This window comes from Malania oleifera, chromosome 2 (assembly GCF_029873635.1).
Source record: "Malania oleifera isolate guangnan ecotype guangnan chromosome 2, ASM2987363v1, whole genome shotgun sequence".
Lineage (NCBI taxonomy): Eukaryota > Viridiplantae > Streptophyta > Magnoliopsida > Santalales > Ximeniaceae > Malania > Malania oleifera.
Genome location: NC_080418.1, coordinates 137,544,505 through 137,688,683, shown reverse-complemented (window position 1 = coordinate 137,688,683; position 144,179 = coordinate 137,544,505). Strand labels below are relative to the sequence as shown.

General features: G+C 36.2%; 3 protein-coding genes across 4 annotated transcripts; 1 reads left to right on the top strand and 2 right to left on the bottom strand.

Moving 5' to 3' along the window:
• The first annotated feature begins 37,893 nt into the window (after window positions 1-37,893).
• Window positions 37,894-38,750, top strand: LOC131148474 (uncharacterized). The gene has a single exon (XM_058098170.1). It carries the CDS (start codon window positions 38,036-38,038, stop codon window positions 38,495-38,497), a length of 462 nt encoding a protein of 153 aa, XP_057954153.1. The 5' UTR covers window positions 37,894-38,035; the 3' UTR covers window positions 38,498-38,750.
• Window positions 38,751-43,985: 5,235 nt separating this feature from the next.
• LOC131148473 (homeobox-DDT domain protein RLT1) lies at window positions 43,986-70,962 on the bottom strand. Of its 2 annotated transcripts, XM_058098168.1 has the most exons (8): window positions 70,675-70,962; window positions 67,011-67,118; window positions 66,267-66,929; window positions 64,673-64,752; window positions 54,587-55,063; window positions 54,401-54,487; window positions 54,202-54,296; window positions 43,986-44,419 (listed from the first exon to the last, which is right to left on the bottom strand). In XM_058098168.1, exons 1-8 carry the CDS (start codon window positions 70,679-70,681, stop codon window positions 44,341-44,343), a joined length of 1,596 nt encoding a protein of 531 aa, XP_057954151.1. In that variant the 5' UTR covers window positions 70,682-70,962; the 3' UTR covers window positions 43,986-44,340. The 2 variants fall into 2 exon arrangements, with proteins under 2 accessions (XP_057954151.1, XP_057954152.1); XM_058098169.1 differs by lacking the exon at window positions 43,986-44,419 and having other exon boundaries at window positions 54,235-54,296; window positions 54,637-55,063; window positions 70,675-70,887.
• A 2,415-nt stretch (window positions 70,963-73,377) lies between these two features.
• LOC131147886 (signal peptide peptidase) lies at window positions 73,378-106,699 on the bottom strand. Its single transcript, XM_058097525.1, has 12 exons — window positions 106,403-106,699; window positions 105,908-106,037; window positions 103,309-103,424; window positions 103,067-103,218; window positions 102,869-102,954; window positions 101,203-101,330; window positions 94,861-94,911; window positions 87,138-87,224; window positions 86,937-87,006; window positions 85,523-85,659; window positions 80,347-80,424; window positions 73,378-73,724 (listed from the first exon to the last, which is right to left on the bottom strand). Exons 2-12 carry the CDS (start codon window positions 105,945-105,947, stop codon window positions 73,641-73,643), a joined length of 1,029 nt encoding a protein of 342 aa, XP_057953508.1. The 5' UTR covers window positions 105,948-106,037; window positions 106,403-106,699; the 3' UTR covers window positions 73,378-73,640.
• Window positions 106,700-144,179: the final 37,480 nt, after the last annotated feature.

Sequence of the window (144,179 nt, the reverse complement as noted above, 5' to 3'; positions counted from 1 at the left end):
AGTTTTCTTAGAAATGGCTAATTTACTACTTTTAAATATAAGATTAGAGTTACAAATTGTTTCATTATTGAAATTTAAAAGATTGGAAAGTGCATAGAGTGGGCAAGAGCAAAATGAAGAAAAATAAAAAGAGAAAGGAAGAAAGAGAAGAAGATGGGGAGGGAGGCCCCTCCATCCACATCAGTTGTCATATGAAGTTAAGTGCATGCTGCACCATCACATGAGCTACTTTGGTACCACACCTCCTCACATTGTACAAGATTCTCATGAGTGAAAGGTCCATGTCTGTCCCATCTCCTTCATTGTGTTTTGATAGCATAAATGACACATACTATGAGGAGATATTAGGTACACTAATAATATATATTTGAATCAAAGATATTACTTGAAAAAATAAAATAATATAAGGGTAAAACTCATTTTTCGTTCTATTTTTTTATATTAACTTATATTAAAAATAAAAGTTTATTTTTATGTAGTTTAAACCGGAGAAAAATTAAATATTAATGATGTGTAAATTAAAGTTTTGTTCATAAATTTAGTATATTTTTCATTTTTTTTTCTTAATTCCTCGATAACCAAATATGAAAACGTGGATTCCATTATATTTTTCTTTGATTTTCTTAATACTTTTCGAGTTCCAAGCAAGGCCTAAATGTCTATATTGAAATACATATAATTTTATTTTATATATATATATATATATGTATGTGTGTGTGTGTATTTTAATTAGTTATGATTATTTTTTGGTACATATAATGAAGTCTTATTAGTTTTTATATATACACCTGATATACTTAATAATTTGTTTGTATACTATGTATGGATTCTAAGAAGAATTTTATTTTATTTTTTGATTACATAGGAACTCCAACCACCAACAAGTACTTCGGACCCCCTGGTGCGACACCAAACTTACGGATCAACGTCCTCCCCTTAGGTATCGCTGATCAGGTAAAGTCCGGAATGCGGACACGGCTTCCATGCATTAGTTGAACGTTCGACCAACCCGATCCCCAGGGCACATCTTCATTACCATCCACGGTCCCCGCTAGCTCACAAAGAACTCTCACCATCCACGGTCCTCGTTGGCTCACAAAGCGAACTCACTATCCACGGTCCTCGCTGGCTCACAGAGTAAATTCTCACCATCCTTAGGTATCGTTGGCTTCATGAGTGTATATCTACGTGGAATTGAACCTCCGATACTCCTTCTAACGTGCTAATGTCTTTCCACTGCGTCATGTAACATAATGTTTGGTAGGTTTCAATGAAAAATAAAAATTATATATATATATATATAGAAAGTGATGTAAAGAAGAATTTAAAGCTGAAAAAAAAAGTTATATGTATAACAAATATATAGAAATAAAGTGACAGATTCTTCTATTTTTATATACTGAATCTAGAAATGTTAATATTATTTTTTTTTTCTTGAAAAGATGTGATATTAACTTCTATAAGTTAGCTAGAATTTGTAAGATCATGTTAAGTTCCTTTTAAATTGACATTAATTCAAGTACAAATAAAAAAATTCATGTTGTCGAATACAATCTTATTTATTTATTTATAATTTGAGATTTCTAGGGAAAAAAAACATTATTGTCTTTCCATAATATTTTGAGATCAAAAATCTTGGAGAAAGTTGAAGTTGTACCCATGTTTATTTTTCTTGAAAGGGAGGGAGGGGATTCTTCACAACAGGAGTTAGGTTAAGCATGTTTCCCCCTCTTTATGTTACTTGGAAAACAAGTGAACTACTTCTTTATATAATTATTGTATTCATTTTCTTTACAAAAGGAATTGGATTCCAATTGTGTCAAGGTCTCTTCATCATTAGGGAAACAGTCTATGTGAATTGGATATACTTTTTAACATTCAAATTATATATATATATATATATATATATATATATATATATATATATATTATGACTAAACATAATTTTCCGACTTATCACCTCTTGACCATTGACTTGAGCTATGTAGACCAAATACAAGTTATATTAAAAACACAACATGACAGGACTTAGGACGACTCCAGACATGAATTTCTCACTTACTAGCTCCGGAACCCTTTGACTTGAGCTTTATATTAAAATCATAAACATCATAGGACTTAGGACGACTCCAAACATGAATTTCTCACTTACTAGCTCTGGAACCCTTTGACTAGAGCTATTAAAAACATAAACACCGTAAGACTTAGGATGACTCCAAATACAATTTTCTTACTTATTAGCTCTTAGATACTTGACTCGAAGTATACCGACCAAAATACAAGCCATATTAAAACCACAACATCACAAGACTTACAATGACCCCAAACATAATTTTCTCACTTATGCTCTTGGACCCTTGACTTAGCTATGCAGACCAAATACGTGTCACCTAGCACTAACGCTCATTTTAAAATCATTTCCTTAAACAAAGTTCTACAGTAATTCTTTCCTATTTTTTTTTTCTTTTTGTTACAAATTTATTATCGTAACTATCTAGTCTCTTTGCTAAAATTTATACCTATCTTTTTCAATTTTCTAATAGCTAAGTGAAAATAAAAGAGGTTTTCAATTATAGTTTGGATTATAATGTACATCGTGATATATTTAAATTTTCACAAGTTTATTACTAAATAGTCTAGTTTGATTTAGTAATAGTGGTATACCATTGATTGAAAATCTTCCATTTTTCAAATATTTTGTTGTTGGGTCAAGATGTGTAGTTGTAGCTAGTTAAAATTGCATGTTGGAGAAAACGTCATATAAAATTACGTTATCCCTTGCCCAGTTGGGTTGGCTCAAGTGGTAAGGATGACTTGTGATTTTGGTGACCCCAAGGTCACGAGTTTGATTCCCCTTCAAGAGTTTACTCTAGTAAATTATCAGGGGTGCGTCAATAGACGGGCGGCTTTCACCCCCAAAGTTTGGTGCCGCATCATAGTGTTCAAAATGACGCGATGGTGATCATAGTCCTCGGGTTATAAAAAAAATTACATTATCACTTTCTTTAAAATTAATACAGACAAAACCAAATCCAAACTAAATCTACAAATATTACTACTTTTTAAAATTCTTGAAAAATACAAATATTATTTTTAAGAATAAAAAATGTAGAAGAAATCTTCGCATGCTATTTCATGCAAAAATGTTTTATGTACTAGATTTGGATACAAATTGTTATAAACTAAATAATTTTATTGTGAAGGACAGAAAAATGTGTGTGTGTGTGTGTGTGTGTGTGAGAGAGAGAGAGAGAGAGAGAGAGAGAGAGAACTGCAACTCAAACTTATCATAAGTTTATATAAAAGAAATTAAACAAAGGGGTGATCAAATCTCAACCATGAATCGAGTGAGGGAGATGCACATAGAAAAGGACTTGAGGGGCAAACGTGTGCTCACATGGCATTGTCAAGAAAGAAGTAGCATTTTAATTAGGCAATGAGATTTCCCCATCCATCAACCTCCCTTTTCTCCCAAAGGGAAAGGGTACCCTACCCTATAGCCCTACTCTCCCCCTCCCCTCCTAAGGTCATCTTCAAAATTTGTGCACGTGGGATTCCTTCGGTTGGCCTACGAATGTGGGCTCACATTAGGCAGCCTAGGGCACTCCTTTAGGTGAGAGGGACAGGGTGGAATTAAAGGCAAGGACCATCAATGGCTTAGCAAGTTTCATAAATAGTTTCGTCGTTCATATGGACCCCAAACGGTCGTGTTGACCCACATCTAAGGAATTGATTACGTCCAAGGAATGAATTAGGTTTGTTGAAATTATTTTTTCGATCGTTTTTAAGTTTGAATTTTACATCTTAAATTTAAATTAGATAAATTTTAATAAATTTAGTATAGTTTTATATTATATCTTATCTAAATATAATATAAATTTATGTTCAAGATCTTTCCAAGCATAGAAAGAGAATAAATTTTACATTTATTTGGTTAGTAAAATGTGTTGTGATAAAAAAAAATGAAATACAAATTTGAACAAAATATATGATGAAATCAAGTGATAAATTTCATTCTATTTATTGATTTGTTTGGTACACAAGAATATCGCGGAAAGGAATAAAATTAGTTTTCCTAATTTTACAAATTCTTCATATAAGTTTTCATTTCAATATTTCACCCTCAATTTATTCCATTATGCTGTAAGAAACATTAAGTCAATTCCATTCACTTATTTTAAAATTATATATATGTTGCTACATACCAAATGTGTAATTAGATTTGGAGTTAATTTATATATGATGTCGCGACGTTCCCAAGGCATACTGGGCAAGGTGATTTTAAAATATTTTCATGGAAAATAATGTGTAATAGAGTCGCCACTAACCTTTTGGAGTGTAGTTAGAATACTTGATTACTACCCAATTAAAGGTAGAATCGGTATGCGTTAATAAAGTCGGTTCAGGAGTTCGGTTAAGCGAGAGGAAGGTATTAGCACCCCCTACGCGTCTGTTCTACGAATAGTACCTAATTAATTAAAAATTATCCCACAAATTAAATTTAATAAGCTTTTGAAATTACTCCTTTTCAAAAATTATGAAGAAATGCACAAAATAAATATCATATAAGTATTCCCTCATAATCGGGGCATACTGTACTTTGAAGAGCTCATGTCTCCCTTCTTCAATTCCAAAACTAATAAACTCCAATTCAAGAATTTGAAAAACTCAATTTAAAATCTCAACTTGAAAGTTTGACACGCTCAAATTAAAAGGACTCAATTAACTTTGGAACTCAAAGAACTCAATTTTAAAACTAAAATTAAGAAAGACTCAAATTTTGGGATTTCACAACACTTAGCCTAACAAAGGAAATCGATTTTGAAATTACGGGGTCTCAAAAGAGATTAATTTTACAATTAAAAGAACCTATACCGGGATTATAGAAACTGGATTTAAAAATCAAAAAGATTCCATTCAAAAATCTGACAACTTAGATTTGAAAATTTGAGAGGCTCTATTTTTGGAAAATCAACGACTTTCATGATATTTTTCTATTGCAAAATATTGGAAAATTAATTATATATGCCTAGAAATTAACTTATATATTTTGAAACATTTTAATAAATTCATGCTGTTAGAAATTATATTGGGTTATAGGGCTCCTTTTGTTTGGGGAATGGCATTTACATGGATTATGAATCTTTCACGTGAAATGTTTAGAATATGGACTTGGATTAGGATTCCTAATCCTTATGTAGGATAAATTTTATCCGAGATAGCATCTAGTGCAATGTCTCAGAGGGGTCAACTCTTGAAATACAGGGGGGTCGAATCTTCGTGGTGGCCTCGACCGAATGGCAAACTTGATATGATAAAAAAAAGGTGATGCATGTGGTTAGAAATGGGTTGAAATATGGTCTAATGGAGTCACCACTGACCTATCTAACTCTAGGTGAGGTCAAAACACTTACTAATTTAATGCCACCATTTCATAGGTCTCTAAATTATTCCTAGGTCCAAGGAAATCAATAGTCCATAGTCTGCATTACCAGGTTGGTTTTAGGAGTACATTTATATAAAGGGAAGGTATTTGCACCCCTTTATACCCGTCTAATGGATGGTACTTAATTAGCCTAAGATCACCTTCGAAATTAACTGATTAAGACTCTGATTCTTTCTTTTTATTTCAATTACCAATCCATAATATATTGGGTAACCCTGCAAAAAACAGAAGCTACCCTGTAATACCTCAACCCCGAAGGATGTAGGATATTTACTTTTTACCATTGATTTACAATGGAAGTAAATAAACTTAATTATTATTAAACCAGAGCGCTAATTAACTGTATTACAATCATTTATTTCAAAAAAAGAAAAATTACACAATGCATAATCATCTGACATCATAGTAATATTTCTAATCAATCTTTATTTTTCTATCCTCACTCACATGCTTGCTATGTCTGATTTTTGATATGTCCTTTAGAGTTCTTTTGAAATGTAAAATATGATTGGGGTGAGACGACACTCAGTAATTTAATAAGATTATTATTAGTGTGTGATCAAAATAAGCTTTTAAAATTTCGTAAAATAATATTTAATACTATAACTTCAAAACTACTTCTGAAATAAATGTAAATTTAAAAATTTCTACATAAAATTTTTACCATCAACTATAACAGTAAAATTTAATAATCATATATTGTGACTGTTAAATTAAACTTTTAACTTTAAAATTGTAAAAATATTTAATTATATACACATATATACTTTTCCTTATACGTTTCCTTTAGATCATCATTTAGGCACAAAAATGACTATTTTCATATAAACATATATTTTTCCTTCAAATCATCAATAACTCTGTACACGTAATTAAATAAGTATAAACATATATTGTAAAAACCACCCTTAAGCCTGTTAGCCGTAAGTCATGTTTACCCCCATGACTGGGTTGTGCAGTTCGAAGACTGGACTTAGCTGGCTAGCCAACCAAACTAAATCAATGTACATAATCATTAAGTGAGATTTTCCTTATTAAATCCTGATCCGAAACCAGGTATGCACTCAAGAGAAATCTACTAACATACATAACCATTCGGTAAATAGTGTGGGTGCACTCTGATCCTTTTAAACTTTAAGTTACAACACCGACCATTTGTAATTTCTGTATTGTCTGAGCCATAAGGGATTTTGAAAACATCTTATTATGTAATTTATACAATTAAAATAATATCACGAAAGTCTCATTTTTATTCATATTTTCGTGAAATACACAACGTAAAAATAAACTCATGTCATCTTTACTCATATTTTCATAAAATATGCAACGTAAAAATAAACTCTTGTCACACGATTTTCGTGTTAAAAATATTTTCTTAAATAGAAATTAATGCTGTAAAATACCCGAGGGGTTTAGAACATTTTTTAACTCAAAAATAAATGCAAGTATATTAAAGATAAAACTGGTATAATTAAATATGCGTAAAAATAAACTCAGGAGAATTTTATGAAACTAACTAACATAATTGAAATTTACTTACAAATAAATTCGGGTATAAATTTTAAATAAAAATCTAATATAATCAAATTTACTTACCTCTTCCTTTATCTTGTGCTACGAACATAACAAATATCTCTAAAAAATGAGATCAGAAATAGTGGGTGAGTGAAAATTTAATTATCATTCTTATTATTTTTTAGCTATGTTTTAGTATTTTTTTTATTTTTTATTTTTTTTAAAAAAAAATTAAGTTCGAATTCCAAAAACTCATGTGGGCCACACACAACTTTGAGACCCAAGTGGGTCCTACGTAACTCTAGTAGTTCTCATACGATTTTATAAAACCTACATAGTTCTGAGGCTCATGTGGACCCCTACACGACTTCAGGGCTCAAGTGAGCCCCACACTGTGTTGTGAGCCCTACATAAGATACCTATATTATTATCATTTTATCATATATTTTTACAAATTATGTCAGTCAAAATATTATTTTATATATATGTATTTATTTACGTATACAAACAGTGTCTACCCTCTTTATCCTATGAAATTTCATTTTGACCAAGCCGACCTTCAGGGAGCGACTGAACCGCAATGGTCACTGAGCACTCGCTTAGATAATGTCTTTCTTAGGCATCAAATATGGAATCAAGGATCCTAATAGAGAAACACTTTCATTCTGATACTAACTAAATGACCATTTTTATTATTCTACATTTTTTTTGGGGGGGTTATTACATCCTCCCCTCCTTATAAAAATTTCGTCCTCGAAATTTACTAAAATTAAAATAAATGCCTTGTATAATGTTGTGCTTTTATCCGATCCTGCTATTGTCGAAAAGATGTGGGTATTTCTGACGTATTTTTGCTTCTAATTCCTATGATGTTTCCTCAATGTTATGGTTATTATAGCACTTTTACCAATGAAATCTTCTTTGTGCGTAACTCCTGATCCTTCTTGTCTTAAATCCGGATTGGTACTTCTTCATATGATAGAGTGTCACTAACTTTTAACGACTCATAACTTATCATATGAGAAGGGTTTGGAACATACTTCTTTAACATTGAGACATGGAATACAACATGAATTCTTGATAATGCAGGAGGTAGGGCAATTCTGTAAGCGACTAGACCAATATTCTCTAATACCTCAAATGGTCCAATATACCTAGGGCTTAGTTTGCCCTTTTTTTCAAACCTCATGATTCTTTTCATTGGAGCTACTTTTAAAAATATATTATCCCCCACTTCAAACTCCAACTCACGCCGACGGGTATTCACATGGCTTCTTTGCCGACTTTGAGCAGTTTTTATTTTGTCCCGGATGAGCTTAATTTTCTCAGAGATCCTTTGTATAATCTCAGGATCTAAAAGTTGTCGTTCACCAACCTCATCCCAATATAATGGGAATTGGCAATTTCAACCATATAATGTTTCATATAGTGTCATTTCTATGCTAGATTGATAACTGTTGTTATAGGCGAACTCAACTAACGGAAGATACTGAATCCAACTTCCTTTGAAATCCAGTACACAAGCTCTCAACATATCCTCCAATATCTGAATGGTTCTCTCCAATTATCCATCAGTTTGAGGATGAAATGTCGTTCTAAAAGTAAGTCGGGATCCCAAGGCTCTTTGCAAACTCTTCCAAAATTGTGATGTGAATCGTGGATCACGATATGATTTGATAGACACGGACACGCCATGTATTCTAACTATCTCTTGAACATACAACTCTGCAAGTTTGGTCATAGAGTAGTTAACTTTGATTGGAATAAAGTGAGCGGTCTTCGTTAGATGAACAACAACCACCCAAAAGACATTCTGTCCATGGAGTGCTAGAGGTAGCCCAATTACAAAATCCATGAAGATGTACTCTCATTTCCACTCAAGAATATGGAGTGGTTGTAGTGGTCATGTTGGTCTCTGATGTTCAGCTTTTACTTATTTACAAGTAAGACATTGTTCCACGAATTGTGCAATCTCTCTTTTCATGTTATTCCACCAAAAAGACTCTCTCAAGTCTTGATACATCTTCGTGCTTCCCGGATGCACTATATAAAGAAATCGATGAGCTTCTTCCAAGATTGTTATTTTGATATCTTTGTCATTAGGCACACATAATCTAGTTTGGAATCTCAAAACTCCATTGTCAGAGATGTTAAAGTCTCCCTTCAGTCCACTCTGTACCTTACCCATAATCTTCACTAGCTCTGCATCTTCCATCTGTACAACCTTAATCTTTTCCAGTAAGGTCTGTTAGATTACCAGATTAGCAATGAGAGCTTGATGATTTCCCTCCACTATATCCACACCAAATATTTCTAGGTCCATCATGATTTGATGTTGGGTCACCATTGTTGAGACTGATGCATTCAATGACTTTCGACTTAATGCATTTGCTAGCACGTTGGCTTTTCTCGGGTGGTAGTTGATGGTACAATCATAATCTTTGATTAATTATAATCATCTTCTCTGTCTCATGTTTAATTCCTTTTTCATGAATAAGTACTCGAGACTTTTATGGTCTGTGAAAATCTCACACCTTTCACCATACAGATAATGTCTCCAGATCTTTAGTGCGAATACCATAGCTGCTAGTTCCAAATCGTGTGTTGGATAATTCTTCTCGTACTCCTTGAGTTGTCGAAAAGTATATGCAATGACCTTCCCTTGTTGCATTAATACACACCCGAGCCCTTTCCAAGATGCATCATTGTAAATTACAAAACCATCTTCTCCTGATGGAATTGTCAGCACCAGGGCAGTGATGAGTTGTTGCTTTAATTCTTGAAAGCTTTGCTCACATTCATCAGTCTACTCATACTTTCATTCTTTCTTGTCAACTTCATTAGAGGACCAGATATTTTAGAAAACTCTTCCACAAATCTGCAATAATATCCTGTCAGACCTAAGAAACTCCTGATCTCATGAATATTCTTCGATCTCGCCCGATCCAATACTGCCTCTATTTAACTTGGATCCACACAAATACCATCCTTAGATATCACGTGCCCTAAGAATGCAACTCTTTCTAGCCAGAACTCACATTTCTTAAGTTTGGCATAGAGTTTACTTTCTCTTAGTACTTTGAGTACTAGCCTCAAATGGTTCTCATGTTCTTGGGGGCTTTTTGAATAAATCAAAATATCATCAATGAAGACCATCACAAATTGATCTAGATATTCACGAAAGACCCTATTCATAAGGTCCATAAATGCAGCAGAAGCATCGGTCATTCCAAATGGCATGACTAAGAATTCATAGTGACCATATCTCATTTGAAATGCAGTCTTTGGAACATCTTCTGAATTGATTTTCACTTGATGGTACCCTGATCGGAGGTCAATTTTATAGAAGACTTGTGTTCCTTGAAGTTGATCAAACAAGTCATCTATGCAAGGTATTGGGTACTTGTTCTTAATTGTTACTTTATTTATTTCCCGATAATCAATACACATTCTCATCGATCCGTCTTTCTTTTTAGTGAATAGTACCGCTGCTCCCCATGGTGACACGCTGGGTCTGATGAATCATTTGTCTAGCAACTCTTGTAATTGTTCCTTCAGTTCTTTTAATTCTACTGGTGTCATTCTGTATGGAGCTTTGGATATTGGTGTTGTCCCTGATAGTAGGTCGATAACAAACTCAATTTCTCAATCAGGAGGTAGCCTAAGTAAGTCCTCAGGGGATACATCCGAGAATTCCCTTACTATTGGGATATCCTCAAATTTTAATTCTTCCCTTGGGGCCTCCACCACGCATGCTAGGTATCCCTAACATCCATTCAAGAGTAATCTCTTTGCCTGGATAGCCGACAATATTTGTGGTGAAGGACATATACGAGTTCCATTGAACTTGTATTCTTGCTCTCTAGGAGGTCTAATTACCACCTTCTTATTATAACAATTTATACTAGCATAACTACAAGTTAGCCAGTCCATCCCAAGAATTACGTCAAACCCGTGCATACTAAATACTACCAAGTTAGCCAGTAGTATTCTTTCCTCAACAAAAATTGGGTAACCTTTAAGTATTTTTCTACGTACTACCGAGGTTCCCGTTAGTGTAATCACAGATAATTCAGTTTCTAATGGCCGAGTATGTCATGCCCCGAACCCGCAGATGGGTCCCAGGTGTGAACATAGTAACCTAACCTATCTCTGTATCAATTCAAACATACATGATACAATACAATAAGAGGGTCCGACCCCGTGGGGTACACGGATGCCTTATACACATACACATATACATCCATACTCATCAATTATGCAGCAGAAAATGCTTCATCTATCTATATAATATACCATACCAGAGTCTGTACAAGGCTAGGATGCACGAACCCATACAATACTAAGGTATACAATCCCATAAATACCGTACATACTCCGGGTGTCTACAAAAACCATCACGACAACCCGGTTACAAAATCTTGTACCTAATCAAGTACTAACAGCAGCTAATGGCACCCCCGCTTCCGATTGCTAGGATGCTAATTACGGCTACCTGATGGACCTAAAAACATTGTACGTACATTTGGGGTGAGGCACCTCTTAGTAAGGAAGAAAGCAGGTTATATCAATGTGTGGCATACTAGTGTTATTTTATGCAAAACATAACATTATACAATATGATATAGTTCGAAAACATTTTCATACAGTTCCATATAGTTTCAGTATTTTCACAAATTCATTCCAGTACATACGATACCCAAAACATATGGTCAGTGTCATCACACTAATACGCAACAACGCTTTGAAACCCGAAGCTTCACAATGACTACATTGCCAATACGATGTAGCTCACACTAGTACGCAACCACTCCATGAACCCGAAGTTTCACAGCGATTACATTGCCAATACGCAACTACTCTATGAAACCCAAAACTTCACAGTGATTACATTGCTAATACAATGTAACTCACACCCCTCGGTGACCAGCCAGGATACATAGTGATATTTCACACCCTCAGATATAGAGCCAGACACTCTCACCCACAGTTTTTTACACTAGTACATGGCATAGCGTACGGTAATTAGCAGCCACATAGTTGTTTTGGCGTACAGTAATTAGCTGCCACTAGCCGATTTCACAAAACCTGGAATCATTTTAGAGCTCACACTCCTATACATATCAGCGTACGGTAATTAGGAGCCACATAGTTGTTTTACAAAATACCTGGAACAATTACATACAACCATACATTCCACACTTATTTGGTTTACAACAAATCATATCGTTTTCCAATTCAATTATACAGTTTATGCAAATATGGATAACAATCATCTCAATAATACAGTTTAAACAAAACGAACGGTTTTCATTACAAAGCAGAGATGATACCCGAAATTCCCAATTTTTTCGAAAATTGTAACCCGCAAATCTCGTATTTTACTCAATAGATTTTCCTAAATAAGTTGCCAAAACATACATATGATCATAGCCTACAAGCTTACTGATCCTGATTTCGAAAATAAACTGATATAAATCGAATCCCCTTACCTTAACCCGAATTCCAACTATGAACTCTACGGTCCCCAAAACTACGAACTGAGACTCCAAAACCTACAAACCACAGTACAATACATGCTTACAATTCGTACTACTATACATATTTCAAATCAAAAAGGAAAATCGAGCTTTACCTCGATTTTGACCCGAAACATGAAACTGCTCGAAACGAGATTTTGATCCTCTAGAAACGTAGAGAATCATTCCCTAATCCTCGTAGTAACGTCAGATTTAAGAATACGGCGACGAATGGCGATGAAATCAAGAGAGAGAGAGAGCTTCGAGTTCAAGAGAGAGAGAGAGAGCTTCGAGTTAAAGAGAGAGAGAGAGAGAGAGAGAGAGAGAGAGAGAGAGAAGAAATTAAGCTAACTTAGCTTGGAAGCAACCCTTTTGGATATTTATAACCCTTTGACTTAGGTGGATTCATAGACAAATTGGCGTCCTTGTTGACGAGTCCGCCATTACCTTTGTCAACAAGACGGTGGCCTCGTCGAAGAGCTGAGGTTCCAGATTTTTCCAAAATCCCTCAAGATCTCCTCGTCGACGAGACACTGAATTTCATCGCCGAGAACAAAAGGGACTTCGTCGACGAACTCTGGTTTCGTCGACGAAGCTTGCCCAAATTACCACTTTACCCCTTCTTCGAATATTAAATCCATATATCCTAGTTCGAGTTCCTGCAACCTCCCCTCCGTACAAAAATTTCATCCTCGAAATTTGCAATCTCTCATTACGAACACATTTATACTACCAAATACATACACACTCTAAGAGGAACCGGTGGTCATTTATACGCAACCCCATTACGATACATACATACTCTAAGAGGAACCGACAGCCATTTATACGCAGCCCGTTATGATACATACATACTCTAGAGAAAACGACGGTCATTTATACGTAGCCTCGTTACGATACATACATACTCTAGAAAAAAAAGGCGGCCATTTATACGCAGCCCAGTCATGATACATACATTCCCTCGCTTATGGCGAAGGAATACCGTGGTTACATACATACACGGTCTTGGGAGCTTACAATACAACAAGCCTCTCCCAGAGACTAACCACCCAATACCAATACGATAACAAAGTATTACATACATACATACATACATACCCATACCAACCCTGCTATCCAACTACTACTCAGAACAACTACGGTTACTTCTAGCGTATTTTCGTTTCCAGTTCCCAAGAAGCTTCCTTAACCTCGTGGTTTTACCACAATACCTTCACTAACGGTATATCTTTGGTACGAAGCTTCTAAACTTTACGGTCCAGAACCTGAACAGGTATTTCCTCATACGCTAAAGTATCCTCAATTCCAACTCATCATAACTGATAACATATGATGGATCCAACACGTACCTTCTCAACATGGATACATGAAACACATCGTGGACCCTCGAGAGTACTGGGGGTAGTGCAACTCTGTAGGCTACCACACCCACTCGCTCAATAACCTTAAATGGTTTGATGTACCTCGGGCTCAACTTGCCCTTCCTACCAAATCTCATCACCCCTTTCATTGGAGCGATACGCAGAAATACCTTACCAAGGTGAACATCTGCATAACTCTTCTGCCGACTTTGAGTAGATCTAATCCTCTCCCAGATCAAACCCACCTTCTCAGATGCCTTCTGTATGAGTTTAGGTCTTAAAACCTGACGTTCACCAACCTCATCCCAATACAAAGGAGATCGACATATCCGACCATACAAACCCTCGAACGGTGCCATCCCGATACTAGCCTGGAAGCTATTGTTATAGGCAAACTCCACTAGTGGCAAAAACTGAATCCAACTACCACCGAAATCTAATACACAAGCCCGTAACATATCCTCCAAGATCTGTATCGTCCTCTCCGACTGTCCATCAGTCTGGGGGTGGAACGCTATATTGAAAGTAAGCTTCGTCCCCAGTGCTTCCTACAAGCTCTTCTAGAATCAAGAAGTAAACCTCGGATCTCGATCTAAAACAATGGACACCGATACTCCATGCATTCTCACTATCTCATGCACATACAGGTCCGCTAGCCTACTCAAAGGGTAGTTAACCTTCGTCGGTACAAAGTGAGCAGGTTTCGTCAACTTGTCCATGATTACCCAAATAGCATTATGCCCGTGAAGCATTGGCAGTAATCCAGTAACAAAGTCCATGGAAATGTGCTCCCATTTCCACACCAGAATAGGCAAAGGCTGCAACAGCCCTACCAGCCTATAATGTTTAGCTTTCACCTGCTAACATGTCAGACACTGCTCCACGAACTGACTAATAACTTTCTTCATAGCGCTCCACCAAAAAGGACTCGTGCAAATCCTGATACATCTTCGTACTGCCCGGATGTACCATATACAAAGAACGATGTGCTTCCTCTAAAATCGTCATTCTGATCTCATCGTCATTTGGAACACACATCCTGGTCCAAAACCTCAACACACCTCTGTCAAAGATGTTAAAATCTATAGCCAATCCCTGCTGCACTTTCTCCACAATCTTCGCTAACTCCGCATCATTAGCCTGTGCAGCTTTAATACACTCAAATAAGGTCGGATGGATCACCAAGCTAGCAATGAAAGCTTGATGATCACCATACACCAACTCCACGCCAAGGCTTTCTAGATCCCGCCAGATATGATGTTGAGCTACAACCGCAGATACTGCCGCATGCTCTAACTTCTGACTCAACGCGTCAGCTACCATATTAGCCTTCCCTGGGTGATAACTGATCGTGCAATCCTAGTCCTTAATCAACTCTAGCCACCACCTTTGCCTCATATTCATCTCCTTCTACGTGAAAAAGTACCTGAGGCTTTTATGGTCAATGAAAATCTCACATTGAACACGGTACAGGTAGTGTCTCCAGATCTTCAATGCATAAACTACAGTGGCCAATTCTAGATCATGCGTAGGGTAATTCTTCTCATACTCCTTAAGTTGTCAAGAAGCATATGCTACTACCTTACCCTGTTGCATAAGCACACATCTTAAACCCTTCAGGGACGCGTCGCTATAGATCACAAAACCGCCATCCCCTAAAAGAATGGTCAGTACTGGAGCAGTAACTAGACAGTGCTTCATCTCAAGAAAGAACTGCTCGCAATCACTAGTCCAATCAAACTTCGTCCCCTTCCTGGTCAATCATGTCAAAGGTCCAGACAATTTAGAGAAACCCTCTATGAACCGACGATAATAACCCGCCAGTCCTAGAGAACTCCAAACCTCTTGAATACTCTTCGGTCTCGCCCAATCAACCATGGCTTCAATCTTACTAGGATCAACTGAGATACCATCACCAGTCACAACATGGCCTAAGAATGCAATTTGACTCAACCAAGATTCACACTTCTTTAATTTAGCAAACAAATTCTTCTCCCGTAGAATCTATAATACCAACCTCAGATGGTCCTCTTTGTAGAAACCCAAACCCGTAATAAGCTGGGTTCGTCGACGAAGGAGTCACGTTCGTCGATGAAGTCCTTCAAAGACTCATCGACAAAATTCAAAACCTCGTCAACGAGCAAATACCGAGCAGGTCAGAGAAATATATGGACTTGGGCTCGGCAACAAAGAGATGGCTTCGTCGACGAGCTGTGTGGTGGATTCATTGACAAAGACGCTGCCTCGTCGACGAGTTTGACTCGGTCAAAGGCCCTATAAATATCTATTTTTGGTTGCTTAGAAGTTAAGTTTCTTCCAAAGCTCTCTTTATCTCTCTCTAAACCAGCGGAAACTCTCTCTCTCTCTCTAAGATTCTTCATCATTCAATGTCTGTTTCTAAAAACGAAAGTTCCTACGAGGATCAAAGGAGGAAGTTCTACTACTTTAGTGGATTGGATTGTTGTTTTGAAGATTTTTGGGTTTTCCCAAAAATCAAGTTAAGGATCTGATTTCAATTTTGATTGAATATTTGGATAGTAGTCGAAATTATAGTGAGGTTATGTTCTGTGGTTTTAGGTTTCCAAGATCCTGGGTTGTCGGTTTGGATCGGTTTCATATGTAGTTTCGTTTCGAGTTTAAGGTAAGGGGAGTTTGATTACACAACATTTTTGGAAAACTAAACCGCTAAAAATCTAGTTTATACTCATATGTATGATTTAACTGCTTATTTGCTAAATTATACCAAGTACAAGTGTTGGTTTATGATTTTACGATTTTTGGTAAAAACGAGGATTTTGGCGTATGATCTCCAAATGTTATGAAAATCACTTATTTGCATTTATATTGTAGTAGAAGATGCTTGAATCCTTTACTTTTTCATTTAAATGATGTTTACAAGATTTTATCATTTAGCGGGCTTTTGAATTTAAACTCGTATGATATATGTTGAAATGGAAATGTATGAATTTTCTATATTATTGATATAGATTATGGGAACGGAGTTCCAATTTGTTATACTGAGAATGTGGAAAACAGAGGTCGGTGATACACCGAGCTATATCAGTGAAACTAAAAACGGGTAAACTGAGTGGATGGGCACCGGTTTGAACCCGATGTGATTGTTTGAATTTGTGAAAATACTAGAATTGCACAGGTTACTATATTTTGCTATAAATAGTATATATGATACTGGAACCACAGCCTGCAACCAAAAGAAGTTGAAAAAAACTTCAGTGATGGGGTTGAAAAATACTCTAAACTATGATAAGCATGATTTCGATGCTGGCAGTACAGTGCAACCATACATGAGAAATCAATATAGGTACGTTAGATGGTGGACCTGCGAGGAGTTAGTAAGCTACTAGTAAAAATAAACCAGGGGGCGGTCGGACTATAAAAGATGCTCGGCTTTGTCTGCATGAACAGGACACTGTCAGAGGTATCAGTGCACAACCCGTGCCATGGGGGTAAACAGGCAAATTATCATACCAAGCTAGAGGTGTTCTAATAATCATATGCATAATTTACATACTTGATTATGTAGATAAATTTTATATGTTATAGTATGATAAACAAATGTTCCATACGTATGAGTTTGTATGAAAATGTGCATATATGCAGTCACACACTGTTGTAACACTTTCTTCCTTACTGAGAGGTGTCTCACCCCATTATACAACCTTTGTTTCAGGTCCATCAATATGTCGGTCCTAATATCTAGAGGGACTGGGAGATTGTTTTTGGTTTAGCATTACATAAGCGTTCCAAATTATGTACTAAACTTAGATGAAGTTTCTTTGTGAGATGTAATAGTAAACTCTGGTAAAAGTTTAGAAAAAATCCCAATGAATGTTTATGTTTTTCCGCAACATTTACATTGTAATTATGTGTGGTTTACACCTATATGACCCTATTTAGGGGGGGTTGTCTATGTATCTTGAACAGGTACAGGCATTTCGTATTTGGGTTAATGGTGCTGGTCCGTATAAACGGCTGGGTCATTACAATTGGTATCAGAGCCCTTAACTAGTCAGAAGTGTGTTTTGATACATGTTTTCTGGTTAAGGATATGTTCAGGACTTAGGAGTTGTTAGTTCTTTAGTCTAGAATATACCAGAGTATAGGACAAGGATAAGACCTTGGATTTTGCTTTGTATATCTGGAGATGGAAATTCATTGATAGACTTCTGTGTTTTTTTGGATCAGTCGAAAGGTTCAAAAAATCAAGAAAATCCATCAACGATTTCGTTTCCTAGTAGAAGGGCAGAATTCGAGTTTGAAGGATAATGTCAAATTAATGGAGTATGTCAATATCGGGAATATGAATTTAAGGGATTGAGTCTATAGCATGATAGTACCAGTCGATTCTTAGGCTGTTACCTTTCTAATGGATTCTCGTACTTGTTTTCAAGATGGAATCCAGGGATATTACTGCCAACGTGGGAGGCAGTAGTAGTAAGGGTGCCGGCCCTAAGGCTGGTAATGACTCTACCAGTGTGTTGCATGACTTCGCACAGCAGTTTATGGCTGAGATAGTGCGAACAAATAGGGGGCAGGATCGTCCTACGACTGAGTTAGGTTGCTCTATTGAGCAGTTCCCCAGGTTGAAGCCCTTGGCATTTGTGGGCAGTGCAGATCCAGTTCGTTCTGAGAATTGAATTTAGGAGATCGAGAAGATCCTAGACGTTTTGAACTGCATTGAGAGGTAGAAAGTCACCTTCGCCATGTTCAAGTTGGTAGGGGAGGCTGAAAGATGGTGGGTGTCTGTGAAGCAGATGGAGGAGCACCGACAGATACCAATAGCATTGATGTGGGCCCGATTCAAAGAGCTCTTCTTTGAATGTTATTTTCCAGTCACGGTTAGAAACGTAAAGATGGAGGAATTCATGAATTTGAAGCAGAAGTTGCTGATAGTGCAGAACTACACTGCCAAATTCCAGGAGTTGTCCCGATTCGCTCCATTCGTGATACCAGATGAAGCAAAGAAGGCCTGGAAGTTTCAAAGGGGTATGAGGAGTAAGATTCATGAGCAGACAGTGATCTTGCAGTTGCAGGACTTTGCTACGTTGGTTGATAAAGCCATGGTAATAGAAGAGTGTTTGCTAGAAGACGTAGAGGTTTAGGTCTCGAAGAAGAGGCTAGCGCCTCCTAATTCTTCGTCTAGGGTAGGATAGGGTAAGTGGAAGAAGAAAAATAATGGTACATCCCAAAATACCACACGTGTTCAACGTTGCTCTTTGTGTGGTAAGAAACACCATGGGCAGTGTTGGTTGTCTACGGGGGCTTGTGTGCGGTGTGGTAGGCAAGGACATTAGATGAGAGACTGTCAGATGCAGAGGAATAGTGGAACCTCGTAGTAGCCATACAGGGGTAATACTCAGGCATAGCGTGGTGGTCAGCAAAGGGGTACGATCCAGGCCAGGGTGTATTCTCTAACTCCAACCGATGTTGAGAATGCAGGTGATGTTGTCAAAGGTATCATTTACATGCTTTCTCATGAAGCTGTTGTATTATTTGATTATGGGGCAATGCATTCTTTTATTTCCCGCGAATTTATTAAATTGTTTGGATTAGAGGTGCAAAGGTTAGATTATGAACTGGTAGTAGCTACACCGTCTGGGACTGCGGTTGGGTGTAGTAGTGTAGTCCGTGACTTCCCGCTTGAAATACAAGGGAGGATGCTATCAATTGACCTTGTGGTGTATGACATGTTTGGCTTTGATATCATCTTTGGGATGGACTGGTTGTCATCCAATTATGCCAGTATTGACTGGCACAGGAGGAAGGTATTGTTCAGACTGCCAGGAGAGCAACAATTCTAGTTTTTAGGGTTGTGTGTGCATTCTGCAGCACGGATCCTTTCTGCTATGCAAGTTAGAAGGTTACTCTTTAGAGGGTGCCAAGGTTATTTGGCGTTTGTGAAAGACACGCCAGTAGAAGAAAATAAACTGGAGATGATTGTTGTAGCGTGCGAGTTCCCTGACGTGTTTTCAGAGGACTTGCCAGGTTTACCTCCGGATCGTGAAGTGAAATTTTCCATAGAATTAGCTCCAGGTACGGCGCCGATATCGAAAGCTCCATATCGTATGGCTCCAGCTGAATTGAGAGAGTTGAAAGAACAACTCCAGGAGCTACTAGACAAGGGGTATATTCGACCTAGTGTTTCTCCTTGGGGAGCACCGGTGTTATTTGTGAAGAAGAAGCATAGGTAGATGAGGATGTGCATCGACTACTGAGAACTGAATAAGGTGACAATAAAGAATAAATATCTATTACCCAGGATTGATGATTTGTTTGATCAACTCCAAGGCACGCAAGTTTTCTCCAAGATTGACCTGCGATCTGGGTATCACTAGCTGAAGGTGAAAGCGGAGGACATCTCAAAAACTTCATTTTGAACCCGATATGGCATTTTAAATTTATGGTTATGCCTTTTGGTTTGACTAATGCACCTGCAGCATTTATGGATTTGATGAACAGGGTCTTCCACGAGTATCTAGACCAGTTCATCATGGTATTTATTGATGATATCCTAGTGTATTCTAGGAGTGCTGCACAGCATGAAGTTCATTTGAGGCTAGTATTATGCTTAGAGAAAAGAAGTTGTATGCTAAACTGAAGAAATGCGAGTTTTGGCTAGAACAGATTGCATTTCTGGGGCACGTGGTGTCTAAAGAAGGTATATTCGTGAACCCATGTAAGATTGAAGCAGTAGTGGAATGGGCGAGACCAAAGAATGTTCAGGAGGTCAAAAGTTTTTTGGGTCTTGCAGGTTACTACTGTCGGTTGGTGGAAGGGTTCTCTAGGTTAGCAGGTCCTTTGACGAAACTCATGTGGAAGAACATGAGGTATGATTGGATGGATGAGTGCGAGCTGAGTTTCCAGGAGCTGAAACGCCGACTGGTCACTGCTCCAGTTCTAACTCTTCCATCCAGTGATGGTGGCTTTGTTATTTACAGTGATCGTTCAAAAAAGGGCCTTGGTTGTGTTCTAATGCAGCAGGATAAAGTAATTCTTTTACGCTTTTCATCAACTCAAAGAATACGAGAAGAACTACTCGACACATGATATGGAGTTAGTAGAGGTAGTGTTTGCACTGAAAATTTGGAGGCACTACTTGTACGGTGAAAGGTGTGAGATTTTTACTGACCATAAAATTCTTAAATACTTTTTCACCCAGAAGGAACTCAACATGAGACAATGTAGGCGACTTGATTTGATTAAAAACTACAATTGTACTGTTAGCTATCACCCACGAAAGGCTAATGTGGTGGCTGATGCTCTGAGCCGGAAGTCTGTTGATGCGTTAGTCTCAGTAGTGGAGGTTCAGCATCAAATCTATATGGACCTTAAGAGGTTGAGTTTGGAGGTGGTGGAAGGAAACCATCAGGTTGTTCTTGCTAGCTTGGTGGCATAACCAACTTTGTAGAAGAGGATCCGTGTGGCGCAGAAGAAGGATCCCCAATTGGTTGAAGTTATGAAAGGAATTCAGAAGGGGTTGAAGCCGGATTTCAGTGTCTCAGGTGATGGGATATTGAGATTTTGCGACAGGGTTTGTGTACCGAATGATGCCGTGATTAAACGGGTCATTCTGGAAGAGGCACATCATTCACTTTACACTATACATCCTGGTAGTACGAAAATGTACCGGGATTTGAGGGATTCTTTTTAGTGGTCCAACATGAAAAGAGAGATCACCCGTTTTGTAGAACAGTGCCTGACATGTTAGCAGATGAAAGCAGAACATTAGAACCCGGCAAGACCACTTCAGCCACTTGACGTACCTGAGTGGAAGTGGGAACACGTCTCGATGGATTTTGTGACGAGTTTACCTACAGTAGTGCATGGGCAGAATGTCATATGGGTTATAGTGGATCGACTAATGAAGGCTGCACATTTCATTCCAATTAGAGTTAGCTACTCTCTGAACAGGTTGGCAAAACTTTATGTGCAGGAGGTAGTACAGCTCCATGGTGTCCCTATTTCTATTATTTCATATCGGGATCCACATTTTACATCTCGTTTCTAGAAGAGTTTACATGATGTCTTGGGATCGCGACTGACGTTCAGTATGTCTTTTCACCTACAGACGGATGGACAATCGAAGAGGATTATTTAGACGTTAGAGGATATGTTGCGGGCTTGTGTACTAGATTTCGGTGATAGTTGGATACGATATCTACCGCTTATTGAATTTGTAAATAACAACAGCTACCAAGCGAGCATAGAGATGGAACCTTATGAGGCTTTGTATGGTCATCGGTGTCGATCTCCATGGTACTGGGATCAGGTTGGTGAGTGGAAGATACTAGGTCCAGAATTAATTCAGCAGACCTCTGCAAAGGTCGAATTAATCAGGGAAAGAATCAAAGAAGCTCAGAGTCGACAGAAGAATTATGCTGATACTCATTGACGAGAGTTGGAATTTGAGATAGGAGATATGGTATTCCTGAGAATCGCTCCGATGAAGGGGTGATGAGGTTCAGGAAGAAGGGGAAGCTAAATCCTTGGTATATTGGGCCTTTTTAGATCCTTGAAAGGATAGGTTCGGTTGCTTATCGAGTGGCTCTACCTCTAGCATTATCCAGAGTTCATGATGTATTTCACGTGTCTGTACTAAGGAAGTACGTACCAGATCCATCACACTTACTAAGTTACGAACCTCTAGAGATCAATGATGCCTTATCATATGAGGAAGTACAAGTGTAGATATTGGATCGGAAGGTGCAGCAGTTATGGACTAAGGAAATTCCTCTCATAAAGGTATTATGGCGTAACCATGCAGTGGAAGAAGTTTCATGGGAATTAGAATCTGAAATATGCCAAAAGTACCCACAGTTATTTGATAGTACGTAGGCATATAGTAGTGTAGATGGTATAGATTGAATGGTATGATCTTTGGGAGAGTCTCGTTTATAGATGTAATCTTCCGATGTATCTTTTGTGTAACCACGGTATTCCTCTGCCATATGTGAAGGTATGTAATGAATTTGGGCCAAAGTCACTTTGTAGGTGACGGTCGACTCTTTTGTAAAGCGGAATTATAAGAAAAGATTATGTTTAGCAATTGGTAGTAAATTTCGAGGACGAAATTCTTATAAGGAGGGGAGATTGTAAAGACTCAAACCCGTAATAAGCTGGGTTCGTCGACGAAGGAGTCACGTTCGTCAATGAAGTCCTTCAAAGACTCGTCGATAAAATTCAGAACCTCGTCGATGAGCAAATACCGAACGGGTCAGAGAAATATCTGGAATTGGGCTCGGCGACGAAGGGATGGCTCCGTTGACGAGCTGTGTGGCAGATTTGTCGACAAAGACGCCGCTTTGTCGACGAGTTTGACTTGGTCAAAGGCCCTATAAATATCCATTTTTGGTTGCTTAGAAGCTAAGTTTCTTCCAAAACTCTCCCTCTCTCTCTAAACCAGCAGAAACTCTCTCTCTCTTTAAGATTCTTTGTCGTTCGACGTTAGTTTCTAAAAATGGAAGTTCCTGCGGGGATCAGAGGAGAAAGTTCTACAACTTTAGCGGATCGAATCGTTGTTTTGAAGATTTTTGGGTTTTCCTAAAAATCGAGGTAAATATCTGATTTCAATTTCAATTGAATATTTGGATAGTAGTCGAAATTATAGTAAAGTTATGTTCTGTGGTTTTAGGTTTTCAAGATCTTATCAGTTTGGATTGATTTCGTACGTAGTTTCTTTTCGAGTTTAAGGTAAGAGGAATTTAATTACAACAGCATTTTTGGAAAACTAAATCGCTAAAAAGTTAGTTTATACTTATATGTATGATTTAACTACTTATTTGCTAAATTCTATCGAATAGAAATGTCAATTATATGATTTTACGATTTTTGGTAAAAACGAGAATTTTGGCGTATGATATCCAAATGTACAAAAATCACTTATTTGCATTTATATTATAGTAGGAGATGCTTGAATCCTTTACTTTTTTCATTTAAATGATGTTTACTGATTTTATCATTTAGCGAGCTTTTGAATTTAAACTCGTGTGATATATGTTGAAATGGAAATGTATGAATTTTATATATTATTGATATAGATTATGGAAACGAAGTTCCAATTTGTTATACTGGGAATGTGGAAAATAGAGGCCGGCGATACACTGAGCTGTATTAGTGAAACAAAAAAGGGGTAAACTGAGTGAATAGGCACCGGTTTGAACCCGATGTGATTGTCTGAATTTGTGAAAATATTGGAATTGCATAGGTTACTATATTTTGCTATAAATTGTATATATGATACTGGAACCAAAGCTTGCAACCAAAAGAAGTTTAAAAAAACTTCAGTGATGGGGTTGAAAAATACTCTAAACTATGATGAGCATGGTTCCGATGTTGGCAGTACAGTGCAACCATACATGAGAAATCAGTATGAGTACGTTAGATGGTGGACCTACAAGGAGTTAGTAAGTTGCTGTGTAAAAATAAACCAGGGGGCGGTCGGACTATAAAAGATGCTCAGCTTTGTCTGCACGAACAGAACACTATCAGAGGTATCAGTACACAACCCGTGCCACGGGGGTAAACAGAAAAATTGTCATACCAAGTTGGAGGTGTTCTAATAATCATATGCATGATTTAAATACTTGATTGTGCAGATAAATTTTATATGTTATAGTATTATAAACAAATGTTCCATACGTATGAGTTTGTATGAAAATGTGCATATATGCAATCACACACTGTTGTAATACTTTCTTCCTTACTGAGAGGTGTCTCACCCCATTATACAGCCTTGTTTCAGGTCCATCAGTACGTCAGTCCTAATATCTAGAGGGACTAGGAGATTGTTTTTGGTTTAGCATTACGTATGCGTTCCAAATTATGTACTAAACTTAGATGAAATTCCTTTGTGAAGGGTTGTAATAACAAGCCATATTCTATGTTTGAATTTGTATACTTGAGGATGTCATAGCAAAATCTGGTATGAGTCTAGCAAAAATCCCAATGAATGTTTATGTTTTTCCGCAAAATTTACATTGTAATTATGTGTGGTTTACACCTGTATGACCCTATTTAGGGCGAGTTGTCTGTGTATCTTGAACAGGTACAAGTATTTTGTATTTGGGTTAACGGTGCTGGTCCGTATAAATAGCTGGGTCGTTGCACTCATGCTTTTCTGTACTCCTCGAGTATACCAAATTGTCATCGATAAAAATCACTATGAACTGGACTAAGTACTCATGGAAAACCCTGTTCATCAGATCCATGAACACTGCCGGGGCATTGGTCAAACCAAACGGTATAACCAAGAACTCATAGTGGCCGTATCTGGTTCGGAAAGCAGTCTTCGCTACATTCTCAAATCTAACCCTCACCTGATGATACCCCAACCATATGTCAATCTTTGAAAAGACATGTGTTCCCTACAATTGGTCAAAGAGATCATCTATACGTGGCAATGGATAATAGTTCTTCACCGTCACCTTGTTAATCTCACGGTAATCAATGCATATACGCATCGACCCGTCCTTCTTCTTCACAAATAATACTGGAGCTCTCCAGGGCGAAACACTCGGTCGAATAAAACTCTGGTCCAATAGTTCCTACAACTGCTCCTTCAACTCTCAAAGATCTGTTGGAGCCATCTGGTACAGAGCTTTAGAAATCGGTGTCTTTCCACGAAGCAATTCTATGGCAAACTCCACCTCACGATCCAGAGGTAAACAGAGTAAATCATCAGGAAACACATCCAGAAACTCGTTGACTACCCGAATATCCTCGAGTCTCAACTCATCCCACGGCGGTTCCTTCATGCAAGTTAGGTACCCCTGACATTCATCCGAAAGTAGCCTCCTCACCTGTAAAGCTAATGAAACCTGTGGCATCGCACGCACACACAATCCTATGAACTCGTACTCTTGCTCCTTAGGAGATCTAAACACCACTACCTTCCTACGACAATCAATCACTGTAAAACTAGATAATAGCCAATCCATCCCCAGTATGACATCAAAACCATACATGTCATATACTACAAGGTTTGCTGGTAGCAGTCTCCCCTGGATTTCCACTGGGTAGTTCCCTAACGTCTTACTATAGATTGTTACACTCCCAGTCGGCGTAGTCACAGACAACATCTCATTCATCACACAAGTTTCAGCCCCGCACAACTTCACAAAACTAGCAGATATGAACAAATGGGTTGTTCCCGAATCAAATAAAACAATAGCTCTATTCGAAAGTAAAAACATTGTACCTGTCACCACGTTCCTGGTGTGCTCCACATCTGTTAGAGTCAGTGAATATACTCTCACCGGAGCCGTGGTTGCCTGGTAGTTCCCCCAAGGCATCTGGTTACTCTCACAGTTCTGGCTCTACGCAGGCATATCTCTCCTCAGTGCTTGACAGCTCTGTGATATGTGGCCCGACTTGCCACAGTTGTAGTAGTTACCCCAAAACGGCTGACATTCGCCATCGTGCCTTTTACGGCACTTGGCGCACGGTACGGGGGATGGATCCCCCTGATAACTCTACCGCTTGGTGTTCCATCGATAACCGAAATTGTAGCTCTTCTTCTTCTTCTTCCATTGTCCCTACCGAGGACCACTCTGAGGAACAGAAGATACCGGCCTCTTCCCTTAATCCTGCACTACCTCATCTCCCCAAAGGTCGGTCTCAACTATGGTGGCTTTATCCACCAAGACAGAGAACTCACGGATCTGCAACATCCCCACAAGACGGCGGATGTCTTTCCTCAGACCCCTCTCAAACCTCCGAGCCTTCTTGTGCTCATTCGGAACCAAGTACGACACAAACCGAGATAACTTGATAAATCTAGCGGCATACCTCCGCACCAACAGAGTTCCCTGCGTTAGGCCCAAAAATTCATCGGCCTTCGCATCCCAAGTGGAGACTGGGAAGTATCTCTCGAAAAATACCTCCTTGAAGCGGCCCCACATCATACTAGATGGACCAAATCTCTGCCTCTCAAGCAGACTCGCTGTAGTCCACCAACGCCCTGCCTCCCCAGTCAAATGGAAGGTAGCATACAAAACCTTCTGCTTCTCAATGCAGTGGAGGACTTCCAAAATCCTCTCAGTCTTCTCAACCCAGTCCTCTACCACTATCGGATCAAGTCCTCCCGTAAATGTCAAAGGGTGCATGCGTGTGAACCTCTCGATGATACACCCTGCATTAGTAGGAGAGCTCTCGCATCTCCTAACACTCTGCCCAATCTCTCAAATCACCTATCTCGCCAAACCACGAGACACAGAAGGAGACTCATCGCTTGCCATCTCCTCGGAGCCACTCTCCAAGTTATTATCCTTGGGCTCCATTCTGAAAACAGAATAGGAATCGGTAAGAATTCCTATGTCGTACACAGTTAACACAATCATAGAACTAATCATGTCAACTATTACTCTCACAGGTCTAAGCATGTCCCATCACACCGACACGAATCCATCAATGGTGATCTTTCTAAAATTGTCATTCCAGGAAGGACACATAACACCGTCAATGAGTCCCCGTCTAGCAACATCACAAACCTCGACCAACACTACCCATTTCCTACATCCTATACTTTGGTATGTACACATCAATACACCTAACTAAGTCTACAAGACCTAACAACCTGGTTAGCTCTGATACCAAGCTGTCACGCCCCAAACCCGCAGATGGGTCTCAAGTGTGAATATAGTAATCTAACATGTCTCTGTATCAATTCAAACATACATGATACAATACAATAAAAGGGTCCAATCCCATAGGGTACACAGATGCCCTATACACATACACATACATCCATACTCATCAATTACGCAGCGGAAAATGCTTCATCTATCTATATAACATACCATACCAGACTCTATACAAAGCTAGGATACACGAACCCATACAATACTAAGGTATACAATCCCATAAATATCGTACATACTCCGGATGTCTACAAAAACCATCACGACAACCCGGTTGCAAAATCTCGTACCTAATCAAGTACTAACAACAGCTAATGGCACCCCCGCTTCCGATTGCTAGGATGTTAATTACGGCTACCTGATGGACCTGAAAACATTGTACGTACATTCGGAGTGAGACACCTATCAGTAAGGAAGAAAGCACGTTATATCAGTGTGTGGCATACCAGTGTTATTTTACGCAAAACGTAACACTATACAATACGATACAGTTCGAAAAAATTTCCATACAGTTCCAGTATTTTCACAAATTCATTCCAGTACATACGATACCCAAAACATACGATCAGTGTCGTCACACTAATATGCAACTACGCTATGAAACCCGAAACTTCACAGCGATTACATTGTCAATACGATGTAGCTCACACTAGTACGATACTACTCCATGAACCCGAAGCTTCACAGCGATCACATTGCCAATACGCAACTACTCCATGAAACTCGAAACTTCGCAGTGATTACATTGCCAATACAGTGTAGCTCAGACCCCTCGGTGACCAGCTAGGATACGTAGTGATATTTCACATCCTCAGATATAGAGCTGGACACTCTCACCCACGGTTTTCACACCGACACATGGTGCAGCATACAATAATTAGCCGTCATATAGCTATTTCGGCGTACAGTAATTAGCCGCCACTAATCGATTTCACAAAACCTAGAATCATTTTGGAGCTCACACTCCTATACATATTAGCGTACGGTAATTAGCCACCACATAGCTGTTTTACAAAATACCTGGAACAATTACAGACAACCATACATTCCACACTTATTTGGTTTACGGAAAATCATATCATTTTCCAATTCAAGTATACAGTTTATACAAATATGGATAACAGTCATCTCAATAATACAGTTTAAACAAAACGAACAGTTTTCCAAACAAAGCAGAGATGATACCCGAAATCTCCAATTTTCTCGAAAATAGTAACCCAAAAATCTTGTATTTTACCCGATAGATTTCCTCAAATAAGTTACCAAAACATACATACGATCGTAGCCTACAAGCTTACCGATCCCGATTTTGAAAATAAACTAATATAAAATGAATCCCCTTACCTTAACCCGAATTCCAACTACGAACTCTACGGTCCCCAAAACTACAAACTGAGACTCCAAAACCTACAAACCCCAATACAATACATGCTTACAATTCGTACTAATACACATATTTCGAATCAGAAAGGAAAACCGAGTCTTACCTCAATTTTGTCCCGAAACACAAAACTGCTCGAAACGAGATTTCGATCCGCTAGAAACGTAGAGAATCCTTCACTGATCCTCGCAATAACATCAGATTTATGAATCTGGCGACGAACGGCGAAGAAATCAAGAGAGAGAGAGAGAGAGAGAGAGAGAGAGAGAGAGAGAGAAGATATTAAGCTAACTTAGCTTGGAAGCAACCCTTTTGGATATTTATAGCCCTTTGACTCGGGTGGATTTGTCGACGAATTGGCGTCCTCATCAACGAGTCCACCATTACCTTCGTCGACGAGATGGTGGCCTTGTCGACAAGCCAAGGTTCCAGATTTTTCCAAAATCCCTCAGGATCTCCTCATTGACGAGACATTGAATTTCGTCACCGAGAGCATAAGGGACTTCGTTGATGAACTCTGGCTTCATTGACGAAGCTTGCCCAAATTACCACTTTACCCCTTTTTTGATTATTAAATCCATATATCCTAGTTCGGGTTCTTACAGAGTTTCTACCCCACATATTTTAATATAAGCTGTAGATATAAAGGAGTGTGTGGCTCCAGAATCAAATTATACTACTGCTTTCTTAGAGAATATGGGAATAATATCTGTCATCACATCATTAGTATTTTCTGCATCTCCTGGAGTGAGGGCATAGACACGCGCATGAACGGTGTTTTGTTGATTATTGTTTCGAGGTGCCTGGTTGCCTCCTCTTTGTTGATTTGGGTTATAAGAGTTGTTTTGTGGGCATTCTCGTTGCATGTGACCAGGTTTACCACACCGATAACAGACCCCTAATCCAGTCCAACACTCACCCCCATGTATTTTGGACAAGGGGTGCTTTGTGCGTTATTTGGATTTCTCGCTATTTGCCTTTGCCCCACATTATTGTTGTTGTTGTTGTTGCTGCTCCTTTTACAAGGTTCTTGATTTCTACCAGAGTGAAACCCTTGTAGCATGGGCCTCTTTCTCTGATCGGATATTTCTGCACTCCTTTGTAGACTTTCTTCTACCTTCGTTACTTTGTTTACCAATTTGGAGAAGTCTTCGAGCTTGAATACTGTTACCATTTCATAAATCCTTGAGTTCAAACCTTCTTCACATTTTCAGGCTTTCTTTGATTTGTCCGAAACCAAATATGATGCAAACCGGGATAATTCAATGAATTTTTCTATGTATTGTTGTACGTTCATATTTCCCTATTTTTAACTCCAAAAACTCCCTGACCTTAGCATCTTTGGTGGTTTTGTGGAAAAATTGTTCAAAGAACACTTCCTTAAAACACTCTCACGTAAGGATTGTTGGATTTGTTCCTTCCTCTAGGAGTAACTTTTTTGAGTTCCACCAGCGTTTGGCCTCTCAAGTCATTTTATAGGCAGAATATAGCACCTTTTGTTCGTCCATGCAATGAAGGACTCGTAGTATTTCTTCCATTGCTTGCATCCAATCTTCTGCAGCAATTGGATCAGCTTTTCCCTCAAAAGTCTGAGGATGCATTCGATTGAACTGTTCAACCGTACAACCTTCATGGGTTGGTGGACCATTCCGTTCTTTGGAGTTCTGCAGAAATTTCGCCATGACTATGTCATATCACACAACACCGTAGCAGCATTGATGTCTTCTCCATTGCAAGTCCCCATATTATTCTCGTTTCCTTTAACACTCACGTTGTTGTTCTTTGGGTCCATTCTGAGGGAAAAGACTAGAGTTATTTTAAAATCATAACCTTATCTTTAAAGTTTAATCAAAGTTATAGGTAAAAGAAAAACATCCTAATTTACCCGATCTTACCGACATCATGATTTATGTCTATGCTCTGGTAAAATTATTTCTTATAGTCTACAGAACCTATAACCTATTACTCTTATACCAAATGTAATACCCTAACCCCAAAGAATCTAGGATAATTACTTCTTACTATTGATTTACAGCGAAAGTAAATAAACTCAATTATTATTAAACCAGAGCACTAATTAACCGTATTACAATCATTTATTCCAAAAGAAGAAAAATTACACAATACATAATCATCTAGCATCATACTAATATTTCTAATCAATTTTTATTTTTCTATCCCCACCCGCATGTTTGTTATGCTTGATTTTCGATATGCCCTTCAGAGTTATCTGAAATGTAAAATATGATTGGGGTGAGACGACGCTCAATAAGTAAATAAAGTTATTATTAGTGTGTGGCTAAAATGAGTTTTTAAAATTTCGTAAAACAATATTTAATACTATAACTTCAAAAATGCTTTTAAAATAAATGTAAATTTAAAATTTTCTGCATAAAACTTTTACCATCAACTATAACAGTAGAATTTAATAATCATATACTGTGACTGTTAAATTAAACTTTTAACTTTAAAACTGTAAAAATATTTAATTATATACATATATATACTTTTCCTTATATTTTTTCTTTAGATCATCATTTGGGCACAATAATGGCATTTTTCATATAAACATATATTTTTCCTTCAAATCATCAATAATTTTGTACACGTAATTAAATATATATATATATATATATATATATATAATGTAAAAACCACCTTTAGGCATGTTAGTCGTAAATCATGTTTACCCTCATGACTGGGTTGTGCGATCCGTAAACTGGATTTAGCTGACTAGCCGGCCAAACTAAATCAATGTACATAATCATTAAGTGAAATTTTCCTTATTAAGTTCTGGTCCGGAATCAGGTGTGCACTCAGTAGAAATCCACTAACATACATAACCACTTTGTAAATAGTGTAGGTGCACTCTGATTCGTTTAAACTTTAAGCTACGGTACTGAGCATTCGTAATTTCTGTATCGTTTAAGCCATAAGGGGTTTTGAAAACATCTTATTATGTAATTTATACAATTAAAATAATATCATAAAAGTCTCATTTTTATTCATATTTTCATGAAATGAACAACATAAAAATAAAATCATGTGATCTTTACTCATATTTTCATAAAATATGCAATGTAAAAATAAACGCATGCCACACGATTTTCGTGTTAAAATTTTTTTCTTAAATAGAAATTAATGCTGTAAAATACCCGAGGGGTTTAGAACATTTCTTAACTCAAAAATAAATGCAAGTATATTAAAGATAAAACTGGTATAAATTTAATATGCGTAAAAATAAACTTAGGAGAATTTTATGAATCTAACTAACATAATTGAAATTTACTTACAAATAAATTCGGGTATAAATTTTAAATAAAAATCTAACATAATCAAATTTACTTACCTCTTCCTTAACCTTGTGCTACGAACACAATGAATATCTCTAAAAAATGAGATCGGAAAAAGTGAGTGAGTGAGAATTTAATTGTAACAAAAATTCTCCCTCCACCACTAATTTTTTCATTCACTAATCCTTCTCTTCCTTTGAAATTTTTTTTGTGAAAAATGAAAATTGAGAGTTTCCTATTTATAGGAAAATTTTGAGGAAGAAAATGGAATTTATAAAAGTGTGAGTAGAGGGGTGAAATTATAATTTTTTTTTAAAATTAATGAATGGGCATGGGATGGGTTAAGTATGGACTAAGTGTGAGATAGGGATGAGGATCATGTGAAGGAAAATGGGAGTGCTTGCCGACACTCTCATTTAATTGATTTTTAATTAATTTACTTAATTAATTAATTAATTTTTAAATTTTTTATTTTTTTTAAATCATTATTATTATCATTGTTATTATTTTTAAGTTATGTTTTAGTATTTTTTTTATTTTTTATTTTTTTAAAAAAATAATTAAGTTTGAATTTCAAAAACTCATGTGGGCCCCACATGGTCTTGTGGGCCCTACACACCTTTGAGACCCAAGTGGATCCTACGTAATTATAATAGTCCTCATACAATTTTATGAGCCCTACACAGCTCCGAGACTCATGTGAACCCCCACACAGATTCAGGGCTCATGTGGGTCCCACGCGGTCTTGTGGACCCCGCATAAGATGCCTATATTATTATCATTTTATCATATATTTTTACAAAATTATATCAGTCAAAATATTATTTTATGTATATGTACTTATTTACGTATACAAACAGTATCTACCATGTTTATCATATGAAATTCTATTTTGACCAGGCTGACCTTCAGGAAGCGACTGAGCCGCAATAGTCTTTGAGCACTCACTTAGACAAGGTCTTTCTTAGGCATCAAACATGGAATCAAGGATCCTAACAGAGAAACACTTTCGTTTTGATACTAACTAAATGACCATTATTATTATTCTACATTTTTTTTTTGGGTTATTACATACCCTCCTTTTCAGATCCTTAAAGGTGTGTGAAAACATAACCACCCCCCCCCCCCCCCTACGATCCTAATGAAGATAAATTGCTTATTGAGGCCTTGCGAAAGACAAAAGCCCCCTCCCTTCGAATTCTCGAGGGCATGCAAAAACATAACTCCCAAGTTTAGAGGAAGATTTATTATGAAATTTAATTTCAATAACATATGCAATCAATAGAGTAAGTTATTATTCAAAGCACATAAATTATAAATCACTCGTTAAATGCAAATGAAAAATACATGAGAAAAGTGTACATTGAAATCAAGGAGTCTAATAGGATCACTTACTGAGCCAGCCTAAAATGATTCTACTAGAATCCTCACCCCTTACGCCATAACCGGGGATTATATAACCCTAATTCATCATATGCCTCCTCGTCAGGGTGTGAACACACATACAGGCAAGTAGACACATGCACACATAAAAGAAAAGTCAGGCACATATTCATGTAGAGTCATGCAATAGGCAAGCCACATAAGATAAACTATTAATAAATGACCAAATTTTGAGCAAAAAGGGCCCCAAGGATTTCATTTTTTTTTAGAATTTTTTTTCCCTATTTTTTCTGCAATTTTCAAGATTTCAAAGGATTTTTCTCAATTTTTATTTATTTTTGGGATTTTAAATTTTTTTTTGTTCCCTAAGTAAAAAAACTCACAAAATTATTCTGATTTTTCTCTGATTTTCCTACTATTTTTCTCAATTTTTATAAATTAAAATGAATTTTCTAAAATTATTATTACTTTAAAAAAAAATGAGTGTGTGAATTTAGGTGTATTCCCAAGAAAGGGGTGAATTGGGTATTTAAAAATATTTAGGTCTATCAATCCCTAATTTGAAAATCCAACCATACAAACACAAGTTTGGAGATATACAGATTTCGGTATTGCACAATCTAATTAATTCAAGTTGTGGATATCTCAACCAATTCAGTATTACCCAATTAATCTCAAGTATTTTAGATATTCAGATGTGGTAATATTTAAAACATGCACAGCAGATCGAATATGAGCATAAGTGCGAAAATGTAAATAGTGATAGAGAGAGAGCACAAACACAAGATTTTTAACGAGGTTCGGCCAAACTCGACCTACGTTCTCGCCTTGGGCAAAACACACAAGGATTCCACAAATCTGCTCCTTAAAATCTGTGCAAAGCTTCCCATTACTAACCGGCCGCTTACAAGAGGCACAACTTCCTCCTACTCCGTTGCTTATAAGAGGCGTAACTTCCTCCTTCCCGGTTCATAACCCAACCCATTAATATAATGGATAAATAAAATTCCTGAACACTTAAATGCTTCTTAACAAGCTAATGAGTACAATAAAAAACCTAAACATACTCACAGGATATAATCTTGAAACTCAATGAGTGTATGTGATGTTTTCAATAATATTTTTGCAATAATCAAATATATGATCTTTGCATATAAAAATATATATGATATGTTTGCTCCAAAAATCTAAGCATTATTAAAAAAAAAATTCTCCACAAAAGATATCTCAAAAATATGTATTTTGGAGATTTTAGAATTGCTCTCAAATAGTTTTTGCAATAATCGAATACAATGAAATCTTTGAATAAAATATAAGTGTGAATGCTTTTAAAGATTTAAACTCTAGCAAAACTTTTTTTCCAAAGAAAGATTTCAAATAATAAATCGATGAAGAACTAGAGTTCTTGCTCTCAATAAGATATTAAACATAAAAGAATATGAGAGAAGAAATCCTTCGAATATGGTGATTGAATGCTCAAAAATTAAAGTTGATTTTACCAAACCTCAATACCGAAGATGTTTGCAAGAGATATGAGTGAACACCCTTTGATCTTGAAAATCAACGTAAAGAATGTCCAAGAATGTTTTTATGTGAAGAGTATTGGCAAAAGGATATAGCACTAGGTTTAGGGTTTGATATTTATAAGCATCTTCACATATGGGCTTATCTTGACCGTTGGATCATTAAAAAATATTTTTGTTAATAAAAAATCTACCCGTTGCGCACTGGAGCGTCCGGCATCCTGACAGACTCGTCGACAGGTGCACACATTCATTGACGAGTGTTCTACACTCGTTTAGTGACAAAACTAGGGGATTCGTCGACGGGTGGTCTGTCTGAAATTTTTGAGGTCTTAGTATTTTCTTGTCGACGAGAACAGAGCATTCGACGACGAGTGGCCTTCAATCATTCGTTGACGAGACTAGAGGAATCATGGACGAGCTGCCTGTTATTCAACCCAATTCAACCTAGGTCAATGCATATGAATGTGTCATGAAAAACATGCATCCTAAGGTCAATCTATATGTCATTTTGAGTTTCCAACTATATCATATGAGCATGCATATACAAATATAATCTAAAACAATACGACTGAGATAAAACTACGTCTTCACTCATTTGCTCTTGAATCTTCTTATAGAATGGGCCAAGGTATGTGAGCTTTATATTCCTTACGGCTTCCATTTTTCCTTTGCCATGTGTGTGTGCTTGAAGTATAAACCTGTTCAAGTACTAAACACACAGATGAAATATTTGTATTTTGTCATTATCAAAACAGGATCGGACTCAAAAAGTCAACACAGTGGTTCAGGGGAAGGCTAAATCAGGTCATACCGATTCAACCGATTTGACAAAGTCAAAGAGTCAAACCTGAGTTAAAAATGCAACGTCACAAGACTTAGGATGACTCCAAACACAAATTCCTCACTTATTAGCTCTTAATTAAACAACTCTTGACTTCAGTTATATAGACCAAATACAAACCATATTAAAAACACAACACCACAAGGGAATGTAAAATATTATTTTATAATTCCACTTGAGAAAGACAAAATATATGTATATAATAAATCCATTCTAAATTGTTCACTAGAGTACCTATTTTTAGGCAACTAATTAATTGGAAAAATATGAATGTATGTTTTTTGATTTATTTATAAATGAATCGACTTAAGTTTGAACACATTATTTAATATTACTCATTAATTAGCATGGTAAATGAGCATGCATATATATTAGTTAAATGGTTTTGCGAGGAAAATGGTTGCCAATTACAACCACATTTAAGCAACATGGATATTCTCACATATAAGTTTTTGTTTAACAAGCATGATACATATTTAAATTAACATTGTGTGTACGTGTGTGTATCCTATACTTGATTCAATTCTGCTAGCTTTCACAATTATAACTTTACAAATGTGTAGATATCCCGAATTTAATGCGATGCTCTTCTGGATTCCACACAATTCTTAACTAAAGGTTGATGCATGTGTGAAAGACTTATGAGTGGAATCAAAAAGATTCAAAAACTTGAATGATAATTTGCGTGAGACATAGGGTGTATTCGAGTTGAGTCGACACGGGGATACTTAACTTGGCTCAAAAATGTTGAGATTGAAATTCAACTTAAATTTGATCAAGCACAAAATTATTAAAATCAAACTCAATTTGACTACAAGTTCTTAAAACTCAAACTTTACTTGATTAAACTTAAATTGATTATAAATGAATATACAAACAATGTATAATATATAATATCAAATATATGTATAAAATATGTATTATTTGATTTTAAAAAATTATAATAAAGTTACAAAAACTCGAATATATTAGGTCAAGTGTACAAATAGTATTACAAACCTAGAACTAGACTTGTTAAACTACTCGAGTAGATTAATTTCAAATCGATATCGAGTAGAATCAAGTGGAGTTAGAGACTAAGTCAAGTCCGAGTATCTTATGTGTAGGCTTGACTCGCTTACATCACTAAACTGTGATTCAAAAGAATGTTATGTTAGATTTGGATACATATTTGTAAAGTTATCGAGAAGATCAACTATGTTTTCTTATTTGAATTCAATTAAGCATGCAATGTTTGCAAGAAATAAGATCATTTAGATATGATTGAAGGACTATGGTATTAATTATTAGGGTTCTGAGCCCCCTAGGCCCTAGCTAACAGTCCTATGCAAGTAAAATATGGACATGCACAAATAATTAAAAGAGAAAGTGCTTATTTTTTTTAGACATATAGAATACCATACACTTGAAATTTTATTATGGGAGTATATATATACAATTGGAATGCGCAATCGCTGCATTAATAAATAAAATTCTTCCAAAATTTTAAGTTAAGCAATGAATGGATTCACCCTGTTATTATTATTATTATTATCACATACGAACTTAGGGGAAATGACAAAAGGGACAGTACATTGCATGGCGACGGTGCGAGGCCAAACTCTGCCAGAAGCTATTGGGTGGTGGGTGGGGAAGGTGCATGCATGGCCGGCGTAACTCACCCAACAGATAAGCTCCAACTCGCCTTCTCCCAAATTACCTTAAAGACAACTTTTACAGAAAAGCCAAAACAAACACAAATGATATAATTCCTCCAACGCGCAGTTCCACACGGTTTCCCAATATGCACATTTATTCAATTAGACCCCTGGGCTCCATAGCCACTGAATTTGACCATTCTGTAACAGCCATAACATGATTATCTGGGTCGTCAGCCTTCTTGGGACCCACCACTTCCCCTCCAAGATTCCTCCACGTGTCCCATCACACACACATATATGCACAGAGAGAGTAAAGCCGCCGCCGCCTTCTTCAACCATACATATCCTCTTCAAAAAACAGTTACCCCAAAAATATTCACCATAGTCACACACTGCATCCTCCTCCTCCTTTTTCTTCTTCTTCTTCTTCTTCTTCTTCTTCTTCTTCTTCCTACAGCTGCATTTATATATGGATGAAGTGGAGATTGCTAGATCGACGGCTGAGGTTCTGAACAGGCTGAGCCAGTGTGGGGAGGCGGCGGCGGCGAGGTGTGGCGTCGGGAGGGATCCGGAGGCGGATGAGCTGGGGAGGTTGAGGGGGAAGGCGTGGGAGCTGGCGGTGTGGCGAGCGAGAGCGGCGGGCCGGGAACTTGCGGGGGTGCTGGCGGAGGTGGAGCTGGAGATAGGGCTTCAGCTGGCCAGACTACTGGCGGCCACCGTGGACCCGGTGGTGGCGGGGCTGAAGGAGGTAGCAGCAGCCAGCGGAGAAGAGGTGTGCGGGGTGTGCCAGGAAGAGATGGGAATGGAAATGGAAGCGTTAAGAGGGATGGGGTGCACTCACAAGTTCCACGCTGCTTGTATTCTTCAATGGCTCAAGCGAAACAACAGCTGCCCCATCTGCAGGTACAGGATGAATATACGTGCACGTTGATTGATTGATTGATTATTAAATGAATCTCTGAATTGATTAGCCATGCAGGATTGATTTGTTTATTCATCATAGACACATATGTTCATATAGGTTTTCGAGATTTTGGAACATCGATTAGTGTATATGAATTATGAAAGGGCAATATTCATGTACCTAGCTAGTTAATTAGGAATTTAATTGAATAATGCGACTGAATATTTTGATTTGAATCCATGGATTCTTTAATCTTATTTCAGTTAGCAAAAATTAATAATTAGTTGTTTTTCCACGCCAGGGTGGGTGTGTTAATTGCGTGACCCATCTCCCAACCTCACTAACCTTCTGTTCTTCACGGACAAACACCGCCAGCTGGTTCTTGTTTTTGCTTTGATAGTAATTAACTTGTTTATATATAATACATGCATTATGCTTATGACGATATTTAAAATTAAATTAATTAACTAAAACGTGTCGTCAAAAATTGAAAATTCTTAATATATAAAATGTCACCTTTGGAAAAAAAATATGTATATGTGTTACTCTTAACAAGCATTTGCAAATTAATTATTAGTCCCCATACTAAAATTTGCTCGGCACGTGCACAATAAGGATACATACTGTGTTTAAATAATTATAAGTTGAAATTCTTTAAAGGAAATACTATACTTATCGCCTAAACATGAAGCTTTTACACATTTATTATTTTGTTCATATCATACGACGTGCATGATACAATCATACAAAATAGTGGGTTAAGTAAAAGTATGGTGTTTGGGTGATAAACATAGTACTATATTTTTTATTTTTTATTTTAGTTTTCTAACGTTTATATGGACAATTTGGAAAGTAATAAAACATTTTTTTATCAAAAAATTTCTACAAGATGTTGAAAAATTAAAAATTATTTCACAACTAAACATGCTTTTGATGTTTCTTTCAATTCGGAAAGAAAATGCAGCTACCAAATTTGCTTTTTTAAAATACAAGCAACTTTTAGATTTTCCAATTAAATATTTCGCAAAGTAATTTACAAGGATTAATTTGTTTGCTACCTTCTAAAAGGCATATGATCGATTGAATTGGCTGCACATATATGGGGAGCTAACATGCACAAATTGACCATATATTAGCTATGATGAACCTAATGACAACTTAAACACATGCAATCGATCGAATACAGTTCAACAATCTACACTTTCCAACTAATAAGATTGTCAAACCCAATGTGTAGTTTTCTCAAGGACTCACATTCGCGTGTTCCCTATAATTAAGTAAACTAATCAAATTAGTTGAATTATGCATTAGAGATCGAGGTCCTCTATGAGCTGCCTTAAGCATCTCAGGAGCCTATGTTCATTATCATTACGGGTAAGGTAGGAAGAGCAGTTGACTTAGCTATTAGATGATGACCTCAAGGATGAGATCCTATGCTAAATTTTAGCATCAACAATTAATTAAAGCACCCTATGTAAAATGATTTGTTTCCTGAAAGACAAAAATGGCAGCCATCGTTGCTTGTCTGCACTTTGCTCTTCAAGAGTAGCTAAAGAAAACTCTTCAAATTAATGAGGGAAGCTTAACATTGGTGCACTAATATTTATGACAAATGCATGGATTAAAAATATGAATATTATATATATATATATATATATATATATATATATATATATATATATGACATAAGTAGAATCTATGCAATATTGACTAGTTGTTTACATTTAAGTCGTAAAGGATTGTATCTCAACTTAATAGCAAAAGAAATTGGTAAGCTACTACTTTAGGCAAAAGATTAAAAGGCATACATTGATGCAAATTAAACAAATTCTAAAATCCTATTCTTGACTTAAGGGCAAAAAGGAATAATTGATGATGACCTATTCACAACTCTTACGTGTAAAGAAAAGTTGACAAACATATTTTTTACTCCTATTCCGAATCTATATAGAAACAAAAAAGAGCTAGCAAGAAATCAACCTAATTACTTTTTGACATTGATATACTTTTATATCCGACCTCCAACATCAACATGGAAACAAAGGCAAACGATTAGGTTTGGTCATCGCGATCAAGCATGCCTAAGATTCTCATACGGAGAGTTGCACATGTTAGGTTGATAAGAACAAATTCGACGTGAATTTTTTGTAATAATAGACATATTGCACTTAAACCCAAATGAATATATTACTCGATATAATTAAAGAACTCTTGTAACAAACAAAGTTGCAACATATATATAAACTCAAGCCATGATTATCTGGAGAATCAATGCTCACAAACTTCCATATATTAATCAAATGACGCATTGAAGAGGTCACTTGGGAACCACCTCAAGCCTCCATAAAGCCCTTCCTCTTTGTCATCACAAATGAAATAGGGTGGCTGTTAATTAATTAGCTAGTAATCTAAAGATCAAATAGATGTGTATGAGTGTGTGTTTATGTGTGTATTTCAATATAATTTTTAAAAACTATTGCAACAAACAGGATCATGAACATATAAAAACTCAAGCTATGGTCATCTCGAGAATCAAAGCCCACACACTTCATGTAATTAAGTATATTAATCAAATGACTTGCTTAAACATCAGAGAGGTCCATTAAGGACCACCTCAGGCTCGAAGAGCCTTTCCAGCCTCTTTAATTTGTCATTACAAGTGAAACTAGATGGTTGCCAATTAACTAATGATCTACATATTGAAGGTCATATCGAGCAAACTTTTTTGACATCAATAGTAACGCACACATAGATATATGACATATAACTTTACAAATTACCAGCAGTAAAGTTTGTGCGTTAATAGCTATATCTAGTCATAGCAATTGCAATGTTGCATATTGTCAATGTTATTTTATGTGTATCGGTTAATTTTTTGAATCTTATATTTTTCTTTATATGAAGGATTAATTATGAGAATTTAATTAAGCAAATATATAAGAATACTCCTCTCCTCTCAAATCATTTCAAAAATTTTTCCTTTTAACTCTGTTCCTATACACAATATGCTATAATTAATTTTAATAATTTAATTAGGTACCCGATTTCCTTAGAGTACATTACATGGTAGGTTAGGTTTTTTTTTTTTTTTTTTTTTTTAAAATTTGAGGTTGAATAATGTTATCTTGGCAAAATGAGGAAGGGATATAAAATTAAGAAATGAATTACTTGTCGTTGGCCCGATAGATTCTAAAAGAAGACTCGAACATAAAAATACTATTATAATAATAATAATTCGTGTAATATGAACTAGAGTAAGTTACTCAGGGCAACCAAACACCTTCTTAAATTAATGGATTAATAAATATAATAAATATTTTAATTGTTAAATTAATTAGGAAAAGGTGGTTACATTGGAAATCCTTTGCTAGCTAGCTGTCTAGCAAGCTATGAGCTCCTATTAGCCCTAAATTAATATGACATGAACCTATTTTTTAAGACAGTATCATGTGAATTGTGCTATTTAACCTCAAGAACTTAAGGCCAAATTCATTTTGATGTTGAAATTTAATGACCATGTGCTTGCTATTAGCCACCCCAAATTCTCTCTCTCTCTCTCTCTCTCTCTCTCTCTCTCTCTCTCTCTCTCTCTCTCTCTCTCTCTCTCTCTCTCTCTCTCTCTAAATTGGTTGTTCAACCTGTCTAAAAATTAGAAATCTGTTAAATCTATATGTGGTGCTCACAAAAGAAGAATAAAAAAAAGAGGGAAGGGAACGGTGAGAAAGATGATTTGCTCGATTCTTAAAAGCTATACAATTCAAACTTTTTTAGAGTTCTCGTTTGGATCAAAAAATTCGGCAGAAAAAGAAAATTTATTTTCCATTTTTTTTTTTCTATCTATATTGAATGCTGCTAAAAATAAAAATTTATTCTAATATGATTAAAATTTAAGAAAAATTAAACATTAATGGTGTACAAAATGAAATTTGTGTTCATTGATCTGTTATATTTTTTATTTTTGTTTTCACTTTTTTTAATAAACAAATATAAGAAATCATATTCCTTTATGTTTTCCTTTTCTTTTCCTCATATCTTCCAAGTTCCCAACAATGCCTTAGGATCAAAAAGCACAGGAGAAAGAAAAATATATTTAAAAGAATCTAGTTTCCAGGTTATCAAGAAAAATGAAAGGAAAAATAAAATATATAGCTAACAATAAATAAAATTTTGATTTGGCACATGATTGATGCTTAACTTTTCTTAATTCTAAATCATATTAGTATAAAATTTTAGAGTAAAAAACATCCACCTCCCCTTTGCCAGACAGAAATCTCCTCCGGGAATTCAAAAATGTCAAAGACTTCCCTTGAAGTTTGTCAAAAAGAAATAAACATCGCCTAAAAATACTTATCTTTTTGCTAAATATAAAAGAAGGTTTGTATTTTTTCTTTTAACAAACCTCAACAGATTCTTGAAATTCTTGAAACCTTAAGGAAAGTTTTTGAAACCTCAAGAGGAGCCTCTAAAATTTTTAAAATATCAGGCAAGGTCATTATCTTTTTACCAAATCTCATAAGAGATTAGTCTCTTTTACCCAGAATTTTATTTATAATATTATTTTATATAAAGAGAAAATATAATAAAAATATTTTTTTCTTCTTTTTTCAAACAAAATCTTTGTTTCAAACCACATGTAATGATTAGTCAATTTCCATTAATTAAATAATTTTTTGCAAGCCAATAAAATAATTTGGAAAGCTTCCTTCACGGTGAAAGGCAAAGGAAGATGTTCAAGTTCTTACAAAATTACAATGTTTCGGCTCCTAACTATTAGCTAAATTAGGTCTATCACGTCATTTATAGACTAATCCAATAAAATAATAACTCATACACTACACCAATAAATAAATCATAACTTTCTTTAAAAGAAATTTAATATATATATATATATATATATATACACACACACACACACATACTTTAGGACAGCTTGGATTCACGAAGCCATAAAACATTGAAAATCCAAAAACACAAATGTTGTCAAACTACTTCCATGCAATCAAACTTCAAAAAACTTAAAAAAGGCAATGCTCGGGAACATGAACATCGAATCTTATATTTAAATTTAGGTGAACTTAAATAAAATTTAATATAACTTTTTATTATATTTTATTCAAACTTAACACAAATTCAAATTCATCTGATATAGTAATATTTGGGAACATGAATTTGAATTTGAAGTTATGTTGATTTAGACAATATAATATAAAATTATACTAAATTTCTTATAAATGTACACAAATTCAAATCCAAATCTCCAATCCATGCTCCCAAAGGTAAGATAAGTGAAAATTGAACAAAACAAACACTCATGTTAGCAGCTCCAACAAGAAGCGAATGTGGAAAGGGAATTACTTTCAAAAAAATCTCAAATATTTTGGATGTGTTTATTGAAATCTGATAATAAAAGAAAAAATATTATGTGAATGGCAATGGGTGAAGAAAGAAGTTACATTTTGTTCGTGAAATGGAATAAGACGAGAATAAAATGGTGTAAAAATTTGAATAAAAAATATGAAGAAAACAATTATAAATTTGATTTCATTTTTTCAGGTTCCAGTCCATTCCTCCTTCCAAACGTGTAGGAAGTGAAAGGACAATCGTACAATAGCACTGCCATAAAATCATATGTAAATATGAATTCTCAATTTCTCCTAAATAATTTTGTACATCTGTAGCAGGACAAACTAAAGGAATTTGGTTCATACACTGGATAAAAACCTTACAGCGACTTTTAGCAATGTTCCTACAAGTTGATGTTGTGCTGTTAGCCTGTTAATATGATGAACACACATTAATCCTGTACAAACACTAATTTTGAGTTTGTATCCTCTACCGCAAATACCTTGAAGACTTTCTACCATTCACCATCATTCCATGGAAGAACAGAGTCCTTCCGTTTCATAACTTTCATCCTCACTGAAACTAGATGGCATATCCCCCACAGGTCTAGATGATAAAAAAGGTAATGTCAGCAACCGATAATAATTAGATCCCATTAATTCTGAAAAGATACAAGAACCTAAGGGGGGGGGTTTTGTGTGCGTATATATAAAATTGATAGCAAATAATATAAACCTCAAGATGGTATAGGAGGGCAATGGAAGCTTCCCATTACCTGTTTCCTCTTTAAAAAATTTTATCTTGTTTTCCTTGTTGAAGATTGCTTTCTAAGAAACATGATTACAATTTATCATATTATTCAACTATATCAACACATCGATTCAATCCAAAATCATAATCATAATATTCGTGTTGCAACCAAAAAGAGCTGATATGCTTCATTTCTATGATCCACCGTCCACTAGTGAAAAGTGCTTCTCAAGATAAGACTTAAAAATTTTCAACGAGTCAATTTCACAATAAAAAAATAATCCGCAATGTTTATAAAATGAGAGCCTACAGTCATGTCATGCACATGCTCAATTTCACATTCCATGATAACAAGCACCATAAATTTTGGAATTTTCCATAACATGCAGATAATTCGAGATGACAAATCGAATATCATTATCTTTTAGGTGAGAATATGTGGCTGCACCATGTTTCTTTTAAACCATTAGTGAGGAGATCTTGGGACGAGGACATAGGGGGAGCCTAGGAAAGATTTAGGTGTATGAGGAAGTAGAAACGTCTGAAGGAGAAATTGAAAATTTGGAATAAGGAGGTGCTTAGTGTCACGGTCCGACTCTTTTCACACCGTTGTGAAGGGCCGTGCGGCGCTAGCTAAAGCACTCTTGCTTAACTAGCCAGCCTATCGTTTACCAACATTCATCCACGAAGCACTTTCATTAACATTCATTCAGATAGCAGCAGAAACAATAATCAATTCATGAAAGTCATGGCAAGCAAGCAGTAAACATTGAAGCAAACGTAATTCATTAACAAATCCTCCGTTGACATGTTGTACTTAGCGAGGGAGGCAAGTAGGCTAAGCACGTTGACAATTGCTAGTGAGTTTTACAATGACTGATGAACACTCACCCTCCCCTAAAGAGGTTTTTATGTAATTATCATCCTGACACTAGGAAACATCAAAGTGACTGAGTCATACTACCTTATTTGGCTTACAAAGACTCTACTAGCAGAAAATAACCCTACACTAGTATTTACATGATGGAAACTCATCCCAAGCACACGAGATAAGCGGTCACAGGCAAGCATAATGCCCTGAACAAGCTTAGTTCGTGACATTCTCCCCCACTTATGTGATCGACGTCCTCGTAGACTTTTGGCAGTAGGTACATTTCAAATTTGTCCACGATCGGTTGAATATCTTCCGCAGAAATCCAGCTGATTTCTTTGTCATCAAGGTGCTCATAAGCTTTCTCCAGATAGGCTTGGGCTAACTCTGCATTCTTTCTTCCTTCACTGGTGAAGATGTACGCCCTGGGACTCTTTCGTTTGTACGGCTCGCCCACTGTGTGAGGTAACAGCGGCAGCTAACCTATAACAAGCTCAAAAGGGCTCTTGTTGGTTGTTGAGCGCCTTTAGGCGTTGCCACAGAACGGAGCCACATCAAGTAGTTGCACGCCATTCTTCTGGTTGTCGTTGACAAAATGGCACAAGTACTCATCTAGCAGCTCTCTGAATCTCTTCATTTGTCCGTCTGTCTGTCGATGATAACTCGAAGAGATGTTAAGGTGTGACCTGAATATCCTGAAAAACTCTGTTAAGAAGTTGCCAGTGAACATTAAATCTTGGTCACAAATAATAACTTGGGGAACACCCTAATGTTTCACAACAGTCACAAGGAACAATTGTGTCGTCTCCTCTGCCGAACAGTACTTTGGTGCGGCCATGAAAGTACCATACTTCTTCCGCTCCCCCTTGTCTTGTTGGCAAGTGAGACAAGTTTTGGTATAATCAACCACATCATCCCGCGTGTGCGGCCAATAATACCTCCCCAGTAGTCCTGTCATTGGAGTCATTCTCCGCGAATACCCCTCAACGAACTTCCTGCAGTATCTAGTAAGGCCAAGAAAGGAACGCAACTCCTTCACTGTCGTGGGGATCTTCCATTCTTGAATCATCCTTACCTTCTCCATACCCCTCCGGATACGACCTTGTTCAACCACTTGACCGAGGAATTTGTTGCTCTGCCGAACGAAAGAGAAATTCTCCTTCTTCACATTCAAACTGTTTCCCCTCAGCCAGTCGAACACCTTCCGTAGATGCTCTTCATGTTTCCTCTGAAACAACACCGATGCTCCCAACAGTGTTTTGGAAGGGCGAACGCATCCCGCTTCCAATTCATCAAGTTGCTTCCCCAACTCTACTATCTCTCGAGGCGCAATCGGACATGGCCCTTTAGCAGGTGGTTTCACTCCTGATAACAACTCGATCTCATCCTCCACAGTCCGTCGTGAAGGCAAATTATGAGGCAGCTTATCCGGCAGCACCTCCTTATACTCATCCAACACCGCTTGGATGGTCGTAGGCTCCAGCTCTTGGCCTACTTCTTTGTCTACCACCACCGTGGCTAGACGTGTCTGCTCATTCTTACTCAATCCTTCATTGAGTTGTATGGCTAAAAGGGACTTCCCGTCGTCTCCTTTCGTTGCAACGACTTGCACCATGCACGAGTGATCTCCCATCAGACATAGGGAACCAACCGAACGCATCAGCACTGCCCTTGTCCCCATTAGGAACTCCATTCCTAGAATGACTGGATAGTCATCCAATGGCACCGCTGTGAAATTCGCATAACCTTCCCACTGTCCAGGCTTTATAGCCACTTGCTTGGCTACTCCCAGAGTAGGCTGGGCTATAGAGTTAACTGTTTTCATGCGTCCTGCATCCTTCTCTAAGGATAAGTTGAGTCTCCCTGCTTCCAACTGCGAAACAAAATTATGAGTAGCTCCCGTATCCACCATAGCGCGAGTACTCTTCCCATTTATACTAAAGTCCACAAACATTAACCCTTTTGCTCGTGTAACTTTCGGTGTTTTTGCCTGCTTTTCCAATGCATTCACCAACCGCACTGAACCCACCCCCGAGGCATCATCCTCTTCCCCATCGTCTTCCACTGCCTGTTCTGCAATGGAAGCCTGTAAAGCATTAAGTGATGCTTTGTGAAGGCACTCAAAAACTCTATGAGGACCTCGACACAAGAAATACTCAAGTTTACTCTTCCCCTTTCCATTGGGTGTATTAAACCCTTGAGACGACGAAGCTTCCTGTGAGGTAGATGATTTAGAGTCGGCTCCCCCACTCTTGGGTTTGCCATTCTTGAAAGACTTTCCACTGTTTCCCTCTCCGCCAAACCATTTGGACGAAGCGGTATCATCACCAGCGTAGTCAGTCAAGCGTTCTGCAGCAGCTTGTGCAGTTGACAAGTCTTGAACCCTTTGCCTATGAAGTTCAGTTGTTGCCCACGGTTTCATCCTCTCTAGAAAATAGAACAACTTATCCTTCTCCGACATATCCCGAATATCCAACATTAAAGCAGAAAATTGTTTCACATATTCGCTAATTGACCCCGTATGCTTGAGATCTCTCAGTTTTCTCCTTGCATTATACTCAACGTTCTCAAGAACGAATTGGGCCTTAAGCTCTCTCTTCAAGTCTGCCCAACTATCAATTACACAACTTCCATTCTCAATTTCTCTGTACTTGGTTCGCCACCACAGTTTGGCATCACCAATCAAGTACATGGTCGCAGTATCCACCTTTGCCTATTCTGAGGCCATCCTCACAACGCGAAAGTACTGCTCCACATCAAATAAGAAGTTCTCTAACTCTTTGGCATCTCGGGCACCCCCATATGTCCTGGGTTCTGGCACCTTGGTCTTGCTAACTCCCAGAGTGTTGGAGTTCCCCATAGCAAGAACCGACACATTCATCTTTGCATCCAGATCTGCCATCCGGGCCTGCAAAGCTTCCACTGTGTGGCGAAAGTCCTCTGACAAGTCGCCTAGTGAACCTCTTTGATGTTTTTGTGATCCCATCACCTCATCAACAAGATCTCTCATCTGGGCCACCTCCGTGGCCATAGTGTTGGTTGTTCTCTCAACCTGTGCTTCCGGCACGTTGATCCTCTCAGCAGTGTTTGGTGCCATGGTCACTAACCAAAGCTACCCAAATCCAACAACGAAGGCAATCGAATTCACGTAGCAACTCAACCTTAGGCTCTCACCAAGTGTCACCGACTTGGCTCTGATACCAAATGTCACGGTCCGATTCTTTTCACACCGTTGTGAAGGGCCGTGCGGCGCTAGCTAAAGCACTCTTGCTTAACTAGCCAGCCTATCGTTTACCAACATTCATCCACGAAGCACTTTCATTAACATTCATTCAGATAGCAGCGGAAACAATAATCAATTCATGAAAGTCATGGCAAGCAAGCAATAAACATTGAAGCAAACGTAATTCATTAACAAATCCTCCGTTAACATGCTGTACTTAGCAAGGGAGGCAAGTAGGCTAAGCACATTGACAATTGCTTGTGAGTTTTACAATGACTAATGAACACTCACCCTCCCCTAAAGAGGTTTTTATGTAATTATCATCCTGACACTAAGAAACATCAAAGTGACCGAAGAGTCATACTGCCTTATTTGGCTTACAAAGACTCTACTAGTAGAAAATAACCCTACACTAGTATTTACATGATGGAAACTCATCCCAAGCACACGAGATAAGCGGTCACAGGCAAGCATAATGCCCTGAACAAGCTTAGCTCATGACACTTAGCGATGTAAAATTAGAAAGTCTAGCATCCCAGAGGAGCTAGAATTTTCAAATGGAAAGGAAGAGGTTAATCTCTCGAAGAGTAAGGAGGCAGAAAGGATCTCTCTAAAAGAAAGATTTGGAAGAGGTGATTTTTAAGGAAATGAGTTGGGAGGCAAAAGATCAAATTAAATGGTTTAGAGAAGGTGATTGCAGTACTGGTTTCTTCCAAATTTTTTTATAGAAATGAAGAGGTTAATCTCTCGAAGAGTGAGGAAGCAGAAAGGATCTCTCTAAAGAATGATTGGAAGAGGTGATTTTTAAGGAAATGAGGAGATGGGGGCAAAAGACCGAATTTAAATGGGTTAGAGAAGGTGATTGCAGTACTGGTTTCTTACATAGGCTAGTTAATAGAAAGAAGAGGAAAAATACGATTAAGGAGTTGGATGTGGGGGAAGGAAGAAATATCAATGATCCTAGTAGGATTCCCTCTGAAATCACTAATTTTTTTTAATCTATATTCTGAGGAAGACACTTGTCAACCAATGGTTGAGGGGTTGGTGTGGAATCCTATATCTAAAGATCAGATGCTTTGGTAGAGAGACCTTTTGATGAGGAGGTGGGGGTAATTTTTGGGATGGAGAGGAATAAGACTCCAAGTCCGGATGATTTCAATTTAGCTTTCTTTCAAGACTGTTGGGATATTATCAAGGATGATTTGCTTAAAACATTTGATAAGACTATATCTACAGCTCATTGTGCGTTTGTGGGTGGTAGACAAACAGTGGAAGCAATTTTGGTGGCTAATGAGGAGGTGGAGGATATTTGTAGGACGAAGAAGAGAGGTTTCTTTTTAAAATTGGATCTTGATAAGCCTATGATAGACTAAGTTGGAGCTTTTTGGATAAAATTTTTGTGAGAAAGGGTTTTGGTGAGCATAGGTGCTGGTAGTTAAGGGGTTGTTCCTCTAACCCTTTTTGTTTAGGGCTTCAAGATGTATTAGATAAGGTGATCCACTCTCACCCTTTTTGTTTGTCCTCATAGATGATGTGTGGGGTAGAATGGTGGATAGAGGGTTCGTGAAAGGGTTTGAAGGGGGCAAGAGAGGGAGTGGTGGTTTCTCATCTTCAATTTGCTAATGGTACTATTTTATTTTTAGATGATCATAACCCTTCATCGAGAAATATTTTGGGTATCCTCCATGCCTTTGAGAGGGTGTTGGGGCTTAAAGTAAATATGAGAAGTGGTTTAGCAAATGTAAATGTGCCTGTTAAACAAGTTAGGGAGAAGTCGTCTAATATAGGGTGCGGTCTTTTGGATGGGCCTTTAGGGGTCTCTTTGGGGTGTAATCCTAGATCTGTGGAGCTTTGGAATTTGGCAGTGGAAACAGTGGCCAAAGGCTAGACAATTCTAAAGGGGCGCTTTTTTCCCCTCGAGGGTAGAATCACTTTTATTTAGGCCTATTTATCTAGTACCCCATTATATTATTAGTCAATCATCAAGACTTTAGTTGAGATTGTGAATAAGATTTGAGAAAAGAACGAGAGATTTCTTGTGGTCAAGATCGAGCATTTTTAGGATCATTTAGTAAGATAGGAAGAGGTTTGCAAGTCTAAATTAGAGGGCGGGCTGGTTCTCATAAAATTGATGTCTAAAAACATTGCTCTCTTAGCTAAATGTTTATGGTGTTTACCCCAAGAAGATCATTTCCTTTGCCATAGAGTGATTAGCAGTGAGTATGGATTGGGTGAGAATGGGTCGGATGCAATGTTAATTTGCGATGTTCATTGGAGAGTCCATGGAGATCTAATTCTCAAATTTATCCTTTATTCACTCCACTCATTAATTTTACGGTGGGGAGGGGTTCTCAGATTTGTTTTTGGAAAGAATTGTGGTTGGGGAATAATATTCTATTCACATCTTTTCCTTGTTTTCTCAGTTAAGCTAAGGGCATAGTAGTATGATTTCCTTCTTTGCAGTTGATTTGATTAGCCCCCTAGTTTCTTGGAACTTTCACTTCAGAAGATCCCTAAAGGATAGAGAGCTTATGGAACTTTCCCTATTGTCAATACTGAATCAGTGCCCATTTTTTTCAGCTAGGGATGCTCAGTCTTGGGCTTTGGATCATCCAGGGGTGTATTTTTATAAATCATTTTTAAAATTTTGATCCATTCCAACTCTTGTTTTCCTCTATATTCATCTCTTTGGAAGGTCAAAACTCCCTTAAAAATTAAGGCTTTCATTTGTCGATTGTGCTGAATAAAAGCAATACTAATAACCTGTTGCATATCAGTAGACTTTTGAAGACTTCATCTTCAGATGTTTGTGTGCTCTGTTATGTGAATTTTAAAAAGGCATCTCATCTTTTCTTAACTGTGATTTTGCTTGATAGTATAAATTATTTGGTGTGATGGGAGACAATTGGGTTTACCCGGCATCGGTGGAGGGACTGTCGGCAATTTTTCTTGAGGGTTTTGGTAGGAAGGATAGGGCAGATCTTTGGAAATGCAGTATTTTTGTAGTGTGGGGATTATGGTTAGAGCCAAATGCATGGATTTTTTTGGGGGAAAAATTGAATTGGCAGCCAGTTTGGGAGAAGATTAAATACTAAGCCTCTTTATTGCGTGTTGGCTTTGGATGCTTTAAGGAAGGTAGATTTTCGGAAGTTCAGCAAGAATGGAGGAATCTTTTGTTCTGATTTTTCCTAGTCTTTATTTGTTTTTTTCAGTTTATTTCTTCTAGTTTGTTCCAGAATTTTGACTGGAGATGTCTTATTCTCCTCCTTGTAAATTCTTCTCTTATTAATGAACTCTCTTCTTTTGTTACTATTTTTTTATAAAAAAAAAAAATCTCATAATCTCATATACCTTAAAAAATGGACCACCATGACTACAAATATGTCAAGAACTATATGTCCAGCGATTTTGTCAGGGACACCAATCCTCTCCAAGCATGGTTGTATACCATATCATTAACTGAAAGATAAGTGCCAAGTTTGTGCACAAATAATTTCAGCTCTTTTCCTGCTATATATGCCTATATGGTTTTCTACATTGTTTTAAAAGGCAAAGGTGTAATGCGAAGCATTTTAACCCTTAAGAGGCGAGGCCTAAGCCTTAAGGAGTCGAGGCACAAGCCTTTTGAGAATTTTTTTTTAGATAAAAATATGTAAATAAATTAAATATATTTTTAAAATAAAGAAATATATATATATATATATATATATAAAATCACAAATATAATGTAAAAAAAAATCAAAAATAATTTGCAAACAACTTATTGGCCATTCAAAAATGCTAAAGTGAATTCATTAAGTTAATCATGACATGAGATAACTATAATATTACAAAGTTCAAATTATTTTCTAGATCTAGGATACAGCTCTCAATTATTTGGAAAGCTTGGGGTTCAAGAGTTTCCAAAATCAACTCTTATTGTAACATTCCTATTACTATTATTATTTTGATAAAAAGAAATTCATTAGATAGAGAAAAAATGTACAATAAGGAGAGAAGACATCTCCTTAACAAAAAATGGGAATCCCCAAAAAAAAAAACACAAAATGTCAAATACAGCAAAAGAAAATCAGCACACCCTAAGAAGAGACTGCCAAACTTTCCACGCAAAATTGCAATGCAAGAAAAATGTGAAACAGATTCTAAACAATAAGCCTTTAAAGGTCTCCTGATCTGCAGCAAGTCATTGCTACAATGCTATTTATCCTATTAAGCATAACCATCCAAAGAAACGCTTGGACTAAAGGGGGAGTATTGACCTTCCATATAACTATCTGGAGTGGAAAGGAGAAATTGGTACCACCCAAGAACTCACAAAAGGATTTACAAGAACAAACACCAAAAGAATCCAACAACCATGATCGACTATCATCTTCAGAAGACACCTTACAATTATTCAACATAACCAACAAAGAAGATAACTCAATAGTTTCCCTATCCAACAACCAAGATCAACTATCATCTTGGGAGGGTACCTTACAATTATTCAACATAACCAACAAAGAAGATAACTCAATGGATTCCCTATCATTCAAGAATCTCCTGAAGTGAAAATCCCAAGGAGGTAAAGGATTGCCCGGGTCTAGACTAAAAGAAGAAATGGGATCATTTTGCCCTGAACTCAAGCAAAATAGGTGAGGAAAAAGAGGGACAAAACAACATTCCCTAGCAGCCAAAGGTCTTTTCAAAAACGGATTAAAGCCCTTTCCCAAAATAAATTTGGTATGGGGAATAAAGAGAGGGTAAATCTGGAAAATAGCTTTCCACAGGCTTTCTGAAGAACATCTAGAACCCAATTCCCACCCATTCCGATCAAGTCCAAACTTACTTTTGATAACTTTATGTCACAAGGAAGAAACCTCTAGCAGGAACCGCCAAAGCTATTTAACCAAAAGCTTTGATACCAAAATTCCAAGACCCTAACCACCCTTCCTCTTAGTCCTATCATATAAACATGGACTTAAAATTATCCATCCAAATCTAACTTGAATATCACACGTCCAAAATGCATAAACCTCAACTACAAAGGTGCAAAAAGACGTGCCTTTTTTACATGTGTAAGCTTCAGCATGTAATGCATTAGCCTTTTTGGGATTATAGATAGAGCATCAAGGCGTTTAAGGTATCCTTTGCCTCGAGGCAAGCCTTGATTGAGCCTTTCAAAACACTGGGTTTTCTGTATTCTGCTATGACTGCACTGACTAGTTCTTGGGAGCCACTCTCCCCGTGTACCTTTCATTTCACATGGTGATGAATACTAATTATACTTGCCTATACACACACACACAAAGGAACCATCAAAAAGGCTTGGTCACTTTTTAGCCATCGTAAATTTAACTTGAGTGTCACATTTCACAAACCAATTTTCTAGCCATTGGTCATGCAATTATTGTGTTTTGCAATTCAATTCTTCTCTTCAAAATGAAACCAATTACCAAAACAATAGCTTTTAACTAAAACAAGAGGAAAAACTTTGTCAAGAAAAGCCTGTTAGGAGACGCAAAAAAAAAAAATATTCAATCACATCAAAGCATTAATACTGACCCCTTAATATGATTTTTCTGTTGCCACATTTCCACAACTGGTGCTTTTGCCACATAAACTCGCTGTTGGAGATCATCTCTGGTTCTCTTAGCAACCTTTAAATATTTGGAACATATAAGGGATCAAAAGTGAACCAAACCATAACTTAAAATTGAAGACAACCAGAGATTCCCAGAAATTCCCCATGCAAGAAACTCACCCTTGTTTCACTTTTTGGATGCAAATTTACTCCAACCGGATCACCATACTCTTTCATTACTCGCCTTTGACCATAAAATTTCTCTTCCTGCATGCATAGGGGACAGCATAATCAAAATCAAACTGGATATTTTCACCATGAAATCTGTTCAGTTAGTAGCAGAAATTTGTCAAGTAACTACCAGACCTTTGCCATTCTTCTAGATGGCCCTCTCTTCTCTGCATCAAGAGACTTACCATGCCTATGTACCAAACTTGGACGTTTAGAATCAAAGCCTTCCCTATCGATGACAATCTTGGGGCTGTCAGTAGACTCAGTACCATAGTTTTGCAACCAAGGCTCTTTCAGTCCACTAATAAATTTTCCATCATTATGCTGAAGGTTATTGTTAGAAACAGAATCTAATCTCACCCCTTCAGCACCATGCTTAGACCTCCGGTAGTTCCTGCTACTGCTATGCATGGATGCGGAAGGCTGTTCAGTAATATCTATAGCATGGTCCTGGCCAATTAAAAAATCGCTGTAGTTCAGTGAAGAAGACTTTTTCTTTGATTTATGGTGGGAGTAGTCGTCCTGATGATCAGATCCGCGGATAATTTCATTATTTCCCCCTTCCATATAAGAATCAAGTGAACCCATCTTGGAATTGTATCCTTCATATCCCTACAAGGGAATGAAGAAGAAAAAAAAAATCAGCTTACCATTTACATCATCAGCAACTATTTGTTACAAAACAAGGTACAGAAGAATAATAATATTGACAGCATCATGTACAACATATATAATCTAGTAAAATGTTCATAGAACGATGAAAAATGAAAGCACTTGCATGCTATCAGTGAAAATTAAGGTGTCCACTCTGGTGAAAGCTGTTGGATAAACGGAAAACCATCAGATATAAGGCTCTTGTTAGCTACTGCATTATTGTGTCTCAGATCAACTCCAAACTCCAAATAAGGATCTACTACATTCACCTTAAAATTCTCAGCAAAATATGATCATGAGTTCAGGCTGAGGAATATAGAAGCCATTTCATTAATTTAAAGAAAAATTACAGCACAGAGATATTAAAAGTAAATTTTTCTTGCAGGAGAATGGTTAATATGGGGCTTAGATGTTCATGTGATAGTATTATGAGAATTGCTTATCCTCTTCTTTGTATATTAAATAAAATAAAATTAAATTACAGCACCAAAGAATGGATAAATTGGATCTAATTCTCTAACTTGTAATTTATAAATGGTGCAGTAGCCAAGTGGTTCTGGAGATTAGGCAAGAAAGAAATAGTTTATGGTGACAGTTAATTGAAGAAATTGAATCGATGAGGAAACTCAGTACAGTTCAGCCAGGGATTTCAGGGTCCATGGTTATGGCTTCCAATAAAGCAGTTTATGAATCGGCCCTACTTTCTTTAAAGGGGCATTGAATTATGGTGACAAATGCGTGTAACATAAGACTTAACACAATGTCTATACAGTGACCAACATCTATAGCAGCTTAACAATTCTATAATTTATGTCAACTGTGGCCATTTGTTAATAATAGAAGCATATGACTCATCTAAAAATCTGGGAGGATAGGTGGACTCCCTTGTAAGGCTTATACAATTGAATGAAATTGAGATCAATTCATTATCATGAAAATAAGAAAGGAATTGATGCCAACCAAGCGAACACCGTGCTCTTTCATTATGGGGGGCAATCTTAACAAGACTCTCACACTGGATCACTTCATGGGCTGAAACTGATGGATGCAACATGTGCAAAACACAAATTCAAGATAAATAGCTGCTTTCTAGGAAACACACACTTCTGGAAGCCTGAAGTGTCCACATCCAACATGTGTCGGATACTGACACCTGCCCAACACTCCGTGACAAGTATTCGACATGTGTTGGAAATTAATTTATTTATTTTTATTTTTGGACATTCTTTTTTTTTTTTTGAAAACTTAAGAGGCCACCCTTAAATCCTAAGCATTTCCTTTTTATTTTCCCAAAACTCTCATATCAACTAAATTAATCAGATTTAAAACTTAAATAAAAGAAATTTACTCTTCTTTTTTAATGCATAAAAAATTGAGCCCCTCTAGAGATGTGCTGAAGGTGACAATCCATGGAAGCTAGACTGGAATGAGAGGGAGGCAATGACAGTCCAGAAGATACGGACTGCAATGAGAGAAGACTGTGGTTAACCTTCTGGTAGCTAAAGTGAGGAACCAAAAAAAGTGAGGGACCGTGAAAGCCATGGTAAGTGTGAAACTATGACAGAAGTGGGCCAAATTGATTTAAAACCAGACAACTGTTCATTATTAATTAATTTTTCTTTAGATAACATAATAATAACACTGCCCTCCAATCCCTTTTAAGACCACCCAGCAGCATCCCCCCCCCCCCCCCAAAAAAAAAAAATCCAAAAGAATGTGCCCAGAAAGAAGCAAAAAAGTTAACTTTATCCCATCGCAGAGAATAAGTCATCTGAGCTTTCAATATCCTCGCGTTACTAAGGCCACAGTGTCCAAAAAATTGCCTACAGTGCAGAAATCCATGAAGCCGTCCCTCTTGTACTCCTCCCAAAACCCACACTAGTAAGAACTCATACACATTTTGAGGAGCCACCCATGCTTCATCATAACAGGAAAAGAAAAAAGAGCATTCCAATGCTGTTTCATTACCCAACAACAAAGAAAAAGGTGCGATTAGTGACAGCTTATAAAATGGAATCCAGTCCATGGATCAAACCATTCGTAAATCCAACCCCAATACAGCCTATTTCAGATCTTAGTGCCAACTTATAGAGACTTAGCTCCTTTGAACTATAGGAACCATTGCATTTGCATTATGCTTAACCCTTTAATCATCTCCATAGATACTGTAGTGCATGCATTTCTAACAATATGTAAATGTCTATAGCAAATTACATCTATCCATAATTTTAGCGCCAGGATTGGATAACTACACTTAACACATGCTATCCTGACACAGTATTTGTATGGATTTGCACCCATAAATAAAGGAGCAAATAAGGAAATTTTACAAATCCTTCTGAGTTCCAAGTAAAATGATCTTAGCAGAATGCCTCTCATTCACTGGCAGTGCAAGCCTATAATGTCCACATCCCAATCATGCAAAGGAAGGCCAATAGAGGTTATCGAACTTGCAAGCCAGGGGCTAATCTTTGAAAGGATTGAAAAAGAGGAAAAAATGTAAAATGATCTTAACTAGGTATACTAGAGGTTGAAGAAAATCTATATGCTTTTCAATGAAGAGAACATTATTGTTTTTTGTGGGCCATTGATCAAAGATAGCTAATCCAAACCAAAGATGTCCCTCTAACCTGACCTAAACAAATAACTACAAACAGATTCATTTAAACTAGTTGTTTTTAAACAACAATAATCCAACTAGATTATAGAAGAGTTGTATTTAAAAGGATTTGTGTTAATGATTTTTTCAGGAAAGATCCATTTTCAGGAGCTTAAATTGATAATGAATGGATCTGCTTTGAGTTATATTCAAAAACCAATCCAATCCTATTCTATCCAATCCTGTGATATTAAATTCCCCCACCTTTATAACTCCATTTTCCTTCAAGTTAACACTAATGACTTGCTTCAGAAATGAAGATCCAATAAGGACCTGTCACCTGATGTGTGTGTCCTTTGCTTTAAGTGGTGAGACATGTTCACATTTGTTCTTAACATGTGGAATAATTTGCCTGGTATTTTTGGCAAGAATTGTGTTTGCTCCTCTACTTTGGAAGCTTTTTGCACTATTATGTTGATGGGTTTTCGGAAGGAGAAGGAGAGAAAACTTATGGCTACTATTCGGTATATTTGGATGCCAGAATTTTTAAGGGTATGGATACTCTTCAATTGCTTTAGAGTAGACTGGTGTTTCTAGTACCTGGTTATGATGTTCAGCAAATGGCTTCTTTCGGCATATATTCATGGCAAATTTCACCGTGTGATTAAATTGCTTTACTCAGAGCTCTATTATAATTATTTGTTTGTTTTTTTTTCTTCTTGTTTTCTTTGTGCATTCAGATGATGTCTTAGGGCCTATTCACTTATTGAAAAAAATTTTATTTTTCATTTCCAGTTTTCAAAAAGATGCAAAAATGCCACCTTGTTTACCAGTTTTCTAACAGTTGTCTACAAAAGCTAGAAAACGACTTTCTATTGTTTTCCAGCTTTTCTGTACAAATGTTGGAAAACTAGAAAACAAGGTGGCTTTTTTGTAATTTTTGGAGAAAAACTAGAAGTGAAAATGAAACTGTTTTAGACAAGTGAACAGACCCTTGTTCTCCTTGTTTTTATTTTCATCTTTTTGTTGTGTTCTTTTTTCCTTTCTCTAATACAATTCTTTGCCTACTAAAAAAAACTAAAAATTTAAAATTCCAAACCTTTTTACATGATTCAACCAGAACCCATACATAAAATGTAAAAAACCGAAGTGGCTAGTGAAAATGATAAAGATTTCATTGGCTTTAGTTAAACTAAATTGCAAATGATTTGCAATTAGATGAACCACAAAAGGGATGGTGATCATGGTGTAGGACTGAGCATGTGCTGCAGCACCAAAAACTATTGTGCTACTCAAATCCTTTATAATGTGCAGTAGCACAAGGTACACATGTTGACTGACTTGACTCACACCACAAGCCTCTGCCACATGGTGGATTATTACCTACACGCTACACCCCAGCCAACAATCTTCAAACTCAGAACTTCAAATTCCAAACATTTTTACATAGATTCTGTTGAGATTTTGATTAAAATGAATGACCTAACATGAAGATAGGTCTCTCCCTCTATTTATAATACAAATTAAATACATTCTAATGACAATAATCCCCTTACTAACTCTCACTAATTAACACACTTAATAATAATCATACTAAAAGACATAAATAACTTGTAACCTCAAGCTAGAGCATAAATGCCATATGCTCCTAGCTTGTTACAAATAAATTTAACACAAGCAAACCCCAACGCTTTGGTAAACAAATCAGCAAGTTGCATATCAAACTTCACTTAAGCAGTAGTAATAAGCTTCTGCATAAGTTTCTCCCGAATAAAGTGGCAATCAACTTCATTGTGGTTCGTCCGCTTGTGAAAGACTGGGTTGGAGGCAATATAGAGAGCAGCTTGATTGTCACGCATCAACTTCATAGGCTGAGAACGCAAAATACCCAATTCTTCCAACATGTTCTTCAACCACACAAGTTCACTAGTATGAGTCGTAGCTCTATATTCTTATTCAGCACTTGACCTGGCCACTATAGTTTGTTTCTTACTCTTCCAAAAAACCAAATTACCACCAACCAAGATACAGTACCTGATTGTGGATCTCCAATCGGAAGGCGACCCAACCCAATTTGCATCTGTTTATCCATGGAAATTACTGCATCCCAATGACTTGTCCTTGAAGAATCTATAAATTGACTCACAACACTTGTTGTAAAGATATATCTAGCCGAGAAACTGTGAGAAATTAACTACCAACTTTCCAACAAGTCTCCAGTATTGTCTAGGATTAGGTAGCAAATCACTCATATCCAGCACTAACTTGTTGTTAGGATCCATGGGTGCATCAATCGGTTTAGATCCCAACAATCCAGTTTCATCCAATAGATCAAGAACATATTCCTCTGTGACAAAGCAGTTCCCATACAAGATCTAGATACTTCTATATCCAAGAAGTATTTTAACAGTTCCAAATCTTTGGTTTGAAACTTAGTCTACAAGAAAAGTTTGAGACTTTGAATACCTTTATCATCATCACATGCAATAACAATATCATCCACAAAAACAAAAAGAAGGATCCTACCTGATAAAGTATGATGATAGAACACAGAATAATCCATTGCACACCATCGAAACCAAACTCAAGTACTACGGCACCAAAATGACCAAACCATGCTCTAAGAGATTGATTTAAACCATATAGAGCCTTCTTGAGCTGACACATTAAGCCGGACTCCCCTTGAAAAACAAACACAGGTGGTTGCTACATATAAACCTCCTTCTCATGGTCACCATGCAAGAAAGCATTCTTCACATCCAACTGATGCAGAGGCCAATGACAAGTAGTAGCCAAGGAGATGAACAGAGTGGGCTAAGGCTTTCGAAACATATTTAGGAAGAGTAGTAGATGATAGAGTAGTAACAAAATAATAACAAGAAGGTGATAACAAATCATAACAAACATAGTTGGAAACAAGATGTTGAGTACATGTGCATTTACCTTTCTGAACAACAATGAGAGGATCAACACATGGGAAATATGATCATCAAATGAGGAAACCAAAGGCGATGTAGTAGAAGCTTAAGGAGACTCTCTTCCTTGGAGCCTCCGTCATGAATACACCTGCAAATTAGGATGATCAAGATGATAAGAAGGACTTGAACTACATGGAAACTCAGATGGTTGGTTGGGCAAGGACAGCAACGTAGAATCTAGAGGATTAGACAAAGGAAGAGACTCATCAAGCTCATACGAACTCAAGGACTGGGTGTAGTAAGGTGCAGGCTCAAAGAAGGAAACATCAGTAGAAACAAAGAAGTGATGCAGCACAATATTATAACAACGATATCCCTTTTGAGTATGTGAGTAGCCCAGAACGACACATTTTATAGCACGAGGATCCAACTTATCCACACCAGGATTTAGTTGATGAACAAAGGACACACACCTAAATATAAGGAGAGAGAATAAAGGTGAATTAGGAAAGAGAATGGAGTAGGGAATTTTACCACTAAGAATAGAAGGTGGCATCCTATTGATCAGATAACAAGCAGTAAGTACAGCATTCCTCCAAATCACTTTAGGTACATGCATTTGATATAAGGTGTGAGTAATTTCGAGAATATGTCTATTTTCCTCTTTGCAACCCCATTTTGTTGAGTGTGGGCACAATATCATTGATGGAAAATACCAATCTGAGTCATATAAGTAGTGAATTGGGCACTAAAATACTTTTTAGCACTATCGAACTAACAAACCAAATTGAGTCCTTGTTTCAGAACAAAAGGCGCAAAAAACATGAAATAGCTCAAAACGATTTTTATTAAATATAACCAAGACATTCTTGAATAATCATCCACATAGGTTACAAAATACCAAAAACCCAACTTGGACACAACTCTACTAGGACTCCAAACATCATAGTGAACTAACATAAAAGGGCTTGCAGCCCGTTTATTGACTTGGAAAGTGAAAGGGACATGATGGGGCTTTCCCAACTAACAAGACTCACAATCAAGATTAAACACAAAACTCAAACTAGGAACAAGACATTTTAACTTTTCCAATGAGGGATGATCAAGACAAAAATGAATTTAAAAAGGTGTGGCAGCAACAGTGCAGGCAGTAGAAGGAGATAGCAGCTTAAAAGTGACGAGAGTCCACTAGCTTCACGCCCTTTGCCAATCGTCTTCCTCGTCTTCAAATCCTGAATAACGGACATAAGATTGAAAAGAAATTTAGGAATATACAAAACCGAAGGAAGAAAAATAGAAGAACTGGGATTTGCAGTCTCAATTCCCTTGACTGCAATGGTGGATCCATTAGCAAGAGTACTACAAGGTAAATTTGCAAGATATTAAAAGAAGAGAGGAAGCTAGGTATACTTGTGATATGATCAGTGGCAGCGGAAGTCTACAACCCAAAACTAGGACAAGAAGTACTAGATGGTAGGCATGCTGTGGGATTAATTGTTTAGGCAAGAGATGCAATGGGAAGAGAAGCTTGTTGTGACGCTTGATACTGCTAGAACCTGGAATACTCTTCCTCTGACTTGGATACAGTATATTGCCCCCCACTCGGCCCCAAAGGTAAGGAGTCAGTGGAGGCTGCATTAGCTGCCCCCAAAGGCGTGAAGTCGGTGATGGCTACATTGGCAACACGTGAAGGCCTACCGTGGAGATCCCAATATTGCTCAATAGTATGATTACTCCATCCACAATGAGTACACTTGCGAGAAGTATCTCTACCTCGTTAACTTTTGCAGTTATTTGGCAGAGAACTAAAATAAATCCTATGTAGCAAAGTCTGTCCTCTCAGAGTCAGACGCAAGAGCAGGAGAATGCGTGCTAAAGGAAGCACAAAGGGCACAAGAATACACATCAGCAAATGATAACCGCTCGGCCCTCCTACTAAGTATCTGAGGTGGATTGCCTAAAACTTGGGTAAGTATCTCAAGCCCTCTAGAACACAAAGGAATGTCATCTGCTCCCTCTGCTTCTACATCTTATGAACATCAACAGTTATAGGTTGCACAACGTTAAGCTCCTCATGAATAAACTTCATCTCCATAATAATCTGCAATAATACTCCCATCTCCTTGTTGTAATAAAAAGTACTTCTGGGATAAATCATAAATACGTGTAATGTTACTAGAGTATAGAAGCTTGACATAATCCCAAATCTCCTTGCAAGTATATAGATGCATACACATCCATGCAATCTGTGGCTCCATCGAATAAACAATCAAGATGTCTTCTTGAACCCACAGTTATTTTCTCTTCTCATCAAAAGGATCAGATTAGAGCAAGTGGTCATATTTTCCTAATCATGCTAAATAAACCCGAACAGCTTTAGACCATTGAACATAATTATTTCCATCCAACTTTTTTGAGTTCATTATCAGTGGCATGATGTAGGAAACAGATTTTTTGGATTCATAGACTCCATCCCAACACTCAAAAACCAGCAGCCAAACCAATGTCAAACAAGAAGAACAATCAAAACTAATCAGGACAATCAAAAATTATGTGAAGCACCGACACAATCACGGACGAGGTGAATGACTCACTGACTGATATAGTGCTGCCACAGCCTCAAAAATGGACATAAGAACACTGCCACTGCTCCAAGAAACTCATAAAGAAGTCTTCACAAACCCCCAACAGAGATTAACAGAGAATTGTGCGCATGGTCAAAAAAGGTTGGATTTTTTAGCGAAAAACAGGCCCAACAGCTTGATAATATTGTCTAGAGAAGGAATCAGAACATGGCAGAGGAAAAAAAAAAAAAGGTGGCTGGAAACTTGCGCGCGCCAGCGCATGGGGTTGGCACTGCCAGCAATTGGCCAGCTCATGGCGGCACGTGAGAGCTTTTCAGAGCATGGGATTAGCAATGTCGGAAATTGGCTGGCTCATGGGGGCACATGGGAGCTTTTCCGATGATGGGGCTTTGCAGGGTTAGGCTTTGGAGGGTTCTATGTTTGGGTATATGGTTGGTCTTGTGAAATAATGAGGGGTGGAGGTGGATCTGAGAAGAACAGCGGTGGGAATGGCTTTTCCGGCGACGGCTGAGAAGAATAGGGTTTAGCTTGGGTCACGCTTTGATTCCATGTGGAGATTTTTTATTAAAATGAATGACCTAACTTGAAGATAGATCTCTCCCTCTACTTATGATACAAATTAAATACATTCTAATGACAATAATACCCTTACTAACTTTCACTAATTAACAAACTAACACACTTGATAATAATAATACTAAAAGACATAAATAACCTCTAACAGATTCCACCATAAAGCAGATATAAAATCTGAAGAGATTAGTGAAAATGTTCAAGATTTCATTACGTTTAGTTAAACTAGAATGCAAATTATTTAAAATAAGATGAAACAAAATAGGGATGGTGTAAGACTGAGCACGTGCTGCTGCACCAAAAGCTATACCTAATAATGAGAGTGCTAAATTCATACCTATACTTTTTTTTTTTTTTAACAAAGAACATATTGAATGATCTACATTATTGCAATGGTAAAATTTTATAAAAATGTTGCCCTAAACAAATCCCATCACTACACATTTGGTGCATATGAACGGAATGGAATCGAATTTATCACTTGATTTCGACATGCTTCCATTCAAATTTTTATTCCATTCCATTCATACCCCATTCCATTCCACAAACCAAACACAATGTCAATTCTATCCCAGTTGATCATGTAGCCAGAATCAAATGCATTATTACAGTTAATGAGAAACATTCAAAATTATTGGACAACCCAAGACCGCATTTTCAATAATCATATAGATGTGCAACTGAATACATATAGATGTGCTAAATGCGACAGATGAATATGGATGTCAACAATAAACTTTGCTTCAGACAATCAGCTCCTTCTACTATGCTAAAATAAAAAACAAATAAGCAGTATTCGTTTTTCCCAACCCTCATAAAATAACACAGATAGTTATCACTTCGTGTTAGCACATACCATGAGATAAAAAGAAGTTACAAAAAATTTACATACCGCTCTGAGATTAGGCTGCTTGCAAACTCCAGGAACATTTGAAGAACCAGGCAAGGTGGGAGTGCCAGCATGGTAAGATTCTAACCAAAATGAATCAAATAAGAAAAGGCTCAACAAAAACTAGAATCTAAATTTCACAAAAAGGATCTGATAGAGTGATAATAAAGACAATACCTCGGACCATGTTAATACCAGTAGACCAAACTCAGAAAACAGTTGGCAAAAGGAAAATATTTAAAACGAACTCCACTCCTCTATCTAAATATTTATATATTGCTAATATATACACAAGTAAGTTCCCAATCTAGCAAATATTGCAATGACTATGAACAGCATACATCAGACATTGGAGATAAATGCCAAGCAATGAATGCAAGACAAAATTGACAATGGAAACAGAAGATAAACAATGCCTACAAAAATCATGTGAATTCTGTTGAAGGAACTAAACCACCGTATGCACACTAGTTCATAATATGTATATCTCAAGAATCTAGTAACCAACATGAAAAAAGTTCTTCAAGAATTGCAAAGAGTACTGGCAACCAAGGCACAGCTTTCAAAGCAAAGGCTAGAATAGCATATAGAAATAGGAGGGATTGAGGACAACCGTCTCCAATTACGCAACATAAACATCCAGAAACCTACTGATGCAGGAGGACAAATTAGAAAATGAGAATGTAGCAGAAAACAAATCGATAAATAAAGTAAAAATTAAACCAAAAAGGGGAAATTAAGGGGAAAAGCAAAAACACAACTAAGGTTCTCAATTTCAATAATGCAGGCTATCTTAACATGTACATACCAAAAACTTTATATAGGCGTAAACCCTAAATATGTATAAGGAAACAAACAAAGATAAATAATATTAAATCCCTTGAGAAATAAATATTAAAAAATAAACCATAATATTTTCAAACAAATAATTGATAATTAAATAAAAATATATATCTCAAATCCTCTTCTTCCCACATCATCTATTTTTGATGAATTTAGCGTCCAATTGCTCACCAAAAATGTAACCAGCAAATTAAGCAGTGTAGAAGCAATTGGAACCACCTTCAGCAATATAACAACTTTTGTATGGTGTATTGGTTATTGCTCCATAGAAAGCTTGTCTTTAGAAAGGTCCAAAAAGCACCTCTCTCCTAATTAGACATTAAAAAACTCTCACCTAATTTTTCAAAGCTCCCATTATTTTTTAAAGTTAGTGTTGGAAAAACCTCAGGTATTAAAGATTATTACAACAACAACAACAAACCAAGCCTTAAGTGCCACTAAGTAGGGTCATTTACATAAACCCTTTTCTGCCAATTCACATGATTGTGGGTAGTCCCCTCCAACTTAAGAAACAAGATGAAATAATTTCAACTTATACACCATTTCTGAGAAGTAATAAACAATAAAACTCTCCCCTTACATAAATGCGCTTCATTTAATTATTAAATTTTATAGCACACTCAAGATAAAACCTACAGAGTCTAAAACATAGATTGCAGATAACAGTAACACCAACTCACATACATTTCTGACAAGTTAATTTAGATGAAATTTGATAGAAAATTTACACAAGAACCACAAGTGTCATTTTTACCATTGACTGGAGCCATGATTGGCGACCCAAATGCACCAGGAGGAAGCGGCTGAAATTCAATACCAAGTGACGGACCATCTTCCCGGTACTGCCTTCCAAGTTGCCTCTTAACGGCAGTAATAGCTGCATTTTCAACCTCACCTTTCACCTTCAAATATCCTGATGGCCCAATGTGTCCCCTACTTTTGACACCCTTGGCCTTTATAGCCATATTGCTTCCATACTGTGCTAGATATCTTGAAGTTTCCATGTCACAAGGATCCTCACTCGGGGGAAAAAACCTATCTTGTAAAGGAGAGCTAGTTCCAGATGATGTGTCATCTGTACCACTCAAATTTCCAGCACAATGAACCCTATTCTCATAAGTCCCATCTGCAGCCTGTAAATCTTCACCATAGGACCTCCGGCTTTCAACTTCCCTAGGGTCAACAAGCCTGTAATCCTCTTGTTTGGTGCTGCCACAAGAATCCTGCCTCAGCCCACTACCACGATCCTGTATAACGCCACTTGAGAGATCTTGTTTTCCATGTGCATATGCTTCCTCCTGCAATAGCTTTTTGTCCTTCAACCTTCTGTGACAAAACCATCCAGAGATTTGCTTTTCTGTCAACCCTATCCTTTTTGCAAGCTCCGTCTTCATTGATTCTTCAGGATATTTGTGTTCTAGAAGAGAAAAAAAAAATTATAAGAGGAAATTCTTTGCAGTACACTAAGAATAAGAATCAAAAAAAGGGGCTTCCATACCATTATAGAACTTCTCTAAAGCATCAATTTGGAATGGTGTCTTAAGCTTTCTTTTCCTATTTTTCTCAGGGAAAACTTTATTCTCTTCAGAATTCACGTCTCCTGACTCTGTAACATTGCCAATAAGGATTAGAGTAACTTAATCAAAATACAAATTATACCATGTGTTTACTAACTGCCATTTAATATTCATTCTTCAACTATTCAACTTGGTTTGAAGTAATTAGTTTCCACGACTGATCTAAAATTTCAATGACTTTGCCAAAAAAAATTTTAAAGTACAGATGAGAGAATGAAACTAGAAGCGATAAAAGCACCACCAGTAATTCAGATTTTCCCATAACATTTAAAAATTCACATAGAATTTAAGAATTATCAGATTATAATATTCAATTTCAGCATTCATTTATATCATATTATCATGTGAAATCTGTGCTACAACAGCAACCAGCAAAGTAACATTCAATTACAATAAAGCTGCCCTTCAATCCCTTTGCAAGTTGGGCAGCAACAATCCCCAAAAAAACCCAAACAAATGGGCTCCAAAAGAGGTCAGAAACGCAACTCTATCCCATAACAAACAAGGAGAGACCTTGCAATCTTTGAAGGTACTCAAATTCATCTTGATCCAAAGGGCTCTCAGGATAGAAACCCCACATAGTTCCATAAAGCTCTTCCCTTTCTGCTCTTGCTAAAACACCAATATCTCACTAGTGAGAGCTTTGTGGGGTCTTCTACTTTGTAACAGGTCATGAGTGTTAGTCCCATTAGGAGACAATCTACAATGTCCAAATCTTGAAAGGGATCTTTGCCTTCCGAATGATGTGGCCTCAAGGAAAATGATTGGGGCAAGGCGTTTTTAAGAGCTGAGGGAGGGGGGATGAAGATTTCGAAGAAACACGGCCTTATTAATACAAATAAAAATATCATGAGCAGTAAGCAAGATGGTGAGTTCATCAACCTCTCATTTATCGAGATTCCTAAAAGAATAAATAAATAAATCCCAAGAAAGAGAACTTTCCCCTGAATGTGGTAATAAGTGCATTGTGAAGAGAAGAAATTTTCAAAAGATGAGGCACCATCAACTCCAATGGTCTCTCACCAACCTAAGCATCCTCCTGAAACCAACCCCTATTACCATTACCCACTTTGAAATGGGTGAGGAAAGAACAAACAACCAACCTAGGAAACAAACTTTCAAAGGCTTGCATAAGAAACCATGCCTCTTATGTCCATCCCATATTTACTTTTTCTCACCTTGTGCCATAGGGAATCAACCTCTTAAGAGGAACATCAATAACCATTTTACAATTAAACATATGTTTTTAGATACCACACTGCCAAGGCCTAATCCCCCTTCAGATTTGGGTCTTCTCAAAACCAAACCAAAGAAACTCATGTGTCCGCCCATCTTTCATGGACCCTAGCAAGTAGCAACACTCATGGGCGCTCTAAAAAGGCATGAGAAATAAATGCTTACATTGGAAAGGAGGCATTAATGAGAGTGATACAACCTCCTTGAGATAATTATGCCCTCTTCCACCCCTCTAACCTCCTACCTAGTACCTATGCTCTCAATAACAGTGTCACAAAGACCATGGAATTAGGGTTGCCTCCAAGAGGGAGCCCTAGATAGGAAAGTCAGAACACAGCCATCCAAGTCCGTAAAACTCTCTTAGTACCTACTTCCCAAATTAATGCATGCTACCCCACCCTTGGACAAGCTGATTTTAATCCCAAAATCTTTCCAAATTTTCAACAAAGTATTAACCCTTCATAATTTCACAACATTTTCCTCAAGAAACAATATGATATCGTTGGCAAGCTGAAGGTATGATACCTCCACCTCCTCCCATCATAACACTCTAAACGCACCCACACTTAGGGCTTGCAAAAACAACCTACTCAAAAATCAAAGCTTCCACCACTAGAGTAAACAAGAATGGAGACAACGGATCCCTTTGCTAAAGCCCCCAACAAGCTCTAAACCACTATCTAGGCCGACCATTAACAACAACTCACAAATTGGTCAAACACAAGCAACCCTTCCTCCACGCAACCCCAAAACGTTCCTTGGTGCCATCATTTTCTTTAAAAAAAAAATTTTTTTAAATCACCATATCTTACAAGCTTTCTTCAAGTCCACCTGAAAGACCAACCCCCTCCTCACATCCTCAATCACCTAATTTTCCACCGTCACATCATCTTACATTTATCTTGTCTTTAATGAAAGGAGACCGGGCCATAGTCACTATATCACCCAAAACTACCTTTGAAAAAATCTTGTAGAGGCTAGTGAGCAAATTAATAGGCTTGAAGCTCTACATCCCCGCAGACCTCTCCTTTTCAGGAATTAGGAGTAAAAAGGCAAAATTCATACTATTACCTACCACGCCATTATGACAAAATTCCTCGAAAGACCTCAAAATGTCCTAAAAAACCTGTCACCAATCCTAAAAGGAGGAGTTCATGAAACCATTCGTACCAGGACCAAGAGCTCCCTCCTTTCCTCCCTACTCATCTCAAACATAGTGTTTTTTTCATGCCTTCCTTTGTTTTTTTTTTTTTTTTTTTTAAAGTTACTTTAGCTTCAAAAGGCCTCTCAAGCCACTGAATTGAATTTGCCACAATGGGACTCCAATCAACGCCCTCCAACAGCAATCTATTTAGAAGTGAGGCATCACAAGTTTATTTGCTCACAACTTTTTCAGGAACATTTAAATTTTTTCATTTACCGCATTCTGTGTTTAATCTATTTTTTTATAACTTAAATAAGACACAATTTCCATAAAATCTCGCTACACTAAACCAAAACTTATCAAAGCCTTTTACCCTCCATAGAATTTTGAATATAATTTAACAGTAGCATGCCGAATACAAGGCATTTATTTTTTCCATGTGGGAACAAACACACAACCTTCTCATTCCAGCACTCCTTTAAATGCTAAGCTTCTCTCATAATGTCAAAGCATGACAAAACCACATTAAGCTGAACAAATAAAACCCAAAAGGAAAAAAATAAAAAATAAAATACGCATACGGCAGCAGATACTTGAGTTCCAAAAAAAAAAGTTTATTATAGCAACACAGATCGTTTATGCAACAGCAAAGATCACTGCACCATAAGGAAATTTTTGCCGCCAAACTCAAGCTGAGGAGCATTGAGAAACAAATGAATTTATTTATAAAAAAAAAAAAAAAAAACACACACACACACACACACATTTTGCTGGACGAAATCAAACCTGATCAATCCAATTTTGTGGTACATAAAAAATTGCAACTTATTTCTTTTCGCGGATTTAAGGGCTTATAGAACCAAAATCCAATATCAAATCCATTGGTTTATAAACCGGCGAACGAACAATTTTGGGACCAAGGCCCTCAATTAGCACTCTCAAGCCCCAATTCAGAGCAACAAATGTCAAAACACAACATTGAAAATATATAACAGCTCATGGAATCCGATCGATGAATCAATCAATTTTGAACTGCATGCAGATTATCTAATTTTCCGAAATTCCAGAGCTGAAGATTCAAAACAAGCGCACAAAATAAATCCCAAATCAGAAAACAAATCATTAGAAGAGTTTGGGAAAAAAATAATCAAACAAAGGTGCTGACATGATTGATCTAAGAGATAAGAACAGGAAAATTCGAATACCTTCCATGGTTCCAAACTCCAAAGGGTTTCTCTTTCTCTGTCTCTTCCCACTCTAGAGTTCTTTCCCCATTAAGCGGACATAAACCGACAGCAACTACAAGAGTTTTCACACCCGCAGTCCTAATTCTTAGACTAGACGAAGAATCTCCTCGGAGAGAACTCAGAGAAAGAACGAAAGAGAGAGAGAGAAAGAAATGGAGGAGATGACCTCATTATGGCTTTTCACATTTATTTCCAACTGCAAAAGTTGAGAAATAGTAGGAGAAATTCAAGGAATGGTTCTCCCACGTGTCATTTGATTCACACTCATATTATATTTATATTAACATAATTAATATTTTATAAATTTATGTCTTTTGTAAAAAAAAATATATATGAAGAAAAGACACTAATTTTTTAATTTTAACCAAATAAAAACACAAGTTTTTAAAAGACACTCACCTTCTTTGAAATTTTAAAAATATTACAAACCTTTTCTAAGATTTCAAAAATATAACATAAAATTTATCAAAAATGACTGACCTCCCTTCATCTGTATCTTTTTGACAAATCTCTAATAAATTTTCTCGAATTCTTAAAACTTTAGAAGAGGTTATTATCTTTTTATCAAATTAGAGGTCAATATCTTTTACCCATTCTCAAAAATGTTTAATTATGTCTCCTCAAGTTTTAAGAATTTAATAATTTCACATACTTTTCTTAAAATTTATCAAAAAAAACTCAAACATACTCTTATATTTACCAAGAGACCGAATTTTTCAAATATATATGCTTCAAAAATTAAATAATCAAGAAAATATATAAGAAGGCTATGGGAGTTTTGAAATTTTAAAGAATGGTTGTATCTTTTTGTCACCCCTAAAAAAGATAGTATTTTTTGTCTAAACTTTTTTTATTTTTTCTTCATAAATTTAAATTTACTTTTCTATAACTTTCTCACTCTTATTTATTGACAGTTCCTTTAATTATATTATGTAATCTCTATTATACATTATTTAAGAAATTGTGGCACATGTTTGTGTTTTATTTTTGCTGCATCTTTTTTATTTTTAAAATCTCTTTTTTTCTTTTTTACTTCTCTAGAAAATTTGAAGATAAATGTCAAGATCTCCATTAGGCTTGCTTTGCCCTATGCTTTTTGGTTATGAGTTGTGACATTTTATATTTTATATCTTACATATATGTATATTCATCGACCGATGTAGAGTCAATTCATATTCCATTTTTTAAATATAAAAGTAAAATAAAGCAACATGTACTTTATTCATATTGAAGTTTGTTTTACAAGTTGAACGTGTATAAGTAATAAATATTTATACTTTAACTTGATTAAGATTTTGATGGAATTCATAAAAATAATAATAATAATTATTATTATTATTATAACTTTCTTTACCATTTCGTAAACTTTAGAACGAATAAACTATGTTGTGTTTTCAAAATTGGGATTCTAAATACATAATAAGAATTTAGATTAGAATGTTAATTTATTGTATTTTCATTTATTTTTATTTTAAATTTGTTTTAATTATGACTTATTTTTTAAATCTACCTTTTGATGGTTTAGTGTCTGATGAGTTAGATTGCGATACTATATGCACGTAGATGCATAAACAATATATATTAGAATTTATTTTTAAAAAAATACATATTATTGAAATTTTATATTTATTTTAAAATATTTAACTTAAATATATAAAATTTTCTTTTCATTTTAATTTTAGATTTTAAATTCTTTAAAAGCATAGTACAGGACCTATTTTTACTAGTTATTATTATTAGATGACTTGAGTTAAACTTCAAACTTAAAAGGGCCTATATCTAACCAAAGCATAATTAAAATAATTAAAATTTCATAATAGGTTCATGAATTGCAACAAAATGAGCTATACAACCGGAGATGAACTACCTACTATTATATAACGAGGATAGTATATGAGCTTAGAATAGACTACAAAAAAAGAATAATATGATATGGAAAATACACAAAACGGGATGTATTTTTTACTTTTTGAGGAAGACTTGTATGAGACCGTACGTGTATATAATTTGAAATCCACTAATGAAAAGATGTCATATTAACAATGGATCAAATACAATATAGCTAAGCTTACCCACCAGATTGCAGATAAATCCATATTACCCCTATATTTAATTTAATCTACAACATGGGACTTGTTATAGGGCCAATTAATGGTCTTTGAATTAAAAAAAATTCTTTCATCTTATTGACAACAATTCTTTTTATCTTATATCTATACTTACTTCTAATTGAGAAGAGATTTTTCATTCACTTATATATTTTATTTTATTTTTTTGAATTGTTAAAATATCCTTATAACTACCTTTCTTCTCTACTTCCTAAAAAAAAAAAACCGAGCAATGATGGTGTCATAATAAAAATAAGAATATTTTTTTTCTTAAAACTAAAAAAACGCGTTTAGAACTTATTTAGCATCATTACTATTTTTTTTTTATTTTTGTTTTCTATTTCATCTCATCTTTCCTTTATTGAAACTAGAAGTACACATGCACTAACAGCTTATTTTCAGATAGATATATTAGGCCAAAAATGACAGACACCGAGGAGAATAAGTGACGGTTCCATTTGTTTAGGAAGAAAACATGTTTTTGAAAATTAATTTCCTAGTTTGATTTATTTGGCACCAAATAAAACGTTCACAAATAGAAAACTCCACCAAGAAAAATCAAGATGACTGTTTTTTTCTCCTGTTGAAAAATATTTTCCTTCCCAACCAAGGTGGGGTTGGAAGGCCATCAATATGAAAATTTGGCAACGATTGCATACAGGCCCCGAGTCTAGCATATGTATTCTTTCTATCTTGCTTGTTACAACGGCATTAGCAGGAATTTCATTTAAGTAAGCCATGGTTAAACTTGGCATTTGGATCCTCTTCTTCAATATAAAAACAATTGTATTTCAGACCCAAAACTTCTTTCTGAGCTTATTCCACCTTCTTGTTCGATTTTTCATCCTCCTCTCCTTCCTTAGACGAAGTCGCAGTCTTGGACTCATCGAACTCCATCAACTGCACATTCAAAGACAATGAAAATGGGCTGTCAAATGGTATTGAACACAATGGTACCAAGCAAAACACCTCTCACCAACTCTTATTGGTGTTTCATAATATTTTAAAAACAAGAACTTCACTCACTATTTTTCTTTTATCAGCAAAGAAACTTCATTAGATAAAAACTGGGGACATCAACAGGATGCCTTTCAAGAACAATGCAAACAACCCAAAACAAACTAAAAACACCAGTCACTGAAGTACATCCAAGAAATAAAATAACAGTGAAGGCCCTCTCATTCATCCCATATGACAACTAGAGATCATAGAAATCCAGTCATCTTTGACAGCCTGCAAAGAAAACACCATCCCATTGAAAGCCCTTCCATTCCCTTCTTTCCAGACCGCCCAAAAAAGGAAATAAGAGGAAGGACTCTCCTTTTGAGCTAGCCAGCACAGAAGCCTTTCCAGGCCCAAATCTCACTCTCAACTGAAGCTGCAATGACCCATTTCTGATTGACCAAGGAAATGGCCAAGCTCCAGAGATTCCTGGTCCAGGGGCAGTGAAGGAGGATGCGATCCACAGATTCTGCTTCTTTCACGCACAAGAAACACCTATTCACGATGGAGATGCCCTTTCTTTGAAGATTTTCAAGAGTAAGGATCTTTCCTAAAGCAGGCCCCCGGGTGAAAAAAACAAACCTAGGAAGGGGCTGCTGTTTTCCAAATGGGCTTCCAAGGAAAAGAGCTGATGCACTCCATCGGGCATAAGAAGGCCATAATTGGACTTGACTGTGAAAGTTCCTTCCTTGCTCAGGGCCCACTAGGGATTGTTGGAGTCCTGGCTTTGGACATTGTAAAGGCTGTCGTAAAAATCAATAATAGTACCAATCTCCGAGCCAAAAACATTTCTGATCAGGGGAACCTTCCAAGCGGTCTCAAGGGCTGAGCGATCCCAGTGTTGGCAAATGAGGGCATTTTTATCTCAGGGAATTCTATGAGAGAAGCAAATGAGGGGCTATGTTGGGGACCACCACACCAAAAATCTTTCTGAAAAAACACATTCTTCCAGTTTTCCGCACTGAAGTGAATGTGAGAAAATAAGTTCTCCCACCCCTTTCTGATGAATTTCCCACTTGTACCATAGCCTCAGTCACCTCTCTGAAGGCTCAACCATTGTGGAGAAGGCCATATTTAGAAGCAATAACTTCCCACCAGAAATGATTTTTCTCAAACATTAACCTCCAAGGACAATTTCCCAAGACTGCATTGTTACAAGTAAGAAGGAATCTAAGATCAAGCCCTCCCCACTTTTGCATGGATTGTTTGACAGCCCCCAACCTCGCAAGATATTTGAATTCCTCCCCGGCGTTCCCCTAAAGAAATCTTCATTGAATGCCCATCCAATTGATCAGCCACTGCACTAGGGATGGGAAATTGGCCAAGGTGCTTTTGATAAGAGTGAGTCTACCACCCACAGAAAGAGACATCCTTTTCCAGCCAGCCAGTTTCCTTCTGCCAATTATAGGATCCCAAACACCCTTGTCTCTGAACTTGGCTTCCAAAGTGAGGCCAAGGTAAGGAATAGGGAAGCTTCCAAGGTTGCAACCAAGAATTTCTACAAGGAGGGGCCAAAAACACAAGGTCCCATAGGAATGATAACACTCTTGCTCAAACTCACCTTCAGACCTGTGACTGCTTCAAAACCCAAGAAGGATGCATCTAAGGTTTAAGAATTTTTTTAAGGATCATCCTTCATTTGCTTTTGGTTATCATATGGCTTAAAACTTCTATAACCAAGATAAATAACAGGGGGAGAGGGTGTCTCCTTGCCTCAAACCATGCGAAGATCTGAAGAACTCTGTTGGGACTTGGGCAGCTATTAAACAACACAGAGAATGATGTGGCAAAAATACAATGACAATCCAATTGCACGAAATTTGCCCAAAGCTCATCCTTTTGAGGAAGCACTTCACTCACTAGTAGAACAATTAATCCTATCATTGTTAACTTCTATGGTCATACTAGACCAAAACTATCTTCATTCTACATAAAATCAGATTTGTTGAGTCCCACTGTATGATAGTAGGATCGGTGGGACTGTAAGACCCTACAATAAATTTATGTATTTTACTCTTCACTAGAAGTGATTGGAGGTGTTTGTCTTGCATAACATGCACAATAAGTGGGAAACTCAGGAATTGGTTTATTTTGTTTAGTATCTAACGAAATTATGGACTCAAAAATTTATTTTTAGTTCATTAACGTTTCATTAACTGGCTGAAACAGTAATTAAGACAGAGGATGAAGATAGATAATACATTAACGCATTTTAGGATAATAATAATGATGAGAATGAGATGATGAGTTTAGTTATGGGCTAGATGACATCGCTAGTGATCTCAGAGATGTTGATTAAGCAAATGTTGGACTTGATGACATTAATATTGTTTTGTTAAGGTTTCATGTGTTTCTTTTATATGATTGTTGACCAAGTGGTGCTAAAAATTGCTCTTTTGTTTGCTAGTATTTATTCCTTTTTCATAAGCTTGTTTGATTGAGTTAGCATTGCAACATTTGATGACTTGATAAAAGGATTGGCTGAATGGGTCAATGCAACAGATGACTTGTGACCCGCTCATTTAAACAAGGTTTGGGTTCAAGAAAGGGTGATCATTTATAATTGGGTCAATCTGAATCCCCATTAACTTAATGGGTTAGGCAGGTTTGGGTCTAGTATCTGTCAAGTTACTAATTTAATTTTTTTTTTAAATAAAGTCTAATAATATGCAACGGGTTGGAGCACTGCAAGGCTGGCCCATAAATCCCACAAGTCCACAACTCACAAGGCCCACTACTCAACCCATTAACCCTAACCCACATTCCCACAGACATGTCAAGTTCACAACACAATCCCAAATTCCAAATTTTCCATCTCTGATTACACACTTCCCCTTCCTCACTTGGCATTCCCATTCCCCTTCTCCTCTTTGGTCTTTTGACCTCCTGAAAATTGCAGATAGTATCAGAGATTCAGGGGCTCAAGCACTTGGATCTCCTCTCTCCATCTTTCCTGCAGAAGGTTGGCTCTCAAAAATCAATACTAGCACTGATTTATTTTATGGCATATAATTTTAAGCTTGGTAATTGGTAATTGTTTTTTTGGATTTGACAATGTATTGTTCATATCCTTTTTTGGGATTGTTGCTACTTTTTTTGTCCTAATATAATTTTTTCCCCGTGTTTTTAATTTTTATAAAGAAAAAAACATTTTTTATATACTTCTTGACAGGTATCCATTTACGACCCATTAGTTAATTGGGCAGGTTTGTGTTTATGTTTTACTCATTGTTCATAGACAAGTCAACCCATAAACAACTCATTAAAGTCCCACCCATTGTTCATTAATGACATAACCTATTGAACCACTTTGCCATCCCTATTTTATTGTTGGTTCCCTAAATGAGTTACTTGTGATCTTCTCAGTGTTTTTTCTGGAGATAAATAAGAAAATTTTATTGATAGAAGGAAGAATATAGAAGGATGACAAGAAATCCTCCTCAACAATACCAAAAGAACAAAAAACAAAAGAAAATAAAAAGAAAAATTAAAGATAAAAAAGAAGGTCAAACTAACGCTAATAACCAAGTTTTGAAATTTATGCATCACACCCCCCAAAAAAAAAAACACACTAACTAAAACCACATATGCTAGTCTCATGTTCCCTGGTCCACAAAGAAATCAATATCAAATAGTTTCATGATCCTGATGTCATGCCTACAAGAAAAATCAACAATCCAAAACTGCAAGATATGGACATCATATGTAACATGGGTCAGGGTGCAACATCAGGCCCACATCTTTCTGTTGTGTCAAGCATCGAAGTGCCAAATCTGCAGATGCAGACACAAATCAACAGTACCATTGTTTTCTCTAGTAGCACATTTCAAATGGAAATTAGGTATATATGCAAAATGGGGCCCTAACATTAATATTTCACTCACATAGACATACAAATAACAGAAGGCAAATTGAAAAATTGCAAATTAAAAAAAAATTACAGCAAATGTGAGGAACTGCAAATTAGTTTTGCTTCCCTTATAGGACATGCCAATCAGGTAGGTATCCAGCAAACAGAGTCCATTGCAATCCAACATAAATGCATGATAATTTTAAAGACCAATGTTGTTGAAGTCAGGATCTTACCTCGAGCTGTAGGGAGTTTTTGGGATCGAATGTAATATTAGATCATAAGATCATAAGGTTCTATGGGCTAGAAAAACAACATTAATTTTTTTTTAAAGAAAAGTGTCAATTTAGCATTTTTAAGGATTTGCAACAATTGCCAAAGTTAGCATAAATAGGATAAAAGTAAAATAAAATATCATTCTCGACATCCATTGCACATTTTATTTTTATGGTCGAAAACCAATTTTGAATTCCATGCCCACATAATAAGATTTATGGATTTTTTGACTCGTCTAAACAATCCAAAAACAGAACACCAGACTGATGCCAAAAGCCGAACCCTGCTCCAACCCAATCAAAAGAAATTATGCTCTAGTTGAAAATTCTAGGCTCTTGTTCCCAATGAAATACATCACACTACAGCAAAAGTAGCACATCCCCAAAGAACTTCCCTTTCCTTCCCACTGCCTGAGCCCTTAAATTTCTCTAGAAAAGAAAACAATTTCTCCTCCTTCCCAACACCAAAGCCCTTAAAGCTTGGTTCAAAATGCTATTTAAAGGAACAATTCAAAAAATATATATATACATTCATCACACCATTTCAGAAAACGAAGACAACACATCTAGATGACAAAGCTTTGAAGGGGCTTCTAAACTAGAAGCATATCATTTGTATTAATACTACAGAGGATTGCACGAAATGAAGCTCCCAAATTTTTGAAGTAGTCTTAACTTTCCAAATAAGAGATTGAAATGTTAACTACTTCATATTAAATTCGGTGGTAAAATAATCAAAAGAAGATTTACAAGAAAATTCTCCCAAAACATCCCCTGCAATCATGGCTGGGAGAAGTATGAAAAGAATCAAGCACCAATAACAGCTGAACAAGATGGGTTGTTTCTCTCATTCAAATTCTTTCTAAAGAAGCAATACAAAATGGAATCCCCTGCTCCCCATGTGAGAGAAGGAAAATCTGAGGAATAAATTTCCCAGGGCTTGCATGAGTCCCATTGACACTGATCTTAGCATCCCACCCATTCTGTTGGATTCCATAGTAGCTGCAGATCACCTAATGCTGAAGGCAGTCAGGTTCTAAAGGAATCATTTACCAACTAAGGCAATGCTCACAGAATCTAAGGGTCTGTATAGTTGTGGATAACAGTTTTCACTTTCCATTTTTGAGTCTTCAAAAAAATCACAAAAAGTTAGATAATTTTCTATTTTTACAAAATTTGCATGAAATAAATGAACAATAATAAAAAAATTTGGCACTATTTCAGTGGAAATAGTTTTATTTTCCATTTCTGATTTTCAAATAGTGAGAAACATGCCACCTTGTTTTCCAATTTTCCAAATTTATATAGAAAAGTTGGAAAACATACTTATTATTATTTTCTAGATTCCTAACTCCTACTTTGGGTCTGGGAGCATGGAATTCAGGTCTTGGACCTTAATTTGTGAGGATTATGTATATAGTTTCTTCTAAATCCACACAAATTCAAATTCAAGCACCAAAATCCATGATCCTAAATATTACCTTATATAATTTTTGGAAAATTTAAAAACAAGTTATCTTTTTTGTAATTATTTTGAAATCTAGAAATAAAAAATAAGATTGTTTTACACATTTAAACAAACTCTTTATTTTCTTAACATGACTCTTGAAAATCTAAAAAATAAGATAAAAAATTTATTATTATTTCGAAAAATTAAAAAAATGGAAAATGGAGAATGTTTTCCACAGCTAAAAGGGCTCTAAGTTTTCCAGACCCAAAAGTATTTGCTGTCATGTCTAAGACTTTAATTTAGGAAAATAAAATATTTAAAAAAAAAAAATTGGAGAAGAAAGAAGGCTTGAGATTTAAGAGAGAGGAAGCGAGACAGAAAGATAAAGACGTAAGATAGTACCAAAAGAAAAGAAAAAAATAAAATGTGCACCAAGATCTGATTGGTGAGAAGGTGAAATTGATGAGCACTAATGAAACAAATCTATAAAAAAGAGGAACTGTGTAAGTAACAAAATGACCTCTGATCAGAATGACACTGTAAGACTTTATTTTCTATCATGCACCACCAAACAAATTTATTTCTATCATCTTATCAGAGCTCAGAAAGGACCTTTATTTCTTTCAGCACAAGTTCAGGCTCACATATTTCATTAGGCTGTAAGGTGTTAGCCAAAATAAGAGCTATTAAATCACTTTTTTTGCTAACCTCAAATTCTACGACACGTGTAGGACGAAGGATTTCATGATCCTAGGACTCACTCAAATCGGGATCCCACAGGGATCTTACCACTGAAATATTTTTAGTAAGAATAAGATTTGCATTTCACAACATTCATGGCACGTACGCATGCACAAAACATGCAAAACACACACAGCACACAAAAAACAGATTGGCCAAAATGATTAAAAAAAAAAAACACAATAAAAGGAATTATAGACAAACCGGTTTGACTTCTCCATTCCATATGCAGTGCGCAGCCAAAAATCCAATGACAGCTGGTACAATATATAGAAGTGCAGGCTGGAAATAGAGATACAATAACATCAAAATTTAATGAAAATAACCCATAAAAAGAATACATGGAAAACAAAGTGGTTCTGGATAATTTTAGTTGATCATACTACATTCAATTGTTTTTGTCTGGGAAATCTAGATATTCTAGGAACTTAGGTATTTTAGGATCCTTCTGCATATTTCAGCAGCTTCTGGGTTTTTTTGTAATTTTTTATTTTTCAGTTCATTCATTTTTCTGCACTTCTACTACTGCCTTCTTCTAGGCAGCATTAACAATTTTCCCCCTTTCCGGTGCTATTTCATCCATCCTCCGATTGTGCCACAATTTTTACCCACAAGTGAACTTTGGGCTGTGGATTAAATGGACTCTCTATGTAGGAGTAAACCTTGGATACAAAAAGCAATGATAGAGTGGCTCGGTTGAAGTTGATGGCAATACAGATAGTGAAGAGAGAGAAGAGAGAGGAATGCAAGTCCCAGTGAATTAACTGGAAATTCCTTAGATAACTAGATTTTCCAAACCAAAACAAAAGGTCAATTTTTCTATAGCCGGTCTATGGCATATGGATAATTCTAGTTGAACATATTCTACTCAAGATTTAGAAATTAAGGGTTTGTTGGGAAATCGAGATATCTCAGGAACTAGTATATGAGAACTATGGGGTTAAAGGGGTATCAAGACAGATAAAGCTAATGACTTCTTAGATTGTTTCTTTAGGAATTGTAAAGGCTAAAATCAATTTGGTTTTATGCCTGAGAGATCTACCACAAAAGCTATTTATCTTTTAAGAAAATTAATGGAAATGTTTAGGGAAAAGAAGAGGGACTTGCATATGATATTTATTAACCTTGAGAAAGCATATGATAGGATACCTAGGGAAGTTCTATGGTGGGTTTTAGAAAAAAGGGTATATGTTGTAGGTATACCGATGTCATTAAGGATATATACGATGGAGTAATGACTAATGTAAAGACTATAGATGGAGAAACTAGAGAATTTCCAATTACCATAGGTGTACATCAAGGATCTGCTTTGAGTCCTTATCTTTTTACTTTAGTGATGGACCAATTGACTAGGAGTATTCAAAAGGAGGTTCCATGCTGTATGTTGTTTGCAGATGATATTGTATTAATTGACGAAACTAGGGATGGACGTAGAGGCTAAGTTAGAATTATGGAGAGAAGTTTTGGAATCTAAAGGCTTTAGGATAAGTAGAAATAAAACAGAATATATGAAATGTAATTTTAGTAATGATAGGAGGAATATTGGAGTCAAAGTTAAACTTGATGATGAAGAAATAAATAGCACTTGTAGATTTCGATACCTTGGATCTATTATGCAAGCTGAAGGAGAAATTGAAGATGATGTAATGCATAGAGTTAAAGCAGGTCGGGTAAAATGGAGAAGTGCTTCAAGTGTGCTATGTGATCGTAGAATACCCTTGAAATTGAAAGAGAAGTTTTATAGGACAGCTATAAGACCAGCTATGCTATATGGATCGGTATGTTGGGCGACGAAGAAACATAATATCCAAAAAGTAAAAGTTGCCAAGATGAGAATGCTTAGATGGATGATACTATAACATTGAAAGATAAATTAAGAAATGAACATATTCGTGGTAAGTTAGGTGTAGCTCCTATAGAAGATAAGATAAGGGAGGGACGACTCAGATGGTATGGACACTTGCAACTTAGGCCACATAGTGCACTTGTGAGGAAGAGTGACTTAGTTACTATGGGGGGCAGTAGAAGGGATAGGGGTAGACCTAAAATAACGTGGGAAGAGATAGTGAGTAAGGAAATCTTTGAATCTATCAAAAGAAATGGTCCATGATCGCATAAATTGGCGGAAAAAGGATTCATATAGCCAACCCCACTTAGTGGGACTAAGGCTTGGTTTTGTTGTTGTTGTTGTTTTATATTGTCAATGTTTAGGCTACAATTGGTTAGAATCTTTTTCTATTTTCCTAGTAATTTCTGCTTTCTTGCAGATGAGTTGAACCCCTTTGGTGCCCTTAGTGCCTGTGTTTCTTTTGCCTACCAAGAAAAGGGAAAAACAAAGGCCAAGAGGCACCACAGCTTATTAGAGAAGGAGACAAAAACACAAAGTTATTTTCTAGATTCATGAATATACACAAGACCTTTCCTCTGGGGAACTGACGTAGGGAATTCTTTCTCCTCCCTTCTTTTTTCTAGTTATGGGCATCTTGCTTCTTTTACGGTGGGAAGAAGAATTACGAAAGGAAGATTGGAACTGTTGGTCTATGCCTTCGGTTGTACCTAGAACCCGGAACGTTTGGAAGAGGATTGTCGTACTGCACGTGCTCTAAGATGTGGAAGGGGTATACTTATATAAATATATTGGTGAAAAATATGTGATGGAACTTGTATATTTTAGGGAGGATGTTGAAGTGCCTCAAAATCTAGAAGACATTCTTCTTTGAAATAGAATAATAAGCATTCCTGAACGAAAATGTACCAAGTTTTGCAACATTTGTACAAATACGTGGTTCACTAGGGTGTTAGCATTTTCTAGTAACCATGAGTTATCTTATTAGGAGCTAAGTTCAAAGATAAAGCATACAGGATCCAACAGTCAAAGCCATATTTGAAAAGAAGTTAGCAAGATGAAAAAGGAGTTACTTGCCTAATGAAGGAGGCTAACAATTATCAAGAGCACACTAAACAACTGTATTTTCATCCCTCTTCTCAGTGTCATATACAGTGGCTTCAGAGATCTATGAAGGATAAGGAAGATCTTCGAACAAGTTGATAGAAGCAAAGTATGGGATATAACATAATAGGTGGATGAGGGTCCCAATGGGGTGTGGTGTGGGAAAATATACGAAAAGGCTGGAAAGCTTCCTCAAAGTAGGTTTGCTTTGATGTTGCAATAGGAATATGATTCTTTTTGGCATGACAGATGGAGCACTATCTCTAAAGAGCCAACTTCCTGACCTGTATTTGTTGGTTGGAGGCAGATGCTCTGATTAGCACCTACCTGCTAAATTAATGCATTTCACAGGTGAAATGGTGTGAGACGAGCCTTTCATGAGAAGAGCACAAGATCGGGAGCTAGAGATTTTTGCAAGGTTTTTCCAACAAACGGTATGGAAGAGAACAAATGGGGAATGCTCTTAGGTGAAAAGGTTAACAAAGTGGCTACATTGATTTTAAATCTTTTTTCTGGGTTATTCATATAAGCAGCAGCATAGAATAATAGAGGGAGTTTTTCCCTAGAAATTCATTTGGAATACAAATGCTCCCAATAAAAGTCACTTGTTTTGATTGGGAAGCTGCTTGGGAAAGATCCTGACACTGACAACCTGAAGAAATGGGGTATCATGGTGGTGAATATGTGATATTTGTGCAAAAGAGAGGCCGAGGCACAATCATTTGCTTTGTTAGCTGGGAGACAACCAAAACACTAAGGAGAGAGAGAGAGAGAGTACATTGTCCATGACATGTGTAAGTCGGTACCATGGGAGAATGTGGGTGTGAAGGGACATTCATGCTCAGAGAGAGCAGAAAAAGCTTATCGCTATTTGGTATCACTGTCAAAAATTATGAAAAAGAAAACCAGAAAAGAAAACAAAAAACCCAAAAAACCAACAACCTATTTGGTTAGGGCCCGTTTAGTTGTGAAAACATTTTTCTTTTATAATTTTTATTTTTCCCAAAGAATTATAAATATTTTAGCTTATTTTTTAGTTTTTCAAGATTTGTAAAATATTGAGTTAGTTTATATGAGAAAAACCTTTTTTTTTTTTGTTTTTAGATTTCAAAATAATTACAAAAAAGCCAATTTGTTTTCCAAGTTTACAAAAATTATATAAAATAATATTTGATATCATGTATTTAGGGGATTGAACTTGAATGCGTGGATTTAGAAGAAACTTCATCCATAGTCCACACAAATTAAAGTCCAAGATATGAATTCTCCAATTACATACGCAAAGTAAGAGTTAGAAACGTAGTAAAATAATAAAAATATATTTTCTAACTTTTCTACATAAATTTGGAAAATTGAGAAACAAGATGACATTTTTGTAATTATTTAAAAAACTAGAAATGGAAAATAAAACTATTTTCCCAAGAAAATAGTGCCAAAACTGTTTTTTGTTGTTCATTCATTTCATACAAATGTTGTAGAATTGAAAAATTAACAAGTTTTTGCAATTTTTTTTTTGAAAACTGAAATGGAAAATGAAAACTGTTTCCACAAACTAAACGAGCCCTTAAAATTTCTAAAACAACAAAAAATTAAAATTTTGATTGAACAAATTCCCATTTTTGTCCTTAAATCAAATAAAAATTTATAACATATGATTAAAATAATAAAACACAAAAAGAATAAAAATTAAATTATTATAATAAAAATTAAAATTATTTTAATTAATTATTATATTTCATAATACACTATACAAGAACAATCTTATTGTGCAAGACGATGATAAATAGTTAAAATATTTTTTTAATGGATTTTTATTTTTATAAATTTTTAGAAATTCTATAATTATTTTTATTTTAATTACATATAAATTCATATGGTCATTTTGTTTTAGTTTTAATTAAAAATTATTTATAAAATGAATGATTTAATCTTTCCAAAACAACTAAAAAACATAAATCTGGTTTTCTTCTCCCCCCCCCACCCCTTTTTTTTTTTAAAACAACTGAAAACCGACAATTAAAACCTAGCAAAGTAAACAACAAATTTTCATAATCTGTTTCTTCCTTGTATAGAAAGGAAGATAAAAATCAAAAAACAGAAATGAAACCAAACAGACCCTGAGAGTCAATTCCCTGTAGCAATTTTGGATGGTTGGGAAGAAAAAAAAATTAATAGAGCTTTTGAAGGGTCAGATACCTCTACTAGTACTGAAAAATAATAGATGGCTAAAACTTGTGCTTTGGTTTATGGGTAGCATTTTGCTTATGTCCAGGCTGCAATTGATTTTGTTGACAATATATTGCTCTATATTACACCCTTAGTGAACGTTTCTTTTCTTGTCCTCCCCCCACCCGGGGGGAAAAAAGAAAAGAAAAACAAGGATAAAGAAGGAAGAAAGAAAGAATAGGATAAGAGGTACAAAATTATTACCTGTGCAGCTTGAAACCAATTCATGACAACAATGGTAAGGATCACACCAACTGCATACCCCAAAAATGCACTCTTAAAGTACTGGCTATCTTTCCCTCTGGAGACATCAAAACGCAATGCCAACGCTACAAAGATACCTATGAGAAAAAACAAATAAAATCCCACTTAAGTGCCAAAGTAAAATCAAATGAGCATAATCACAGTAAAGAAAAGTTCTTTAGCATACTTGTATACATTAAATATGTAGAAGTTCAAAATGTTAAAAGACAACATTGGGCTGCCTGTAATGGAACTCGGAAAGTCATGTTAGTAAATGGAAATCATTTGTTTGCTACCAATGAAATCAAGTCAAAGCACCACATAAAATACATTTCATCATTAAAATTTTCTACATCACTATTACTGCTGAATTTCACAGGGCAGTTTACTTGAAAAATTGGACAGAAGCTGTTTTTAATATTCCATCCACATCGAGAAGCGGACAACAATAATAAACCTCAGCTCTTTTTAGTCTGGCCGGGGGTCTAACTGCCCTCTAAGTTTAATGCACAAATATACTGCAAACCCCATTCTTTAGGTCCATCCATGCAACAGATCACAGATGGACAAGAAGATTCTGAAAAGGGGGGATCCAAGCACATCAAAACAATAAAACAACAAAAAATGCATGAAGGGGAAGTGGGGACACAAAAGCAAGAATATAAAGGGGCATAAAATCAAACGGGATAAAAAAGAGAACCAAACCAAGTAAGAACAATTCACAAATAGCACACTAGGGTGTAAATGAGTCAAGCCCACTTGTGAGTGACTCGGGCTTGACTCAGCTTAATTCTACTTGAGTTGAGTCAAGCTCAGGCAACTTGACAAGTCAAGTTCGAGTTTTAAAATACTATTTGCAAGCCTAATCAGTCAAGTCAAGCTCAAGTTAACAAACTTAAGATTGATTGAGTTCAAGTCTAGTTTCAAGATCAAATTTTCGATTTGGATTAAGTTCAAGTATCCCATAGTGTCCATTTGACTCAACTCAAATACATGCCTAAGACTTCAGCAAATATGACCTAAACCGCATTACAGGAAACATATATTCAATTTGGGTGTCTCCTGAATATATCAAATTAAAGGAAACATGCGCCTTTGAGTTCCAAAGTTGCATCTTGACACCTAAACCATGCGTCCCAAGGATACACAGGAATACATTGGTCATCAAAGTGAATATGCACCATAAATTCTGATTTCTGACTGTCAGAAACCCAAGTAAAAGAAAAGGGGCAACAATATTGAACTCCTCACCATTAGAATATTCATCTTGTGCGTTCACAAGATGAAACAATCAAACCTAAAATGCCTCAACCATAGCGAACCTTAACAAAATATACAGCAGAATGTTTTGGAGGTCATGCATTCATTTTTTTACCAGGAATTACAATGTCGCCAAGTCCAAGCATAGAGAAAGGCCGAGCAGAGTCTGCTGTTGGGAACAAAAGCTGCAAGAAAATTGAACAAGCATTGCAATTAGAATGATAACATATTAAATACAATATTCGATAATACAGCACTCAAATATAATCCATCCAAATTCAGGTGACAAAAACCTCAATGAATCAGCAGTACTGACCTTTATAGGAGCATCAAAAGATTTAGCAACACTAACCATCACTGGAGTGAAGAAGACCCAGAAAATATCATACACAAAAAGTCCAGCCTGCAGTTTACAAACCCAACAGGCCAAATTCATGAGTATTTCCATCTGATGTTTAAATAAAGCACCTTCTATTCCACTCAAAACATCATCATGAAAGCGAGTTAAATGATGAACATTCCAAGTCGCACATTGGAGCAGTAAAGCAAACAAGGAGGCACATCCCACTTTAAATTGTACCCAATTATAATTTATGGGCAAGTCTTCCCTTGAAGCAAACTGAGAAGCACAAGGATCCATTTTTGAAATTGGAATTGCCAACAAGGATGGTAAAAAGAAGGCAAGGCCTAAAAAAGAGATGTTTCAATCATATTGATTATTCATTTAGAATCTTAGGATTTTTTTTATAGCAAAAGAAAGTTATATTAGTGGGAAAAGAATTTACATGAGGGATGATGATATTTCTCCCAAAGAAAATCTGAAAAAACCAGAAGAAGACAACTAAAACTTAGGAAAAAGAAAAACTCAACAAGCCAGCACATTCCTCCAATCTCTTAGAATCTCCTGGAAATTAATTCCTCTAAAAATACCAAATCCAACACACCACAGTGATGCTAAAAACGGGACCTTATCCCAGACCAGCTCCCAGATTAATTTTTTCCCGGAGAACATCTGTGCATTACATTCCATCCATATCCCCCATAAAATTGCAAATAGACCACACCTCCATAAAACTGCAAAGATAGTTTGGTCAGCTACACTTTTATCATACCTGGAAAATGAGAAACTCTGTCCTCTATACAGACACTATTGCAGATGCTGCATGTTGTATCACCAATCAGTGTATCACAGCAGATTATAAAGGATGTCAAGCTTGGATGTGCAAATGTAAAAGGTTTTAAATTTTTAGTATAAGTTTGAGCTAATTGACCTTCATGGTCACTCCCTTGTAATTGTACTCTCTCCCAATTTTGTTAATACCAAAAAAAATAAACATCAAAATGTCTCCCTAGCCAACTAGTTTTTTCCTCCTCAATAGAACTCTAATCAAGATGTTCTACTATGAACCTATCCTTAACCACCTCCCCATATAGCACTTTATAAACAAACAATCTCCAACCAATTGGCCTAATTTCTCACCATGGCATCAAACTTAACTCTGGCATCCTAATGAAGCCCTTCCTTTTTCTACTATCAGCCACCCAACGAAACAATCTAGAATTACAATGCCTCACCTTATACCTTAATGCATTTTAATATAGAATTGTGCCTCCAACTAATGTCCTTCCTCACAAGAATCTCCTCCAAGTAATTACCCAAACAAACTCTTCAAGCACCTACACTCCTCCAATTTATCAAAACCTGCCATCTCCAATAAAGCACAATTTTTCCTCTCTTTTATCTCTCCAAAAGTCTCATGATTCAATTTTTCAATTTTTCTTTCGTATGACTTCAATTTTCATGAATTTGAAACCTTCGCGACCATGAACCTGACAGTCATTCCACCAAATATCAATACTAACCGCAAAAGAAAGTTAGGTAACCCACATTCATGTTCTCAAGGGCCCACTTAACCAGATTACAATCAAACAACACCGAACAATGTTTTCAGAAATGTCTGGGAACAACTTCCAGAAAAACAATTGGAAACATTTCATCCCCAATCATTGGCAAGTAAAAGCCCACTAGGGAGGTGAATCGATGGGTATTCCCAAATGCCGTCCAAGTAAGGTGACCCCTAAAACCCCAATCCAGAATAAAAAATAACCCCCCACCCCACCCAAAAAAATATATATATATATATATATATATATATATATATATATCCCTAGGAATACAAATAAGTTAAATAACAATGTAACCACCCCATAGAGACCACCTCGGATTGCAAAGATCAAAAAGATTGACTAACTCATCTGGATGAGACTCTCAAAGTAGACTAACTATGGTCACATCTGCTCACACAAAAACATGATCCAACACTCCCCAAAACCCCCTCAAGTACACAAGAACAGACAAGGAGTAAAATACAGGCAATCATAGTGCCCTACAAGATCATGATACCCCCAAAAGCCCCACCAAATAGAAGCAGACCTCCTTAAACCTAGCCCCCCTCCCCTCCCTCCCCCAAAAATATGCTTCTAACAAAGACGGATCTGTGTCCTCTAATTTGGTTTCTTGAAGAAGTAAAGCACTTGGAAAAACCCAAACCACTACCTCCTTAATCAGTCTACTTGTAACCCTACCCTAACCCGAGCACATCCTAGGAAAGAGATGTCAAATTAACACATTATTAGGATCCAAGCTTCTTCCACCCTCTCCCACAATTTTCTCTCCATACTCAACTTTTTCACCCTCTTCCTTTCCAATCCCAAATCCTTTCCTAGTCAAATAACATCCCTCCTAAGCTAAACAATGTAAGACCTAACTTGTTCAAAAGCAATTGAGCATCTTGGTTCACTCAACTCCAAGGAAATCCACCATCTGAACTATCCCCTCAGCTGCACAATCCAAATGGCACAAAAGAAACTCAGAATTCGTATTAGGTAACACCAGCATAGGAAGAATAGTTGCAGAAGCATCAATCCTTTTCATATGAGCCCTTGATTGAACATATAGGTAGGAGTGAAAGATATACATCTGGGTAACAAAGAATATCAGAGAGCTGAGACAAGTTCCCATCTGGAAAAGAATTTATATGGTCATTCCCCTCTACAATCTGTGAGCACCAACTGCTGTAGATAAGTAACACCTAACACAGGTTCCCCATCAAAGTATCTCCATACAACTGGTTCTCAAGAACCTCAACTTGTCTCCCCCACCTTTTCCTCACAATGTGCAACAGTATTATCAACCCCCACAGCTGCCTTCAATTCTGTCATTGATCTGCGGTCAATCCCCTGTTTTTGCATTAGCTGATCAATGAGCAAAGATTTTACACCCGAATCATAATAACTGTCGCCTGTCTCATCTTCCTCCAAGCATAGCCTGTTAAAACAATTCCATGTAGAAATCACTTCCTTTCCCTTTGAAATAACATCAATCCATTTTCCAGTCATCCTCTGTTTCATAATCTCATAAACCTTTGATTACCAATGGGTAGTTATCTTCATAACTTAACAACTGGAGATAATAAAAATCAAGTTCATATTGGAAAGGCACCACGTGGATCAGCTGTGCCACATTGTGTGAAACACAAAGTGGGGTTGAGAGCATGTGGTTCTGTGGGCCGTGGCAATAAAGCCAATTGGACTCACGGCAATGAAAACGCCATCAATGTCACTTGGGACAGAAACAGGGCTGCACCATTAGTGCTCCATGATTCTACACATGGTTGGGCCAACCCCTAGCTATGGGTTCCAACTAGTACAGACTACAGAGAAAGGGTACAAATCCAGGGACTCCTGCCCCTCATAGAAATAAGAATAGATTTGGTACCCGCCCCATTTTACCAGCTCCCCTCCTCAAAAAAAAACCAGGCCTCATTCATAAACATGACACAGTAAAAGTATTTCTCCATGATTTGACCTAGTCCATTCCCACATAGTGGGACTTCAGGCTTCTTGTTGTTGCTGTTGTTGTTCTTGTTCTCATTATCTGGCCTAGTCAATAACAAATGACTATCACATGCAAACTACCTATTGATTTCAATCTCCTCATTAGACTCATTGCATTTTCCTATTTACAGGAAACACACCACCTTTGCAGAGCTTCACCGCTAATTCACCCCAAGATCAACTGAAGGAGAAAAACTACCACCATCATTATTTCCTTTACAGCTTTGAGGGTATATTTCTCAAATTTAAATCACTTATCCTCCTAGAATTTTTGGGCATCTCAACGCACAACTACATTGCCCTTTGACAAGAACCTGGCTAGATCTGGTCTAAAAAACCTGCTTTGAGCAACATATTCCAAAAAAAAATGATTGAGTTCCATTTTTGACAGCTGTTGTCACTCCCTCGCCAATATGTTGGCTCAACGATTCATCACCAACAGGGCTCACAAAGGAAGTCTGCCAAAGGCGTTGTGTCAGACAAACAACCTTGGCCCTTTGATGAAATAAAAAGGTATGAAGAAATTGCATTATTAACAAAATTACCCTTCACCAAAACCAATGCTTGAGTTGAAAAGGAAACCAAAACCATCATTTTTCCCTACCCAACTGCTTTGCAACCCTATCATCAAAACATAAAGAAGCCTATTATGCTGTAAACCTCTAGCTTTGGGCCTCAGGTTCTAAATAAACCATGAACCTACTGTGAATGGGCTACCCACTATGGACCTTGACCGAGAACCTTTGCACTTGTTCGACCTTAGTTAAGGTTATTTTAACAGCATTCAACAACTGGCCCAGAATAAAAGAAAAACAAATATTACTCAGCCCAATCCAATAGACCCTTCTTCCAGCCCAAACCCGCTCGAGTTGTCTTCTCCCCTACACCTGAAAACCCTAGCCACTGACCCTCTTTCACTCCAATCACAAGCTTCTCACCATGAAATAATCACACCACCAGTTGCAAACCAGCGACCATTTTTTAAAATTGGTGGCCAAACAACTCCATTCCCCAAATCATTTCATGCAACTCTCTCAATACAACTGACAAAAGCGTTGCTGTGCTGCATCGGAGCCCTAGATGTCTTTCAAGCCACAACTGAATTCAACATCTCAACTAAATCTCTCCACTCAAAACCCTTCAAACCCCAAGAAATAAGACAGAATGCCCTTTCCCCTTCAGACTCCACCTTTGACTCCAGGAAGTTCCACTTCATGTCAACTAGTGCACCAACCAAAAAATATTAATTTACAATGGTGACCCTTGGCCATTAAGAGCAGAAATGAGAGGTAGCAATCATAGAAGGAGAGAAAAGCAAGGATGAGAGCATAAAGTGCAAGCTAGGATATATAATTCCTAATTGATGACAATACAAGATATGTAACCATAATTTTATTGCATTAAAAGTCATTAAAGCAGAAAATTTTAAGAACATCCCCACCCTCCTTTCATCCCTACAAATCGCACTCTTTTCACCTTTTTTGGCATGAATTGTTAAAATACACCAAGCAAATTAAACAATCTTAAATAACAGATGTGCCTCTGACTGGAGCTGCAAACAAGTCTATTAACAATCTTTACTTTATCAGAAGCTTCTCCGTTCATTTACCAGATTGCCATGCAGCTGTATTTACCGTAAGAAATGCTATAAAATGTAATAGGGTTGTTAGGAACTGCTTATAAAAAAGTACCTTTCTAAAAAAAGTAGTTACCTGTGGAAGTACCAGTAATAAGAACTGAATTGGAAAAGTGCTAAAAGTCATAAGTACTATTCAATTGTGTATAAAAGTGTGTTAATTATAAGTTTATACCTATTTTTTGGCTAGTTACTTTTATTATAAATAGTGTGAATATATATGATTATAACGTGAATAGATAAAAATAATATAAAATTATTAAATTATGCTAACATTTGTAATTAACATTTCATAATTAATATTCATAATTGACATTTTAATTTTTTTAATTAAAAAATTAGTTAAAATTCATGTCAATAAACATTTTTAATCGACATTATTCAATTAAAATTTTCAGTTAATATCTTTAATTAACATTTTAAATATTTTTTAATTATTAAATTAAATCAACAGTTTTAAAAAATATTTTCAAACTAATATTTAAAACTTCCAATATTTTCTAATTAAAATACTAATTAATTCATAAGTAACATCTTTAGTTGACATTTTTATTATTATCAAATTAAAAAATTAAATAAAATTTTTACTTAATACTTCTAATAAACATTTCAAATATTTTCAAACTAAAAATTAGTTAAAATTTCAAATATTGTCTAGTTAACAAATTTATCAACTTTTTAAATAAAAATTATAACTACTATCTTTAATTATAATTGTAAATATTTTCTGATTAACAAAATAATTAATATTTTATTAATTTGACATTTTCCATTAAATAAACAATATATTATTATTTTCTAGTTAAAAATAATATTATTAATTTATGTTTATAGTATTATTAGTTTAATAATTATTTTATAATTTTTCATTAATTCTTAATCCATAAATTTTTTAAATTTACAAGTTTGCCACATATAAACAGTAGCTACTTGTACGTAACAAGAAGTAATCCTTGATTACTTAACAAAAAGTGATTTTTTTGTGCCAAAAAATTAGTTTTGTAAAAATACTTTTTGCAATAAGTACCAGTGTTTTAAAAGGCGTACGTGAGGAGGCATTTTGGGCATAAAACGCCCAAAGGCGTAAAGCCTTAAATGCATACGCTTCAGTGGAAAAGGTGTACACCTCAGGGGAAAAATCGCGCCTTTTACGCCTCAACTGGGAAGGCATACGCCTTTTGGGAGCACCTAAGTTAAAATAAAATAAAATAAACAACTAACATGCTAATAGGGCTTTGACGAGGGTCAAAACCCCCCCTCTCTCGACGAAGCCTTTTTCTTACAAAGCTTCGTATCTCTCCGACGACACCTCCACCTTCTCGTCTCTCTCCAAGGAGTCGTCGACTGCTTCCGAGGTATCATATCTCTCCAAAAACCCCTTCGGAGCTCTCGTCTCTTTCCAAGCTAGGGTTTGGCTCCAAAGACTCCTCCAGCTTCACACCTCTCTCCGACAAGTCATCAACTGCTTTTGAGGTATCGTCTCTCTCCAAAGACCCCTTCAGAGCTCTCGTCTCTTTCCAAGCTAGGGCCTAGCTTCAAAGACTCCTCTAGCTTCTCGCCTCTCTCCGACGAGTCGTCGATTGCTTCTAAGGTATCGTCTCTTTCTGACAACCCCTTCGAAGCTCTCGTCTCTTTCCAAGCTAGGGTCTGGCTTCGAAGACTCCTCTAGCAACTCATCTCTCCTCAACGACCCTCTACAGCCTCTCATCTCTCTCCGCAGCCCCCTACAACCTCTCTGCTTTGAGTAGCTTCGAGTACTCAACTCTCGCTCTCTCCAATTTTGTTCGCTGCAGCTACTTTTGATTCTTAAAAGTTAGAATCTTGGATGATAAGACATTATGATGCTTTAGTTTGGCTTTTTCTCTTCTTTTTGTAATGTTTTGGCCTATATTATATTTAAAAATTATGTTTTTATTTTTTTCTCCATTATTCTAAAAAAAATTTCATTTTTTTACTAGGTATAAATTGATTTTATTTATTAATTATTTAAAAAAATACAGTCCCAAAATGCTTAAGCCTCAACGCCTTAAAGCATACGCCTCCCCTCGCGGAGGGTAAAATGCCTTGCCTTACGCCTTTGCCTTTTAAAACATAAATAAGTACTCATTTTCTTAGTAGTTCCAAACGGGGGCAAAAGCTGCTGCTTCACCAATAAAAAACAGTACAAAAATATGAGAACAAATCAACAATTACATCTATAAAAAACTCTTTCAGAAAAAGAGATGGTGGTCAAAACTATACTAAACAAATGCAAGCTTCAGTAGTCATTCTTCTACATGTCTGCCTAACTGTAAACTATCTGAAACTTGAACTGATACTTTATTTTAAGGCATTTAGAAGCCTTCTACATAAATCACAATTTCTTACCAAAAGGGAACAAGAATGATTGGCAAGACATGAACCTGAATCCATGACTTTCGATAAAAGCAAAACATTATTTGCAAGTTTACAAATTGTACATCACAAGAGAGCTGGAAAACATAAAAACATAAAATGCACTTCTTACCAGCAGGATGGCACCGGTCTTGAATGACCCAAGTGAAAGCATTTCAATTCCCTGAAAAAGGGCCAATTAAACCTCTGCAAGAGATACCAACTTTGCATAACACACAAAGAAATAAATAAATAGCACATATGAAGGCCAATGAAGTATACAGAACAAATATTATTGCATGTCCAATGCATGCACCCTTATGCACATACAGACACAAAAAGTCCACAAGCGCAAAGAGCCCAATAGACATCCTTCTATTTTTGGTTTCCAGAAAAGAACAAAATGAAAATGATGCAAAACACATATTTAGTAAGCCACTCTTGATAAGAGGATGCAGGCTACACCACGTCCAAGACATGTCCTCAAATTTCAATTTTTATTTTAAATTTCACACTCATGGCCAACATGCATTGGGCACATTAAACAGATGTCCTTTTTCTTTTTCTGTATAAAGGACTAAGCATTCACAACAAAAAAAAGAAGGCCATGAAGCCTTGCATGTGTGCCAACACATGATTCTTCTAATATTATTTGACACCAACCTACCATCCTATAAACACTGAAGGGCTACTTAACATGATGTAACAGCCAACCTAGTTGATTGGGGAGGACTTAAATATATTAATTTAATTACAAAAATTTGCTGTCATTTATCAAAGGAAGATTCCAATGACTGGAAATCAAGACATGGCAGCTGTATTTCACTATGGACAGAACACAGTAATGATAGACAGACAGAATAAATATTATATAAGTGTGCATGTGTGAGTCTCTCTCTCTCTCTCTCTCTCTCTCTCTCTCTCTCTCTCTCTCTCTCTCTCTACATAAATTATATATATAATCAAAAAGTAACATGGAAGTTCAAAAAAATGCACATTTTGATATAGTGGGAGAAGAACATAATCATATGACATTCATTCAATTATTATTGACAAATTCTCACTATATTTATTGACATATAATGATAGAATCACTATGCTTATGCATTTTCTATGATTTTATTTCGAGAGCCCGTGCATTTGCCAAGCAGCCTCCATTCTCTTCGTTGATAATTCTTTGAATTAGGGTGAGTTTGGCCTCCCTTTTTTTTGGAGGAACTTCTTCTTTTAAAAAGTAAAAGTTGAGTATAACATGTTTTTAAAAGTTATGAATTCCAAACTTATAAAAGCCACAGGCTAGATTTTTCCAATAAATTATTCTATTTCATGACTGTTCTTGGTTGTTTTTTTTTCCCAAAGATTACAAAATTATCCACACATTAATTACACTTTCTAAAAAGGCATCCATTTGCAATATTTTTAAATAATCTTCAGGCAGAACTTTTTCACCAAGATCAACTTTTCTTTCTCACAACTCCTTTTTCATCCATGTCGGGCGCGCGCGCGCAGGGGTGGGGGGGGGGAGTATATGGACAATTTCATCTTAGTTTGTAAAAAGATGGTAATTTTGGATCATAGTTAATTTAGGGTTATTTTTGTATTTAAGTATTTTTGGGTTATTTTTTAATTATTAGTTTTTTTTGTAGTGTTGGATATATAAATAGTTTCTTGAGATTAGCAATGATTAGTTGTCATTTTGAATTAAAAATTCTAGCACTGCTCTCCCTCTCTATCTTTTGTGTGGCCCTCTTTCTACTTCTTCCTTCTTTCTTCTCCTTATGTTACTCTCTCTATTCTGCTTCTAATTCTGCTAGGTTTCTGATCTTTCTGCTGTGTCTTTAGCATCCTGTTCTGTCCATCATGAACTCTTCCTCTTCTCCCTTCTTTTTTTATTTCTATTTCTCTCCCTCAATTCTCTCCATATCTCTCTGCTTCTGATTTTCTGTTCCTCTCCTACATCAATTTGGTACCAGAACAGTCATTGAACCATATCCACATTCTTTTGCCACCGCCATTGTAGTCAAGGAACAGAACAAGGAACAGTCAACAGTTATTTTCATTCAATTTCCATTTTCTGTAAGTATTGTTGCACAACTATGAGGCATTCAAAGCATTCAAAGAAAATAAATTTTAAAAGCCCTAGAAACTGCAGCATTGCAAAATTTTCAGAAAACTACAGTCGTGCCACTCATTTTTAAAGCACTGCTTTCTGGAGGATTTTCATGACACTACTATCACCATTAAAAATAGAAGCTCATGAAAGTCCTTTCCCTGAAGTTTCATTGTTGTCCGACCACCAAAGAAGCCCCACACGCAACCTGAAGATTTCTCAGCCACCAACCCCTTTAGTTTCCCATCTTGATGGAGTTTTTTAGACACACCGTGACGCCGCCTGCATCAACAAACTCAGCATCCCTCAATCACATCATATGGAAAACCATTGCCCAACAACCACCACTGGAAGCACGTGCGCGCCAAGCACTGGCAGGTCTTCTGCGTCTTGAAATTGAGTTTGTGCACCAATAAGGACACATAAAACAGCATTCCCAAGCCACAAGGCTCCCTCCTTTGCAAGAGTAGGGGAAAGGTTGTCACAGTGTACGCAGCCTTAACCCTGCTTTTATGCAGAGAGACTGTTTCCTTGGACTTGAACCCGTGGACCAACCAGTCACAAAGGAGCGACCTTACTGTGGATCCAAGGCACGCCCCCTCTAATAAAGACACATGAGTGCACAATTTTTTTGTCTTCATTGGACACAGTCCTGCATCTTGTTATCAAAATAGGGCATTAGACCTGTCCTCAGAAACCCTAAACACTGTTGCTACTTCTAGGCCAGAAATGGCCTTGATTTATCACCAAGTTTGGCTGTTTAGATTTGCAATGATCTTGAAGATCGGTTGCCAACTACTAGGATACATATGTTTATCGATGACCCTACTCTTCAACCTCAATTTTCCATTTCTAACCCAGAGAATAAGCTAAAACGCGTTGCACTAGAGTTTGTTGCAACTCTTTATTCATGCAACATATTATTGAAAATTCCCTTGCAATGATTTCTCCTCCATCCAGTAAATATGTGCCTCCTCTACCCCTCGCATCTTCTCCCTTCACATCTGCGTTAACCAAATCTAGTGAACCTTGTCCATCATTCTAGAATATGAACCAAATGCATATTTGTTTGAGTAGCCAATAGATTTGGATACTAAATTGATTCCGTGTTTGGGGAACTTGTTATTTTATCAAGGACATTGCAGACTTATACATTACTAGCTGTAAGAGAATCTTTTACATACTTTTCCACAGTGATTGCTAATGCGATGCAGCTCATGCCATCTCTTGATTTGCTCACATGTTCAACTTTGTTCCTGCTCATGGAGTTAAAGCTAATATGCAATTTCTAAGCTTAAGTTCAAGTTTCTCTAACAAGGGGAGTTTGATGGAGAACCACCTGTGTACTTTAGATGCTTATATTACTATAGCTTTAGAAATTAGGTTTTTTACTTTAGTTTGGAAAATTTCTGGTTATTTCAGAATTTTGTTAATTTAGGGTAATTTTGTATTTTTTTAGAGCACTTTGGAGTTATTTTGTAATTGTTTGTTTAGTTGTAACATTTAGTGTATAAATAATATATTGTGCATTGTAATAATCTGTTATCAGTTTGAATTTAGAACTGCAGCATTGGTCCTTTCTTCTTCTTTCCCTTCAGTTTCTCTCCGTTCTGCTTCTAATTCTGCTCTGTTTCTGATCTGTCTGTTCTGTCTTTTTAACTCCCTATTCTGTCCAGCAGTTACACTATTGTTCTTCCACCTTCTTCTCTTTCTTCTTTCTCTCTCTCTCTCTCTTAATTCTCTCGCTCTATGTTTCTGATTTTCTGTTCCTGTCCTACATCAGGGAGGTGTTGGAATAAAGCCTTAGTCCACCTGTTTTCCCTTATCAATCTCATAACATATTGCTACACTAACATTATTACTCTGAAAATTCAAAAACAACAGTTGTCAATTTGGGATATTGTAAATTGAAATCTTAATTTTGTGAACCAATAAATCAAATTGAATCGTAAGGTTCAACATGAATTTTTAAAAAAATCAGCTGTAACTCCCACATATAGACATTTTGAAGGTGAATTATTTTTACTTTAAAAAACAAAAGTAAAAAATAACTCAACGTCAAAACGTTTAAACTTCAATCTTCATACCCAAACAATTCTAGGTTCCAAAATAAACCATCCTTGAGGATACTCAAACAAATGAAAATTTTATGTGATTTTTATACAATCAAATTCTTTAAGACAATTTACAAACCCCAAAAATGTTAGAATAATAATTTTAAAGAGATAAAAGGAGATGAATTTTGTTTATTTAATCTGGAGGCCTTTGCTAAAGTTTTAAAGAATTTTGCACCAGACTACTAGTAAGTGTTGAATTTTTGAGTTTTATATGGTTGAGTTTGGCTTTGGCTAGAAATAATTAGATATGTTGGACCCAGGGCAGATATCATTGCTTAATGCATCATGGATCGTGGGACATTGGAGATACTATGTATTGGTAAATTCCAAATTGAACAGTAAACCATAAGAATGGAAAATCATGCAATTAACGGTCAATTCTTGCATACTTAGTGAATTGTAAGAATGGATATTGGAGAATCTTATGATTAATGGTCAATTATAAAGTGAATCATGAATCATGAGAATGGAAAATCCTATAATTAATGGCCAATTCTTGCATTAAGATTCATCTATTTGAATCACAGGGTTATTAAATCCAATCAGAATGTACAACTGGAACCAAAAACTGTGCAATTTTAACAACTGTTGGACTCTGGTGAAAAAATCCACAGTATCAGGTCAATTTCTCTTCTGCTATGGGAGTGGTGTAATCTGATAATTTGGTACTGTAGCTTACCCATTACAGCACCCATGTCCTATTCAATCTTCCTCCCACCTACCAGGACCTTCAAAACAAATTAAATCCTCAATTTGTACTAAAGAAATGGGTACAAGTACCCAGCCCCTCACCACAATGCCAAACAGGAACTAAATATTTTTTCAACTTTAATCCAAAGACAGTGATCAAATGTACCTCTCAAAAATTGAATTTTCCTAGAGTAGTTTAAAAATACATACATGAAAACTGTATAGAAAACAAACCTATATCATTAAAAAAAGGCATCAATTTTACACTACAGAATCAGGAAAATAAAACATGACTCTAAAACATTGAATCTGGCAAAGTCTTAAAAATTAATATAGGAAAAAATAACCAACCAAGGTGACAAAATTTAACTTCATTAATTTGGTTAATTCACTTTCGTTCATTAGATATATATCACATATTTTTTGGTTAGTGGTTCAGTTCACATAAAATTTTAAATGATTAACAGTATTATATTGATTAACTATTAAATTTATTTATTTGTATGGTACAAACCCCCACCAAAAAAAAAAGGAAATAAAATTTTGAGTGGGCCTAGACCACCAAGGCAAAAACACAAGCGGTGGTCTCGAATCACTCTCATTCATGGATATATGGGGAAAGGGGGGCCAATGGATCCATGGGGCAACCTTTCTTGGGTGGAGACCACTGGCCACATCACTGATGTGGCAATCCAAGACCACTCAAAAATTTCTCCCACCGACCCCCTCTAAAAAAAATTTAATAAAAAAAAAAAAAAAAGAAGGAATAGCCTTCCTACATCAATTGGACTGGAACTTGGGGGAGGGGGTCAGGGGGTTGAGATGTCTGTGGGTCTGTTAATGAAATAATTTTTGGAGGCCTACAGAAATTCTGACAAGGTTCGGTGAAAGGAAACTGAATTATTCACACTGCTCCCAAATTCCTCATTTTTAGCTTCAAAAAAATAATTGCATTTTTTATTTTATGCTATTAAACTCTAGTTGGTTTTTTTCTTTTTTAAAGTACAGACAATAGAAGTTACAGGGGCATTTCAAAAATTCAGAAAAAAAAATAGTTGCATTTTTTACTTTATACTATTAAACTCTAGTTGGTTCCTCTTCTTTTTTTTTGAGTAAAGACAATAGAACTAACAGGGGCATTTCAAAAATTCAAAAAAAAAATTTAGGTCTTAATTTTTTAAAACTTATATATATAGGCATTTTAATTTTGACTATTGTACCCTCATTAATTCGAGGAGCAATTATAGGGAGTTTTAGGAATCCAAAATACCAGGCCAAAAGTAAGTGTACAATAAGAAGTTCCCTTTTATACTATTATTAGGTAATAGAGTCCTTAGGAATGAGAATGAATCGATCAGGTTTCCTAAGCACATTAATTCTCATTTGGAATTCCAATTTCCAAACAAGATCATAATTTTGAATTTAGCCCTAACGTATTAGAGAACATGAATAACTCATCACAATCAATCAATAAAGCAAACTCAGACAGGAGAGTGAATTAGAAAACAGAGGCATTAGTGACAGAACAGTTTTATCTTTTAGAATAATGCTGCCAAACCTGAATGCAGAACGCAAGGCCCAATATATTGTTAGCCAGCCAATGTTTCTTCGAAGCATACCATGCGCAGAAAAAGGTTCCAGGGATTGCTGCAACAATCTGAGACCTTGTGAACTCAATCTCCAGAGCTGTGTTAGAAAGGTGTAAAAAAAACATCATTCAGCATAATAGAGGCAAGATATTGTCAACTGGATCAAATGAACCCAAGAGACCGGGGGAAACTATGAAAAGACATTAAGATGCACAGTGTCATTAATAAACAAGGAAGATCATTTAAGTAATCAATCACAATTTAGTTTTCAACTCACAAAACTCCAATGACATATTTACAATTTATTCTAGCAGGCAAAATTAATGTCTTGTGAAGCATAAATACTAACTGACAAAAAATTATATGTGGGAATATGTAAAACCTCAAGAAATACAGCATGTTGAACAATAAGATAATATAAAATATAAATGTGGTACCCCAAACCTGGAGTCAGCAAAGACTTATACTATTATCAGCACAACATGAAGACGAAGGGCAAGAAGAAACAAATATCACACAAATCAAGCAGCCAAGCACCATACAAAACTCACGCAATGCTACTGAATCAGCTAATGCAGGTCATGGTTTCAGTACCAAAGCTTACACAGCCAACAATGCAAGCAAACGGTCCATATAATAGAATTCTGTTGCATGTTACAGACCCAGAAATCCTAAGAACTCACGAATTACTTGTATTTTAGTTCGTAAATATGAATACCAGTGCCCCATTATGAAACAAGATGAGAGTGAATACTTCAAGCAAGATAAGCACGAATACATGCAAATTTTTCTTTGATGTCCCCTTTCCAGAAACTTCAAGCCCAACAGAAGAGCACATATTTCTATGTTCTGTCAAAACTAAAATATTCACAATATTGAGGCAGATTCTCAGCCATCACAAATTTACGGATCCTAAAGGAATGAAGTTTCAACAAGCCCTAGAAATCAAAATCTGGCCATCAAGGACAAGCACAATAAACCAGCTGCACCGTCAAAGCAAACTCTAAGAAACCATATACTACCAACTTCAACATCACGTTGATTGCAACCCATAGAAAACTGATTAATAGAGCAATTATTCTTAAGTCAACTTAGTTATGTGAAAAAACAAATTAACAATGAAAAAAAAAAACAGAAAGGAATTGTAAAGAAAGCTTGTAACAGAACAGATTAACTCAAAGTGTTCATTGAATGAATTTCTGTGTGTGTGTGCATGTGTGCTTATAATTTTATTTACTAATTTTGTGCTCTGGCCAGTTGCAAGGGAAAATTCTTGAGTCATTAAGACAAAATCTCTACACTCCATGTTCAGGCCAATAATACTACCCTTGCAATAATTGGCTGAAATCAGAACTAGAGCACAATATTGTAAACAGCAACATTCCAATTTCAACTCAGAAACAGTTATATTCAAGAGTACACCATCTTATCACGTATGAAACTACAGAACTGCCTAAAGACTTGGACATTTGCATGCAGGGGATTTGAACTTATCAAAAACTAATAGCATTGATTACCTAATGGCAAGTATAAAGCGGTGCAGACGTCCCAGAAATAAATAGAATCATAAGGTGACATAGAAAAGCATTCACAGTATGCATTTAAGGAATACAGAAGAGCAAGGAGATTACATACAACGGAAATAAGGAAAATGCCAGCTAATGACATCTTCATTCCAATGCTTTGGCAAAAATCGTTTAATTGCAGGTAACAATGTTGCCCTGTACAGAGGGAAATAAAATGTGAGATAATTAAGCCACAAAATGAAATTAGTACCAATTGATTACGATTTATGGCAGCAATCAAAAATGGCAATAGATGAAAAGAACATACGATAGAGCGACAATCCCGAGTACAAAGAAGTAGCATGTCAATACAGCATTAACTAAATCTTTTGATAGAAACTTGAAGAGTAAGAACAGTGATAGCAGCATTGCACTCCCAACAAATGGGAACCGCATAGCATGTTCATTCGACATTGTCTCCTGAGTGAAGAGAAACATCATATTATGGGTCAGGAGAAAAAAAAAAGATAGAAATGAAGGAGAATAGCATGTTATAGGTGCTATACTTACTGACGGGGGTGTTGGCTTGACAGACCGATGGCAACCAACATAAACAGAGAGGCATGCAGTGAGAATGACATTTAGATTTGGATCTACTCTCACAACAAGAGGTGCCAACGTTAAACCTGCAACCGAAAAAAAAGTAAACATGAAGAATGAAGGGTCAAAATTTTTATAATCACCAGCACACAATATCAATACTATCACACAAAACAGACATAGAATAAATCATCAAGCACATTTAACTACGATCTTGCCTTTCTTGGTAACTATCACAATGAATCAAGAGCACAGGTACTGAATCAAGAAACAGATACGACATGATACAGAACAGCGATATGGCAGATTTGAACAAATAAGGATTGAAACAGCAGGGATTTTTTTTTTATAGAAAAATAATTGCATTAAGAGAAGAAGAAGAAAATACAAAGATCAAAGGATATGATATCCTCCTAAAAGATGGAGGGAGAAAAAAATTCAATGGGCCCCTCCTCCAATCCCTCCAAAGATCAAACAGTGAAACTCCCAAAAAAAAAAAACCCCAAAAGAGTGAGGTGATTTCAGGCATGTTTTTTTTTTAGATAACAATGAGGTAATTTAAATTGAAAATGAAATATAAAAATTGTTCAAGCACAATTATCAATTGCACTTTTTTTAATGACTGACAAATATTGATATAATTTTTTAATTTAAAAGGAAATATAAGCATCAATCCCACACAAATCAATTGCACTTTTTTCTTTGAGAACTATAGTTACACAATAGCCAACCACTTCATATTACAAAATATTGGTTCAACAACAACAACGAAAAACAAAAAACAAAATTTAGGGAATGACTGATGGTGGGCTACGGGCATGCCACGTCAAGAAATTAAAAAGATTAAGAGAGTGGTGAAATGATGAAGGCTTTAGGAGGGGGGGCTCCAAAGTAAAACCACTCCAATGTCAAAGATCCTTGACTGACTGGAAAATAATCAGGTAATTTTAATTTAAAATGAAATATAAGCATCATTCCTGAACAAATCAATTGCACTTTTTTAAAGGACTATGGTTATACAATCGCCAACTACTTCACATTAGAAAAATATTGATTCAACAATAAAAGAAAACAACTCAAGGGCATGACTGGTGGTAGGCAACGGGAATGGCTCATCAAGAAATTTAAAATAATAATAATAATAATAACAGAGAGTCGTGAACTGGCAATGGCTTGAGAGGGAGGGGGGGGCTGGGAGGTCTGATGATGCTCTGCAAGGCAACCACAGTGGTGCTAGTGCTCCAAAGTCCAACCACTCCAATGTCAAAGATACTCTTGACTTCGAGTCTCTCAGCTTCTCCCAAAAATAGATTTTGGGTTTTCTTAACAGAATAAAGGGACAACCAAGACACAGCATTTCACTACAAGAAGTGCCCAGGGAATGCCCTCTCTATGTTAGAAATGTCAGGGAAGTGTCTCAGCCATGTCCAAAAAATATAAATAAATAAATAACTCCCTAGACGTGTTGAAGATGTGCCAGGGCATGTCGGGCAGGCGTCATTTCAGGCTTTCAAAAGTGTTGGCATTCCCTAGTCCAACATGGAAGCAAAAGCATATAACTTGCAAGTCCAACATGGCAAGCAAGGCAGGTAACGGTAAAGGCTTCCAAAAGTATCATGGTCTCCAAGTCCAACATGGCAGTAAAAGCATAAAACTTTCAAGTTTCTGGATGAGTGTACCAAATTAAGACCCACATGTCTTCCATCGATTGCACTATTCAGCTAATATATCCATTGCACTTAACCAGAAAACAGAGAGATGGAGAACCAATATGCTGTAAGCAGTAGATAAGCAATTGCATGCAATGTTTACTGCTTATTTTATGCCAATACAACACTTCCACTGCAGACAACCAGGAATTTGAGAAGGATCAACACAATTCTTAGTTTTGCAAAGGCATAAAAAAAAGGGCAGCTCAGTGCACAAAGCTCCCATGTATGCGGGGTCCAGGGAAGGGGCGGACCACAATGGGTTTATAGTACGCAATCTTACCTTACATTTTTGCAAGACGCTGCTTCCACGCTTTGAACCCGTGACCTAGAAGTCACATGGCGACAATCTTACCGTTGTGTCTAAGCTCCCCTTCAGTCCACAACCTTCAACAACAAACAAATCCTTCCCCAAAGCTATTGCGGAAGGAAAGTCACTTCATTTGACCAATGACAAAAAAAACCATCTAGTGTTGCTTTCCAAGAGAACCCAGAAGAATTTTCCCTCTTGAGACTAATAGCAAGGAGAGAAAAAACTACGCAAAAACTCATCCAAGCATTTTGGCAAAACCTAAATTGATTGAGGAAGTACATTACATAGTCACACAGCCCATAACCTAGTGGCAATGAACACATAGAAAATATTTTTTAATAATCAGACAAACAATCATGTTTGCTTTCATTCATGCACATAGAGCTCAATTCCTATCACTGATCAACACTAAAAAAAATGCACTATATTACCAAAATATGCCAGCAACATGACATAATGATCTATGACAATTTATAATGGTAGATGTTGAACACTCGCTAAATATTCTGTGATCATCATCAACAACAAATGGGAAAAGGAAACAAACCTGCTAGGGCCAAATTCGCAAGGCGTTCACAGTTCTTCATCGTATGCGTTCCAAGTCAACAAAATTCCTGATTTCAACTAGTAAAAAGTATAAAATTTCTTCTAACACAGTATCTTTCACAATTGCAAACCTACAGCAGATCATCAAACAAAATCATTAACAAAACCTCAACTAATAAAGAAGCAAGCAGTCAAGAAACAAGAAACCAACAGAAAAACAAAATTCTTCAAAACTTATTCCTGAATTCAAAAAAATTATTCAAGATACACCTTTCTGGGCGTAGAATGTTCAGGTAATATAAATTTAAGGTCAGTTATTAGCACTACGATCGTACACGCTCTAATTTGCGTTCATTATTCTCATCCACTTCCACATCCACGTCCATTGACTGCTTCTCCTCAAGTCCTAAGACCCCAAACTTAACTAATAGAATAGGAATCCCAGTTCGATTCAAGATTCAAATGGAGACAGACAGTGAGAGAGGAAGAAAGATACCTAGCAACGAGACAGATGGACACGAGGAAGCAGAAGCAAGAAAGGCAGAGAGAGAGGGGACGACTTCCCTTCGGCCTACGTCGCTGCTCCGACGTCGGCGAGCGTCTCTCCGGGATAGCCTCTTTGTCCCTAGGGCTCTCAGTCGACGGACGAACGGAGAAAATGAACGAGAAAAGAAAACGGAAGCAAGATTGGCAGAAGAGGAGTTATCACTCACGCGCATTCTTCCGGTCACGAAGGTGTCGTGGCAGTGGGTTACATGATGCGCCACGTCTCAGGAGAGAAAACTGCCCAATCGTGTATTGCCATGTCATCGTGTAGACTTCATTCTAAAAATTTTGTAAAATTTTTAGAAATATAACAGCAATTAGCAAATAAATAAAAAATATACAGTTAAATGGGACAAAAAATCTATCACCTATATTCTATATTTATATTTATATCTAGTTATGTAGCGGTGAATTTACTTTATATTTATTTTTACAAATTCAAATTAATTCAGTTTAAAAAATAATTATTTGTGAATATTTTATCTTGTAGGAATAACATTTACTTGAATTACAAGTGAAAAATAAATAATATTTAAAAAATATATTTTTTTTAGTTAATTAAAATATCACATCGAGGTTAGTCTATCACCTAATGATTGAGATTTTCCTTCCCATCTATATTTTCTTTTGGACCCTTCAAGATTCAAATACAAAATTTTCAATTATGAAAGTTTAGAAATCTCGATTTTGGTCCTTTGATTTGGATTTTGATAGATCCAGTCAAATTTCAAGATGATTTTCTATTATATTTTATTCAAATATATTATAAATTCAAATTTAAGATAGTTCCAAACATAAAGTAAAAGAAATTGGTTTAAGAATTTATTATTCATTAAGTTCTTTTAATTCACAACACATTTTTCTCCAAGTGCAATTCAAATAATAAAATATATTGCCACTCATTACATGAAATTTCATGGTCATGCAACATCTTTTTTATTTCTTTTTAGAAAGGAACCATAAATATTAGCACAAAATGGGAGACACGTAAATCCAAAAAAAAAACAAAAATATAGAATTTTCATAGAATTTACAATTTACATCCATCAAGATTTTCTTTACTGCCATTATTAGAATTGTTAATTTTGTTATTAATCTGTTAATTAGTTTAGTTGTTAATTTGTTAGTTATTATTTCAGTTGTATTTTTCATTTCATATACTAGTATAAATACTAGTATAAACATTATCGTAACTTTAACTTTAATTCTGGAATAATATAAATTATTTATTTTAACATGGTCGTAGTAACCGAGAAAAAAAAATAAAATTTAAAATAATAATAATAATAAAATAAAATTAATTAATTAAATTAACAAGTAAAATGAATAGTATGATAAGGAAAATATATATATATATATATAAGTAAGTTATTATGATATGTATTTAATATAAAGGTTAAAGGTATATATATATATATATAGAAAGTGGAAAGCTTCTTCAAGAAGCTTACTTGGATATTTTTTGGAAGTGCTCTCTCTCTCTCTCTCTTTTCTCTTTCTCTCTCCTACAACTCTCTCTCTTCGATTCCGGGCTAGTTTTACGCCGGATCGACAAACCGAAGCTACCACGACGCTCCTGGCGAAGTTCTCTACAAGTCTGCCGGAGCGGATCGTCAGGGAAACGAAGTTGGATTTCATCCCAAATCCAATGTAAGACTTTATATTCAATATTTAGATTTTTGACAGTTGAAGAAAATGATATACGCGTAAAAATACTGAACTTTAATACTGAAAATTTTCAGTTCCAGGGTATTGATTGGGAACGTTGGGAATCATCCCTAAGTTGAGGTAAGACTTTTTAAGTCGAATTTGACTTAGTGGTAGTTATAGAAAATGTTGTACGTACGAAAATACTAAACTTTAATTCTGCGAGTTTTCATTTTTAGGGTATTGAGTTGAGAACCTTGTGGGTACGGGGAAGATTTTCTTATGGGCTTTTCAGGAATCAGGTAAGAGAATAAACTAAGTTAGTTTTGTTTTGAGAAAATGTATGAATATATATATAGCATCTGGTTTCAGGAAAAATAAATATATTTATATATATGATTTATATTTGGAAAATACTGTTTAAATGATGATATGTTGAATACGTAGAAAATTTGTTTAGTGTGGCATGAGTATAAAAATGTTGTGAAATACTGTTTTTTTTTTTAATGGGGACGATATGGATTTCTATGATGGAAAACCGGCGTACGGGCCAAGATATTTTTATATGTATATGTGATTTGCCGGCGTATGGGCCGTGCTATGTGGATGAGATTTGCCGGCGTACGGGCCGTGCTATGTGATTTGCCAGCGTACGGGCTGTGCTATGTGATTTGCCAGCGTACGGGCTGTGTTATGTGATTTGCCAGCGTACGGGCTGTGCTATGTGATTTGCCGGCGTACGGGCCGTGCTATGTTAAAATGTGTAATATCGGCGTACGGGCCGATGATTTTTATGATACACGTATATATGTGAAATGATATGATTGATGTGAAAATAAATGATATGAGATATTTATGTATCACGGTTTTAGTATATGTATATGATATCAGAACCTGGTTGGCTTGGTCTAGGCTAGCACTTGCACGGTACCGTTGCTATGTGTCCATGGTCCTCGTGATCATGATATCTGTGTTAACGCCACTGTACGGAGTGGTGTGAGATTGGATGGTCGATGTGGTTATTTTCAAGAAGTGTGCTGTTATCGCCCCTGGTGTACGGACCAGTCTGGGTAGACCCATCGGACCTACAGACTACTGTTTGACTTGGCAGTGGTCGGCCAACCATTGTCAGGTCCCGCCTTCGGGCCACACAACCCAATCATGTAGGGGTAATACATGACAACAGCCAACTAACCTACCAGGATTGTTTTTATGTTATTATTATTATGATGTGAGATGAGAAATGTTTATGAAAATGCAGTATGTTCTGTCATGTTTTGATATGCATATGTTTTCCCAGATTTGATAAACAGTATTGAATATGTTATGTATGGTATATGTAGAACACAGAATACTCATGTTGCCACACATTGGTATTAGTTTATTTCCCTTACTGAGAGGTGTCTCACCCCTAAATCTTATTAACTTTTCAGGAGCCCCGGATAGGAGAGCGGGAAAAGCCCCGCTGATATAGTACGGTCTATCTACCCTTTTTGAAGGGTAAGTTTTGTAGGGACAGTTAGATTTTGTGGGAAATGTCCCTAGGTTTTATTTTTGGGATGTATATATGAAAATACAGTGATTGTAGTAACTCTGGTATATTGTGGTATATGGTATTGAGATGTACATGTTTGTATATTTTCTGCTGCTAGGGCTTCTGCTTGATGCTTTGATATATCCCTGGTGCCCACGGGCCTAGGTGGATTATGACCTGCTGAGTTGGAATGTAAGATGTGATGATAATTTATATAAAAATATAAATATATATGCGAAAAAGGAGCAGGTCGTTACAGTGGTATCAAAGCATTTTCCTTCCGCTCTCTTTCTTTCTCAGTTTCAGAGTTCTTCCGCTATTCCCTGCGAAGAGTTCCTCTTGCGATCTCGCCTCTCAGAGCACTCTTCGCTCTACTCTGCCGCTCTCTCAATCTCCACAGGCTTTGCGATCTCTTCTCACTGCAATCCCTCGCGTTTGCCATGTCCGCAGCTCCAGATTCCGTCAATGTCGTCGCCACCGGCGGTGATGACTTCAAGTTCAGCTTCTAGCATTTAAAGAGCGAGTAAATCGTTCTTGCAATCAAGATTCATGGGTTCCCATTCACGATCAAAATCACTCCTCATGTTGAAGCCCTTGAAGCTTCTTGATGATGCCTTTGAAACCGGGTTCTTGGAACCCCTCACCGTTCTTGTGTTGGGCAGTCACCGCGGCTTTGTTGCAGACATTCGCCTCTGAAACCGAGTTATCGAAACCACAATTCACCCAGAGTCGTGGATTCCTTACTGCTTTGTTGCTCTAGAGGTGCCGAAGAGTCGGATGGGCGAGGCGTTCTGTATTTTGCGAGATTTGAAATTGCCTATCTCAACGATTTTCTATTCTTGTTTTCTTTGTTTGGGCATTTCTCATTTCGTTTTCGCTTCTTTGGTTTCTTCTTTCCCCTGTTGGTGATTGCATCGCTTCCCTTCCTCGAATTTTCTGTTTTTCTGATTCTTGCTTCCGCATACATTTTTTTTTTTTCTTTTCATTCTCCCATATTTAGCTCTAGAATTTTGGGAATTTTCTGCTCTAAACTTCTGCTCTGGAATTTTATGCTTTGGAATTTTATGCTCTGCAATGTTGCATATCCTACTCTAAAATTATGCTCTAGAATGCTGCATATCCTACTCTAAAATTCTACTATGGAATGCCGCATATCCTACTCTAAAATTCTGCTATGGAATGCTACATATCCTACTCTAAAATTCTACTATGGAATACTTTAAAATTCTACTTTGGAATTTTCTTCATTTCTTTGTTCAAGTTTTTATTACTTGGAAAATTGCTGATGATTCTTTCTCCCATATTCTGCTTTGGAATTTTGGGAAATTTTTGTTCTAAAATTTTGTTCTGAATTTTTTTTTTCTCCCATATTCTGCTCTGGAATTTTTGGGAATATTGTTTAGTATGGTTTCATTTCCTGTGTGTGCTCCAAGTGTTCGAAAGAATGACACAAAGGAGTTGGTGATTCACAATGCTCCGGCAATTGGAACAAGATCAAGACCTGTCTCGCGGTTTGCGTCAAGCTCAGTTAGGAGTATGTCACCGTTGATTAGTTCTTCGCCGCCCGAATTTCGCCTCTTTAGTTTATAGTCAACATTTATAGTCACTTGATCACATAAAAGTTCAGTTCGAGCCATCCAAATATAGTATATTACAACATTGGAAAGGAGTTTAATTTTCAAACTTTTAGCGCAAAGTGAAGAAAATTAAGATAATTCCTCATCCCAACTTGAACAGTTTCTTGGCATATTTACTAAACATAAAGCTTTATAATAAACTACTTTTGAAAACCCACAACTAAAAAACAAGTCATTCCTATCTTTCAGAAAATTTACAAGTCAAAACATGGTATTATTCATTTGTGTATTGCTTTACAATATTGTGGGCATAAATAGTCACTATACATAATTGGAATGCTAAAGTTTAGGACTACAAATGTAACGACCTGCTATTTATTTTCCAGTTCTGATTTTTTTTTATATATACTGTAAGATTTATAATGCTTTGATACCTACCAGACTAAACCAAACCATCAACCTAAGCAGCGGGAAGCGGAATTCATATAAACATAATTAATAAAATATACAATACCAGAGTGCTAAAATGTGTCCCCAAAATATACATTTATGAGCGTTCCCCAAAACACCCTCAATTGGCTAGGATTATACATAAAAATTTCCAAAAATACTCACCCTACTGACAGGGCAGTACTGAAGCCACTCTATCTGCGAGCCTGATCTGCTGGCCTACGTGGATCACCTGAAAAATGTTAAAGTAATGGGATAAGACGACGCTCAGTAAGACAAAATATGTTATTGCTAATGTGTGGCAGATGAGTTACAATAGTATGAAGATCTGTTTCTATACAATCATGTATAACCGAATCTGTAAATACAGTATAAATAATATAAAATACCACCATTTTTCATGTTGCTTAACATATCTGTATTTTAGGTTTCTATAAATAATACTTTAAATATATATATACATATATTCCCTATTTCTGTAAAACTGTATATACAGAATAATAACTCAAAACTTCCCTGGATGGATAACTGTGTGTCATGATTTAACCTCTTATAACAGGGTTATACGGCTCGTAGGCGGGATCTACCCTAATTGGTTGATCAGAATAAACCACTATACTCCGTCAGTCTGATCAGCCCTCCTAAACCTATATCTGATGGGGAGTCTGTCCACACGTGGGCTCTATAAGATCGACTTACATACCACGTATTATCTGAATAAGTGGTTGCACTCTATACTGTATGTAGCAACGGTATCATACTCTGTAAACTGTATCTGTATGGTCCATCAGGGTCTGATACTATATAATACATTTCTATATATAACTATCTGTTTTATCATGATTCTATAATAACTGTATTAATCATGACGTTGTGATAAACTATATCTGTATCAACTGTATTTCTGAAATGAACTGTAAAACTGTATGTCATGGTATTGTAAACTGTATAATCATGGTATTCTGTAATTACTATATAACATATTTACTGTTTGTATATTCTGTAAAATATAATTCTGAAAAATACTATAAAGCATGTTTCTGTACTATATCTATATTCTCAAGCCACACAGTAATTTAAAACATATTATTCATAATTGATAAACTGTATAAAGTTCTGTTGTGAATAATAATCTGATAAAAACATATAATTTATACTGAAAACATACTAGAATTGCCTAGCATAGCATATTTCCTTTACCTGATTCCTGCTAAAATCTCCTTATTATGACAGGTCCTACACCCGCAGGGTTCTCCACTCAACACCCTGAAAACCAGATATCTCATAACAAAATATTACTATTTCTACGTCTACAACATTTCCTACAACTGCTAAAAAATCAAATTCCAACAAAAAAGTCTTACCCTGAATCTGGGATGAAATCCAACTTCGTCTCATCGACGATCCACTCCGGCAGACTTGGAGAGAACTTTCTTAGGAGCGTCGTGGTGGCCTTAGATCATTGATCCGGTGAACGATGAAGCCAAAATCGAAGAAGGAGAGAGGAGAAACCGTAGGAGAGAGAAAATGAGAGAATTTTGCTGAAAAATTATGCATTTAACCCTGATTTAGGCTATTTATACTGTGGGATTCGTCGACGAGTCTTATAAAAAGTTCGTCAATGAACCTGCACCCTCGTCGATGAATTTCAGACTTCCAAAAGTCCTCTCTCGGTATCTTCTTGTCGACGAAACTTGTCTTCGTCGATGAGGCCCTCTTGTACCCTCATCGACGAATCCCCTGTATTCATCAACGATGACGTGATAAATTCTCTTAGATCATTACAACAAATCTCTCAACCATTAGAGCATATCTCTAATTTAGGAAACATATTTACAATCAATCTATATACAGAAGTATACCAACTTGGAAAGTCAAAACTGATATAATCTTCAACACTCCCCCTTAAGTTGGTGCATAGATGTCGCTCATTCCCAATTTGTTAAGACCATCATGAGATGCTCTACTTGATACGACCGTAGTGATTAAGTCAACAAGTTGTTCTTGAGACGAGACATGAGGTGTTTCAATGATCCTTGCTTCTAGTTTCTCCTTGATGAAATGCCTATCAATTTCCAAATGTTTGGTTCGATCGTGCTGAATTGGGTTGTGGGCAATATCACAAGTTGCCTTGTTATCACAATATAGCTTTATTAGGTTCTCACACTTAATATTAAAATCTTATAATAGACTAAGGATCCATAATAATTCACATACTTCCTTCACCATTCCTCTGAACTCAGATTCAACACTAGATAGAGCAACTATAGTTTGCTTCTTGCTTCGCCAAGTGACCATATTTTCTCCTACAAACGTGAAATATCCTGTTGTAGATCACCTATCTTTGATTGATCCAACCCAATCTGCATCACTGTATCCTTTGAAATCTAGATTAATCCCCTTTTTAAACATAATCCCTTTTTCCTGAAGATGACTTCAAGTAGCGCAAAATGCAGGTAACTGCATTCATATGTTCTTCGCTTGAAGAATGCATGAATTGGCTCACGACACTTAGTGCATACGCCAAGTCATGTCGAGTATATGCAAGATACATCAATCTCCCAACTAATCTTTGATATCTCTCATTGTTTGTTAGAACTTGATCCGGATATATGCCTAGCTTCAAATTTTATTCCATAGGAGTGCTAACCGGACTACTTGCCATCATACCAATTTCACTTAGTAAATTTAAGGCATATTTTCATTGAGATACAAAGGTACCTTCCTTTGATGTTGACACTTCAGTACCAAGGAAGTATTTCAATGGACCAAGGTCCTTCATCTCAAATTCTCAGGCTAGGTGGTTATGCAATGCACTGTTTTCTTCTAAATCATTTGTTGTTCCTATCATATCATCAGAATACACAATGAGACAAGTAATCATTGCTTTATTATGCTTCACAAACAAAGTATGATCTGAGTTGCTCTACTTGTATCCAAAAGCTTTCATTGACTTCGTAAACCTTCCAAACCATGCTCTCAAAGATTGCTTCAGACCGTATAGGGCCTTTTTTAATATGTAGACCTGTTTTCCACCTTTTGACTGCAATTTACATCTGGGGGAAACTCCATGCATACTTCTTCTTGAAGGTCTCCATGCAAAGAAGCATTCTTCACATCAAACTAGTGGAATAGCCAGTCAAGATTCACCGCCAAGGATATAAGAATATGGACAGTATTGATTTTTGCTACTGGTGTGAATGTCTCCATGTGGTCAATTCCATAAGTTTGAGTGTACCCCTTGGCAACTAGTCTAGCTTTGAATCATTCAATGGTTCCATCTGCCTTTGTATTTGACTGTGAAAACCCACCTACATCCAATAGGTTTTTTTCTTTCAGCCAGCTCAACAACTTTTCTGTGAGGAATGGTGTAATTTCAAAAGGGGGGTGAATTGGAATTTTAAAAACTTTTGCGGAATATTTAACCGATTCACCAAACAATATCTCAATCACAATTTAAAGCGTGTATGTAAAACAATCACAACAATGTAGATATAATCATATACGTGTAGAAATATAAATGAGATAAGGTAGAAAGAGAGAGAGAGAGAGAGAGAGAGAGAGAGAGAGACCAAGATTTTTATGAGGTTCGGCTATCCCGTCTACGTCCTCGCCTTAAGCAAACCACTAAAGGATTCCACTATACTACTCCTTCAAAACCAAGTGGAGCCACCCATTACACTAGTACTTATAGGCAGACCAACATCTCCAAGCGATACCCCACACTTTGTACACTCCTTCAATAGGGCAAAGCCCCCCTCTGCAAGTGATATCCCCTCACGTAGTCTGCTCCTTCTAGGCAGAGTTCTCTCCTGACGATACCCCATGTCTGGCACAGTTCTATACCCGAACCACAAATACAAATGATTTGTAAAATAAATTTGCGTAAAATAAAATGTTTCTCAAAAATCTGATTTTTACAATTGAAAATATTCTATATGCACTCTCAAATGATTTTAAAATGAAACTTAATAGAGTAGGGTATTCCTCTAAAAAATATTTTTGCAAGTAAAAATAAGAGTGTGGAAATATTTTTGCAAGTAAAAATAAGAGTGTGGAAGTGTTTTTCTCAGACTTTGACCTTTGTAAAATCAAATACATAAAGGCTTTCAAGCAAAATATATATATATAAATATATATATATATATATATATATATATAAATGTAAATATATGCTCAAGCCTTTTAAAAATACCTCAAAATATTTTCTCCAAAAAAGATTTTCAAGTGAAGAGAGTAGGAGAAATAGAACTTTGATCTTCAAAATGAGTTTGAAATATGACCAATAATCAAAGATTTTGCAAGTATGCTCCTAATATGATTATCTAACATTTTTCAAGTGTTTTAATCTTGTATTTATAGCCAAAACCCAAAACTAGCCGTTATAGAACCGTTGGGGAAAAAAATAATTGTTTATTTTGAAAAACTAGCCATTTTCGGTCATTGGGGCGCTTTCCTGAGAGGCCCGGTCGACTGGGGCGAAGATCCAGTCGATTGGGGCTTCAAATCCGCGAGTTTCAATCGATTGACCAATGATCCAGTCGACCGAATCTAGGTTTTTTGTGCGGATGCCCTTCAATTTTTTTGTCATAGATTTTTCTATATAACTCCAAATTAGACGTTCTTGGTATCAACTGAAAGTTAAGATAAAATTCCACAACTTTCATGATGAAAATTTTTTAATATAAGAATTTATGGATTGAGAAAATTGCTCATCAATGAGACATAAGAAACATGAAGGGAATTTTCTATTGCGGACACCTTTCAGTATTTTGGGCATTACTTTTTTTAGAAAATTCAAAATGGGACATTATTGATATCAAAATAAATCTAAGAGAAAATACAACAATTTTAATGTTGAACATATTTTAAGATGAGAACTGATTGAACTATAAAATTGTTTATTAATGCGACGGCAGAAACATGGAAGGGATTTTGAAAAACTTGTTTTGGAGTTTTTCATTTGAAATAATTTTTGCACATTTGTATAATGATTTTCCATGAAATATACAGTGCCTAAGGTCAGTCTAAGGTCATATGAGAGCTTCAATTTAAATCAAATGATCATGCTTGCATAATTGAAACTTATATTACGATACAACTGAAAAAATTACAAGTCTTCAATCTTTGCTCTTGTGAATTCCCATGGAATACGCCAAGGATGTGTTCGTTTAGGTATGTTCAAAGTTTCCATTTTCTATCTGTCATTTGTGCTTACATAAACCTATTTAAACACTAAGTGCACAAATGAGACGTTGTGATTTGTCATTATCAAAACGGAATAGGACTCAAAAATTCATTGTTCCCAAGTTGAGTTCTTTTCAAGTGACTTCATTTCCTCATTCATAGCTTCCTTCCACCTAGGATCTTCAGAGCTTCCTGCATGTTAGTAGGAATAGATATAGCAGATAATTGATTCGCAAATGACTCACTTTCCTTTGATAGCCTATGGTAGGATACATAGTTGCTCATGAGATACTTAGGCTTTGAACTAAGAACAGGTTCATAGTTAACTCTAGGTATACCTCTAGTGGCTCAATTAGGTAGTACTTTTGGAAATAATTGAGATTCTGAATGTACATTGGGTTGTACCTGGGGTTTGGGTAGGAATTGACCTTAGAAAACAATTGGTTATATGGTGCTTGAAGTGGAGTCGCTTCCATCTGATTCTGATTTTTTTCCCTATTCAAATGAATGTCTGGTTGGTGAGTCGCTTCCATCTGATTCTAATTATTTTCCCAATTCAAACAAACATCTGGTTGGTCGAGAACAGGTTGCTCATGTAGCCTGGTTGCCTCCTCTAGACACTCACCACTTTTATCCAAAATTTCAACACTTGTATTTGAATGGTCCAAAAAAGGATTTAGATTTAGAGTCTGTAATTCATTTCATCTCTCCCCATGAATTGAAGACTCAGGAACAGTATAGTACATGTCATTTTCATAAAAGACAACATCAACGGTTACATACATTTTCCGTGATGGGGGATGATAGCAGCGGTAGCCTTTCTGAAGTGAGGCATAGCCAACAAAGACACATCGTAGGGCTTGTAACTCCAGCTTATCACGCAGCGGGTAGGAAGATGCACAAATGCCACGCACCTGAAAATTCTAGGTGATAAATTCAGAGCAGTAGGAACACTAACAGTCAATAAAGGACTTCAAATGGAGTCTGAAAATTTAGCGAGCTGGAGGGTACACAGCTAATGAGGTAAGCCACAACACTAGGCGTTTCACCCCAGTAACTAGTGGGCATGTGAGCTCCAAACAAAGAGGCTCATACAACTTCAAGTAGATGGCGATTGTTGCACTCCACAGCCCCATTTTGCTGAGGGGAAGAAGAGCAAGTCATCTAGTGAGATATGCCATGTTCTTGTAAGTACTTATTCAGGTTATGATTAACAAATTCTCCACCATTATTAGTGCGAAGAACTTGTATGTGAGATTGGTATTAAGTGGCGATCATCTTATGAAATTTATAAAACGAGGAGTTAACTTCATTCTTTGATTTCATCAAGAAACCCAAGTCATACGAGTGTGATCATCAATAAATGAGACAAACCAATGAGAGCCATTTAAGGACGAGTTTTTGGCCGACCCCTATACATCAGAGTAGATCAACATAAAAGGTACTGGACTTTTATTCATGCTTATTGGGAACGATACGTGGTGACTTCTTACGAGTTCACAAATATCACATTTGAAATCTAAAGTATTTAGCTGAGAAAATAAATTTGGGAACAATTTTTTAAAATATCCAAAAGACGCATGACCTAAGCACCTGTGCCACAACCAAATTTCGGAGGACTTTTCAATCTGATCCACTAAAAGAGCTTGAGCCAAGTGATGTGAGCTAGTAGGTTTTAGATCTAGATAGTACAACTTCCCTCATCTAATGCCACAACCAATCATCTTCCAAGTTCGAATGTCCTTAAAAACACAAAAAATTAGGCCAGAAAATCACAACACAATACAACGCACTGGTTATTTGAGTGATGGATAATAAATTATGGTTGAGGGAAGGTACAACTAAAATATAATCAAGATTCAAATTATGTGTGAGAGAGGAATTGAACATTTTCCAATCACAAGTGAGGGATTGCCATTGGCGATAAAGACTATATGTGTGGTAGACTGTTTCATAGACTGAACATGCTGACTATTAAAGGTTATGTGACCCATAGCACCAGAATCAATTATCCATGTATTACTGCTACTATATGATGTAGAAGCATCGAAGACCTTACAAATGTTACCTGAAGTAGCAATCAACGAGGAAGTTTTTGCAACATCATTGGAAGGTTTGGTCACGACAATAGATTTTTGGTGGTTTGGCTTTGGATTACGCTTGTGCGGTGCCTTTTTTGGATCCCACCATTATAGATAACCAATTAAGTCATAACATCGTGCCTTTGTGTAGCCTGTCTCACTACAGTGAGTGCACAAATGTTCGGGTTTGGTAGCACCTATCTCATAGTTGCCCTTTTGAGATCGTGCTTGGTCAGAATCAATCTTTTGAGCGAATTGTCGAGGTTGGGGCTTAGTACGTTGAGCCATTATAGTGGAAGAATCAGGATTATTGAGTTCAGCATTTAAGGTAGCTCGGTGTACAACATCTCGACGGACATAAAAATAGGTGTCATCGAGGTCCATCGAAGGGTCCTTCCAAAGAACCTCACCCATAATCTGTTCGAATTTTGCATCCAGATCATTGAGAAAAATGTGCACTCTTAGCCGTGCTACATATTTCTTATAGGTGACAATATCATCGAGATCCTTCATGATAACTTTATCACGATAATCTAATTCTTGGAAAATTTTGACAAGCTCAGCGTACTAAGTTGATAGAGGTCGACCAGCTTGTTTGGTGGTGAAGGCACGCTGATTTAGTGCAAAGAGTTGTGTCTCATTCGATCCATCATAGAATGCTTTGGCAAGAGAACTCCATATTTCCCTTGCGGTATGCAGTCGCAGATAACACTTCATTTTCTCTGGCGACATGGAGGTCAACAACCAGCACTTGATCTTTTGATTCTCTACACACCACTTTGTATAGGTAACATTAGTTTCCTTCAATGGATCAATTTTACCAATAATATATTCGAGCTTCTCACATCCTGTGATTTGCATCTATAATATTTGGGACCATACATTATAGTTAACTTCGGTGAGGACAACTCCAGTAAGAACTCGACTTGAGATAGGTGTATTAAATAAATAAGGAAAGAGAAGGAAAATTTAAAAGGGTAAAAATCAGCAGGGCTCGTCGACGGGGCTCCTCTTCTCGTTGACCAAATCCCTTGTGCATCTCGGTGACGAGATTGAGTGGTTCGTCGATAAGGAGATACCGAGGGATTTTGGGAAATTTTGAAATCTCAGGCTCGTCGACGAGTCCACCTTAGCGTTGACAAACTTTCTTCTGCAGCCCGTCGACAAGGACGCCGTCTCGTTGACGAGTTTGGCTGGGTCAACCAAGTTATATATCTAATTCACTTGCTTAATGAGGAAGAAACCAAAATTCTCTCTCTCTCTCTAGAACTCAAACACTATCTCTCTCTCTCTCTAGGATTTCGGGTCGTCTATTGCCGAAATCAACAATCTGACGTTGCTACGTGGATCAGGAGGGGAATCTCTACTTTTCTAGTGGATCGAAATTCGTTTAGAGGATTTTTGGATTTTGACCCAAAATTAAGGTAAGGATCCGATTTCGTTTTCGTTTCTATAGTTCTATAGAGAATAGTATTGTAAGGAAGTATTGTTCTTCGTTGCTTAGGTTTTGGTACCTCAGTTCGTTGTTTTGGAGCCGTTGAGCTCGTGTTTTGGTTATCGGGTTAAGGTAAGGGGATTCTGTTTATATCAGTTATTTTTGAAATCGGAATCGGCACACATGTAGTTTACGATTGTATGTATGATTTGACTACTTGTTTGGGAAAATTTATCAGGTGAAAATACGAGATTTATATCAGTATGATATGGTTTTGATCAAATATTCCAAATATTCAAAACACGACTAGTTATTTCATTTTTTCTCTTTTCTTTTGTTCCCCCTTCTTTCATCTTTTTATATTCTTATTGTTCTAAACACGTCTCCAATAACATGCCTAAATACTTCCAATATTATGCCCACATAATACCTATTTTATCATTTGATCGTTATTGATGAGTAACTAAACACCATGACTCCCTATTGCTATGTTATTATATGAATGCACACCAAATCGGAATTGTAAAGAAACATAGAGACTATTAGTCATAAAACTTGAGCAAAGTAAGCAAATAGAACTAAACAAATGATAATAATAAATTATTAAGATAACTTTTGAATCATTTTATTTATATTAGAAAATAAATTACTAATTTATTTCCTTAATATTATATGTGCATACCAATACGTGTGTGTGTCAATATATATATATATATATATATATATATAATATTTGTTTATATATAAAAATTTTGTTAGGCAAGTGGAATGAAACTAATGCTTACATTAGCTATTAAAAAAAAAAAGGAGAAAAGAAAAAAGAGTTGTGGGCGAGTTCACTAAGCCACTCAAATCCTCAAATCAAGCCCCAAGCCTCTTAAGATTGTTTTTTCTTTTTCTTAAATCCTTACCTCTTTCTTTTGTTTCTCTTCTCTTCCTAACCATCCTCTCCTTTCCATCAGCTGCACCCTTGCCTTCTACAAATCTTCTTGAATTTCAAATTTTTTTTTGCATTTCAAATTTTTTTTTTTACGTAAAAGATACTCACCTTGTTAAGGTTTGACAAAAAGATAAAAATCTCTTTAAAGGTTTCAAAAATACCATAAATCACTAATGTGATTCCAGAAATGGCACAAACCTCTTATGAGGTTTGCCAAATAGACATATACTTCCCCTAAATAAACTTATCTTTCTGTAAAATTCAAAGAGAGGTTTGTGCCTTTTTGACAAACGTCAGGAGGTCCTTGGAATTTTGAAACCTCATGGGAGGTCTTTCAAATTTTTGAGACCTTAGGGGAGGTCATTATCAGATTCAACCCAAGATGGTAGATCAATCAGATAAGGAAACTCCAACAAAAATGGTAAATGAGCATATCTCAGACTCAAATCAAATCAGATCACCTATGGCGATATTTGAAATCAGTCAAGATGCAGAGCATATTGTTCGAGAATATTGCCCACGGATTTCATACAATCTGTTACTCTATTTTTATGTTTAAATATAAGTCCTTTGTATTAGTTTAAGAGTATAGTCAAGTGTTCACGTTTCTTTTCAATAACAAGAAAGCAGTTTTTTGTTCAAACATCTCCATCATTTCCAATTTTCTTCTTGGTATCAAAGCCAGTGTGAACACACGGCACAACCCCGCAACTCTCTATAACCATGACTTCACTATCTCTCAATGTTGTCGACTTCATTGCCCTAAAACTCAGTCTTACAAATTGTCCCTTGTGGCGTGAACAAGCCTTGGCTCTTGTAGAAAGCCAATAATTGGTCGGCCATCCTACTAATGAAGATCTTGCCCCCACCAAATACACCATACGAGATTCAAATAACACCACAGATGCTGAAATTTCTGTGCCAAGATTAACCAAAGCATACATTGCCTGGAAAAAGGTGGAGCATCTTCTTCATGGGTGGATAATAGGACACTCTCTGAAGAAACGTTCGACCTCGTTGTTGGCTTAGACACAACCCATGTTGTCTGGGACGCACTCAAGAATGCATATGCAGAAGATTCACAAGAACGTGAATTCACACTCATACAACATGTAACATATGTAATGACCTCAAAAATATATATATATGAGCAGAGTAGGGTAATATAATATAATATATATGCATAATAAAATTATATTTTAATTAGGAAGCCAATTCCCACTTCCGTTTACACTTCCTTCCTAAATAATATGCATAATAAATAATAATAATAATAATAATAATAATAATAATAATAATAATAATAATTATATATATAGAGTGGAGCCCTCATCCACTTACAAGAATTCAATTCCTAATTGAATTCCCCACCCCACCTGTCACGCCCCAAACCCGCCAAGTGGGGCTCGTGGTGTGATGTGATCTAATCACCGGTGTCTGATACCATAACCTCAATCACGCAGCGGAAAAATAAATAAACATCCTTAATAATATACCAAAGTACCTTATAAACATGCCAAAACAGTATTTCCCAACATCCAGTATCCATATGATTTGGGGTCGATGTTTCGAATATGATTTCGATACAAGGATTTAGCATGAGGAGAGGTTAACCATTTTTCTATTTCATCGTCACTGGCTAATCGAGAGGAGGAAGCCTTGTTTTTACGTCCGATCGACTTTGTTCGCGACATAGTGAAGAACTTTCTTAGAATCAGATTCCAAAACCCTGGGAGTTTGATACTTAGGTTTTGATGGAGTGAAGTAGGAATGGGGGAATAGAAGGATTTTTGGAAGGAGGAAGAGTGATAAGGGAAGGAGAGAGAGTTTAGGAGATGGAAGTAACAAAGTCAGGCGACTGATGTGTTTAAAATGAAATATTTTTTTCGTTTAAATAAGTAACCCGCCACGAGTGAGGCGCCTGCCACTCGAAGAGTTAGGCGCCTGATGACTTATATTCATTAGGCAGTAGCCTAGCAGGCGCCTGCCTCTCAGGTGGCAGTCGCCTGTCATGCAGGCTGTTGTGAATTTTCTCTTCTAAATGACTTCACGAACATGCAACATCCCTAATTCTCATCTAATAACTACAAACCGATCCTCTGAAAGCGGTTTAGTGAAAATATCCACTAATTTATCATTTGTATTGATGAACTCAAGGGTTATTTCCTTTTTTTGAACGTGATCTCTCAATAAGTGATGTCTAATATCAATGTGTTTTGTTCTTGAGTGAGATACTAGATTTTTTGAAATATTTATAACACTTGTGTTATCACACTTAATTGGTATTGTTTGATATTCTAGATTAAAATCTTTTAATTGTTGTTTCATGTATAATGTTTGCGCACAACAACTCCCGGCTACAATGTATTCAGTTTCGGCTGTGGAAAATGTTACAGAATTTTGCTTTTTAGAAAACCAAGAGACTAGTGAGTGTCCTAGAAAATGACAAGTACCACTAGTGCTCTTTATATCTATTTTACATCTGACATAGTCTGTATCCGAATAACTAATCATTTCAAAACTAGTGTCTTTGGGATACCATAATCCTAGATCAAAAGTTCCTATTAAGTATTTTAGTATCCTTTTAACAACAATTTGATGTGATTCTTTGGGAGTGGATTGAAATCGAGCGCACATGCATATGCTAAACATTATATCTGGTCTACTTGCTATTAAATATAATAAGCTACCTATCATGCCTCTATAGTATTTTGTATCAATAGATTTTCCTTTTTCATCCTTATCAAGACTTATTAAGGTGCTCATGGGAGTCCCTATAGGCTTACTTCCTTTCATGTCAAATTTCTTCAACATTTCTTTTATGTATTTAATTTGATTTATAAAGGTTCCATTTTTAGTTTGCTTAATTTGTAATCCAAGAAAGTAGTTTAAGTATCCCATCATGCTCATTTCAAACTCATTTTGCATCCATTTTGCGAATTCATTGCATAAGTTTTCATTTGTTGCACCAAATATTATATCATCAACATAGATTTGGATTATTAGCATGTCTTTGTTTTTGGATTTTATAAATAAGGTACTATCTACCTTTCCTCTTGAGAAACCATTATCTAGTAAGAGTTTACTTAACCTTTCATACCAAGCTCTAGGAGCTTGTTTTAATCCATACAAAGCTTTGGTTAATCTAAATACATGATTAGGTTGTTTTATATCTTCAAATCCCGGAGGTTGTTCTACGTATACTTCTTCATTTATATGTTCATTTAAGAATGCACTTTTAACATCCATTTGGTATAATTTGAAATCTTTGTGGGATGCGTAAGCTAATAGCATTCATATTGCTTCCATTCTAGCTACGGGGGCAAAAGTTTCGTCGTAATCTATTCCTTTTTCTTGGTTGTACCCCTTAGCTACTAGTCTTACTTTGTTTCTAACAACTATACCATTTTCATCCTTTTTATTTCTAAATACCCATTTAGTTCCTATGATTGAATGATTTTTAGGTTTAGGTACTAATTTCCATACTCTACTTCTCTTAAATTGATTTAATTCCTCTTGCATAGCAATTATCCATGAGTCATCTTTTAAAGCTTCTTCAATATTTTTAGGTTCCTCTTGAGATAAAAATGCGTAGCGATTACATAGATTTTTCAAGGATGACTTAGTGGTTATACCTCTTGATGGTTCTCCAATTATTTGATCTTTTGGGTGATTTCTAACATATCTTCATTCTTTTGGTAATTCACTAGTTCTTTTAGTGTCATTTTCTAAAGTTAATTCTTTTTTTTTCTTCTATTGCTTCAACTATATCTAAGTCTTCTAATTTTTGAGTGGGTTGTTCTTCTTTTGCTTTTGATGTTTTGTTGAAAGGATTTTCTTCATCGAAATTTACATGTATTGATTCAACAATAGTAAGAGTCCTTTTATTGTATGTCCTAAAAGCTTTACTTTTCAATGAATCCCCTAAAAATATTCCTTCATTAGCTTTTGCATCGAATTTTCCTAACTCATCTTTATCGTTTAATACGAAGCATTTACATCCGAATACATGAAAGTATGAAATATTTGGCCTTCTACCTTTCCCAAGCTCCTATGGTGTCTTATTTAACTTTAATCTTATAGATAATTGATTGATTATATAGCATGCGGTATTTACCGCTTCTGCCCAAAAATATTTCGGTAGATTATGTTCGTTTAACATAGTTCTAGCCATTTCTTATAGTGTTCGGTTCTTTCTTTCTATAACTCCATTTTTTTGTGGAGTTATAGGTGCTAAAAAATTATGATTAATACCATGTTCATTACAAAATTTTTCAACATCCTTATCGTTGAATTCTCTACCTTGATCACTCCTTATGTTTGTCACATTATATCATTTTTCATTTTGGAGTTTCTTACATAAATTTATTAGTAAGTTACAAGCTTCATATTTGGAGGCTAAAAATAATACCCAAGTAAACCTAGAATAGTCATCTGTTGACTCTACGAGTCTAATTCGGTTTTGATAATGACAAATCACTTGGTATTTGATTTGTGCATTGAGTTTGTGAACAGGAACCATATTAAGCATGCACGGAAGAATAACGAGTCATGGAAGCCATCAAGTAAAGCATACATATCTTAGCAAGATCCATGGAACTCAGAGAGTACAAGAATCAAGATGCAAGCGGCAAAGTTTAAGAACATCTTGGGAATGGGTACTTAGACCTCATGTATTTCCATTTTCGTATGATTTAATTTGAGGCTCAACATAACTTAGAATGACTTTAGGATTCATGCATTTAATGTATATTATTAGGGGACTTTCATGAACTTGAATTTTTTTTTTAAAATCATGGAAAATATGTTTTATAAAAGACCCAAGAAGGAGAACAAAGTAGAATTTTAAATTAGGAAAGAAAAATTCAACAATTGGTATCAGAGCGGGTTTACATAGACTTGATAGTTAATATGAAAAAAGATCATGAAATTAAGAATAGCTTCCCAAGAGGGGGGGTAAATTGGATTCTAAAAATTTCTTTTGATTCCTTTTAAAATACCTTAAACTTCTTTTATTTATTTTAACCAATTTTTGACTTGTTTTTTAATTCCTTAATCAATCAAGAACTTAGTTCTTTTATCCAATTAATTAAACACAATCTTCAAACCAAACAATCAATTTATTTGCCAAGTACAAGTTAAACAACAAACAACCAAACCAAGATATAAAGTATTCAGCACTTTGGTAATATAAGATCTTGAGATTGTTTGTTTGTTTGTTTATATAAGCCCTGTGATTATGAATTATAATTTATGCTTACTGAAGTAAAGCCCTATATAAATAAATCCAATCACTCTTTACAAATATTTAGAATTCAAATAAACTCTTGATAAATTTATCTTTGGGGTGTTAACCAAGTAACGTACTCCTGTATGGTTTCCGCAAGATATGGTGTAACCAACGTACTCCCTTTCGGTTTCCGTAACCCAAATCAAAATTGGATTTTAAGTTTACTTGATTTCCAAATATGCGTAGTATGTATAATTTAGATATTTAAATCATCCACGCAGTTGTATATGAACTGAAAATAAAGAATAGGGAAAGAGAGAGTGAGACGAAGATTTTTACGAGGTTCGGCTTATACCTAGCCTACATCCTCGCTTTTGGCAAACCACCAAATGATTCACTAAACCTGTTCCGTTGACGGGTGGAACAAAACCGATTACAACATTCCTTGGTTAAGGCTACAGCCTGCCTTCTCCAAACGATATTCCCTCGTTCGGTCACTCCTTACATAGGCTAGAGTCCGCCTCTCTAAGCAATATCCCCTTGCTTAGCCAATGATCCAAATACCTTGGAACGTCAATGAACTACAAGAAACACAAGATAAAATCTGCGTACAAGTATACTCTCTCAAAGAGCAAGTTAGTACAATTTCAGCACTATATACTTCAATGTAAAATATCAATAGGAAAAAGAATGAAGCTCAAGTGTAAAATTCACCAATATACTTCTTAGAAGAGAATTAGCAGTAGGAATTCAAAGGAAGAAGGATCAACACTTCAGAGTTCTCAGCAAAAGAATTTTTCAATGAGTGAGCAAGAGAACTTAGGAAGAACAAGAGTACTTTCAGCTTCTCAAAACAGATTTTTCAATTCTTGGATGAGTTTTGATTTTTAAAACCATGTATTTATAGGCTTTCAAACTTGAAAAAGTTTCATTAAAGAGTTTCCCTATTTATTAGAATATTTAAGGTTCAAGCGGCTATAATTTAAAACATTAGAATTTTAAAAATTTTCCCGTTGATCAGTGTTTAAATGTCTGACAGCAGTGACCCCATTTCAGTTTTTTGGCCATAACTTTTTCTGTATAACTCCAAATTAGGTGTTCTTGGTGTCAAAAGAAAGATAAGAGAAAATACTACAACTTACATGTTTACCATTATTTAAAATAATGAGTGTTGGATAGAGAAAAATGCATCTCAATGTGGCTATATAAAAACTGACAGCATTTGGAAAAAACTCTTTTTAGTGCTTTTTATTCCAAAAATGATTCTAACATTTTTAAAATAATTTTTGACCTTATAAAAATATTTTTTTAGGTATTTTAAAAAGTATCTAGGTCTAAGAAGTTAACCTAAAAGCTTCAAAATATTTCAAACGATATTTTAAATATTAAAGCACTTACATGATACTTCTAAAATATTAACATTCTAAGTTCTTGAGTCTTCATACTTTGTCCTTAGATTGAGTCTATCTTTTCTTCAAGCTTCCATATTCTTTGAGTTTTCTTACTTTGCCTTTATTTGGCTCTTTTGACCTTAATATGTCTTGGCTTTCAACAACTCATTCATGTCCTCATATTTTTCAACAAGTAATTCATGCCTTGGCTCATTTAAGTTTCATTTGATCCTTGTGAGCACTTTGACCTTGCTTCCATCATATTTGATCCTTGTGGGCACTTTGACTTTACTTTCACATATATGAACCCTAAAATATCATTATTCACACAAATACATTAAATTTCATTTGTTTGTTAGCATCAAAACAAGATAACAAGATTTTAAGCCTTGTAAGGCCAACAGATCACATAACGCACATTGGTGTAACTCCATTCGGCGAGGGACACTCATCCACTAGACCACCCATTTTCTGTGGTGTAAATTACACCTATTGGAAAGGTAGGATGAACATATATCTATTGAATTTAGATTGGAAGGTTTGGAAAATGGTGACTAAGGGAAATCACATTACCATGAAAGCAATTGATAAGACTAGTGTGCCTAAAACTGAAGATGAATATACTGAGGAAGATTGGGAGTCAGTACAAATCAATGTTACTGCCATGAACTTGCTTTTCTATGCATTAGATGTCAATGAATTTAATAGGGTAATGACATGTAACTCAGCTAAAGAAATTTGGGAAAAATTAGAAGTTACATATGAATGCACTAAGGAAGTCAAGGATAGTAGGATAGATATGCTCACTAGTGAATATGAAGCATTTAAAATGACTACTGATGAATCCATATAATCCATGTACACTAGATTCACACACATCATTAATTCCTTAAATGCCCTTGGAAAGACTTACCCTACTTATGAGTTGATTAGGAAAATACTCAGGGGATTACCTCTAGTGTGGGAAGCGAAAGCTACGGCAATAGCAGAAGGGAGAAATCTTAAGGTGATTACGTCCCAGGAGCTCGTGTGCCCCGGGCGGCGAAATTAAAATTAATTTTAATTTTCAAGGAAAAATAGGGAATGTCGGAGTCGCCACTAACCTTTTAGTGTGGTTAGAACACATGATTATTACCCCGTTAGGGGTAAAATGGGTCTATGTTACTAGAGTTAGGCTCGGGAGTTCGGTTACACGAGGGAAAGGTACAAGCACCCCCTACGTGCCCGTTCTTATGAACGGTACCTAATTAATTTGAAATTATCCCTAAGTTAATCTAATAAGTCTTTAAATTTCTCCTTTTTATGAATTTATAAATATAAATAAATAAATAAATATAATACAATATATATACATATATTCCCTCAGAGCTTAAAGTACGTGATGCCCGAAGGCTCATACCCCCGCAATAAAATCATAGGGATTAAAAATCAATAAAATATCTAAGAAAATATGCTCCCAAATTTTGAAATTGTATATAAAATTTTTATAGGAAAATACTAGTATGGGAGGTTTTACTGTATATTGATAAGATAATAAGTTAAAATATTAAATTATCACAATGCATATAAAAATAGTAATGATAATAAGCATATCTGTTAAAATATTACAACTTTCAAAATAGGCAATAAAATACCATATGTATATATATATTAAAACACTCAAGATACTATACAAGGTAATACCATCTATATAAAAAAAACAAATGTCTTAATAAGTGAAGCTAAATAATAATTATACCATAATATTATATACAATATCATAAATATAATAGCAAAATATATACCAAAACACTAAACTTACCATAATGATTGATACCTTTATATGTAAACATGATAAAATATTAGAATACGAATACTAAATATCAGAAAATATTAATATGAGTATAGATAACACATACAATAAAGAAAACCCTAAGTAATTAAAATTGAACATACATCAACGATGAAAACCCTAAATAGCCCTAAACATATGGATTAAGTAAATAATTACAATAACTATTCTAGCTACGTATTAAACATGCAATAATAATATTAACAATCCAACGAATAAAATGAAATTAAACTTTAAATATCCAGACAAATTCCAACTATAAAAATTCCGCAATAAAGACAATTAACTTATATAAATAATACAACCAAAATTTACCATGAATGCTAAATATTAAACTAACTATAAAAATAAAAACCTACATACGGAGGTGCAGAGAGCCTCTCGGGTCTGCTGGTATGGTTGACTACAACTGGGCTGCTGCGGCGTGGTGTCGTGGCCGTGAGCAGCAACAACGAGTGAGAAAACGAGAGGCGAGGATGGGGATTCCAGGGGGGTTGCTGCTATGGCTGGGAAAGGAAGAAAACGAGAGGGAGGTTGCTGGTGAAGTGAGATGGAGAGGAGAATGAGAGCATATGGTCTCCGGGAAGAAGAAGAAGAATAAGGAGAACAGAAAATTTATTTTATTTTTTTTTGGTTTCCCTGTGCGCTCCGTCTGTGCTGCTGCGGCTGTGCACTGCGCCCCCTCCTTGGCTCCGTGCCTCATTTCCCTTATATAAAAAAAAATTGAAAACCCTAAAACAAAACTTCCCTTTTTTGAATTTATTTATTTATTTTTTTTATGCTTTTATTCTTATGGTAATAATAAAAATGGAAATAGTAATAATAATTATTATTATAGTAATAATATAAGGATAATAAGGTAATAATAATAATAATAATACTACTAATAGTAAATAATAATAAATAATTATAGTAAAAAATAAAAATGAAGATACTATCGATAAAATAATAATAATAATAATAATAATAATAATAATATTAATAAAAATAAAGTAATAATACTAATATTAAAAGTAATAAATAATAATAATAATAATGATAACATCACCAAAAATAATAAAAATAATAATAGCCAGAATAAGATACTAATGCTAATAATAATAATAATAATAATATATCAAAAACAATAAAATAAATGAAAAATAAAAATAAAAATAATTATAGTAAAGTAAAAATAAAATAAAAATAATAAAAGTACTAGTAATAATAATAAAAATGAAATAATAATAATAATAATGATAATAAAAATACTAGAAAAATAATAGTAAAGTACTAATAATATAGAAAAAAAATAATAATAATAATAAGATAATAATAATAATAATGAAAATAATAAGAGGGGATCTCGTGTTCTATTTGGCTAGGGCAAAAATAGGGTGTCTACAGTGATGTCGGTGGACAAACTCATTGGATCGCTCATCACCTATGAGTTAGCACTAAACGAGAGGAAAAATGAGCAAAGCAAAGCAAAGAAGGTTACTACACTTAAGGCTTCATCAAGCTACTCAAGTGAAGGAAGTGATTCCAAAACGGATGACGAAATGACCTTACTAACAAAGAAGTTCGAGAAGTTCTTAAAGAAGAACAAGAAGTTCAATAGAAAATTCTAAAACTCCAAATCAGAAAGAGGAGAGCCTAATATGAAGAAAAAGAAGGAAAATCCACCAACATGCTACAACTACCGAGAAGTTGGACACATCAAGCCCGAGGGCCCCAAGCTCGTGAAAGCCTCAAAGAAAAAGAAGAAGGCGCTAAAAGTTGGTTGGGATACTCACAGCATTAGCAGGTTAGAATTTGAATCCAGCGACAACAAAATCGCCAATATGTGTCTAATGACACATGATGACCTTGAGGTACAATCATCATTTTCATCATCTTCGTATTATTCGAGTGAGTCTGAAAATGAAAATGACTTGATTTCATATGATGAACTGCAACAAGAATACCTATACTCTATTAAAATGCTTGAGAAGAAAACAAAGAAAATCTCCGAGTTGAAAAGAAAAATCAAAGAACTTTCAATTATGGTTAAACGCCAAAATGAATCTCATGCATCTTTCATAAAAAGATAAAGATTTGAAAATTGAGGAGATGGAAAAGGATTTGAAAGATAAAAATGAAATTATTTGTAAATTTACAGAGGGACAAAACAATTTTGAAAAGTTCCTAAGATCTCAAAGAAATTCCCTAGAAAAGGAAGGGCTTGGCTTTAATGGAAAGGAAAATCTAAAGAATAGACACCTTTACGTAGGTTATTTTACAAGAGAGTCAAAGTCTTATGTTCCAACTAAGAATTATTATAGAAACACTACATGCTTTAAATGTAGAAGGTTGGGTCACATACAATTCGATTGTCCCTTCAAAAATAAAGATGTAAAAATTAAGAAAGTATGGAAGGTCAAAGGTCAATCTAGCACTAACCCTCCTGGAACCAAAAAAATCTGGGTACCAAAACTAGTCATTTGATTGTGTTTTGCAGATATGCTTAAGATCAGCATCCTCAAAAGACAAATGGTATATGGATAGCGGATGCTCACGTCACATGACCGGGGATAAAGCAAAGTTCACATTCATCACACCCAAGGATGAAGGGTTTATTACTTTTGGAGATAATGCTAAGGGAAGGATCACAGGTGTAGGTAAAGTCGGTAATGATTCCTCACTTATTATAGGTGATGTTTTATTAGTTGAAGGTTCAAAGCACAACTTATTGAGCATAAACCAACTATGCGATAAAGGTTACAAAGTATCTTTTGAACATCACAATTGCATAGTTTAACACAAAACTGATAATAAGATATTGTTCATTGCTAAGCGTCACGAAAACGTATATACCACAAGCTTTAATAACTTAACTTCACAGAATTTGACATGCTTATCTGCTATGAATGAAATAAGCTGGATTTGGCATAGGAGACTAGGACACGCAAACATGAATTTAATCTCAAAACTTGTTAAGAAAGAATTAGTTAAGGGACTGCTTAAGACTAAATTTGTGAAAGATAAAATCTGTGATGCATGCCAACTAGGAAAACAAGCAAGAACAAGATTTAAGAAGAAGAAAGAGATCTCCACCACTAGGCCACTCCAAATGCTACACTTAGACTTATTTGGTCCAAACCCAATTCAGAGCTTAGGAGGAAAATCATACGCCTTTGTCATAGTTGATGACTTTTCAAGATTCACATAGGTATTATTCTTAGGAAACAAAATGAAGCATGTGAAAAATTCATAAACCTGTGCAAGAAAATCCAAAATGAAAAGGGATATTCTATCACTAAAACTAGAAGTGATAGGGGTAGAGAATTCAAAAATTAGGACATGGAAGACTATTGTAATTCATTAGGAATTGCCCATAATTTTTCAGCTCCTAGAAGACCACAACAGAATGGTATAGTTGAAAGGAAGAATAGGCCTATACAAGAAATGGCCAGAACTATGCTTAACGAACATAAATTACCTAAGTACTTATGGGCTGAGGCAGTGAATACCACTTGCTATGTTCTAAACAGAGTATTAATCAGACCATCACTTAATAAGACTCCTTATGAATTATGGAATGGCCATAAACCAAACATATCATATTTTCATATTTTTGACTGTAAATGTTTTGTACTTAGAGATAATGAACACCTAGGAAAGTTTGATATGAAATCTGATGAAGGCATCTTCCTAAGGTATGCATTAGATAGTAAAGCCTATAGAGTATATAACAAATGAACATTGACGGTCATATAATCTATTCATGTAGTGTTCGATGAGTCAAATCTCTTCCCCAAAAGGGCTAATGAAGATGAAATTGACATAAACAAGGAACTTGAGAAACTATCCATTGAGAATGATTCAGAAAAGATAAATGAGCTTAAAGAACCATCCGTTGAAATTGATCAAACTAAAAATGAGGTCAATGAACCACCTAGAGAATGGAAATATATAAAGAATCATCCCATAGATCAAATAATAGGTGAACCATTACATGGAGTAGCCACTCGATCCTCTCTTAGGAACATGATTAGTCATTTTGCATTTCTATCTCAAGAAGAACCTAAGAATGTGAGTGAAGCTATAGAGGATGAATCATGAGTGTTGTCCATGTAAGAAGAGTTAAATCAGTTTGAGAGGAATAAAGTATGGACACTAGTTCCTAGACCTGAGGATAAATCAATCATTGGAACCAAATGGATATATAAGAATAAGAAAGATGAACATGGAATAGTTGTGAGAAATAAGGCTATATTAGTAGCTCAGGGATACAATCAAGAAGAAGGTATAAATTTCGAAGAAACATTTGCACCTGTAGCTAGAATGGAAGCCATTCAAATGCTTTTAGCATATGCAGCTTTTAAGAATTTCAAACTATATCCAATGGATGTCAAAAGCGCATTTTTAAATGGCTACATAAATGAAGAAGTGTATGTAGAACAACCCTCAGGCTTTGAAAACCATAAGAATCCAGATCATGTATATAGACTGACAAAAGCTTTGTACGGTTTAAAGCAAGCTCCTAGAGCTTGGTATGAAAGGCTAAGCGGTTTTCTATTAGAAAATGGATTTATAAGAGGAAAGATAGATACAACCCTGTTCATTAAGTCTAAGAAAGATGATATTCTCCTAATACAAGTATATGTAGATGACATCATATTTGGCGCTTCAAATAAAGAACTGTGTGATGAATTTGCCAATACCATGCAAAATGAATTTGAGATAAGCATGATGGGTAAACTAAATTTCTTCCTAAGACTTCAGATCAAACAAACAAAACATGGAATATTCATAAATCAATCGAAGTATATTAGAGACCTACTCAAAAAGTTTAATATTGAAGATGGAAAAATACTAGGTACACCTATGAGTACTTCATTGAAATTAGACAAAGATAAACAAGGTATACCAGTAGATGTCAAACTTTATCGTGCAATGATTAGTAGCTTATTATACTTGACTGCCAGTAGACCTAATATAATGTTTAGCGTATGTTTGTGTGCAAGATTTCAGTCTGCACCAAAAGAGTCACATTTGTTAGTCGTTATACGAATACTTAGATACCTTAATAGGAACCGTGGAAATTGAATTATGGTATCCTAAGTACACATCTTTTCAGATTCTCAGCTATTTAGATGCTGATTTTGCGGGTAGTAAAGTGGATAGGAAGAGCACGAGTGGTACTTGTCATTTCTTAGGAAATTCCTTAGTGTCACGCCCCGAACTCGCAGGTGGGTCCCAGGTGTGAATTTAATTAACCTAACCTGTCTCCGTATCAATTAAAACATACATGATACCACATACAAAGAGCGTCCGACCCCGTGGGGTGAATGGATGCCCTATATACATACATACAACTGTCCATACTTATCAAAATATGCAGCAAAATATGGTCTTTTATACATAACTAGTATCATGCCAGAGTCTATACAAACTAGGATATACGTTCCCATAATACAAAACATACCCCAAGTGTCTACCAAAAATCATCCCGACAACCTGAATACCAAAACTCGTACCTAAAAGGTACTAGCAGTAGCTACGACACCCCTTGCTTCCGTACGCTAGGATGCTACTTACCGCTACCTGAAAGACCTGAAAAATATTGTACGTACATTCGGGGTGAGACACCTCTCAAAAAGGAAGAAAACAGTTTATATCAGTGTGTAGCATACCGGTGTCATTTTACATACTTCATAACACTATACATACGATACAGTTTGAAACAATTCGTACAGTTTCATACAATTCCATACAGTTCCAGTATTTTTCACAAAAACCATTCCAGTTCATACGATATCCAACATACATATATATATACATACATACAGTTAGTGTCGTCACACTAGTTCGCAACTACACAAGGTCACCCCGTCTCACAGCGATTACATTGCTACATACGCAACTACATTGCGACGATAAAGGCCCAATAGTGAATCCATTGCTTTATACGCAACTACACAAGGTCACCCCGTCTCACAGCGATTACATTGCTACATACGCAACTACACTGCGACGATCAAGGCCTAATAGTGAATCCATTGCTTTATACGCAACTACACAAGGTCACCTAGTCTCACAGTGATTACATTACTACACATGCAACTACGAAGATCTACGACTCAGGCCCAATAGTGAATCCATTGCTACATATGCAACTACACAAGGTCACCTAGTCTCACCCCGATTACATTGCCATATGCACAACTACGCTGCGACGACCTAGGCCCATTGTGAATCCATTGCCATATAGCTCACACCACTTTGGTGACCAACCAGAATTAGACTGCTGATATTTCACACCCTCGGATATAGAGCCGGACACTCTTGCCTATGGTAGTTAACCAATCCATGGCACATCGTACGGTAATTAGCTGCCACATAGCTGTTTCGGCGTACGGTAATTAGCCGCCACTAGCCGATTTCACAAAACCTGGAATCATTTTGGAGCTCACATCCCTATACATTTCAGCGTACGGTAATTAGCCGCCACATAACTGTTTTACAAACACCTAGAACAATTACATACATACAAACATACCACACTTATTTGGTTTACGGAAAATCATATCATTTACACATTCAAGTATACAGTTTATGCAAATATGGATTACGGTCACCTCAATAATACAGTTTAAGCAAAACCAACAGTTTTCCAAACAAGTTAGAGATGATACCCGAAATCCTTAATTTTCTCAAAAACTGTAACCCGAAAATCCCGCATTTTTACCCGATAGATTTTCCCAAATAAGTAGCCAAAACATACATATGATCGTAGCCTACAGGCTTAACGATCTTGATTTCGAAAATGGACTGATATAAACAGAATCCCCTTACCTTAACTCGAAAACCAACTACGAACCAAGACTCCAAAACCTACAAACCATAGTACAAAACATACTTACAATCTGTACTACTATACATATACCAAATTAGAAATGAAAACCGAGCCTTACCTCGATTTTGGCCTGAAACCCGAAATCGCTCCAAACGAAATTTCGATCCACTAGAAACGTAGAGAATCCTTCACTGATCCTCGCAGTAACTTTGGATCCACGAACTGGGCAACGATCGGCAACCAAAAACTAGAGAGACAGAGAGTGGAAAGAGAGTTATAGAGAGAGAGAGAGAGAGAGAGAGAGAGAGAGAGAGAGAGAGAGAGAGAGAGAGAGAGAGAGAGAGGAAAGCCAAAACTTAGCCAAGAAGCAACTAAAAATATGCTTATAAAGACCTTTGACCTGGAGGATTTCGTCGACGAATTGGTGTCCTCGTCGACGAATTCTTCAGAGATTTCGTCGACGAGACGGAGATTTCATTGATGAACCTTGATATTTCCAATTTCTTAAACCCCTCGGCTTTTCCTCGTCGACGAACCTCTGAATTTTGTCGACGAGAAGCCTTCTGCCTTCATCAACGAATTATGGCCTCGTCGACAAAGTCTATAGAATTCCATTTCTATCCCTCTTTTACATATAAACCCACCTCACACGGTTCGGGTTCTTACAATATCCCCTCCTTACAAAAATTTCGTCCTCGAAATTTGCAATCTCTCTTTACAATCATATTGATACTACTACATACATACTCTGAAGTGAAACGGTGACTATCTATACGCAGTCCCTCTACGATACATACATACACACTCTAGAGAATATGGTAGCCATTTATATGCAGCCCCGTTATAACACATACATACATTTCCTCACTTATGGCGGAGGAATACCGTGGTCACATATATACACAGTCTCGGGAGCTTACAATACAACAGGACTCCCCCGGAGACTAACCACTACATACAATACGATAATAGAGGTTTACATACATACTCATACCACCCTGCTATCCAAATACTACTCAAAACAACTATGGATACTTCTGGCGTATTTTCGTTTCTAGTTCCCAAGAAGCTTCCTCAACCTCGTGGTTATGCCACAATACCTTCACCAACGGTATTTCTTTAGTACGAAGCTTCTGAACTTTACGATCCAGAACCTGAATAGGTATCTCCTCATACGCTAAAGCATCCCCAATTTCCAACTCATCATAACTAAGAACATGTGAAGGATCCAACACGTAGCTCCTCAACATGGATACGTGAAACACATCATGGACCCTCGAAAGTGCTGGAGGTAATGCAACTCTGTAGGCTACTAGACCCACTCGCTCAAGTACCTCGAATGGTCCGATATACCTCGGGCTTAACTTGCCCTTCCTGCCAAATCTCATCACTCCTTTCATCGGAGCGATACGTAGAAATACCTTACCTCCCTCTTCGAACTCTAACTCACGGCGGTGAACATCTGCGTAACTCTTTTGCCGACTGTGAACTGATCTAATCCTCTCCCGAATTAATCCTACCTTCTCAAACGCCTACTGCACAAGTTCAGGTCCTAAAACCTGACGTTCACCGACCTCATCCCAATATAAAGGAGATCGACACCTCCGACCATACAAAGCCTCAAACGGTGCCATCCCTATACTAGCCTGGAAGCTATTATTATAGGCAAACTCCACTAGTGGTAGAAACTGAATCCAACTACCACTAAAGTCCAATACACAAGCCCGTAACATATCTTCCAAGATCTGTATCGTCCTCTCCGATTGTCCATCAGTCTGGGGGTGGAACGATGTACTGAATGTAAGCTTCGTCCCCCATGCTTCCAAAATCGAGAAGTAAACCTCGGATCCTGATCTGAAACAATGGATACCGGTACCCCGTGCATTATCATAATCTCATGCACGTACATATCAGCTAGCCTAATCAAAGGATAGCTAACCTTCATCAGTATGAAGTGAGCAAATTTCGTCAACCTGTCCACAATAACTCAAATAGCATTCTGCCCGTGAAGCGCTAACGGCAATTCGGTAACAAAGTCTATGGAAATATGTTCCCATTTCCATACCGGAATAGGCAAGGGCTGCAATGGCCCTGCCGGCCTCTGATGTTCAGCTTTCACCTGCTGACATGTCAAACACTGCTCCACAAACCGGGCAACATCCTTTTTCATACCACTCCACCACAAGGACTCGCGCAAATCCTGATACATCTTCGTACTACCCGGATGTATCGTATACAAAAAACGATGCGCTTCCTCCAGAATCGTCTTTCTGATCTCATCGTCTTTTGGAACACACAACCTGGTCCCAAATCTCAACACGCCTCTGTTAGAGATGTTAAAATCCGCAGCCAAACCTTACTGCACTTTCTCCATAATCTCAGCTAACTCTACATCATTAGTCTGCGCGGTTTTAATACGCTCAAACAAAGTCGGCTGGATTACCAAGCTTGCAACAAAAGCCTGATGATCACCATACACCAACTCTATGCCAAGGCTTTCCAGATCTTGTATGATATGATGCTGAGTTACAACTGCAGTTACTGCTGCATGTTCTGACTTCCGACTCAGCGCATTTGCTACCACATTAACCTTTCTTAGGTGACAACTGATCATGCAATCATAGTCCTTAATAAACTCTAGCCATCATCTCTGCCTTATATTCAACTCCTTCTGCGTGACAAAGTACCTGAGACTTTTGTGGTCAGTGAAAATCTCACACTGAACACCGTACAGGTAGTGTCTCCAGATCGTCAATGCATATACCACTGCAGCCATTTCCAGATCGTGCATAGGGTAATTCTTCTCATACTCTTTCAGTTGTCGAGAAGCGTACGCCACCACCTTACCCTGTTGCATGAGCACACATCCCAAACCCCTCAGGGACGCGTTGCTATAAATCACAAAACTCCCATCCCCCGAAGGAATGGTCAATACTGGAGCAGTAACAAGCCGGTGCTTTAACTCGAGGAAGCACTGCTTGCAATCACTAGTCCAGTCAAACTTCACCCCCTTCTTAGTCAATCGTGTCAGAGGTCTAGACAATTTAGAAAAACCCTCCACGAACTGATGATAGTAACCCGCCAGTCCCAAAAAACTCTGAACCTCCAGCACACTCTTCGGTCTAGCCCAGTCGACCACAACTTCAATCTTTCTAGGATCAATGGAGATACCACCCCTAGACACTACATGACCTAAGAACGCGACCTGATTCAGCCAAAACTCACACTTTTTCAGCTTAGCATACAATTTCTTCTCTTGCAGGATTTGTAGTACCAACCTCAAATGGTACTCATGCTCTTCCGAACTCTTCGAATATACCTGAATATCGTCGATGAACACCACTATGAACTGATCTAGGTACTCATGAAATACCCTGTTCATCAGATCCATGAACACTGTCGGCGCATTGGTTAACCCAAATGGCATAACCAAGAATTCATAGAGGCCGTATCTAGTTTGGAAAGCAGTCTTTGCTACATCCTTAAATCTAACCCTCACCTGATGATACCTTGACCATAGGTCGATCTTCGAAAAGACCTGTGTTCCCTGCAGTTGGTCAAAAAGATCATCTATACAAGGCAAAGGGTAACGGTTCTTCACCGTCACTTTGTTTTTCTCATGGTAGTTGATACACATACGCATCGACCCATCCTTCTTTTTCACAAATAATACTGGAGCTCCCTAGGGCAAAACACTCGGTCGAATAAAACCCTGGTTCAGTAGTTCTTGCAACTGCTCCTTCAACTCTCGAAGTTCTGCTGGAGCCATCTGGTACGGAGCTTTAGAGATCAGTGCCTTGCCAAGCAGCAACTTAATCGCAAACTCCACCTCACAATCCGGAGGTAAACTAGGTAAATCATCTGGAAACACATTTGGGAACTCGCTGACTACCTGAATGTCCTCAAGTCTCAACTCATCCCGTGGTGGTTCCTGCACACAAGCTAAGTACCCCTGACATCCGTCCAAAAGTAACCTCCTCACTTGCAAAGTTGATAGAATCTGTGGCGTCGAACGCACACACGATCCCATGACTTCATACTCCTGCTTCCTAGAAGGTCTGAACACTACTACCTTCTTCTGATAGTCAATCACCGCATAACTGGAGAATAACCAATCCATTCCCATTATGACGTCAAAACCTGATATGTCGTATACTACAAGATTCGCCGGCAGCAGTCTCTCAGAAATGAAAACCGAGCCTTACCTCGATTTTGGCCTGAAACCCGAAATCGCTTCAAATAAAATTCCGATCCACTAGAAACGTAGAGAATCCTTCACTGATCCTCGCAGTAACTTTGGATCCACGAACCGGGCAACGATCGGCAACCAAAAACTATAGAGAGAGAGTAGAGAGAGAGTTCTAGAGAGAGAGAAAGAGGAAAGCCAAAACTTAGCCAAGAAGCAACTAAAAATATGCTTATAAAGACCTTTGACCCGGAGGATTTCGTCGATGAATTGGTGTCCTCGTCGATGAATTCTTCAAAGATTTCGTTGATGAGACGGAGATTTTGTTGACGAACCCTGATATTTCCAATTTCCTGAACCCCTCAACTTTTCCTCGTCAATGAACCTCTGAATTTCGTCGATGAGAAGCCTTCTGCCTTCATCGACGAATTTTAGCCTCATCGACGAAGTCTGCAGAATTCCATTTCCATCCCTCTTTTACATATAAACCCACCTCACAGGTTTCGAGTTCTTACACTTAGTCTCTTAGTTTTCCAAGAAGCAAAATTCAGTTGCTTTTTCCACAGCTGAGGCTGAATACATAGCGGCAAGTAGTTGTTGTGCTCAAACGCTTTATATGAAGCAACAACTGAAAGATTTTGGATTAAGTTATGAAACAATCCCTATTAGATGTGATAATACGAGTGCAATAAATATTTCAAAGAATCCCATATTACATTCACGAACTAAGCACATAGAAATACGACATCACTTTCTTCGTGACCATGTACAAAAAGGGGATGTGACACTAGAGTTTGTATGTACGGATGAACAATGGGCAGATATATTCACAAAACCTCTTGCGGATGATAGGTTTATCCAAATTAGGCGTGAATTAGGTCTCATGCATAGTTGAGAGGTTGCCTAGAATTATGTTAGATGATATAATTCAGGGGGAGCAACGTTACTTACGATGTAATCACTTGGTATCATATTAATCAAATTTTCGGTATTGCATTAATCCATAATTGGTATAAAAAATTTGACATAACATTTAATCAACATTTGGTATTCTCATGTAATCTTTGAAATTTATGCGTTAGCAAGGGGGATAGTTGATGTCAAAAAGCATGAGAAGGAATTTTTTTTCCCTAATGGTTGAACACGTTTAAAACCTTAATATTTCTAAGGGGAGAATAACATAAGGGTACATTTACTCATGTTTTATTATTTTACACCTTTTTGTTGATGTCAAAAGGGGGAGAAAATTGGGAGCAAAAATAATAGAAATCAGGAGCAAAAGCATAAATAAGAGAAATCGAGGGAGCAAAAATTAAGGCAAAAAAAATTAAAACTTTTTGTTGGGGAGAAATATTAGGAGCAAAAACTGTTGGCAAAACTAATTGTGCAAAAGGGAGAGAAGTATAATAACAAAAATTATTGAAACATCATGAACATATTGTCATTCATTGAATAGCTGATGCATTAATTGAGGGGAAGCCTTATTTGGGGTAACCCATTATATATATTTTTGCGAGTGCATTTGTCATCATAAAAAAAGGGGAGATTGTTAACTCTACGAGTCCAATCCTGTTTTGATAGTGACAAATCATTTGGTATTTGATCTGTGCATTGAGTTTGTGAATAGGAACCATATTAAGCATGCACGAAAGAATAACGAATCATGGAAGCCATCAAGTAAAACATACATATCTTGATAAGATCAATGGAACTCAGAGAGTACGAGAATCAAGATGCAAGCGGAAAAGTTTAAGAACATCTTGGGAATGGGTACTTAGACCTCATGTATTTACATTTTCGTATGATTTAATTTGAGGCTCAACATAACTTAGAATGACTTTAGGATTTATGCATTTCATGTAGATTATTAGGGGACTTTCATGAACTTGGAAAAACTTTTAAAATCATGGAAAATATGTTTTATAAAAGACCCAAGAAGGAGAACAAAGTAGAATTTTAAATTAGGAAAGAAAAATTCAAAAATTGGGGACTTCGGTTGACTGAACTTTAAGTTCGGCTGATTGAAGAATTTTCTTAGACGTCTGAAGAATAAGCTTGGTCATCTAAAGATTTATTTGGAAAAAACAGAAACTGGCAGAAGCACTTCGATCGTCTGAACTTGACACTTCGGTCGTATGAAGTTGACCTCGGTTGTCTGACCCCGTGTCCAGGCTATTTTTTCGAAGGATAAAAGTGACTTCGGTCATCTGGGCCCTTGACCTCAGTCGTCTGAACTTGCTGGAAAGATTAAAAATTTAATTTTTATTGTATAAACACACGAGCTATCTTTTGATCCAATAGTTGAGATCAATTCTAAGGGTAAGACACTATAAATACTGATTATCTAAACCTTAGTACGCAAGCTAAACACAAGAAGATCAACGTAAAGCTAAGAACTTATCTTGTTGAAAAGAAAACTGAGATACTTGAACTGATTGCTGTACGTTTGCCTACGCTCTAATTTCTACACATCATCTTTGGGCAAATCACCTCAGAAAATCTAAAGGGATCTTTATTATACATCTTGTGCTTCAACTTAGTTTGAGGTTTGGTTATTACATTTAGTTTTGTTAGAGAATCTCATATCACCATCTGTTTTGATTTCTTTAGAGAAACTTGATATTGGGTTTTCACATTCACATAAAGATTGTTTTTGACAAACTCAATACTTGAGAAAATTTTGTATTTGATCATTGATTAAAGTTTCTTTATTCAAGTGTATTCTTAGTTTAAAGCTGAAATTTTTGAATACATCTAAACTATTTGAATACACCTATATCCTTAGAAGTGCATAACTATATATAAACATATTGAAGGATATTTTCTGAAAATCAAATATTAAGTTTGTTGATCTTTGGCATTATCATCTTAGAGATACATATATATATATATATATACACACACACATTAAGTCAATATTATCAAGATCACATTGAGTTTGAAATATTTAGAGAAATATTATTGTTTGACAAAGTGTCTTGGACATCTTTGCAATATACAAAGCTATCTTTATATTCAAAGATCTAACCTAAGATCTCCAAAGCATTGTTTTATACAAACATTTTTGGGAGACTTGATAAAAAGAGATTTGTGTGTTCAAGCATATCATACGCAAACGATTATATCATTTCATACATTCTGAGCTTCAAGTTATAGCACATGTTAGTGTATTAGGAATTTGAATTGTACTCTCAAGCTTTTGTTTGAAAGCATTTTTGAGTGTTTTTACAAATTTTATTGTATTCACGGTTCGGTGTGTGAACCGGGGTTTGAGGAGAGAGTTGTATCTCTTGTAAGTAGCGGAGTAGGAGGGAGTTGTACCTCTTGTAAGCAGCGGATTATAAGGGAAGCTCCGTCCTAATTTAAGGAATAGAGATTTTAGTGAAATCCTTGAGTCGTTGCTTAAGGCGAGGACATA

Coding starts and splice junctions, on each gene's coding strand:
- LOC131148474 (XM_058098170.1), top strand. CDS start 38,036: ATGGATGAAGTGGAGATTGCTAGATCGACGGCTGAGGTTCTGAACAGG.
- LOC131148473 (XM_058098168.1), bottom strand. Junction 54,488..54,586: donor CATCTAGAAGAATGGCAAAG/GTCTGGTAGTTA, acceptor CTATGCATGCAG/GAAGAGAAATTTTATGGTCA. Junction 54,297..54,400: donor ATCCAAAAAGTGAAACAAGG/GTGAGTTTCTTG, acceptor AAATATTTAAAG/GTTGCTAAGAGAACCAGAGA.
- LOC131147886 (XM_058097525.1), bottom strand. CDS start 105,947: ATGAAGAACTGTGAACGCCTTGCGAATTTGGCCCTAGCAG. Junction 102,955..103,066: donor CTCGGGATTGTCGCTCTATC/GTATGTTCTTTT, acceptor CCCTCTGTACAG/GGCAACATTGTTACCTGCAA. Junction 87,007..87,137: donor CTTTTGATGCTCCTATAAAG/GTCAGTACTGCT, acceptor ATTTTCTTGCAG/CTTTTGTTCCCAACAGCAGA.